Below are 110,379 nucleotides of genomic sequence, written 5' to 3' on the forward strand. Positions count from 1 at the left end.
TCACTTTTGATGTCAGTAAGTAGGTGCAAGGTAGCCTTCTACTCTCTTATTTGATCTGTTTCTTCCTAGTGCAAAGAACTGGGCAAAGAGCAGTCTGAATGGAATTGTAAGTAGTTTTTATCCAGATGACTGAGAATGGGTGTGGACTTGAGTATAGGATGGACATTATTCAGAGACAACAGCTGATCTAGCACAAAGAAAAAAAAATATTCCAGATAAACAGATTATGCTGAGAAAGCACAGCAAGGCAGTGATCACCTGAAGAAACAGCCTGGATAGATCTGGCAGTTGATGTTATTTATTTAATATTTATATTGCTTTCCCAAATATGCTCAAAGCAATTTCCATATGCAAATCAAATAGCAGGAAGTTAAAATTCAGTTAACACATAATTAACAGAAATAAAATTGACATCATAAAACCCAACAAAGGGCAAAATAAATAACTTCACATTTACTTCAAAAGAAAAGGTCTTTTGGAGTTTTGAAATCTTCTTCAAGGGCAGCCCCCTGCAGTTCATTGCAGTAATCTAGTGTTAAGGCATGGATCACTGTAGACTAGCTGTGACCAAGTGAAGGGCAAAGCTTTCAAGCTACATGTAGTTGGTAAAGAAATGCATTTTTGGGTACAAGTCTGACCTGAGTAAAATATTTCCTAGGAGGTTTTAAAAGCCCCCCCCCCCCTCTGGGCAGAGAACAGGCAGGAAAGGGGAAGTCAGTTCAATGGCTATCCAGCCTCACCTCAGCTACCTCTTAAGAAATGCTAATACGTCTAGCTAAAGACAATAGGATGCTCCAGTCTCCTCCTCCTCTAGCAGTGACAGCAATTTGGAGGTGTTAAATACTAGAAGGACTTCAAGAAGAATCTTCTGGAGACTTCAGGAAAAGTTTCTTTGACCCAGCCTGACCTGGTCAGTGAGTGGAAAAACAGATGTGATAAAAACTCCTGGGAGCAAGGAGGAGGGCTCTTTTTGCTGACTCCATCAGAGCAGACAGAACTCTTAACAGAGAGCTGCAGGAGGCAGCCATTGCCATATGCTGTCCTACACTTGAGGGAGCCTTCAAGGTAATGGAGCTCTGTAGAGATCCTTAACTTCCCAAGCTAAGGAGCCTGCCTTATATTTAACATCAGATAGGGCATGTATAGAGGGAGGGGCAAAGGAATTGTGTTTTGCCCTTTTCTTTTGAATTCCTTGCTCAGTCTGATGCTGTGCTAAAAGTATGCTTGTAAACATTCTCTTTTTAATAAATGTTTTATAACTTTTGATGCGGGTAGTGGTTCTCTGTACCACAAAGACCTCCACCATCTTAGGCTAGAGTTGCCAGGTCTGTGTTGGAAAATACTTGGAGACTTTGGGGTGGATCTGAGAGATGGCAGGGTTTGGGGAGGGAGGGGCCTCAACACTGAACAATGGCCTAGAGTCCACCCTTCAAAGCATCCATTTTTTTCCAGGGAAGCTGATCTCTGCCAGCTGGAGATCAGTTGTAAAAGTGGGAGATCTCCAGGCCCCACCTAGAGGCTAACCATCCTGTGACTTGGACACACTATTTTAAAAGGAGTGCCAGAGGGAAGGCAGACAGCTGGCAAGCAGCTATTCCTCTAGGGGTGCACAAGGCAGTAAATTGTTTTCATGGTGACCAGGCTCTGGGCAGCAGGGGACACAGAGGCAAGGCCTTAGAATTTGGAAGGGAAGCTAGTTCTGACCCTCCCAGTGGCCAGTTCCTACAAAGGTCAAGTGGTGGTGGCAAGTTACTAGAGAGACAGGGAAAAAAGCCTCTACACGTGTTGAGAAACCCCAGGAGGGCAGGGTGGAACAGGGCCTGCAAAACCGAGCAGGGCTGTTCAGCCACATAGCTGAAAAAAAGGTATTCTGACCAATAGTAATAGTGGTGCCCCATTTCTCCACATACAAGATCTGGTCTAAAAGTGCCCCCTAAGCGCTTAACACAGATCTCAAAAGCCAAATATGTTTATATAAAATAGGTATGTCACTAGGGTTGCCAAGCGCCCAGCTTCCTGGAGTGGGGGACTTTTGCGTGCGTGCAGCATGATGATGTCACCCAGAAGTGTAGGGTGTAGGAAAAGTACCAGACGCCACGCTGGCAAACCACGTGGAAGCCTGTGCTGCCTGCACCCGACGTAGCCCAATCAGCAAGTGCCTAGTGCCTCATGGCGTAAAGAGCATGTGCAGTCCTGTGACCAAACTGTCCAATCACTGGCTTACACATGGATTTAAATAAAGCAGCGCTCCCGCCCTGGGGGAGGTCAGCTTTCACCCACGGTCATCTCGTCTCGTTTCCTGACTCCCACAGCTGGTGACCCCGACGTGATCAGCTCCCCGCCTCTACTCGCCCGACCTCTCGGTCTTCACGGTGCACCTTCTCAGGTGAGTATGGGGGAAACATTGTCCAAAGAACAGGTAGCGCATGCGGATGAATTACGGAAATTATGTCAGTCACAGCAGCCCGACAGATGTCCGTCAGGGAAAGAGATCCTTGAGCTCCTGCGGGAGATAGACTGCCAGTGCCCATGGTATCCACAATGTGGTTCCATGAAGCCCAGTGACTGGGGGAAAATCGGAGCGGAGCTGCGGCAGGAACCCCGCGCTCCTATGTCTCTGCTCATAACCTGGCAGCGGATTCATCATGCCATTTGCCAGTTCACTCCGACTGATAACATCCTCTGTAAGCCCCCTGAGACGTCGGGTGAACCCCCCCCCTTATCTCTACCCGGCCCTGGCCCCTTGGTCAGAGGCCTCAGCTCCCGCGGGAGCTCCCCAGACGGTTGTGTCTCCCAGTGAGCCGCTGGGCTCAGCCCTCCCGGCGCCCCAGTCCTCTCCCGCCATCCTTCTCAGTCCCTTAGAACGCTCCTTGGCTCGAGCCCGAGAGGCAGGGGAACTGGACTTGTCAGAGGATTGGGGTGGGGAATCTCCGGGGTTGTTCCCCATAACACGGACCCCGGATCCGCGGCACCCTAACCAGGTTCAAGTAACTTGGACAGGGTTGCCCTATTCCGTCCTGAGAGAATTGAACAAATCCATTAAAGATTATGGCTTGAAGTCTACCTTTGTGCAGGGGACCTTAGAAGGTATCGCACAAGGTTATTCTATGCTGCCCTATGATTGGAAGGCTCTTGCTCGTATGATTCTGTCCCCCTCCCAATATGTCGTGTGGGACAGCGAATATCGGGCCGCCGCCATTGCTGCGGGTACTGCTCAAATTACCGCCGACCAGCTTTATGGGGCGGGGCAGTTTGCTGACCTGGCTGCTCAAGCCCAGCTCACTGACGCTCATCTGGCAGGCGTTAAAGCTTGCATCCTCCGCTCCTTCCGCCGGGTCCCAGTTACAGAGAAGGCACAAAAATCATTCAGTGCCATCCGGCAGGGTAACGGGGAGCCTTATGGCGCCTTCATCGATCGCCTCCAAGAGGCCATCCAGCGGCAGCTGGATAACATCGAGGCGCAAAGCGAGTTGCTGGTGAAGTTAGGCTATGAGAATGCCAACACTGACTGCAAGCGAGTTCTGAGCTCTGTTGTCAGCCGCCCTGGCTACACCTTAGCCGACATGTTAACAGCCTGTGCTGAGGTGGGCTCCAAGCAGCACGAGATGGCGCTTCTGGCCGCAGCCCTTCGGGGAAATGGGGACAGAGGCAAACGGCCCGCGGGGAACTGTTTTAAATAACTAGGGGTAATTGGTGGTTGGCTGGTGGAGGGCGAATTGCTATTGGTAATAATAGGGTTGAATGGGGATAGGAATAGACTGGTATACTTCTATAGCTCAGCCAGTTGATGAGCTGGTTCTTACCTGCAAGAGATGGCTGGCTCGGGGATTCCAGTGCTCCTGGGGAGGGGAAGGTACGACGGTGGGAGCAGGCAGACTAATAGGGGAAGGAGGCCGAGACATAGTAGTGCTCGCCCACCTTCCTGCCTGTGTCCCATCCCGACGGTGACAGGTAGTGGAGCCAGGCGATCTTACCCACCTCCGGCACTGGTGTTATGTAATGCCAGGTCCATTAATAACAAGACTGCTGTCCTCCGGGATTTCTTATTGGAACAGGAGGCGGACCTGGCTTGCGTGACCGAGACCTGGGTGCGCGATGGGGAGACCGTAGCCCTCTCCCAAATGGCGCCCCCGGGATACTCGGTCTTTCACCAGTCCCGGACCAGTGGGCGGGGGGGAGGAGTGGCACTTCTCATACGAGAGGCTTACTCCTGTAGGGCTCTCCCGGACCCGGAGATCAGGGGTGTTGAGTGTGTCGGCCTGAGGTGGGACGTTGGGGAGGGGTTGGCGATCTGGCTGGTGTACCGTCCGCCTAACGCACCGGCCGGCGCCTTATCATCCCTGATGGAGGCCGTGGCGGGCTGGGCATTGGAGCACCCAAGGCTATTGGTCTTGGGTGACTTCAATGTTCATGCCGATGACGCGGCCTCCACTCGGGCGATGGACCTGGTGTCATCCATGGCGACACTGGGACTCTCCCAAGTTGTTACAACGCCCACTCATCGGGCGGGGCACATGTTAGACCTGGTCTTCGCGGCGGGAGTTTTAGTGGACGATATGACTGCTACAGCAGTGCCATGGTCGGACCACTATGCCCTTAAGGCTCGTGTGGGTGTGCCACCCCAAACCTGTTTAGGCGGAGAGCGTATTTTAGCTCGCCCGCGGAGCCTGATGGACCCGGAACGGTTCCTGACGGCTCTACGGGACCCTGAGCTCCCTGGCGATTCCTTGGATGGTCTGGTGGAGTCTTGGAACGATAGACTCTCCAGAGCTATCGAAGAAATCGCACCTAGGCGTCCTCTGCGCCCCCGTTTGAAGTCGACTCCCTGGTATAACCAGGGTTTGCGGCGACTAAAACGGGAACTCAGACGATTAGAGAGGCAATGGCGGTGTACTCGAGACGAAGCGACTCGAACATCTTATAGAGAGATTTTGAAGTCCTATGAGGTGGCAATCAAAACTGCAAAGAGAACATACTTTGCAGCTGAGATTGCGTCCGCAACGTCGCGCCCGGCACAATTATTTAGCATAATTCGGAATCTAACAACACTGCCTCAGGGCAGACTAAACTGTAAGGAATTGGAGATTGGCTGTGAGGCTTTTGCGAACTTTTTTGCGGACAAGATCGCGTCGCTCCGCCTTGACCTCCCTGCCACATTGGAGGCAGTTAGTGAAACCGAGGCTCCGGGCCTGTCTTCGGATTATGTTCTGGATGGTTTCAGCCCTCTCAGTTTGGAGGAAGTTGACAGGATCCTCTTATCTGCACGCCCAACAACTTGTAAATTGGACCCGTGCCCCTCCTGGCTCATTAAATCTTGCCAGAGGGAGCTTAGATATCCTGTACGGGATATCATAAATAGATCCCTCGCGGAAGGGCAATTTCCAACACAGCTTAAAGAAGCGGTGGTCCGCCCCCTCTTAAAAAAAAACATCTCTAGATCCGGCCCAATTGGCTCACTATCGGCTGGTTTCGAATTTGCCCTATTTGGGCAAACTTATTGAGAGGGCAGTGGCGATGCAGTTACAGACCTTCCTGGATGACGCTTCCGTCCTTGACCCTCTTCAGTCCGGCTTTCGCCCGGGCCATGGGACGGAGACGGTGCTGGTCGCCTTAGTAGATGACCTGCAACGGCATCTGGATCGGGGCGGCTCGGCAGTACTGATGTTGTTGGACCTATCGGCAGCGTTCGATACGGTCGACCATCAGCTACTTGCCCGCCGCCTCGCCGACGCGGGGATTCAGGGGTTGGCCTTGCAATGGCTTTCCTCTTTCCTTGAAGGTCGGGGACAGAGGGTCGCGATTGGGGATGAGCTGTCCCGGAGGCACTCGCTTGATTGCGGGGTGCCTCAGGGTGCGGTTCTTTCCCCGATGTTATTTAACATCTACATGCGTCCCCTCGCCCAGATTGCCCGAAGGTACGGGCTGGGTTGTCACCAGTATGCTGATGACACCCAGCTTTATCTGCTTATGGACGGCCGGCCGGTCTCCGCCCCACAAAATCTGGACCGGGCGCTACAGGCTGTGGCTGGGTGGCTCAAACAGAGCGGGCTGAGGCTAAACCCAGCGAAGACAGAGGTCCTTTGCTTGGGCCGTCGTGGCCCAGGGGGGGAAATACCCCTTCCGGTTTTTGACGGTGCGCCGCTGATGGCGGCGCACAGGGTCAAGAGCCTGGGGGTACTTCTGGAGCCTTCCTTAACTATGGAGGCCCAGATAGCAGCCACTGCCAAGTCCGCATTTTTCCATCTTAGGCGGGCTAGGCAGCTGGCTCCCTTCCTGGAACGCGACGATCTAGCAACGGTGATCCATGCTACGGTCACCTCGAGGTTGGACTACTGCAATGCCCTCTACATGGGGCTGCCCCTGTGTCGAACCCGGAAATTGCAGCTGGTGCAGAACGCCGCCGCCCGGCTGTTATTGGGGCTCCCAAGGTGGGAGCACATTCAGCCGGGACTTCGGGCGCTGCACTGGCTGCCAATATCCTACCGAGTTCGATACAAGGTGCTGGTTATTACCTTTAAAGCCCTATATGGTCTAGGACCTGCCTACCTGAGGGACCGTCTCTCCCCGCATGTTCCCCAGAGAGCACTGAGATCGGGATCTCAAAATCTTTTGGTTGTCCCCGGGCCAAAGGAGGCCCGCTTGAAGATCACAAGAGACCGGGCCTTCTCTGTAATGGCTCCATTTTGGTGGAACCAGCTGCCGGAGGAGGTAAGGGCCCTGCGGGATCTCACCCAATTCCGCAGGGCCTGTAAGACAGTCCTCTTCCGGCTGGCCCACAACTAACGGCCCTGTATACCGACTACCGAATGCTGTATATTGTATACTGAATTTTTACCTGAAGCTGAATGGAGTGTAGCTTTACGACTGCTGGCTGTTTTAATTATGTATAGTTATAACAAATGTTTTATTTTAATTATATATTGTGAATTGTTAATTTAAAGTGTAATTTTATACTTTTATGTTAGTTTTATATATGTTGTAAGCCGCCCTGAGCCACTCGATGGGAAGGGCGGGATATAAATCCCAGATAAATAAATAAATAAATAAAATGTGGGAAACCAGGCCACTTCCGGGCTCAATGCCGCGCCCGGACCCCCCAAGGGGGCTCCTCGGACAATAGGCCATCGAAAAAATGTCCGAGGTGCGGAAAGGGCTATCATTGGGCAAATCAGTGCCGCTCTGCCCCCCCTAGCGACTCAGAGCAAAAAAACTCGTAAGCGGGCAGTCTCCTTGCCCGAGCCCAAAGGGAGACCCTTTATTTTGGACCCTGGAGACGGTGTCTGCTGCCGCCCAACCTTTACCAGGAGAAGTAACCACCTTGGCTGTCTCTGTGCCCCCAGACTTCCCCGCAGCGGCAGCCTTGCTCTTACCCCTGCATGAGATGGGGGAACAGGGAGTGTTCATCATTCCTTCTTGTGAGGAAGCCCCTCCCCCGGGGGTGCCACTCCTAGTACAAGCATGGAGCCAACTCCCTTTTTCACTTCCGCCCGGGACTCCCGTCGTTCACGCGCTTCCCATAAGGGGGCGCGAGGGTGGTTTCTCTTCTTCTTCTGTTTTTCAGATCGCTCTGGTGAACCAAGAGATCCTTGCTTCCAAGCCTTTACGAACTTATTTAGTCAACGGAAAACCCTTTGAGGGCCTTCTGGACACCGGAGCTGATATTTCTGTTATTGATTCTGCTCAATGGCCGGCCGAGTGGCCGTTAGACGATAGTCCAGCGGTGCATGGTGTTGGTGGGACCAGGGCCGCCCGTCAAAGTCAGCGGTCCCTCCCCGTCGTTTCCGCGCACACGAAAACTCTTTTGGGCTATATTCAGCCCGTTGTGGTCCCGCTGGGGTTAAATCTCTGGGGGAGGGATCTTCTCAATCAGCTAAAAGCAAGCCTGATTCTTGATGAGTAATGGCCAGGCCTTCCGCAGTGGCCCTTTCTTGGCTTTCTCAAGAACCCGTTTGGGTAGAACAATGGCCGCTGCCTCTTGAAAAATTACAGGCTTTGCACTCCCTGGTCGATGAGCAAGTAACCGCAGGTCACCTCACGACCTCTACCTCGCCTTTTAATTCTCCTGTTTTTGTTATTAAAAAGAAATCTGGAAAATGGCGCTTACTACATGATTTAAGAGCTATTGTGGAGCGTGCCAACCGTACCTTAAAAACTGCCCTGGCTGTTCTTGAAAAACAGAAAGGGGGAGAACCCCCCTCCACTGTCTCCTGTGAAATGCTCTTAGCACAAACCCTCTTTACTATGAATTTATGTTTTTCTCAGCAGTCGTCTTACACGCGTGCTCAACGCCATTTTCAGCAAGAGACCCCCTTGGCCCTGCCATTGGTTTATTATCGCCGCGCGCCCGATCCTGCGTGGCTGGGGCCTGCTCCCTTGATAACGTGGGGGCGGGGGTACGCAGCTGTGGAAACTGCTTCCGGACCTTTGTGGGTTCCAGCTCGTTTGGTCCGTCCAGCGATCAGCACCGATGGCGTGGCACCAAGGTCTGCACGACCCGATTCCCGAGTTCCAGACCCATGCGTCCCTGACCGAGACAGTACAGCAACAGCGCCGCCGTCGGCCAGCAGGGGCCCCTCCGACACCTCTGGTCACTTGGGGAAGCCTGAAGCGACTGACGGAGCAGGCGCTCGAACTACTGGGTGGCGAGGAACCCCCGACGCCTGAGCGTCTTTTTGTGGCCTTTATTACTTGTATTCAGCGCAACTCTATGATGGGCCTTCTGTTTGTTTTCTTTTGTCTTTTTATGGTTCCCCTCAATGCAGAGCCACTGAGCCGGTCTCCCCCTCAAAATTTGTGGGTCCGCCACGCTGCTTATATGTTTTGGCACCATGGGACTAATGTTACACTCGTGTACGAGCCCCCCATGTCTGTTTCTTCTATGTCCTTTATGCCCACCCCTTTTCAGGCACCAGAGATAGTGTTGGCTCAATTGCAAAATTTAGACCAGTCCTATATGTTTACTAACCCCATGGAGGACAACGTTAACGACACCCGCTTTCGCATGTTTCATTATCAGTATGCCCTTCCTGGTATGTGTTTTTGCTGTGGTGCAAATAATCCCGCTTTTGGGTCTTGGAAGGGGTTCGCGGACGGGAAGAGATACTGGGCTCACCGTAAAAACCAAACCCATTGTACGGATAGCTTTTGGGTGGGAGGGGGTAACAATATGAATTTTAATTCCTCCTACGTCCTTAATATGTCACTTATGAATTCGACTTGGGACATGCTGCAAGTATCCTTCCCCTTTTTATTTCCTACTGTTTCCACATTTACCCCCGGTTCCATTTGTAGTGGTTGGATAATTAAGGACCCTAATTTGTGGTTTTTCTGGGGTGGGGGGGTTGCCACCAATTTTCATCCAGGGGATTATGAGTGTGCTTCTGTTGGATTTCTTACTTTGCCTGTCACAGTGTTGCGTCCCTCACCTGCACCCCCGCGCCACCGGCAACGACGGAGCCCGTTGGGACCAGGTTGCTCGGACACAGTGTTTGTGGACCCCCAATTGAGCGGGGGTCCCGAGAAATGGGGAGTGGGGCGAGCAGTCATTTCAGGTCTCACGGGTGTTCTAACCCTAGGAAGCTATTCTAACATCATTGCTCAAGAAAATCGAGCCTCCATCATTGGACTCACCTGTCGTCTCGAGCAATCCATTAATGCAACAACCGCTGTCATACGCGATTCACAGAGCGAAATCTTTAGTCTACACCAGATCCAGCTACAGTATCGACTCGCTCTGGACTATTTACTGGCTCGCCAAGGAGGCTTTTGTAAAATCGTCGGGCCCGCGGCCTGTGAGGTGCGCTTTCTAGATCTCAACCGAACAATAGAGAAAGAACTGGAGCATCTGCACACCTTGATTGCAAATAACGCGCTCCACCCAGACTGGGACCCGTTTGCATGGCTCACCTCTTTCCTTCCAAATCTTACTTGGCTTCGACAATTAATTTGTGCCGGTATTGCTATTGTTATTTTATTGATTAGCATTTGCTGTTGTATTCAGTGTCTTCCTAACTTGATACAATTGTGTACACAATCCAAAGAATCATGGCAGCGACGAGCACTGTATTACGCCTACTACAAGCTTAAAAACAAAAAGGGGGAGATGTAGGGTGTAGGAAAAGTACCAGACGCCACGCTGGCAAACCACGTGGAAGCCTGTGCTGCCTGCACCCGACGTAGCCCAATCAGCAAGTGCCTAGTGTCTCATGGCGTAAAGAGCATGTGCAGTCCTGTGACCAAACTGTCCAATCACTGGCTTACACATGGATTTAAATAAAGCAGCGCTCCCGCCCTGGGGGAGGTCAGCTTTCACCCACGGTCATCTCGTCTCGTTTCCTGACTCCCACACAGAAGTGACGTCATCAAAATGGTGATGCCCGTGCAGGGCCGCTCTAGGTATTTACGGGAAAACTCTATGGTTTTTCTGGGGCACTCCAACCATTTGAGAGGTAAAAACTCTATGAGTTTTCCCTCCCAAATGGCTAGAGTGTCCAGGAAAAACATAGTGCTTTCCCATAAATGCCTAGAGTGACCCCACAAGGGCGCTGCTATTTTGATGACATCACTTCCAGGTGATGTTATCGCACCAGCGATGTAGCGGGACGTTCTCCCCACCAGCTCAATATGGGCTGGTGGGTTGGGAACCTCCCAGGTGGGGAATTTCCCACCTGGACCGGGGGCTTGGCAGTCTAGGTCACTCCCCAGTTGGGGGTGGAGAATCCCATTGCGGGGGCTCCTACCTCCTGCCGGCCAGTTGGCTGGTGGAAGGAAATCCTGCCTCCAAATGCAACATGCTGACATTGATGTCAGCATATCAGGGATATTGCTCAAACTGCAACTGCCCGCAGGCTTTCTTGGGAGCACAATGGAACTCCTTCCTCCTGGGCAGGCATGCCTTGGATCGGGTTGCAGGGTGGGCCACTCATTCAGCTAGCAGTGCCTGTGCCCTGGTGCCACACATTTTTGGGGGGCAGGCTGGGCTGCCCTCCTGAGAGAGCCCCAGACCCATTGCTTGACTGATGCAAAAGGTGCCTATTAAACAAAACCAAGCTGTTCTGCCCACCACTATTTGCTTTGGTGGGGGACCGAAGGCAGCAAGGCTGAAGGAAGGGAAGCATATCCAGCTGCAGAGCTCAGTTGCTACAGAAGGTAAGTAAAGCAAGCACCAGAAAAGAGAAACCTGCCTGGCCCTCTTTTCCTTTCTCTCTTTGCAGCCCTGGGCACAATGTCCCTGACATGCTGATGTCACTTCTGCATTATGTCAAGCACTTCTTTATCACTCTGTCTCACTCCCAGAAAGCTCCCTCCAACCCCCGCTGGTGTAGCATTGAGACTTGGAAATCCTAATATAAAATTACCCCTAAAATAGTGTTTGGGTCAGTTCGATGCCAGTTTATAGGTAATTTCCATTTATTGAGTGCCTTGCAAAATATCTCTGCAAAACTGCTTTGCTTCTCCTTGGGGAGACAATGACAACCCTGCCCCCTCCCATTATTGCCATCCTGCCACAATATTAACTAAACCCTGGGAAAACCCTGTTAGAGCAATTCAGAGCTATCTTTGGGCCTGTGAAAGTACTGTTAGCAACAAGTAAGTTCTTTAAAATAAAAAAAACTGGGCAATGATAGAACCAGTATGGGAGCTCAGCCCGGAAACATGTTTGTTCAGTAATGCTTTTAAACCAAGAACTATGTGTGGGAAGAACTGTGTGGAGGGAGTGGTCCTGAGTCTCTCCTTTAACCAGGTTTTATCTTCTCTGCTCCTCAATTATCCCATGGGAAAGTGTTTATAGAGAGAGTTTGCTCCTTATCCTGCTGTCACCACCAAAGCCAAAACAGCTAGAAAAATACTAGCTGGTTTTCTACCAAGCTTCTATATGCACACTACAAAGCACCTGGGAATGGAGAGTCTAGGAGGCAAGGTACGGATGGCAGCCAATTTGGAAGTGAGTGGCTTTGACCAGAGCCAGGCAATGAATTTTATTTCATCTATATCCTGCCTTTCTCTCCAGTGGGGACCCAAAGTGGCTTACAGTGGCTCAGCCGCCCTGAGCCTGCCTAGGCGGGGAGGGCGGGATATAAATAAAATTTAATAATAATAATTTTAATAAAATAATAATAATAATAATAATACATTGTTCTTCTCGCCTCCATTTTATCCTCAGAACAACCCTGTGAAGGTTTAATAGGGTGAGAGTGTGAGACTGGCCCACAGTTATCTAGCAAAGGAAGCATGAGGAATCAAAGCTGGGTCTCTCAAATTCCAGTCTGATACTCTGAGTGACAGGCAATGCTTCATTGAAGCCAACTGTGCTTACTAATAATGTTTAATCCATGCCTACTAACCCTGATGCTTAATACAATGCTAGTTATTAATGATTGTGCCCTGCACTGGAAGGAGGGGTGGGAAGAGGGTTGCCAAAACTCCAAAGAGCAGCCTGGCCTTTGAAGTGTAAAATACCAGGCTGACCGCTCTGGCGCCTCCCGGGCAAGAGCAAGGACACCAACAGGAGGGAGGATGTAACTATGCCTGAGGGAAAAGATAACCGGCGTGTGAAAGTAACAAGTGCAGGGACGGATGTAGATTTATTATGAGAAGTAGTTTGTAGCCCTAGTCTTTGATGTATGTTCATAAATACCAATGATTCCAGTTACTCGTTATCAGTTTCAATGACCATGTGCAGAGAGCAACATCGTTGTAATCAATAAATGAAACTTAGTTTTGAACAAAGACAAGTCTGATCATTTTGGATACTTCAATGAATCCTTTGCTGACATTTTGAAACTGATCCCTACCAGGCTTATTGGCATGAGTTACTTTGTAGCGGATGGCTGCAAAAGCACCCAGCGACCCAGAGCTCTCCGAACCTACTGAGCTACCGGGTACCCCGGCATGGCACATCGTCGAGCCCCGGAAAGCGAAGAAAGTGAGCAGCCAAGTGCTTTTCATCACCCCGAAGGCTTGGCATCCCCGCACCTCCACCACCCTGATGGATGAAGCAGCGCTGAGGCACGCAAACATCCTGCAGACCCCGGGGGACCCCGGGCCCCCAGCCGACGAGCGAGACCAGGGCAGCCAAACCCTGGACGAGGATGACGAGAGGGAGTGCCCGGCGGAGCCAGACGATGAGCGGGAATGCCCAGTGGAGCCGGACGACCTCCCATCAGGGTCGAAGCCGGATGACGACTGCGACTCAAAATCCCCGTCCCCGAAAAGAGACCCAATGGAGGACCTGAGACAGGAGATGGAGACTATGAACCGCGACCTGTGGAAAGAGATGAAGGCAAACCTATCGCTCGTGGTGCAGGAGGTCCAGAAGCAGATCGATCGCGCCCTGACTCGGGCCCAGCCAATGGCCCCAGTGCAGCCCACGCAACCCGCCAGGCCTGCCGCCCCGATCGGCGCAGGGGCCCCAGCTGCTCCAGGGCCCAGAGTAAAGACCCGGGAGCTCGACGTCACCTTCGACGGGAGCCCGGACAAAGTGGAGTATTTCATAATCCAAGCCAACACCGATATGCACTACTGGGGCAACTCCTTCCCCAACGAACACAGCTGGGTGGCCTACCTAGGACCTAAGATGATGGGGAAGCCCAGTTGTGGTACGTGAGCCTGTACGAGACCCGAGGCCCCAAGGTGGCTACCGTGGCGGGGTTCCTGCAGGCGCTGCTATCCCAATTCAAAGACTCGGGCCATCACCGCGATCCAAGACCTCCGGCAAGGGACTAAGTCAATTCGGGAATACAGCCTGGAATTCAGAAACTACACCCACAAGATACGAGGTTGGAGCGAGGCGATGAAAATTATGGTGTTCCGCCGAGGGCTGAATGCTGGGCTCCTGGATCGGGCCTTGGGGCAAGCGTGGCCGGACACCCTGGTCAGGTGGATCCAGTTGGCGGGAGAGGTCGAAACCAATATGAAGGCGGTGGCCTTCCAACGGCAAGAGCACCAAGGGAAGACAAGCCACGGAACCCGAGCGGCCCTGAAGGTGGAGGTGAAGAAAGCTACGGGGGGGGGGGGGGAACCAAAACCTACCCCCCCTCCCGTAAGTACTACCAATGCAGAGACCCGAACCACCTAGCGGCCAACTGTCCGGAGAGAACTCGGGCCGCCACCCCTACTCCGAAAGCGCCCCTGGGGGGGGTGAAGAAGCTGATCAAACCGAAAGAATCGGGCCGAAGCAGCACCGCCCTGTCGATGGTGCTTGACGAGGACTCTTTAATGCTGGAGGAGCTGGGGGAGGACCCATGGGAAGCTGAGCCAGCAGGAAACGGGGCCGACCTGCACTAGAGGGTGCCCAGCGGCAGGTCCCGGAGAAAGCGGCACCACTACAGGTGAGAATTTCGGGGGTACTGATGTTCGTCCCATTGACTTTATTAAACATAAAATTAAAGAGGTTTGTGCACGCAAGAGCCCTCATAGATTCGGGGTGCACTTGGGAGATCATAACCCCCAGACTAGTGGAAATGCTAGAACGAGCCAAAGAACTGCTTCCCCGGCCACTCGAATTCGAGCAAATGGACGGGACTCGAATGAGGGGGGAGCCCTGTGTGGAGCAGACCCAAGAGGTCCCCATGGGGGTAGAAAACCACTGGGACTTGGAAGTATTTGAGGTCGCCCCCTCTTGCTCCTTTGACATAGTACTGGGGGTGGGTTGGTTGGTCCAGCACCAACCGGACATACAATGGGGGGAGCATACGATCGATTTCCTTTAATCCATGCCTACTAACCCTGATGCTTAATACAATGCTAGTTATTAATGATTGTGCCCTGCACTGGAAGGAGGGGTGGGAAGAGGGTTGCCAAAACTCCAAAGAGCAACCTGGCCTTTGAAGTGTAAAATACCAGGCTGACCGCTCTGGAGCCTCCCGGGTGAGAGCAAGGACACCAACAGGAGGGAGGATGTAACTATGCCTGAGGGAAAAGATAACCGGCGTGTGAAAGTAACAAGTGCAGGGACGGATGTAGATTTATTATGAGAAGTAGTTTGTAGCCCTAGTCTTTGATGTATGTTCATAAATACCAATGATTCCAGTTACTCGTTATCAGTTTCAATGAACATGTGCAGAGAGCAACATTGTTGTAATCATTAAATGAAACTTAGTTTTGAACAAAGACAAGTCAGATCATTTTGGATACTTCAATGAATCCTTTGCTGACACTCAGTGGCTCCCAACCTTTTTGGCACCAGGACCAGTTTCGTGGAAGACAATTTTTCCATGGAGTGGGAGGGGCAGCATGTGTTTTTTTGCCCCATTCCTGCCCCCATGGGGGTCTTTAAATGAGGGGGGAGACAGGGGATGTTTCTGCCACCTCCCTGCTAGGTGGCCAGGCAGCAGAAGACCAATCTGCCTCCCCTTGGACTGGACATTCCCCACCCCTGGTCTATGATGAAAACAGGTTCAGAACTAATCAGATGGACATAACATGTATGAATAAATTGTAACTGTATACGTGTAAAATGTCACATTTGGTTAAGCCCTTAATTTTCTCTGTATATAGGTAGAGAATCTCTACCACAATTCAACAGGATGGAATCTATCTGGGCACAGAGACTTTAATGGAAGATCCATTTTGCATTTTCTTTGCAGCTTTGCAAGCCCAGAAGAGCTTCCTGCTTCAGCCTGCAGAGAAGGGAAAAGGAGCTGGGAACTTTTGCAACCTCAAAGCTTCAAAAGGTGAGGACAGGAAAAGGAGAAAAGAGCTGCAGACTTGATTAAATCCCTGAGCAAGATGTTTGTGGCCCATGGACCACAAGTTTGACACCCATACCCTAGGTACTCTTAACTGGCTGAGTGCCACTTCTCTTTATTTTCTGAAGTGCATTGAACTATAGTATATAGTTCAATGTTAGCTATACGCTGCTTGAACTATAGTATATAGTTCAATGTTAGCTATACGCTGCTTGAGTCCTGCCTTTTTACATTCTAAGTGATTGTAGTATCTGTGAAATCTGATCACATGCCTCACATTGTGATATTTCTGACAAATGAAGATGCAATGGTGAAAGCTTTGAAGAGAGACAGTGTCTTCATTTTCTCACCTTAGGCAACTATTTGTATTTAAAGTTATTCCCATTATGCAAGATCACCCACAGCAGATCAGTAGGAATCTGCAGAAAGAATGAAATGGTGAGAACAACTCTCCACCTGCCATTGGTAGCATTACTATTTCATATGCAAAACCCAGGCCTCAAGGTTACAAGCAACATCGCTTGTACTGAAATGATAAACATTGGTGGAAATGACAAGCCAGCTACAAGAGCTGATCAGGATGAACTCATTGCAGTGATTAAAGGCTTATCATTGTAAACATCAAGTCATGTCAGCTGGCAGGCAGTCATGTTGAGAGAGTCACTCAGCATCTCTCCCCTGCATCTCTCTTCTTCTGCAGGTTTCCCAAGGCGGTCTTTGAGGTGCATGTTCTTTCTGGCATCAGCTCTGCTGACTATTGGAATTTGGTAGAGTGAGACAGAAACTCAGTGCAGCATACTCCTGAAGTTGAACAGCCTTGTTTTATTTTTAAAATGTTGTGGATTTGCCCAGTGGATATCCAGGACTAGCACTGATTCATCCAGGCAGAGCCATCAATGATTGCTTCAAAAGCAACATGAGCAGTTTATACACAAACATCTGGTCTCCAGCATTTGCCCATTCCAGTTATCTGGGTGAAACTGTTGACATACCTGCCAGGAACCTCTTTCTTTTCTCTGACAAGAAGCTCCAGGATGGCTTGAGCCAACGCTGTCAGAAAAGACACGGAGCAGCACTGCAAATGCAGCGCTTAATAAAGGACTGGAAGAAAATGCCATGATAAAAGCTCTGCAGAAGACAGCATATGGGCAAGACCTGAGAAAACTCCTGGTGCTGGTCCCAGGCCAGAAGCAATGCAAATTACTCCAGCAAGAATCTGAATGAAGAGCCTAAGTAGAAAGCTGCCCTCCTGAATGTCCAAGGCTGACTCCCAGCTGTGAGTTAGCAAGAATTTTAAAGGGGCAGAGTCAATGTTACAATAAAGCTTTCTAAGCATGTGCAGATATAACACAACATTTCATGAGCTCTCACTGTTCTGTGCATTATCCCATCTCCATCAGGCAGAAGCATGCAAATATATCACTTGATGATGCATGAAATGGCATTATATTGCATTTCCACAGAATGGTGTGGAAAGAAAATGGAAAGCAACTGCACCATGTTTCTTGTTAGGATTTATCTGATTTTGTTAGTTTGTTGGAACAGGCAATGTCTGGTGTACAATGAAGGAGAGAAGACCCTGCAGGAGGCAGGAAGAAAGCAATTAGATAGGATACTGAGGTCACCATCTTAATATAATAAATAATAATTTTTTTATTTATACCCTGCCCTCCCTGCCGAAGCAGGCTCAGGGCGGCTTACAGGACATGGTATAAACCATCTTCTCTCCTGTTAAGTGTCATTCCTTGTCTGTCTCCAGATTGCTACTCTTAGAACAATATCCTTTTTTGTTCCACGCTTAGGTTGTCTGTCTCTCTACTATGCATGGATGTTCTGCCTCACTTTCACTGTGCATGTCTGTCAGGGTTTTTTTTCCATTCTGCATTGTTTCCCCTCCCTTCAGCACTCAGTTTGCTTTCTGCTGTTTCTCTGGGTTTTCTGAGGTCGTTTTCGCACTCACCTTCCGCCGGCGCGACCCCCCTCTTCACTGCGCAGGATCTGCGCGGATTTCGCACTAAACGCTGCGGAGCAGCCAGAAAAGCCGGAAGCTCCCGTTGCAAAAGCCGCGCAAACGCCAAACTGCTTTTTGGCGAAAACGACCTGAGAATGCTTTTGTGCCAGTTTTTTCCTTGCTTCTCTTCCAAGTCATTCAAAAACATACAGATTCCCTTGGATTTCCCCCTTGCCCTTTCCTGCCCCTCATGGCCACTCTCATACCCACATCTCACAACCACAGGTCAGTCTGCCCATTCTCTACCTTCCACCATTCATTGGTGTGTCCCTTTTTGTTTTACATTTATTAATTTTTTTACAAGAGGCATGAGTCTAGTGATATGAGACTATTACTGATCTTAGACAAAAACAGCTCCTAGCTGGACTGCCCTCTCCTGCCATCTGGTTTAAACTGGGCAGCAGGAGAAGGCAGCCAGAACTGCAGCTTTGGGGAGCCGTCAGCTCCTGCAGGCACAGTGATCCTGGTTGGACTGCACACATAACTTACTGCAGAGAATCCAAGCAATCCATCTGTAGCTGCAGAATAAATGGATTGGAGAAAAAAGATGGTGCATACAACAGGCACAGAATCCACATTCAAGCTTAAAGGCTTGACTGCTTGGATTCTTTGCACTAAGCTGTGCATGCAAAACAGGCAATAATGTAATGTAATTAGGACATTTTCTCTCCTCTTTACTAACAAGTATGTTAGTTTCTGTATAAACATTAATCTACACTTTAATCAGGCTGTGCACCTTTGCTGTGTTCATCACACAAAGTTACTCTGCTCTAATTGCCTGCCTTTGGGTCTTAATTATCAGTTATTTAATTAAAGATTGTTGTATAAATCCCCCAAACTATCCACCTTATTTTCTCTGTGTTGCAACATTAAAGTTGTGACCCCAGGGAAGATTTTGATTTGAAGGTGCTAATCAGAATTATATAATATATAAATTATACCTGTTATTGTGCAAAAAGAGAGATGCCTCAAGACTCTAGATGTTTCAAGGTAAGTTTTCTCAACCAGCCATTGTGCTCACTTCCACATATTTGCATATATGGAAGATCAGAGTGGTCGGCTCCCAATTGTCTATCAAACTAGTGCAGTATAAAGCAAAACATCTATGCTGTTGAAGGAGCAATCTTAATTCAACCACACTTTTCCAGGATGAAAATTAATTAAACTGGAGGCCTTCAAGGATTCACATGTTGTGGGTGACTGGCAATTCCTGCCCCCCCCCTCCAAATGTCTTCTATCAAATATTACAAGCTCTTAGAAGCCAATTTCTCCATCTTCCACAGTCCCCACTTTCTGCCTTAACTGAATCTCAACTGCTTCCTCTCTTGAATGCCCAAGGCACTGAGCATGTCCAGCCATTATCATGCTGCTGGGTGGGGGTTGTCTTTTTTTTTTTTAACTTTAGAAACTATTTTTTTTTCATCTCTAAAGAATCACTCTAGTATTCAGAAACATCTACCGTATTTTTCGCTCCATAAGACGCACCTGAGCATAAGACGCACCTAGTTTTTAGAGCTGTTTGTGTGAATTTAGAGGCATTTGTGTGAATTTTTTGCAGTATTCGCTCCTTAAGACGCACACACTTTTCCCTCCACATTTTTTGGGGGAAAAAGTGAGTCTTATGGTGCAAAAAATACGGTACTTTATTAATGAGTAGCTGCATTTCAGTGGCTTCCTGATAACTACTAGATTATGAATTGCTGTGTTAGAGGAAACAAGCTAGGGGCTGGCAAAGAACCACAAGGGAAGGGAACACAAATAATTTGGAAATTCTCTTTCCCTCCCAGACATACAGGCAAATTTCTCCCTTCAGGATGATATAAGCTTTCAGAGGCTTGAACAAGCCAATTTCCCCATCTTATATGTTTTCCCATTTAAATGACTCAACTGTTCTCAATATCCCTTGTCTCCTAGAGTATACTCAGGGATAATCCAGCAATTGGTTTTTTTCCCTTTTCCTTTTAGTTTAAATGTTACTTTTACATTTGTTCCTTGCATACTTGAAGTATATAAGAACCTCAGCCTTGCCTGTGGATGGCTTGATTTTCTTTTTGTTATTGAAATGCACTTTCTCTTTATTATTACATATGGCAAATGATGGATTTGATCATGGTTAGCCCATCTACTAAGTAGGTGGGATAATTGCTACTTTACTTGTAGACAGCAGAAAAACTGTATGCCACCTCTCTAAAGAACAGGCCTAGGAATCATGACTAGCAAAAAAAAGTGTACTTTCTACCATTTTCCATTTACCAATCATTGTGATGAAGATGCAATTGGGAAAGAGGAAGGAATGGAGACAGAGGCTGCTGGCTTTGATCTTAGGTGGCAGGAGAGAATGAGGAAAAGCAACAGGAAGATAGCATGGCTGTGTTCTGTACAGTGACTGCCTTTAAAAATATCAGAGCTTGAACCCATGCTTGTTTGGTGCCAGCTTGGTGTAGTGGTTAAGTGCGTGGACTCTTATCTGGGAGAACCGGGTTTGATTCCCCACTCCACCACTTGCACCTGCTAGGATGGCCTTGGGTCAGCCATAGCTTTCACAGGAGTTGTCCTTGAAAGGGCAGCTGCTGTAAAAAGCTCTCTCTGCCTCACCTACCTCACAGGGTGTCTGCTGTGGTGGGGGGAAGGTAGAGGAGATTGTGACGGCTCTGAGATTCAAAGTATAGGGCGGGATATAAATCCAATACCTTCTTCTTTTTCAATCTACAACACTGAGCTTACATTCACTATGGTTTAACTATATATATCCTTCTCACTTTCTTTGCATGCAGTTCTTTATGTTTCACACTTTTTGTTTCTCCTGCTAAAAATGATAATGCTGCTACTACTACCAAATTTGGGTCAGAACACCAGATGCACAACCCAGTTATAGAACACGGACCACCGCTGTATGACATTGTTACGGAAAATGCTTACGTCTCCTTTAAAATGGGGAAATATGGAGAGTAGATAGAGCGAATTAGGAACAAAGGATATTTTCTTCAATAATATGGAGGTCTCGTTTTCAAGCAAGAATACTCCAGGCAAATATATTGTATAATGTTTACTTAAAATATGTAAAAAGAATACATTCACACACACACAAATACACAATACAGGCAATCAAGAAGCTAGGAAGGGTAGAGGTTATCGATAGAGGAATTGAGGGGATATTGAGGAAGGCAATATTACCTGGTCCAGATGTGGTGAGGTCCAGTTACAACTTGAAGATGTAGACATGCACTACCATGTGCCATGTCTGAGGGCCCCCTTACTTAGAGTAATGGGGGGGCACCAATTATATGTTACATGTGCTCAGAGAGAGAGGGACAGAGATGAAGCTTTCTCTCATGTTATAATCTTTTTGGAAGGAAAGAGGTCCTCCCAGAAAAGGGGCTGGCTTGTGGAGGGCAGTGATTATTCTTTTCTGGGTACCTGTTGGGGGCCTATCTCAAGCCAATGAGCAGACCTGACTCTGGTCACCTGGATGGATCTCCAGGTAATAATAGATAGTGCTGGTTTAATAATGTCCACCCAATAGGTTACAAAAGGTCAGGATATGTGTTAATTGCTTGGGCGATTTAACAAAGATACCCCTGAGGAGAGGCAAGCATAAAGAACAAAGAATTTGTCTAGGTATCAGACATTACCATAGCATTAGACAAAGAGAAGCTGAGTTGCAGCAAAGTGCCAGGGAGATGGCTGATTAATCAGTAGCTGAGGAATAGGGCATGAGCAATACTTACCAGCAGTCTCCATTGTTATTATGCACTCAGTTTGGGCAGGGGAGAGGGCTGTTTCCAGAGGGAGTTCTTAGGTGGGGACCAGAACAAGCTCTCTGCTCTACTCCATTTTGAATGAAGTGTTTCTTGATCAGACTCCATTTTGTTTAGCTTGGGGTCCCCCTAGCATGAGTTGGGTAGCCTTAGAGGCAGGCAGTGCCTCCTGGCCACAACATGAAGTTGCCTTGTACTGGATCGAACCATTGATCCATCAAAGTCGGTACTGTCAGGTCAGAGGTCTTGCACAGCATGTATTACCTGGTCCTTTTTTTTCTTTTTACATTGGAGGTGTGGCAGTTGAACCTGGGACCTTCTGCATGCCAAACAGATGCTTTGAGCACAATCCAAAGGGAGGACGGCAGAAAGTCTTTTGGGAGCAGATAATCTGCTATGTGGGCGCAGGAAGCATTTGTGCCCATGTACAGCCGACGCCACCACAGCGGAGGGGAGTTATGTGCATGTGGGGCTGCCAGAGTGCCACTCTGCTCGAGAGCAGCAGCGCCTGAGGGCTGCGCCCAAGCGTTGGCAGAAGTGAGGCGGAGCGCGGTGCTCAGACGCAGGAGGGGGTGGAGTTGGGGGCATGATCAGGCTTAGGCGGCTCCCTGAGCAGTTTGGGCCATGACATCCCCCCCTGAGAAGCGCAACGTTACGCCTGCAAAAACAGTGGTGTGTCCCATAGGCACTCATTGAAACCAAAAACAAAGGTCGGCTCCGCCACTGCAGAAGCTCGCAAACCCCTTAGGGAGTGGTGTGATTGCCTCACCAATCCCGTTGCGCCTCGGGCTGATGAGCCCCCTCCCCAGCACCCAATCACGGTCCCCCCATCCTAGAAATACTTCTGCTCTGGCCTCGCACAACTTAGTTGTTAGGGACAGCTTTGCATGGCGGGAAGTTCTGCTGGTGAGCTCCCTGCCATACGAACTTAGAGTGAGGGACAGGCAGGTACGTTGGTGACAGGTTTTGCACTGCACGGTTGCTTTGACAGTATCTTTGACTTGCGAGGAAGAGCAAGGTCTCTCCCCTGGGGCTAATTGCTCTTGTTTCCAGGTCTCCACAGGTTCCGGGCTGCCAGAGGCTCTGCATGCAAGGACTGTTGCCCATGGCTGGGTAAGTTGCACTGTGCCCCCCGACTGTCCTCCACCTCCCCTCACTCTTGACTGCTCAGTGTGCGAGCGTCTCTGGCACTTGAACCTGGCAATGGGCTCCAGTAGGAGGCATTTACTGACCCCGCTCCCCTGTCTGCCCTCTGCCGCTTTCTCAACCCCTGGCAGGGCATGGGTGTGTGTGTGTGTGGCAGCTGCCCCGAAGCGGGGAGGTGGGTCAGAGACTGTCCCTTTAAGAGAGCAGCTGGCTGAAACGCAGCCTGCTCCTCCAGCTGCTGCCCCTGCAGGTGCTCGTGATCTCTGTCTCTGTTTTGCAGGTGGGAATCCAACACAGAGACTTCCGCATGTGTTGCTCCACCCCCACCTCCACTGCCTCAACTGTTTCTGCCCGCCACTCTGAATGGAGCCCCTCCCACGGCGTGACTGTCCAGTGTGCACCAGGGAAACTGTTGCACTCTGTTCCGGAAAAATAAAGTCTGATCTGTACCCTCTATTCTCTCTCCTGCTTGGCATCTGCTGCACATACATTCCAGCCACTGTTTAGAGCAGCGGACTCCTGCACTTTGTGGTTCTTGTTTGTCTGCACCGGTCTGCCGGTCTGTCTGCTATTGGCAGAGTCTCTGACAGCAGGAGGGTGTGTGGGGATTGATGGCCTCTGGTGTGGGCTTTCTACCCTTTCTCCCGTCACATGCAATGTGCTGGCCAATCCCGTGGTCCCGCGTTAGCCTGTGCTTCCCCCACCCCCGCCTTGGCAGTGGGCCAATGGCATGCGCATGGGTGGAATCACCATGCTGACTAGTTCTCTCTCGGTCATTAGGCTTGTGCTCCCCCTCCGCATATAGCGTAACGTTTCCCCTTTGGGAGCCAACTGTGGCAGCCTACGCTAGTTCTGCACTTGAGCGCAGCTACACAGCGGTTCTCTGGATTGGGCTGCCCATCACTGAGTCACAGCCTCAACTGAAGACAACAACAAAACACACACACACACACACACAAAAAGATGCAGAAATGGGAAAGACTCTAAACTAGGTGATGAAGGAGGGTGCAGATCTGGGTAAATGTGTGGAGAACTGAGTCAAGCTGGGCCACCAACTTGCTCAGAGAGACTACTGAAAAAATAATTCTAATAAAGTGTTTTTTAACTGGAGTCCTTCTAAAAGGTCCCAATATGCAGGTTTAGTTTCCCCCACTTTATTATGGAATCTTCATGATTTCCTTGTAGCAATGGGCAATAGTGTGTTCTAACAAAAACAGCCACCCATTTCCTCCTTATCTTCAGCACCTCACCAGAATTTGGACATTGTCTGGATGAGCCAAAGGTGCCAGTTAATCAGACCATACTGGGCAATCCAAAAACTCCGTCAATGCAATAATACCATCCTTCTGGGATGATGCCATTTCAGAATATGGGTTAAAGACAGCATGTCTGAATCACATTCAGAAAGGAAAAAAACCCCACTGGAAGTTCGTGTAGCAATGTGCATATATGTTATGACTTTTTCAGTATGAGCTTAAGCTAGCAAGATATGCTAAAAACAACAAAAAAGCATTCTTTTCTTATGTACAAGGTAAGTACATGGTTGGCCCCTTGTGGGGACAGGAAAGTGAAATTTTAACAGGTGATGAAGAGAGGGCAGAACTGCTTCATTCCTACTTTTAAGAACATAAGAGAAGCCATGTTGGATCAAGCCAATGGCCCATCCAGTCCAACACTCTGTGTCACACAGTGGCCAAAAAAATTTTCCTCAGTCTTCTCTTGTGAGGGAAAAGGTGCTCAACATGGCAAAACAGAACACATGATGAGGGAAGGGAGTTGCAGCCTAGGATCAGCACAAAGGTAGTACATAAACACCTAGTATCTTTAAATGAAACTAAGTCCTCGGGGCCGGATGAACTGCATCCAAGGGTAATAAGATAACTTGCAGATGTAATTTCTGAGCCTCTGGCCATTATCTTTGAAAATTCTTGGAGAACACAGGAGGTGCCAGAAGAGTGGACACGGGGAAACGTTCCCATCTTTCAAGAAGGGAAGAAAGGAGGATCTGGGTTATTACTGACCAGTCAGCTTGATGTCTATACCTGGAAAAGTTTTAGAATAAATCATCAAATACCCAGTCTTTTGAACATTTGTAAATAATGGCTGTGATTACCAAGAGCCAGCATGGGTTTCTCAAGAACAAGTCATGTCAGATTAACCTTCTCTCTCTTTTTTGAGAAAGTTACTACCTTGCTAGATCAGGGGAATGCTGTAGACTTAGTTTATCTTGATTTCAGTAAAGGGTTTTTATAAAGTTCCACATAATATTCTTGTTGACAAATTGGTAAATGTGGTTTGGATCCTATTACTGTTAGGTGGATCTGTAACTTGTTGACAGATCAAACCCAAAGAGAGCTTGTTAATGGTTCCTCATCCTCTTGGAGAGGAGTGACATGTGGAGTGCCTCAAAGATCTGTCCTAGAACCTGTTTTGTGTAATATCTTTATAAATTATTTGGATGAAGGAATAGTATTAAATTTTCAGATGACACTAAATAGGAGGGGTAGCAAATATGGTAGAAAACAGAGTTGGATACAGGATGATCTTGACAGGCTGGGAAACTGAGATAAAACAAATGAAATGAATTTTAATGGTGATAAATGTAAAGTTCTGCATTTACTTAGGAAAAATCCAATGCATAATTACAGGATGGGGGAAACTTGTCTTGGCAGTAGTATGTGCAAAAAGGATCTAGGGGTCTTAGTAGACTGTACAATGAACATGAGTCAGCAGTGTGGTGCGGTAGCTAAGAAAGCAAATGTGATTTTGGGCTGTATCAATAGATGCATAGTGTCCAAATCACTCAAAGTGATTTATTCTGCTCTGGTTAGACCTCACTGAGAGTATTGTGTTCAGTTTTTCGCACAACAATTTAAGAAGGATATATACAAGCCAGAACATGTCCAGAGGAGGGCAATGAAGATGGTGAGGGGTCTGGAGACCAAGTCCTATGAGGAAAGGCTGAAGGACTCGGGTATGTTCAGCCTGGAGAGGAGACAACTGAGAGGTGATATGATCACCATTTTCATATACTTGAAGGGCTGTCATATAGAGGATGGCGTGGAGTTGTTTTCTATGGCCCCAGAAGGTTGTACCAGAACCAACAGGTTGAAATTTAATCAGAAGAGTTTTCAACTAAACATTAGGAAGAATTTCCTGATAGAGCTGTTCCACAGTGGAACAGGCTTCATTGGGAGGTGGTGGGCTCTCCTTCTTTTGAGGTTTTAAAGCAAAGGTTAGATGGTCATCTGCTGATTCTGTGAACTTAGGCAGATCATGAGAAGGATCATGAGAAGGAGGGCAGGAAGGGTTGCATCAGTGATTAGTTCTTGTGGCCCTTTCTTACACACCAAGGAAAGCTGTTCACAACTTTGGGGTCAGGCAGCGAGTTGTCTCCAGGCCAATTTGGCCAGGGATCCTGTAGGACTAGATGACCCTGGAGGTCCTTTCCAATTCTAAGATTCTATGAAAGAGCGGAGCCTGATGGTGGCAGAGTTCCTCTTCCTCCCATCCTTATGGAGAAAGCCATTTCATTCTGAGCTGTTGCGTAGGAGGGAGGAAGTGAAGCCGGGTTTGCAGAAATGGTAGCAGCCTGCTTGTGCTCCCTCCATGGGGCTGAGGCTAGGAAAGGTGAGCAGGGTACATTAAGCGGATAACTGTGGGCTTCCAAGCACAAGACAGTACTCCAATAGACTGTGATGCTTAGAGTTATCCAAAGACAGCAGCATAGAAATTAGAGCACTGTGCTATGCTGGCAGCTGCATTCTGCAAACTGGTACCTCTGCATTGCAGTCTTGTTCAGTTCCAGATAAAGAGACAGCAGAGGTGGAAATAGACTGCAAGACAAGTTCCAACAGGAAACAGCAACTTTTTGCAGACAATCAGAATTACAGCACAGTACAGGAAGACTGTCATTCCCTGCTGTTCTGAATGGCCATTTTTTAAGGGGTTTTTTTTTTGGCTCCTCTTTTTACTAATTTTCTTCTATGGCCTTGTAAATATACCTGCCAATGAAGGGTGCAATTCACATTCTATGGGCTCTAGTCCACAAAAGCTTATGGCACAGTAAATATGTTGGTCAAGCTGCCATAAGATTTTATCTGTTTAACCAGCTAAATTAACAGCGTTAATGATAAATGGAGCTGTTTTATATGCCTCATCTGCTGCCTTAATGTGCCATTCTAAGCAGAGTGACATTCTTCTAATGGGGAGTTAAAAGGCTGTAACTCTGCTTAGGATTTGTAGTAGAAATTTCTTGAGATATTTAGGAGGAATGTCAGCAAAGTTGTTCCCATCGCTGAAAATGCCAATTAAAATAAGCTTAAATGTACTTTAGTCCGCAGTTAGCAGATATCTGAGCACGTGCCCGATTTACTTAATCTGCTCCCTTCAGGCATAATTGCCCTTCCTTTTTATTCATAAACTTCGAGAAGCTGATGCCCCATGTGTCCGGGCTCAGGAACTTGATAGGTTTTTACTATTACAGCTCCTCCGTACGGTTCTTAGCAACTTTATGTTATATAAATAAAACGTGTGTATGTGAATCTGTTCCAGGTGTATCAAACCGGAGACGAGCGGACAACGCCTGGCGACTTTACCTGGTTGCGGGTGAGGCGTCAGCGGGCTGCACCTGTTCGCGGGCGGCCTAAGCCCCGCCCCTTCCCCTCGGTCCTTTTCCGAGCGCGCTTGCCCGACGGGCCCCAGTTGGCGCGCGCGTGGCGCACGGAGTTGCTCCTTGCCCCGCAGAGGCACATGATGGCCTGGCTGCAATGGCTGGTGCGCAGCCTTGGCGACTCGGAGCCCGTCGCCCGCTTCCAGCGCCACTGCGGGCTCTTCCCTGCCGCCTCGGTGGTCGGCGAGAGAGGGGCACGTCAGCCGAAAGGAATGGGCAACGGCGGCAGCCACCTGCCAGGGACTTGGGACGTCCGCAATGGGGGCGGCGGCGCCTTGGCCGAGCATCGTCCCCGCCCTCCGGCGGATTGCGCCACCTGCAACGGCAGCGGCCCCAGCAACAGTCGGAAGGTAACAAGTGCAGCTGGGCGGAGGAAGGAAGTGGCGAAGGGGGCTTCCGAGGGCAGAAGGGTCCGGGTGTGTCTCCTCGTCCACTTCTCTGAGGCTCTGTCTCGGCCTTCGGACTTTGCCCCTCCCCCGTGGGTATCAAGGGGAGTTGCTTGTAGTTCCTAGTAAAACTTTTTTTTTTTGCCCATCCTCTTGTCTCGCCCTGCCCGGCCAGTGCTCCCTGTATCTCTCTCACGAAGGCAGGTGAACTTCATGTTGCTGAATTAAAGGGAAAGCGGGGCGCAGAGCTGCACACCTCATTTATTGCTAAAAAGATAAATTAGTGGCAAGAGAGTTCAGTGTCGAATCTGGATTTTCGCTTGCCTTTCTGCAGTCAACCTCGATTCAGGCAAAGCATCAAGCCTTGGCGCTGGTCTTTATTCGTAAATTTTATTATGCTGTTTGTTAATTGCTATTCACAGGTTTTACCAACTGCGATTCGTAGCTATATTAAGTTACTTATGCATCTTGACTCTAATTAACCCTTCCTGGCAATACCCTCCCTGCCTATTACCTATATGTAATGGCCAGGGCTTTTTTGTGTGAAAAAGCCCATCAGGAACTCATTAGCATATTAGGTCACACACCCTGACATCGCTGGAAGTGTGGCCACCCAGCCATCCCTGCTTCATAAAGTTTCTGGTGATTGATCCTGGAAGTTCTAAAGAGATTAAAGACTTCACCCTCACACACCTTCCCTCTCATGAGGTCTTCCCCACCTTCTGATATGCATATCCCATATATTACAGTCCCATATATTTCAAGTTGCCTGACTGGTTTGTACAATATTGCAGCCATTTGTTTAAAGGCAAGAAACAAATGCATGAGAAACCTTATGGACTCTAGTTTTTATCTCAGTCTAAACAAATTTACTTTCAATCTTTCCTACTGATTTCAATAAAAGCAACCAAATAAAGTATTCAGATTAAAAATTAGTATACATTTTGAACCAGTGCAGCACATAACTGAAGATTTCAATAAATCTCATTAATGTTGACAGTATTCGTACAATAAAAACTTAAATGACCTCAAATATGTTATGCTATTCAAGCCTTCATATCTTCAATGTACCAAAGAAATGCTATCAGTTCTCTTAAATTTTGCATTGCAAGCGTTAGTCACACCAAATAAGTAAACTTAAAAACACCAACACTCAAAAGTACTGCTGAAAACCATCGTGTAAATAGCATTCTTGAAATGAAAGGATTTTGACAGCACTTTTGGAGACTTGATTACATTAAATGTGATATGCAGAGTGGTAGTAGTGCTCGTATTTATAAACTAGTGGTGGTGGGAAATCTACTTAAGAAAAGTTTTGCTGGAGCTCCAAACCAAGGGTTGCCAACCTCCAGATGATGGATGGAGATGTGGGATTACAATTGACCTCCAGGTAACAGAGATGATGATGATGATGATGATATTGGATTTATATCCCGCCCTCTACTCCGAAGAGTCTCAGAGAGGCTCACAATCTCCTTTACCTTCCTTCCCCACAACAGACACCCTGTGAGGTGGGTGGGGCTGAGAGGGCTCTCACAGCAGCTGCCCTTTCAAGGACAACCTCTGCCAGAGCTATGGCTGACCCAAGGCCATGCTAGCAGGTGCAAGTGGAGGACTGGGGAATCAAACCCGGTTCTTCCAGATAAGAGTCCGCACACTTAACCATTACACCAAATTGGCTCTCCACACCAAACTGGCCAAAAGACCACTGTAAGCAGCCTCATACCAATATTCCAATCAGTTAACTTGGGAGAAAATGGCCACTGGAAGGTGAACTGTATGCATTATACCCCACTAAAGTCCCTCTCATCCCCAAACCCTGCCCTCCTCAGACCCCACCCCCAAACTTCAGAGTTAACAGGCAAGAGTAAGGCTGTTTAATATGCCAAACAATAAAGCCCAAAGGTGAGAAATTCCTTCCCTCAGCAACCAGATCAGGAACCTTAATTCTGCACTGTAATTCAAGGGAAAAGCAACTACAAACAGTTGCTCAAAGCCAAGTGAATTTTTTACAAGGGAGTTTTCAGCTGCCTGAAATAAAACTTTGTTGGTCTTAATTTCAAGGTGCCAGGAGAAGGGCAGGAGGAGGAGACTGCCAACAAAGTAAAGGGAAGGGTTTTTTAAAAATCTCTTCCAGGCGACTCAGCCAGCCTGCAATTAGCAGCTGCCCCAAAGAAGTGTATGTGCACACAAAGGCTTTTACCTGGGGTAAAACTTTGTTGGTCTCAGGTGCTGTGAGATGACTTAGATATTGCTTTTGCTCCTTCTCAAGCATGCACTGTATCTCCTTCCCTCCCCTCTTCTGTAAGGAGTGACGGAGACAGCCCATGGAGGAAAGGCAAGTTGTTTTCTCTCTCCTGCAGGACAAAGGAAGCTGGGCTGGAGTTTCCTGAGCAGAAGAAGCCTCCCAAATAGTGGGAAAGAAACGGGAGGTTGTTTTCTCTCTCCTGCAGGACAGAGAGACCCAGGCTGCAGTTTCTTGGGCAGAAGAAGCCTCCCATACTGCGGGGAAGAAACTGGAAGCTGTTTCTCTCTCCTGCAGGATTGAGACCCAGGCTGCCGTTTCCCCTGCAGAGGAAGTCCTGAAGGGGCAAGGGGAGACAGTTGTTCTTTCTTTCCCATGCTAATGAGCCAGTTTGTGATGCAGCCATCCAGTTAAGTGGATAGAATCATAGAATCATAATTGGAAGGGACCTCTAGGGTCATCTAGTCCAACCCCCTGCACCATGCAGGAAACTCACAAACACCTCTTCCTAGATTCACAGGATCTTCATTGCTGTCAGATGGCCATCTAGCCACTGTTTAAAAACCTCCAAGGAAGGAGAGCCCACCACCTCCCGAAAAAGCCTGTTCCATTGAGGAATCGCTCTAACGGTCAGGAAGTTCTTCCTAATGTTGAGCCGGAAACTCTTTTGATTTAATTTCAACCCACTGGTTCTGGTCCTACCTTCCAAGGTCACAGAAAACAATTCCACACCATCATCTAGATGACAGCCCTTCAAGTACTTGAAGATGGTGATCATGTCACCTTTCAGCCACCTCCTCTCCAGGCTAAACATCCCCAGCTCCTTCAACCTTTCCTTACAGGGTCTCCAGACCCCTCACCATCTTTGTCACCCTCCTCTGGACCCATTCTATATCCTTCTTAAAATGTGGTGCCCAAAACTGAACACAATACTCCAGATGAGGTCTTACCTGAGCAGAGTAAAGCGATACCATCACATCACGTGATCTGGACACTATACTTCTGTTGATACAGCCCAAAATTGCATTTGCCTTTTTAGCCACTGCATCACAGTGCTGACTCATGTTCAGCATATGATCCACTAAGACCCCTAGTTCCTTTTTTCACATACTACTGCTAAGACAAGTCTCCCCCATCCTATAACCATACATTGGATTTTTCCTACCTAAATGCAGAACTTTACATTTATCCCTGTATTCATTTTATTCATTTTATTGGTTTTAGCCCAGTTTTCCAGCCTGTCAAGGTCATCCTGTATCCTGTTTCTGTCTTCTTCTGTGTTTGCAACCCCTCCCAATTTAGTATCATCTGTAAATTTAATTAGCATTCCCTCTATTCCTTCATCCAAATCATTGATAAAGATGTTGAACAAAACAGGTCCCAGGACAGATCCTTGAGGCACTCCACTTGTCACTCCTCTCCAAGGGGATGAGGAACCATTTACAAGCACTCTTTGGGTGCAATCTGTCAACCAGTTACAGAGCCACCTAACGGTAACAGGATCCAAACCACATTTTACCACACAAGCTTTTACCTGGAATAAAACTTTGTTGTTTCTTTAGGTGCTTTAAGACTACTGGACTTTCCTCTTTTTCAAGCCCATTCTTTCTCTCTTTCCGTCCCCTTCCTGTCCTCCCCAAAAGAGAAGGGAAGGAGACAGCCAACAGCAAGGGCTGTTGTCCAAGACACACAAGCTTGGAAGAGGGCAGCAACGAGCCCACCATGGAGGGAAGTTGGATGGGATGGGCAGAACAGCAAGGAGGTGCGTTCTGCTCTGGAAAGGGCTGTGCAGAGAGATGCCACAGTGCCATGCTCAACCCTTCATCTTTCCTCTGGTGCTCAGGACATGGTCAAGAGGAGAGTCAGCCCGCCCCACCTCCATGCACCCTGCAGACACACTCAGGTTTTGCCCCCAGGATCCAGAAGGGAGGGGGAGGAGTGTGCTCCAAGGAGGCTCGAAGACCACTTTGTGAGAAGGAGCAGGAAGAGGGTGGCAGCTCTTCAGCTCAAAGGAGAAGTTGAGGAGGAGTCTTTTTGTGCTGTTGGTCACAAATAAGCACTGCTTTTCCAAAACAGGGGGAGTAGCTGTGGTGTTCACACCATGTTTTCCTGCTCAGTCAGTTCTGAGCAGGGCTTTTTCTGTGTAGGAACACTACCCAACCCAGCTGGAACAGTGCCCAACCCAGCCAGAACAGCGTTCTGGTGCATTCCTGCTCACACCCCCCCCCCCCCCCGGTAATGGCTGATGAAGGAGCCCCATGGTGCAGAGTGGTAAGCTGCAGTATTGCAGTCCAAGCTCTGCTCATCTCCATATTTCTTATATTTCATCCATGTATTTAGCAAGCTGTTTCTTATATAATGGTGAGAGAAAAAGCCATCTATCTTTTTCCCCCCATAATACATATAAGCGTGCCAGCCAAATTTATTTCCATGACCTTCCAATGCTAAGAGTTTTTTGTTTAACAGTATTATCCATTCTTTTATCCATACTAAGCAAACTGCTTCATGATATAATTTTAAGTCTGGTAATTGAAATCCGCCTCTCTCTTTTGCATCTGTTAAAATTTTCATTTTAATTCTTGGTTTCTTCCCCGCCCACACGAACTCTGAAATTTTTCTTTGCCATCTATTAAATTGTTTACTGTCTTTCACAATGAGAATAGTTTGAAACGAATATTCTTGGCAGTTGATTTGTTACTTAGATGGACCACAGAATATCCACATGGCAGTTTTTTCTTTAGAAAAAATGAGCATGAAAGCAGAAGCAGTAATAAGGATTCTGTTTAAAGTATTTGAAAACTGCTTCATTTCTGAACTGCTTCTGGCAAATGTGCTAGGTAGTTTCCTTTTCATGTTAATCATGTGAACAAAATCTATTTGAGTAACAGAGCCATAAGTAAACCTTCAAAAATAAAAAGCTAAATAATACTATTGGAATTATTGTTGTGAATTAGTATTTGCTAAAAACTTTTGTGCACTTTTTAAAAAGTCCTCAACTAGTGAGGGAACTGAATTTGACAACCAGGGAAGCAAACTAAAAAGATGTCATAATGAAGAATTGTGGCATTTTCACTGAGAAGTAATTGGTTGATCTAAGGCAATTCTAAATATTTGTTTACTAAATTTCTAGGCCGCCCTTCCCTGCACACAGGGCTCAGGCAATCAAAATTGGTAACATTAGATAACATTAAAATACAGTTAAATTCTAGTTAAAAGCAATTCAGATGGCGAACAAATTTGTATAGGTTCCTAGCTATTTCAACCTTTCTTTTTTACACAACTTTTGACCTCAAAGCATTCTAATACAGCTTAGGCTTACCTTATTTTCCAGTGGATCATAATAAACATATTAGTACTGTAAACCAGGGTTGTCAAACGTTTGGCCTAGTGGCCAAATCAGGCCCCCAGAGGGCTTCTATCAGACCTGCGAGCAAGTCTGCTTCCTTCTCCCTCTCTCTAGCTTCCTGCATCACAGCTTGCTTTGCCAGGTTTACTCAATCACATAGGAGCTACAGAGCAAAGCCTCTTTCTCCGTTGGCTGAGGATCATCCCTTGGGGAGAAAGGTGAGGAAGGAGAGCTTGCTTTGCCAGGCTCTCTCAGTAGCACAACAGAGCTACTGAGCCAAGCCTCTCTTTCTTCTATTGGCTGAGTCTCCTCCCCCTCCTTATCCCCTGTGGAGGTGTGAGGAAAAACCCCTTACAGAATATCGTAATCACCAACTTGGTTGCCAGTGCACCTGGAGAAGTGGAATAAACTTAATTTGTCACTGTTGGGTAGAATAATCTGGCCAGAGAGTGTGAGTAAACCTATCCAGGGGCAAAAGGGACCCATGCAGTACTAGCAGCCATAACGCTACAAAGGCACTCAAGACTGGTACAAGAGTGCCCAACAGGAGAACGGATGGCTTCCCGTCGTTCTATATGATGTCCATCCCGACCATGGAGTGGAGGAGACTGCGCCGCCAGGAGCTGTCCAGGCGAACGGTTTTGAAGCACTGACCATAGAATCCACTATGGAGGGCTAACACCACACGCAGCCATCTTCCTACCAGGCCTGACTCCATTCCAGCGAAGCGGACGGCTCACGTACTCTCCAGATGTCACCTGTCCCTGTAAGCAATGTACCCACCCCAGGAGTGGCTAATCGTCCAACTGCAACTGCCTTTGTCTAAACGGAACTCAAGACAAAGACTGGTGCCAAGGAGAAGACAGATGAAGAGGAAGACCATCTGCAGCCAGAGCCAAGTTCCCTTGTGTAAACCGGGTGTTACCTAGGCAATGATTTGACTCTCTATTGTCACCCTTTTAGATAAGTTTATTAGTCTTAATCATCTCCCCACCCAGTAATCACTCCTATTCTTCTCCCCAACTGTCATTTTGGAGCCTCACCCTGGTCCATTTCAACCTGAAAGTTCACTCAGGTATCCAGGATCCAAGAAAGTCCATTGGTCAGGAATGGACACCCAATTAGGTGACACCAATGAACTTCCTATTGGCTATTGTAGTAGTCCAGCCCTTATGGTCACTATGAAGCCTCCCCTTTTTGTGAGGTCATGCACCAGCTGACCACCTTCCTTCTCCCTCATACCTCCCATACCCTAAGGGCTCAAGAGAGTCCTTATAACCTGTGGACTAGCTACCCACAGGTGTGTTTCTAGCAGTATCCCAATTTCCGCTCCCTAGATCCATCCCCAATTCTAAGGCCAAGTTTCGGGTCCCCTCTCCCACTTCCTTGCTCGTCGCAATTGGAGCCTTCCTTGAAGACTACGATCGGTAAATATCACCCTGTTCGTCTACCCTTGTGTTCCCCTATCTCTCTATTTATTTTTCTTAGGACTGTGTATGATTTTTATGAGTATTTTATCTTGTATGGAAGCCTATATTTTTCTTAATAAATTTTAATTGTTTTACTTAGAGTCCCTAATATTTTTAAGCATTACTTTCTGGATGTGGAATCCTGTATACACAGGTAAAAGATCCTGATGAAGCCAGGTGCCCACCTGACAATTCCCTAACCTCGGTTTGAGGGCATTTTGGCTTACAGAGGGAAGGAAAGAATCAGAGATTCCTTTGCTCATTCTCTTAATCACACATGATAAATACAAAGCACCTTTAAGACCAACAAAGTTTTATTCAAGGTATGAGCTTTTTGCCTTGCTACAGAGTGTGTGTATTTTGTTGGCTCATTATGCCAGGGCTCTGCTGGGTACAACTGCGTTTGCCTCCCCCTTTTCACTGTATTCATGCCTTTGTGATCCAGTCTTTTTCAGTCAGAAAGCAATATGGAACTATTCAGGGCTTTTTTTTTTAGCAGGAATGCACAGGAATGCAGTTCCGGCTGGCTTGGTGTCAGGGGTGTGGCCTAATATGCAAATAAGTTTATCCAGGGCTTTTTTTTTACAACCCCCCCTTGCAAAACAATGGTGATATCAGGGGGTGTGACCTAATATGAAAATGAGTTCCTGCTGGCTTTTTCTACAAAAAAAGTCCTGGAACTATTTATATGAGGAATAACAAGCCAGTGAGTTGGATTAGGCTGAGAGTGTTTATTCAGACCAAGTTCACCCAACACATTTCCATTGTAAATTGGCGATTTTTAACCTAGGCTTTCCAGATAGCAGGCTGATACTGACCACTGTGCTTCATAGGAGTTGTAGTTATTTATCTAGGAAAGATTGTAATTTTGTAGACATAAACATAGCCCTCAGTCTGTGTCATAGTGCCTTCACATGTTCTTGACCAGCACATGAAGCAACTTACATACAAAAACTCATAATTCCCAGACATTTCATGTTTTCCTCTGGCCATGAGATTTCTAGAATGAATGTCAGTAAATCAAAAGTAGGCTTGCAATTTACAGATACACACCTGAACAACAACTGAAGAGCATACTCAAGATTGCTATAGCACAGACATTGTCTCCAGATTTCCATGCAATTATTCAGAGCAAGAGGTGTCAGTTATCAGGGACTATTAAACAAAATATTGCAAGAGTGCTAATCTTTTAAGCATATTTTATTTAAAGGGATTTTTTAAAAAATAAAATAAAATCTGTCTGTATACTTTTAAAAATTTATATCTCTGCTACCTGGCATTATATTTTATGACACATATGGCCTGACAAGGTCTCATTTATATCAGAACCAACCCTAATAACAAATGAGTTCGACACCCCTGCCATAGACTATTCTGGAATAATTCTGTGGACAGTAAACTCTTTAAAAGCCCTTTGGGACTTGGTATCTGAAAGTTGTTGAGGCTCTGTCTTGAGCACAGTGAGTTATTATATAATGGGTCACCCTCAGTGTTGTGTCATAGAAATTAGTTGAGAAGATAGATCCAGGTGGGCAGCTGTGTTGGTCTGAAGCAATTGAACAAAGTTGGAGTCCAGTAGCACCTTTAAGACTAAAAAAGGTCTTCATCAGACACAAAAGTTTACAATCTCAATAAAACTTTGTTGGTCTTAAATGTGCTACTAGACTCCAACTTTGTTCTATTAATTGAGAAGAAAGAGTGTGATGACACAAGTGATGGAAGATGAAGATGATACTAGATTTATATCCCACCCTTCACTCTAAATCTGAGTCAGAGCAGACACAATCTCCTTTACCTTCCCCCCCCCCCACAACAAACAATGGTAGGTGGGGTTGAGAGAGCTGTTATAGAAGCTGCACTTTCAAGGACAACTGCTGCGATAGCTATGGCTGATCTACAAGGCTATTCCAGCAGCTGCAAGTGGAGGAGTGGGGAATCATACTCGGTTCTCCCAGATAAGAGTCCACACACTTAACCACTACACCAAACTAGATTATGAACGTTATCACTGTTATGCTACATCTGAACAGGTTGTCAAAATACAGTCTGTATCTGTAGATACCATCATACCTGACCTGAGCAGGTTCATCAGTGTGAAGGGAGGGGGGTTGTTTTGTAGAATTTTAGCATTTGTGGGTATTTATTTGAATGTAAAAGGAGAGCTAATTATCTGATTTTTTTAAAAAAATCCAGTCTTTGTATGCTTTTAAGAGATGATGGAGGCTCAGGTCACAGTGGTTGCCAGAACGGCTGTTTGTCATCTCTAGCTGGTCAGGCAGCTGATTCCTTATTTCCCTCCTTGTGACCTAGCCACAGTGATCCACACAGTGGTCACCTCCAAGCTGGATTACTGTAACTCGCTCTATGCTGGACTGCCCTTAAGGTTGGCTCAGAAGCTCCACTTGGTTCAAAATGCAGCAGCATATGTCCTTACTCTTAGAGTACATACCCTACCAGTACTCTGCCAGCTGCGCTGGCTTCTAGTTCAAAGTTTTGGTATTAACCTTCAAAGTCCTGAGCAGTCTTGGACCCATGTATCTACAGGATCGCCTCTCCTGCTGTGTCCTTCAAAGAGTGTTATGCTCATCTGAACAACAGTTGCTGGCGGTCCTCAGCCCTAAGGACATCTGTTTAGCCTCAACCAGAGCCATTTCAGCTCTGGCTCCAAAGTGAGATCTGCAGGCCTGTAAACCAAAGACCACTGGGTATCTCATCATTCTGGCCTCCCCTGCTCCACTCTCCCACTGACTTAGCTTATTCAGTAACTGGGGGGGGAGGGTGTTTACTCACTGCCCTTTTAAAACCTTGGGCATTTTATACATCAATGAGCCATCTTAGTATGTTAAATTATGTTAAAGTATTGAACTGTAGAATCTTTTTATTGTTTTATTTGTAATTTTAATCTGTTGTGAGCTGCCCTGAGCCCTACGTGCAGGGAAGGGTGGGATAAAAATCCTAACAATAAATAAATAAATAAATCCTGTAGAAACTGAAATACAAATAGGATACAATAGAATTGATTTAGTACAAGTGGGTTCCATGGTCTTTTTAATGTGTTTCTGCTTGCATAGGCATTATAGTACAAATAGAAATTTGATGCTGAGTCCAACCCAGTGCTCCTGTTCTCTGAAGTCAGGCACCCCATAAAATTTCATGGATGATTTATTTGCAGCTTGAAATTTTGAGTGGGTTGGTGCCTGTGCAGCTGGCCAGGCAGTGACTTCTAATGCATACTTACAATTTCCTGGGCTTCTGGATGACCCAGGGTCATCATGGATAGGGCATGCAACATTTAAAATTACCCCTGTTGCTTATTTTGCACCTGTAAAAGTTAATCATTATTTGCATATGCTCAGAACTTGTTTCTAAGAGGCATGGGCAAAGTATCAGTGATTTAGTTGTGATCACTTAATGATGTACACACTGCTTTGGGAGTCAATGATGCAAATTGTGCAAATGTGGAGTGACAGAAAGAAAACACAGAGTTCTTGGCACACATGTGTACATACACATGAGCAGGATTGAGATAACAATGGAAATCACCTCTTGTAAATGTAATTTTTTCCCCTGTTGGGTCCATAGGGGAAGTTGAAAGTAGCATGCACATAAGGTATACAGTTCAGTTCCTAGTATTAGGTTGAAAAGCCAGTGGTTCTTAGGTTCTTTAAGAGTGGTACTCCAAATCAAGCTGGCTTTTGAGTTAAGGATTGTTTCTCAGTCACTTGTTCTAGGACATTTTTCTCCTTGATATACTTACAGGGAAATTGTTCACATAGAGGGGAGGGTTTAACTGTGAGACCTTAATGCAGTGGGAAATGCTACAAGGCCAGAAAATACTGTACCTGTGGAGGTGAACACTTTGACCTTGATTGCTGAAAAGGTCAATCACTTGCATAAAAGTTGCTTCCATAAAGAAGTGATAAGGTCAGATGAATTTTGAACAGCACTAAACATTAATACTCTCTAATTTTTTATGTGGAGGAAGTTTTTTTTGCCGCTCTTCTAGCTTTCAATCTGAAACAAAGCAGTATGGAATTCTTATACCTTATTCTGCATAATGTTTAAAAAGGACTCAAGCAGGTGGGTGACAATGTGGTAAGTGTAAGGTGATGTACATTGGAACAGAAAATCCCAACTTCAGATATAGGCTAATAAGTCAAGAATTTAATGAGACTTAGAGGGGGAAATATCTTGAGATTATAGTAGATAGCTTAGTGAGACTGTCAGCCAACTGTGCTGCAACAGTGAAAAAGACAAACTCTGTGTTAGGAATTATTAGGAAAGGAATTTAACATAAAACAGTCACTAGTATAATGCCAATGTATAGATCTATGGTGCAGCCTCATTTAGAATATGGTGTACAGTTCTGGTCACAATATCTCAAAAAGGACATCACAGAGCTGAAAAAAAGTACAGAAGATGGCAACCAAAATGATTAGGGGGTTGTGGCACCTTTCCTATGAGTTTTCAGTTTAGAAACAAGGCGATTACGGGGGAACATGATAGAGGTTTATAAAATTATGCATATGGTGGAGAGAGTTAACAAAGATAATTTTTTCCCCTCTCACAAAATACTAGAACTGGAGGGCATCCAATGAAACTGATAGGCAGTCAATTCAAGAAGGACAAAAGGAAGTACTTCTTTGCATAGAGAGTGACTAAAATATGGCATTCACTGCCAGAGGAGTTAGTTATGGCCACAGCAATAAACAGCTTTAAAGGAGATTGGATAGATTCATGGAGGATAGGTCTGTCAGTGGCTACTAGCCATGGTGACTGAGGGGAACCTCCACATTCAGAGGCATTAAACCTCTGAATACCAGAGGCAGCTAGGAGACAACATGAGGAGAAGGCCTCAACCTATATGCCTTACTGCTGGCCATCCAGAGGAACTGGTTGTCCATTGTGTGAGACAGGATGCTGCACTACTGGTCTAATCCAGCAGGGCTCTTTTTCTTACATCAGTCACTCCCTTGGCGAAGTCTATATCATTCACGCAGAACCGTTCAATGTATTTGTTGCAAGTGTCATATAAGAAAATCATGAGTAAATAGCTAACTCCCATGCAGATAATCAAAAAGCAAATGGGATCAGGCACCACACAGGGGAGTGCATAACAGGAGGAACCATTTTGTTTCTCTCATGGGAATATGTCCATAAAAAACTGCTAAACTGTTTTTACATGGCCAGTCCTCAGCACTATTGCAGTAACATAACTTTCAGGTCCTAATCAAATAATATAGGAGATTAATTGTAATGTGAGACTTACTTTTTTCACTTATTAATGTTTTCCACTGAAGGAATCTTTGACAATCTTCTATGAATTGTTTTCTTGAGTACCATGACCATTTTCAGAAGCAGCCCACCCCCTCATTCTCATTACTGCTGTTTGACATAATTAGAGCTGCTTCTTCTTCTGGAACCAGACTCAATTGAATGCAGTTTGTATCTGGTTGAGATGGTCAATTATTAAATATTCTCCATCAGGTATTAAAATCATCATGTTTCTTCAGTAGGCTAAGAAAGACAGCTTGATGTAGTGATTAAGAGCGCGGACTCTAATCCGGCGAACTGGGTTTGATTCTCCACTTCTCCACATGAAGCTGCTGGTGTGACCTTGGGTCAGCCATAAGTTCTCAGCAGAACTGTTCTTGAAAGAGCAGTTCTCTAAGAGCTTTCTCAGCTCTACCTACCTCACAGGGTGTCTGTTTTGGGAAGAGGAAGGGAAGGAGATTATAAACCACTCTGAGACCCCAAGTGAAGGGCAGGGTATAAATCCAGCTCTTATTTTCTTCCTCCTCTCCCTTCACATTTTTAGATGGAGAGGCTCCAGTATACTAGCAGCTCCTGAAGTAAAGGTAGTCCCCTGTGCAAGCACCAGTCATTTTCGACTCTGGGGTGACATTACTTTCACAAGGTTTTCACAGCAGACTTTTTACGGGGTGGTTTGCCATTGCCTTCCCCAATCATCTACACTTACCCTCCAGCAAGCTGGGTACTCATTTTACCAACCTTGGAAGGATGGAAGGCTGAGTCAACCTGGAGCCGGCTGCCTGGACCAGCTTTCGCTGGGATCGAACTCAAGTCGTTAGCAGAGGGGGCCGACTGCAGTACTGCAGCTATACCACTCTGTGCCATGGGGCTCTTGCTCCTGAAGTAGGGGAACCTTATTAATAGAAACACTACTGCCTGGCACTGACATGAAGTCTGCATCTATTTTCTAAATAAAGGGTGCTTTTCAATGCCCTCCAAAGAACTGAGGCTGCTGTACATGGTCCTCCACTTCTTTATTTTTTTAATCTCCATAACAACCCTGTGATATAGAATAGTCTAAGAGAAAGTGACTGGCTCATGGTCACTCCAGTGAGATTCATGCCATGGCTGATCTGGGTTTTCAGGTGTTAGTCCAACATTCAGACCACTGAACATATGAACATATGAAGCTGCCTTATACTGAACCAGACCCTTGGTCCATCAAAGTCAGTATTGTCTTCTCAGACTGGCAGCGGCTCTCCAGGATCTCAAGCTGAGGTTTTTCACACCTATTTGCCTGGACCCTTTTTTGGAGATGCCAGGGACTGAACCTGGGACCTTCTGCTTCCCAAGCAGATGCTCTTCCACTGAGCCACCGTCCCTCCCCTTGATGTATGAATTACTTAGCACTATGGTACATTATGAGCTAGCTTGAGGAAAGAGCCACTGATCTGAGGGCAAAATAATGTGAAAGAGAAGGGATTAATAAAAAGAATATTGAACATGCAACATCTCTTAAGATACGTTTTGGTTGTGCCATCCATTTTAGTAAAAGGTTTTTGTGGGAGGAGGCATATAGAATGATGAGATTTTGTTCTACATTACACTCTTCCCTTTTTCTGATAATGTTTAGAGACCCTAACTTTATCTAAGAATTATTTGTTAGTTGATGGTTATTATACACCATCTGGGCATGGTTTTAAATGAACCTTTCATAATTTTGTTTGCTAGTGGGTTTTTTTATTGCCCTGTGGATGTTTTAATAGGTGTGTGATATATTCTGAATGATCTTTGTTAATCAATATTGTATGTTAATTAGTGGAATTTTGAAATTTGCGTTATATTACTGCTGTCAGCTTTGAGTTTACAACTGATGGGAACTTTATTATTGAAATGTGTCTGGTCTTCTGGTTGGAATTTGCATTTAGTAATTTTCTAAAGAAGAGCTCCGAGGTGCATAGTGGTAAAGCTGCAGTACTGCAGTCCTAAACTCTGCTCACAACCTGAGTTCAATCCCAGCGAAAGCTGGTTCAGGTAGCCGGCTCCAGGTTGACTCAGCCTTCCATCCTTCCGAGGTCGGTAAAATGAGTACCCAGCTTGCTTGGGGGGAAAGTGTAGATGACTGGGGAAGGTCATGGCAAACCACCCTGTAAAAAGTCTGCCGTGAAAACATTGTGAAAGCAACATCACCCCAGAGTTGAAAACGACTGGTGCTTGCACAGGGGACTACCTTTACCTTTACTTTTAATTTTCTAAAAATAAGTGGCTACAGTATGTTGAATATTTTTAGTTTTACTACTGTATACATAGACTTGCCAGTCCCCAGGTCCATGTGTCTAAGGCAACCATTGAGCCATTTTTGAGCATAGCGCTGGTTTGAAATTGAATTGTAGATATTTTGAGTCCCTACTATCTATTGAAAGTTTTCTGGCAGTTGCAGAATGCAGTGGAAATTTCGCTGTAAATTTATTCTGTACTTTGACATCTTTTGTAAATATATTATTAATGGAGCACCCTATACTGGAAAAGTGATCGAAGCAGGAGTTTTCAAGTCAACTTCCTGTACATCGGGACTCCTAGTTAGAATTACTATTGAGTCTTGTACCCTTAAATGTTATTGTTTGTAACTTTTGCAGTTATCGAATTCTAGTTATCTGGTCACTATAACCGTTTGGTTGTTTTATACGCATATTCCAGGAAGTGACCCCTCGCTAGTCCCCAGGTCCAGGCAGAAGATCCCCTGTTTTTGCAGGCTCCTCTCTGCAGCCAGTCAGCTGGCCAGTGGGGGAAGCCCCACCCCAACAGCCACCATGTGCCTTCAAGCTTCTGCAGGTTTAGAAGAGGCTTGAAATGGCTGGTGTTTCTGAATGTGTGTGTGCCTTTAAATCTGGCAAGAGAAAAGCTGCAGGAGGTGGGGTGAGCAGACAAGGCCACTTCGCTTTCAGTCCCTCTGTTTGTTTGGAAGAAAACTCCATCCCCTGGCCTAGGCTGTTCCTTTGTTTTCCTGAAGAAGTTAGTTGAAATACAGCAGATGTTATATTCAGGAACCTGTGCAAATTGCCCTAGTGAAATCACAAACGTGTGTGCTTGCTGACTGGGGTTATTTTGGCTGTTATGTGAGAGTGCGTGAGTGTGTGTTCACTTTTATTTAGTGGAAGTATAGCTGCTGGAGGATGAGGCAATGAAGACTATTCAGGAGAACTACACTGCTGTATTTTTATTTTAGGGAATGGGAAAGTCTCCTGGCTCCAACCCCCAAAAGTCCCCAGATATTTTCTGAGTTGGACCTGGCAACCCTATGTATACAGCATGTTTTGTGTTGATCATCTTGCATTTTTGTTTCAAACTAGCTAGCACTTGTGACCATCTCATATCCTCTGCATTAGATTCTGATGATTTCCCCTCACTATTTTTTTCTCTGGGACAAGCTTTCTGTTAACAAAAGGGAAGGAGGTAACTTCACCCACTTCGATGGTTCCCCACACCCTATTGAAGAGCATTTTGTTTTGAGGTTCCCCAGCCCTTCAGCCTTCTTAGAGCTGGCTCAAAGAAAGCAGGCAAAATTAGAAGCCAATACAAAACAGGTGAATGTCCTTATAGTAATTGTGAAGAAATGTATTTTTTCTTTGAAGGTTAAAACCTCACTCTGGGTTTTAAAAGTCCCCCCCCCCTCCGCAGAGAGTAGGCAGGAAGGGGAGGGAATGTCAGTTCAGTTGCTTTCCAAGACAAACTTTAACCCATCTTCATACAAATGCTAATAGATCTACCAGGAGAGATAATGGATTGGTCAGACACTCTCCTTTCCCCATGCTGGAACAGAGATTTGGATGTGTTAAATGCTAGAGAGTCTTTGGGAAGGAAAACTCTGAAAATGTCAGGAAAAGCTTCCTTGACCTGGTGTGACTGGGTCAGTGGAAGACGAAATGGAGAAGATAAAACTCTTGGAAGCAAAGAGGAAGGTTTTTTTGGCTGGGTCCATCAGAGGAGACAGATTTCTTAACTGAGACTTGGAACAGGTAACCATTAGCCATGCAGTAGCCTGGTAAGCAGGAAGGAAGCTTCAAGGTAATGATACTCTGTAGAGATCTGTAACTTCCTCAGCTAAGGAGCCTGTCCTATCTTTTTACAGCTGATAGGGCATGTATGAAAGAGAAGGACAGAGGCTTTACGTTTTACCCATTCGTTTGAATCCCTCGCTCAATCTGGTGCTATTGCTAATGTACGCTTGTGAACATTTTCTTTTTAATAACTGGTAGTGCTTCTTTTGAAACTGGTAGTGGTTCTCCATGCCATACGGACCTCCACCATCTTGGACATCCTGTTTTAAAAAGAGTACTGGCAGAAGGCAGGGAGTTGGCTATTCCTCCTGAGACACACAAGGCAGTAAACTGCCCCCATGGTGATCACGTGCTAGGCAGCAGGAGAAACAGACGCAAGGAAATTGGGACTCCTGATCCTCCCACTGTGTAATTCCTGCAAAGGGTCAGGTAGGGGTGGCAGGTTACCAAACAGAGAGTGAAAAAAGCCTCTCTGGGTGTTGTGAAAACTTTCGAGGGCAGAATGGAATGAGGCCTGCAGGCCAGAGCAGCTCTGTTGTGCCACAGTAATTATTAAAGCACCTCTGCTTATAGATCAAATTAAGCAATTTTAGGCATCAGAGGAGAAGAGGCACTTAATAACAATTGTGAAATCTGCTCTGTGAAAAAAAACAAGAAGTCAATGTGATGTCAAATAATCCCCCCTCATTAGTTTTAATTAGATTATGTTCTCTGTCCCCCAGGAACAGCAATGGGGGCGGGTGCATTTTGGGCTGCAGCAGCAAAGGGAAGAAAGAGTAAGGAAGGTCTGCTCTGCTAATTGAAAATCCCTTTATTTATATAAGAATACAGTGGAATACGCAACAGATAAAGTGGGTGATTTGAGTACTCTAGGATTCTCCAGCTATTCCTCTGTTAATCTAAGTTAGGCTTTTGATCAGAGTGTCTTGACAGTTGCTGTTGAAGGTCGCCTCAGGCAGCTTTCCATCTCTACACTAGACACTTCTGCTACAGAGTCATGAGCCTGTTTATGCCAGGCTGTGAATGAAATCATTTCAAGTAACTGAGAAGAGCTGTGTATCCTCTAGAGTCATGGTTTTAGGCCATTAAGGTGATGGACTTTTAAAGCATGAACTTCCTTCCATTTGTCTCCTCTTCCTGCTTTCACCATCTGATGTGTCCATTAAATAAGCAACATCAACTAGTTTGCATTGACTGCTTGTAGTTCCTATGAGCTCAGCAACGTCTGTATGAGAATTAATTGTGAGAACTGATTGCAGGATTAGCTGGGCTCTTTGACCAGACAGGGAAGGCACAGAGATGTCTTTAGCAGTAAGTTGCAATTAAAAAATCTCAGACTTTTTTTGCTATATGCTTTAACAACGGGAGGAGGGAGTGGTAGCAGCAGCTGTGACAGTGGCAGCAAACAGGTGTTAGGCTGCAACTAAGAAAGTAGCATAATCATGCAAAAGGTAAACATCCAAATATGATGGGACACATCTGACCAAACCCCTTGCTTGTATCTAGGTGTTCAAGCATGAATAGAAACATGAATCCTAATTAAGATGACTATATTGTTGTAATCAACTATTGAGGAAATGAAAGAGAAGAATAAAGAATTGATGCTTAAAGTAAATTCTATTTAAAAAGTGGGAAGAAAGTATTACCTTGATAGGTTCATCAGGCCCATAGCTATGATGGGGCCCACAGGGTCCTGCCTCCCCTACCCTCCTGTAAACCACTTGGCCCCACCGTTTACAGCTACCACCAGTGGCGGACTGGGTCTAAAAATATTGATTGCCAGGAGATAAAAGAACTTCTATTATATTGGAACTTTGATTATATTTTCAAGCTACTTAAAAGGTCATTAGCATTTTAAACGTATTGTCTAATGTTTAAGTGGGGGCATTTCATCAGGGGCCCACAGGACCCGCTTGCCATTGGGCAAGCTGACATCCTGGCCAGTCCACCACTGGCTACTACCACTGCTTTCCCTTACTCGCCACTGCCAACACTTTCTTGGCTGGGTGGAACAGTTGCTGCTTTGGGAAGGGATGAGGAGGGGAGTGCTCCAGAGTGACAGCTGAGCCCCTCAAAAGAAGTTCTGCAAACTAAAAGGAGGTGAAATTCTTGGGAGCCAAGATGTGCTTGGCAATTTGCCCTTTGGGAACAGCTGGGGAATCCTAGCCTCCCTGCCTGTCTTCCTTCCAGTGCTAATGGCCCGCCTCCCTACCCTCTCTAAACAAAAAATTTTGCCCATGTCTCCACCAAGTCTGAAATCCTAGCTATAGCCTTGACGTTCATTTGAAGTCACACAGTGCATTGAGAATTATGACCAACCTTTTCCCTTTCTTCCCAGCTTTAATCCCTGGGTTCTTAGTCATTCTTACTTAAATCCAGTTGAGCTTCCCTGTGACATAATTTTTAGAATGACTTTGCCACCTGGCTAGCTGGCATCATGTTATAAATGCCCATATCCACAAGCATGTGATCCTGAAGGCTGATGACATGGATACAGAGACTCATGGCTTCCAAAGATCAAGGCTGTAGCATGGATCACTTGCTGCAGCTATCAGTGGTGTTACTGAACGAAAGTTCCTGAGGCAACATTCTGTCTTCAGATAGGGACTGCAAGATGCTACTTGGAGACTCACAGTAATAAGCAATATTGATTTCCAGTACTGACACAATTTACATCCTGTTCTTGAATTGCACACTGGCACTAGGTGCGTGGTAGTTATTGGGGAAAAGGCTTGCATCTGCCTTTACAACAGCCTATACTGCCTTAGGAAGACCTCCCAATGTTTGCTGTTGAAGAAGCAGGTGCCTACCTGAGACAGCAGCCAACTCAGCTTCCCCTTTCACTACATGCAAAGTGGGAAAGGATTCTCTCTTTCAAGCCATTTCTCTGCCCTCAGCTGCACATACACTATTCTTTGAATGCATACCAAGGGGGTTCATTGGATTGTGAGCTCATGATATTCTGTGTGTCATGCAATTTGTTTTAATGTGAAGAAAGTAAAAGTTCATTTTATGTATATGTAGAGGGGAGGCTCTATGGCACAGAGCAATTATCTGTGACTTAGACAATGGATGATATCTGCAAGTAACAAAGCAGATCAAATTTGAAAATTAATAGGACAATGCTACATTCTGGTACAAGGTAAGAAAGTCTTTTCAATTCTGCTCTTAATGATGAATTAAGTAGAGTATCATCCTACATTTTTGCTTATTAAGCTAAAGAAGAAATAATACTGTGTCTGTAAGCCTCATTACATGTTAAAACTCTGAGTACATCTTTGGGTTGGATCAGACATCCTGGCAGAGTTCTGGGAATGCAGAGGCCTGATTTGGACTGGGTCTGTGGAGGGGGAGGGAACTTTTCTCCCTGTTTTCCTGACCTGAAATGCCTTGAAGAATTACTATTTGCCCCACTGGGGGCCGTACATGTACTGATAAGCAACATCTCAGTTTCTCCATTGGGGTTCTTAGCAGCTCCTTGGGGTCATTTGATCAGGGGAAGGTCTGAAGCCCTTCTCCCTATGGTTCATGGTCCCAATCTGCATTGGGTCCCCTGAGAAGCATGGAATTTCCAGAGTACATCTGAACTACCAAAGTACCTGGTGAAAAAAAAATAACTGGCAATTAAGCCACCTGTATCAATTAAAACTGCAGTCTGAGAAACTGAACTTTTTTTTATAAGCTTCATAGAAAACATGATACGTGTATAACAAAATACTTGATGAAACTCTACGTGGTACTGAAACAATTTATTTTGAGTGTAACAAGGACTTTTTATCAAAACACACTAACATTAAAATTTTTCTCCTAGGGCCATCCACATGAGTTTGTTGTAAAGAATTACTTCTACTACTACCTGTTCAGGATTTCAGCTGCAATGGGCCAAGAGGTTTTCTACATTACATTCCTCCCATTCACTTACTGGAACATTAACCCATATGTTGTTAGACGGCTCATAATTATGTGGTCTGTAAGTATTGGTGTGATGATTATTCTGTATGTTGACCTGTATAGCTTTTTGCCTTTCTGGAAAAAAACAACCTGAAGTGGAAAGTATATTCAGCTTGCCCAGTGGGGCAGATAGGTGGCCAGGGCTATTTCAGGTTGGGAAAGCAATATGAGGTAGGGGAAGTTCTGAACCCATTCTCCTCACCTGCCTCTGTACATATCTAATTGGATATGGCCATCATATTTTACCCTGTACTTCCCTTGGACTGGTCAGTGTTGTAGCTGCTCAGATTACTCAGGTGGAGCTAATTTTAGTTCTGAACAGGCTCAAAGGTTCTTGGCTAGTTTTACTGCAGTATAGGAAGGGTTAAATAGAGGGTCAAACAAAGGGCAAGGATTAAAACTGAGGACACAGGGCTAGTTTAAGCTCTAATATCACTTTGAAACTTTTTTATACCCAAAGATTAAAGTACTACCACCAGAGACTATGGATAGTGAATTCACAGCTAAGGCTAAACTTTAGGCAGGTTTTTGTAATAGGAAAAGGAAAACAAAACACATTGCAGCTAGGATTTAAATGCAGCTAGGTCATCAAAAAAGGGGGGTCCGATTTTAAACTAAATCTAAAATTTTAAGCTAATTCCCACAGCGTTTAAAGGATTTTTTTCCTAACAAGAAAACAAGCAGTTATATGCCTCCTCTAACTGCTGAGACTATTCAGCTAGAACAGGGGTGGCCAAAGTTGCTTAATGTAAGAGTCACATAGAATAAAAATAAGATGTTTGAGAGCGACAAGACATGAACATCAGATGTTTGAGAGCCACAAGGAAGGAAGCAAGTAAGCAAACAGGAGAAGGGAGTGAGAGGTAGAAAAAAGCAACTTTAAATTTAAATGCATTCTCCAAGCCACTAGCTAGCTTGGATAAGTGATTTAAAGAGAAAAATGCCATCTCAAGCTGGTCAATGGGACAAGAGTGGTTTCGAGAGCCACACAATATATGTGAAAGAGCCACACGTGGCTCCTGAGCCACAATTTGGCCACCCCTGAACTAGAGTCTGCTTTAATCCAAGCCTAAAAGAGCTAAATTGACTTTTGGAATTAGATAATTTGGAAGTAAAAGGCAACGTGAGAAGGAGAGGAGCTCTTATCTGAGCAGTTCCCTTTCAGCAGTATTTGTTGTTAATCAACCAGTGACTGACTCACTCATCCTTCTTTATTAGTGCCTCCCACTCAGTGTGATTGGCGGTGGGGGGGTGGAGTTATGGCCCAAGCTAGCTATTTAGGGTTCCTAAAAGCAGGCCACAATTCTATGAAGTAGCAGTGTGTGGAACAAAGAAATCAACAAGCAAATTTAGGAGATGTGCAAGTTCAGCAGCAAGTGTGAGGAAGCAAGGGCAACATATTCCTAAAAAGGGTAAACACACTTTCCACACTTTCCACAAACAAATCAAGATTAGTGGGAAATTTATTTTTAAAAGAGAATTTTAAAAGGTAGAATGCCAGCAGGGGGTTGGGGGCTGTCCAGCGTATTGTACTGAGTGCAATACCAGCTGGACAGAAGTCATGGGTGTGTACTCCGTTTGAGGATTTCCTGGTTCTCAGAGAATGAGTTCGCAATCTCAAGGCAGCTAACTTGGAGAAGCAGAAGCAGGCAGGTACACAGATAAGACTCCTGGGGACTTGTTAGATGTGTCCCACTCCAAAAATAGCAGTTCCACTGCTGTCAGGAAGCATGAGGGTCAAGGAGAAAACAGGGCACCATGCTGAGGAAATGTTCCCTCAAAAGGGACCTCTACTACAGTTAGTGAACAGGTATTCTTTCACACCAAGGTACTATCCCAGGTCAGGGAAGGAAAGGTCTCTTGATTGATGGTGATTCAGTCTTTAGGCATGGTGATAGATGGGTTGTAAACCTGTGCCTTGACAGCATGGTGACTAGTCTACTTGGTACAAAGGTAGTGGCATTACAGGTGGTCTAGACAGGCTGGTAGACAGTGCCAGGAAGAAGCCAGTGATTGCTAATGGTACATATTTGCACCAATGATACGAGGAAATGTAGATACGTGGTTCTGGAGGAAAACGTATACTGTTAAGACTCAAGGCCAGGAAATCCAAGGTAGCCTTCTCAGAAATGCTGCCTGTTCCAGGCCAGCTAGAAAGGCACAGATTAGGAGTTTCAATATGTGGGATGGGAAGGACAATGGTACATGGGGAAGAGTTTAAGTTTGTTAGGCACTGGGATGCTTTTTGGAACAAGCAGGACTTGTACAAAAGAGACAGCTCCACTTGTCCTGAGAAGGACTTGGCTGCTGGCACTTAAAATGAAGAAGGTTGCAGAGTACTGTTTAAATCCTTGGGGAAAGCTGGCAGGAGATGGAATGTCTCTGGTTCAGGATGGTTCATCTCTAAAAGAAGAAGGGGAAGCTGTTAATGTTTTAGAGGGAAATGGATTAGGACTTCTGGGTCTGTAAAGGAGTTTCTCTACGAGAAATGGTAGCCATCCTTTCAACGTGGTCTTTTTAATGTTTAATAGGCTGGAAATATTTAACACATGTATTGAAATATAGTGTTTCAGACCTAGGAGCTAAATTTAGAATTGCCAGTCTTAAAAGAGATGGATACTTTGTTTACCAAACTGAAACATAAGTAGCCAAAGCTGGCACAGGAGGGATTTTTAAAATATCACTTTCTGTTTGAGCGTCATAGGGGGACTATAATTTACAAAATTTGTGTCGGTTACTTAATATGGCTTTCCATATTTCCAGACATTGGGAAAGGTTGTCCCTGTTTGTTTGTCTGGGTCAGTTCTTATTTATATATTTTGGTAAATTTGTATTCCGCCCTTTCCCAAGCGGGCTCAGAACAGATTGCAGCCAGATAAAACCAGTCAAATACAATAAAATCAATAAAATGCAATTAAAACACCATACAGTACTATATGACAAAGGCAGGCAGGCTCATAGTGCAGGTTAGAGTTTAATCAGTGGCCCAGATATGATAAATCAGGTGGCAGATCACTGTGGAGAGGATAGCCGATGGTATAGGCAATAAGGAGAAAGACGTCCACTTGCCTCACCCAAACACCTGGTGGAACAGCTTGGTTTTACAGGCCCTATGGAAAGGTAACAAATCCAGTAGGGCCCATATCTCCATAGGGAGCTGATTCCACCAGGATGAGGCCAGGGCCAAAAAGGCCCTGGCCCTGGTCAAGGCAAGACAGACATCCTTTGGGCCAGGTATAACCAGAAAGTGTTGGTTGGCAGATCGTACCAACCTTCGGGGCTCATATAAGGAGAGGCGATCCTCTCCTCTGTTTTACATAGTATTCTGTCTATCAGATACTTCCCAGTATGCCTTACGCCCAGCCTAGATGCTCTCTACTTGAGACACTGTCAGGAAAACATCCATTTCATCTGCATCTTTCCAGACGCTGGTTAGTCTGTGGTGATAGGGTTTTCATCTTGTTTAGTTCAGCTTTTTCTTCTGTGCTTACAGTTAGGGATGTACCACAAAATATTGTGGAAAGTTACAGAATCTCTAGGCTATGTTCAATGGAATTTATTCCTAGTGAAGGATAGTAAGAGAAGCTGTCTTCTGACCTGGTCCTCATATTAGCATTGTTTAAGGGGATATTTCCATGTACAGCTACACTTTTAGGGGAACAGAGAAGCATAGATCTGTGACTTTTCCCCAGAGATAGGGCAGCGATATTGTTAACTAGAGCTCCTGGTGGAAAAGATTATTGTTAGTTGCCACCTTTTAAGGCAAGCTTGAACTCTTGAAAGAAGCCTGCAAGTCTTCATTAATCAATGTAAATTTAAAGACACTCATTTGTTTTGTTCTTAACTTTCATTTCTTGAAATTCCATCACCCAGGTCTGTCTATCTTCCTGCCCAAATAGGAAATTTTTTGTTGTAGTTGTTTTACAGCAGTTTTCTCACCAATCCCAGCAAAACCTTTTTGGAGGAGATGTTCCTTTAACATTACTAAATTGAACCTGGGTTCAAAAGAAGAAGTGCTGCTGGAGCTGCTCTGGAAACACTTTTCTACAGGGCTGGTTTTATTGGATGAGGAAGATGTAAGGAGTTTGCTCTTCAGCATCCTAACTTCCCCTTCCTAAAGTATCTTGAGGGTAGCATCCATTTAAAACTTTGGTGCTTTTCCAAAAAAATAAAAATAAAATAAAACTTTGGTGCTGAGGTTTGGCCTTGTAAAAACAGTTCAGCAATTTCAAATGGACATTTTCCCATGGGAGAAACAAAATGTTACATACTCCTCTGTGTGGTGCTGGTCCCATTTGCTTTTTATTATCTGCATGGAAGTCAGCTGTTTACCCTTATGATTCTATATTGTTCAGAGCACTTGAAAAGGATTATCTTCATTGCCTCTTATATACCTGCAGCAAATACATTTAATGGATCTGCATGAATGATGTGGACTTCACCAGGGGAATGACTGATGTAAACTGATAGTTGGCTATTGCCTAAACATCTTGCTGTACTGTAATGTAAGAGTTTATAGTGGCCTAGACTAGCGTGTCTCAAGAGTTCACATTAAGTTCAGTAGCATTTTCGTGACTGATCTCATTTTGAGGTGGATACCTAACATACATTTGTTGAAAATTGTCAGGATTTTGCCAAAAGTGAATGCTTGTTTAACTATCATACTAAAATCTGAGGCTTTCTGCTTCTAGGTTTAGATGGGGGCATCCCTGAAAAGTGTTCTGAAACAGTTGCTGCAGAATATTGCAGCCAGGATGTTGGCTGGAATGCCTGTAGGAACCATATTAATCTAGTTTTGGCTCATCTGCACTGGTTCCTAGTCTATTTCCAGGCCCAATTTAAAATGCTGGTGCTGATCTTTGGGTGTCCTAATTAGGCTTGAAATTTGCATACTGGAAGGGCTGTCTGGTCTTTATACACTACTATAAAAGACAATACGGGTACAACCACTGAATTATTGTCTTTTCCAGCAACTCTTGTCTTCTCAGATATAAAAATAATTACATTAAAATAAAGTGCAGTATCTTTGAAATTAGTTTGTAAGGTTCAAGATGTGAAAACACCCTTAAATAAAACCTAGTAGAAAACCAAAGCTGGAATGTATTGGGGGGAGAATTAGAATGCCAGCTGCAAATGGATTGTATGACAAAATAAAATCCACAGTCTCGCCACCCCCAACCCCTTCCTGCTGCCAGTCCTGTAATCCCATCATTTCAGGACTTCCACCTAGAAAACTGCAAGAACAAAATCCTCATTTGTGACTTCAGCTGTTGCACTCGTGTCCACCCAGATAAAAGAGAAATGAATCATCCCTGACGTCACTGCCAGCTATGTACAGCTCTAGCAAGCCAATTTCCCCCACTTTGTAGGCATGATGCCAGTTTTGTTTTAACTTCCAATGACAAAAACTTCTGTTTCCCTAAAGATCTGCAGATGGGAGCTGATGATAAAAGACTCACTTATCCTTTGCTATGATCTTGACCTTGTGACCCAAGTAGTGCCCAAATTATTACAGATGCTGTCATTCAATGTGGCATATTTTTTGTGGCCATCAAAGGAATAGTTGCACATCTGAAAACAAACAGTTCTTGCAAGTGTTTAAAGGCAAAGGCTGCAATCCTTAAGCCATGTTCCTTACTTTCAGGGTACTCCTCAAATATCACTAGTTTTCACTAGTACTTAAGTGGGACTGTTCCAGGAGAAGTGGATTGTAGATTGTGGCCAAACAGTAGTAGCTTTCTTTGGCATGATGTCATGTCTCTTGTTCTTTATACCTTCCTAGAGTTTTGTAAATATTGTATTTTAAAAAGAGTTGGTGGAAGGCAGTTTGAAATATTATGGCTTTCTTACTTCAGGAAGTCAGGAGAACAAAAGGAGAGAAGGAGTTTTGAAATTAAAAGCAGGCAATTATGTAAACTTTAGGTCCAAACTGCATGTTACATATATCGCATGATCACCATGGGGACTTGCAACCCTACACTAATGGGGAACTTGATTTGGAAGTGCCACAGGGCTAATTTGAATTGAGAAACTTGTGTTGCTTTTGATTCTTTCTTTTTAGCCAGTCCTCTAAAACATTTTATTTTCTTCAGGTGGTTATGTACATTGGCCAAGTCTCAAAAGACATGCTAAAGTGGCCTCGTCCTTGTTCACCACCTGTTGTGAAGCTTGAAAAAAGAGTAATGGCAGAATATGGAATGCCTTCCACACATGCAATGGCATCAACAACCATCTCATTTACTTTTGTTATTGCGACCATGAAACTTTATAAGGTAGGAACCTTGTGGCTCAGCCAAACAAATAGAAACAAAAGTCCAACTCTGCTATTTAGTGGCTAGAAACTGAGGCCTAGTGTGTTCTTCCTTCCCTATCCCCCAGGCAAACTTCTCACAGTAGTGAGGCAGAAGTTGTCTGTATGCCGTAACTCAAGTGCCTTTGCCTGCTTTTTTCCACTTTTCCAGTTGCTTGCAGACAAATTGGGCCTGTCCTAAAAAACTAACTCATATTTATATAATAGCATTGTGATACTTGTAGCTTGATTTTTAATCTCTTTCCTAATAGTTGCCTCTAATTGAATTTGTCTCTTCAGTAGTTTGGCTTTTTCAGTAGCACTTCACTGATAAGGTCTCATTTTTGCATAGTTATAGCATATCTGTGAATTTAGAATATAGTGTCCTAATGTCTATCACATGGATCTCATTTGGTATTGTTATCTAGATCAGGGGTGGCCAAGGGTAGCTCTCCAGAAGTTTTTTGCCTACAACTCCCATCAGCCCCAGCCATTGGCCATGCTGGCTGGGGCTGATGGGAGTTGTAGGCAAAAACATCTGGAGAGCTACCCTTGGCTACCCCTGATCTAGATATTCACCATGGAAGAGATTTCATTTGGAGTTCTTCAGAGTCAGCTTCTGTTTATTTCACTATTTGTGATGATGTGATTTCAGTAGACTAATAAACATTAAATATCAGACAGCTTTGTTTGTTCAGAGTGAATATGAAAATTGTAGGTTTGTAAATGCATTGCAAATATTAAATTCTTGCTTTATAGCTGCTTTTAAAATCCGGATTGCAAGTTATTGAGTTCTAAGGATAATGCAAATATGTTCCTAACAGATTTTTCAGTATAGGCTGTCTGGGGAGCTGATTCACACAACTTCTGTCACACAACTGCTCCAAAATTGACAATTCTGAATCCTAGATGTAGACCAGCCCTTGATAAATGATGATGTCTAGTACCTGCCTGATTATATGATTGTATGACACATATGACTGCTATAAATGCTGACTTATCTTTTTCCTCTTATCTTTGCAGTATCCCTTTGAGCTAGGACTGATGGGAGCCTTTGTATTTTCAACACTGGTAGGTCTCAGCAGAATTTACACTGGAATGCACACAATGCTGGTAAGTTGTGTTCCTGGTGCCCATAACCATATGTAGTTGTGTTTATGAATCGGTAAGAACAGGTATCCAACTTCCCACCCTGGATGGTGCGCCTCTCGTGCCAGCTCAGAAGGTGAGGCGTTTGGGAGTGATGCTGGATGCTGCCCTTTCTATGGAGGCCCAGGTCACAGCAGTTGCACAGTCTTCCCTTTTCCATCTTCGGCAGGTCAAACAACTAGCCCTATCTTGCTCTCCAGGACCTAATCACAGCGATCCATGCAACGGTCACTTCCAGGTTGGATTACTGTAACTCGCTGTACGCAGGCTTGCCCTTGGGACTGATCTGGAAACTCCAGCGAGTGATAATAATAGAGTTCCCCCCTTCCGCCAAATGGTAGTGTAGTGTAGTATATTCTATACTATAGAAGAAAATCCCTTTGCTGAGAGCTAGATAAGACCTGGCAACCCTATAATCTATAGAGTTACTGCTACTAGTCCTTTGATGGTATGTTAATTTAGGAAATAGTGCAATAAACCAAATCTTGTTAAACTATCCATTGAAATCAAAGATTTCAGGTTTTCACGGCTGGTAACATCATTAGGGTTTGTAGAATCTTTTGGGATCAAGTGCCGTGTTCTACTGGAGAAAGTTTTCCTTCCAGACGTTTCGTTCTCAGCTGCGGAGAACATCCTCAGTGGCGTTGCAGCCGGAGCAGGCGCTCAGACCTTCTTGGCTGCTGTGCATTGAGTGGGGCCAGGGCTGCTGGAGAGCTGCTATTTGTAGGCTGGAGGGGGTGTGATGAAAGGGCAATTGGTTTGTGGATGTGCCCATTGTTTGGTGGGGCTTCCTGGAAGGGTAGTGAAAGTTGGTGGTTCTGGCTTTTTCCAGTTTTTTGCAATAGCCATTCCTGCTGCTGCAAATAAGCAATACTAATTCCAAATCTAATTCCAAATAACCATTCCTGCTGCTGCAAATAAATAATACTAATTCCAAATCTAATTCCAAATAACCATTCCTGCTGCTGCAAATAAACAATACTAATTCCAAATCTGAACGGTCCATGTAACCTCTCAAAACCAGAAGAATTAATTTTGGTTGGAAAGGTATTTCTCTACCCAATATTTCATTAACATAATTTACCACATTGTTCCAAAATGTCTGACTCATAGAACAAGACCAGAAAATATGGAACACATCTGCAGAGGAACTATTACTTCCCCATTTTCTAGTATAACTTAATGGACTACTGTCCACATTAGCCAAGAATACAGCAATGCAATACCACCCTCGACATTACCAGAGAACAATAATTCAGAAGATGTTTTACATCTTAAACCTCCATATTTCCTTACTAGAGCATGTACTAAATGTATGATTTGGAATAAAAACTGAAATAATTGGAGTTTTATCCACCCTTCATCTATCACCACCTCTCAATATGATAACATATATTTACCTGTAGTTAATGCTGCTAATGTAGAGCCCCGTTGTGCAGATTGGTAAAACTGCAGTACTGCAGTCTAGACTCTCTGCTCACAACCTGAGTTTGATTCTGGCAGAAGCTGGGTTCAGGTAGCTGGTTCAAGGTTGACTCAGCCTTCCATCCTCCCGAGGTCGGTAAAATGAGTATCCAGCTTGCTGGGGGAAAAGTGTAGATGACTGGAAAAGGCAATGGCATACCACCCTGTAAAAAGTCTGCTGTGAAAACATGATGCGACATCACCCCAGAGTCAGAAATGACTGGTGCTTGCACCTTTACCTTTAATATTGCTAAAGTATCCAAGTTATCTACCTAAGTTAGATAGATATTGTATGTTCATTAAAAGACATTGATGTCATCAGTGAAAAACCCAGACTAAAACTACCCTTTTATCTACACCAGACTTCCAATACTGAATATATAACAGGATTATCCCAAGTCAGTTTTCTATTATCATACCAGAATGTATCTAAAGCTTCCAAATATTGATTTTCTTTATCACATCTATACCATTCAATCATTTCAGCTAGTCTAAGCACTAATTCTTGAACATCCCAAATGTTAAACTCTCCTTTCCACACACATTCCTCAACACCACAGTGTCAACAGTTTCTCCTTGGGAAATCTTTGTTGGAAGACAGTGTTGCACTAAAGAAGCTTCCTGGTTCTTCAGTGGTTTTAATCTTCTGTCCAGTATGCACTTAAATGTAACTTGAGATCCTATTTTGGTGGAATGGAAGTATATAAATGTTTTAATACTTAAAATATAAACAAACCTTTATGTAATTTAATGCCTTCTTAATTGTACTCTGCCAGTGGGATTGCATGGTATTTCCAGAAATTATACAATAAAATAAATTTTAAAACCTTTTTGGCATACCGGTATCACTTTTATATTCCTGTATTGTTTAAGGATGATGAGGGTTACTTTGTCCCTCTTCAGTTATACTTTTTTCTCTCCCCCCCGCATTGGTTTAGTTTAAAAAAAATGGTGACTACTAGAATCCAGTTGGGGCATTAATGGCTCCCGGTGGAATGGATGGGAAAATGAAAGCAGAATATTTTAGGTTTATGGAATCGTCTTGATTTTGTTGCTATAATATGCCATTTTCTGTATGCATAATCTGTTTTTAGGAATTAATATTACTAACTTCCAAGTTTGATTCACCTGTGCATTCTTTCCATAACAGATTATCCTTTCAGAGTAAACCCTTTAGCTACCCTTTACCTGCCGGATTCTATTTGGTTAAAGGGGTTATTTCAGATGCCTCTGCTCATCGCTGTGAAGAGCATATTCCTGCTTACTGAATGCAGGAAACTATTGGTATATTAACTGAAGTTTCAACTTTGGAAACTGCCCTTGCAAAGCATTAATTGCCATTAATAAATTTAAAATGATCCAAAGATATTCTCCACCTCCTGCAATGATGCATATGGCTAGCGTTAATACATAGTAAACTTATAGCTTCTCTGCTGCTTACATACTTCAGTGAACTTGAGATGCTTAGAATGTGTAGCTTTTGTGTTGGATTTATTTCTATACAAGCAACAAAGCTTAATTTTTTAAACCTGGAGTAACTCTCAAATCAATTACATTTTAAAACTGTGTCTTAATTGGGGCATATCATATGCCAATAAATGATTAATACAGAAGGTTTTTAAAGAAAGAAGAATGTTAATACAGTATGAAGTAGAGGACAGTTGCCTTATCGGCCCCCTGAAGGTAGACAATGTGGTGTCTTCATAATACAGTAATGAGGCTTATCCTGTGTTCACAACATTATTTGTTAAGTGGTAAGCAGGCGTAACTATATCAGTGTTTAGTATTTATGTGAAAAATATAGATACTAAGTCACATGAAGACAGTATTTTGTTTGTATCACATGCTTATGGCCCACAGTTTCCATACAAGGTGCCTGAAGCAGTTTACATATCAGTTAAAACAATAACTACATAAAACATACTTAACAAACAGAGATGGTTAAGTAAAACTTAGCAGCATTTGTATCACCTTTAAAGCCAAATCAGCATTACAGCAGATCATTAAAACCTATCCATAAGTACAGTGTCTTAAGGCAATGTTATCATCCTAAGAATAGCCCCCCAAAAGTAATATCCTAAAGCCAGCATTAGCCATGAGCACTGAAACAAAGGAGGCAGATTCTTGGATAAAACCACTTGGTGGTAGGATGAAAACTGGGCAGTAAATCACAGATAAAATTGCATGTTGGGCTGCTAATACAGAGTGTACATTTTCAAATTGTGCATACTTTGAAGCTAATTGAGGAAAGGAACTTGTGTGTCGGCAGGAGCAAAACTATCCCATCCCTTGTTCACTTAAATAGCGCAGAAATAAGGAAATTATTAATTGAAAGTTAGGTCTTTTGAATGAGGAGAGCAATTTTAAGAATACCTAGTGTTGATTTTATAGCTCAGGCACCCTGAATGGATACACTTGAGAGTATGCTCATCTTTATGAGCATCAGTAAACATCTCGACCTACTCCTCACCCTTAGATGATCAAATGGTGGCTTTATCTTTAATCTTGATTGAACTAGCTAGCCAACAGTCAGCTAGTTCAATCATGATGGTATTCCATGATGATAAAGGACATTTCTAAATTTGGATGGGATCACTGGTAAAGAAGAAAGAACTGCCTGTCTCTGAAAGAACAAAGATGAGACAGATCTCCTTTTCAGAAGACTGAATTATACTTTTGTAAAATATCTCAGTGAAATGGAATAAAAATATAGCAATATATTTGCAATTTAAACTTGTTTGGATAAATGTAATTATATTGAATGCATGGATTTCTACTCATGATTCTAGAATTACATATATTTGTCTGAAAACTTTGCTGTTTCTTTTGTCAAATATATGGGTCTTCAACAGGCCCATGATGCTTTTAAGCATGTATTGTAAGTCCCAATAATATGTTGGATCTTGCCAAGTGGCAGGGCTTTTTTTGTAGCAGGAACTCCTTTGCATATTAGGCTGCATACCCCTGATGTAGCCATTCCTCCTGGAGCTTACAGTAGGCCCTGTACTAAGATCCATGTAAGCTCTTGGAGGATTAGCTACATCAGGGGTGTGTGGCCTAATAGCAAAGGAGTTCCTGCTACAAAAAAAGCCCTGCCACAAGTGGTAAGTTATGGCAGTACAGATACAATTGCTTGGTGAGGCAATTCTGTCCTGCCATGTGTTGAAGGTAACTTTACCCCAAGTAAGTACCTAGTCAGAAATCGGAGGAAGCATGGATAGTGGGGAAGGATTAAGTGGAAGGTTTATGGTCCATTTGTGCCTTAGTCAGGGTACACATGGCAGAGCTAGAACTGAGAATGCCAAAAATTTTGTTGTGAACATGTTTGGCAGCCAGGTATATTGAGTCCAGCTGTTGCCGTTACAGTTGAGCTGAACATTAGATTTGTTTGGCTCTTGCTAAACAACTCAAACAGCTTCCACATAGAATCCGTTTTTCATACTACTTGTTCAGTCCCCAGTCTGCAGAGACCCAAGAGGAAGACTGGAGGGGGAGATGAAAAGCTAACAGTCCGCTGAGATTCTGATTCTGTTTTGCTCCACTTCTACAAGGGTGGGAATGCAGGGAGAAGCTTGGGATGAAGAGAACTGAAACCAATTGACTTGTGTTCTTCTCACCCAGTGCTTCTGGCTGCATCCTGGCTTTTCAGAGACCTGCTGAGAAGCTTTGAGGCAGGCCAATTGATCTGCCTGAGTCCTTGCAAAAAGTTTCTCATTCATGCCAGATAGGCATGAATAGGTATACAGTCTGTTGAAAAATCAGCTGGTGATCAAAACATGAGCTGAGCCAGTGAATGTTCAAGCCTCCCTAGCCAGAACCAGTGCATCTGTCAAGTGCACTTCTAAGGAGCATGTCTGTGTTTGGAATTGTTTGACAAAATTCATACTTTAAAATTTAGGTGTAAACTTAAAACTCCTTGTACACTTAAAAACATTGTATGTGAAGATTTGTGATTTGCGCAAAACTGTTGAATCTGATCATATTTCACACTGAATGTGTTCTGTGCACTCATAATCCATTGTTGGCCTAACAAAAATCTCAGGTAATGTTTTGTAGTTCAGGCATATAAAACCAAATGCTTAAGGTAATTCATTTGCTTTTTACAACTTTGTTTTATTAGCATTTTATAGTTTTGCTTATAAGCTTCTCTTCCTTTTTTGTAACTTAACATGTTCTGAGGAAGATTTGTGAGCTAATTTACTCACTCTGGTCTGTAATATCCATTCAATTTTCAGTTCTGATGTAATGTTTGGCTCATGCACCAATTGAAAGAAGACACAAAACAACAGCTTGGGGTTAACAAGTTTATTTAAACTGATCTACATAATATTTAAGTATTATGACATATTTAAGGGAGAGGGTTGTGCTAAGGTAGCCTGCCCACAGCTGCCTTTTCTAACAGACTTGCACTGACTTCAAACACAGCTAGCATCCTTTGCCAGCTTTGTTTATCATCATATGAACATATGAAGCTGCCTTATACTGAATCAGACCCTTGGTCCATCAAAGTCAGTATTGTCTACTCAGACTGGCAGTGGCTCTCCAGGGTCTCAAGCTAAGGTTTTTCACACCTATTTGCCTGGACCCTCTTAGTTGGAGATGCCGGGGACTGAACCTGGGACCTTCTGCTTACCAAGCAGATGCTCTACCACTGAGCCACCATCCCTCCATCATGTGCTGAGGGGTGCCCAGCCTCCTACCCCTCACTTGATGTGCTGCACTGCCACTACCAGGTTTGGAAATGTTGCTCAGGACCAAGGGCTGCTCCTTCCCTACAGCACAGCCCCTGATGTGCAGTCCTTGATACTTCCTCTACCATATCAGATATCTCAGGCTACTTGCCAGTTTGGTGTAGTGGTCAAGCGCCCAGACTTTTATCTGTGAGAACCAGATTGATTCCCCACTCCTCTACATGTACCTGATGATTGACCTTGAGTCAATCACAAATTCTTGCAGAACTGTTCCTCTTGAGCAGTTTCTGTCAGAGCTCTCTCAGCTCCACCAACCTCACAAGGTGTCAGTTGTGGGGAGGGGAAGGGAAATGAGATTGTAAGCCGCTCTGAGACTCCTCTGAGTAATGAAGGGTGGGGTATAAATCCAATCTCTTCTCACTTCTCATCACCATCCTGCCCAATTCCTGCCATACAAGGAGGTTAGCCTAGTTTATCAGCTCTTGCCCTCCTGCTGACTATAGTGTTCTTAAATAGTCATCACAGCCTTCAGTAGAAAGATGCATGCCATCATCCCTATAGAGATGCATATCATATTTGATGGAATTGTGTGATATACATACCCTCCTCCATCCAAAACCACAGTGTGAATAGCTTTATTCCTTCATCCTTCATTTCTGAGCTCCTCCCCAAACTCTTATTTGAAAAAAAAAAAAAAAAACAGACCACACCAATGCAGTTGAGATAAAAGATCCTTTAACGGCAATATCCATATGAATTGCTGCCCTTCTCTTGCTGAAGCCCAAAATGCCCCTGTCATGTTATCCCCCGTACCTCAGGAGCAGCATTTTGAGATGCATTGGGAAGGAAATGGTGAAAAATTCATGCTCCACAGTTTTCCTTCCAGTTTTGGAAGGTTTTGACCTGTTTTGAGAGCCAGTTTGGTGAGGTGGTTAAGTGTCTGGACTCTTATCTGGGAGAACCGGGTTTGATTCCCTACTCCTCCACTTGCACCTGCTGGAATGGCCTTGGGTCAGCCATAGCTCTCACAGAGCTTGTCCTTGAAAAGGCAGCTGCTTTGAGAGCCTTCTTAGCCCCCACCCACCTACCTCACAGGGTGTCTGTTGTGGGGGGAGAAGCATAGGAGATTGTAAGACACTCTGAGTCTCTGATTCAGGGAGAAGGATGGGGTATAAACCTGCAATTCTTCTTCATATGGGAAGATTCCTGTGGATCCAAGCCCAGCATATAACTACTCCACCTGGACATTACCAACATGTCTTCAGAAGAAGCTACTATATACTAAAGAGTTGTTCCCTGTTATACCAAATCTGCTGTTCATTATTATTAGTATTGTGAATCTTTTTTTTTTTTTGCTACCCAAGAAATTTGAGTAGCTTGGGAAAAAAGAAGCTCCTGAATATCCATAGTCAGTTGAATCTGCTCACGGCCTCTAGAATTTTTATTCACTAGTATTATTGACAGAAGCTGTAACAAAATTATCAAAATACCCATTGGCTTGTCTTGTAAATTGAGCTTTAACTTGACAAAACTGGCTTAAGGCTGTTTGTTTAAGAATTCAGTCTTTAATTACTACAGTAACAGACTTTTTTTGCCTGGAGATGCCCGTGCAGAATTTGGAAGATGCGTAATTCATTCACCTTGTACTGTGTTCCTGCCTTTGTGGTGGTTTCCTGCAGTCTTTTTATTAATACGTCAACCTTCTTGTGCAAAATGAATGAAGGAAAGATAATCCTCTAGAAATTATGAAATTAAGTGGTGAGATTATGGGTGTGGAAAGATGTATGCTGACAGAAAACAATTGTTTAAACTTGTTTAAAATGTATTCATCAAAGTAGTCACTTCAGTTAATTAGTCACCTGAAATTTTGCTTCAGGAACCAGTAATAGCTTTGCTTGCCTTCAGTAACCAAAAAGAAAACAAGGAGTACTTAAATTGCCAGTAAGGCAAACAAAGGAGTCTATAGAGAGAAACAGCCTTAACTGATTAATTTCTCTTCCTCCTTTAGTTTCCCCCCACTCCTTTAACTGATTCTCAACTGCCCTCAGCAATCATAGGACAGTTTTGAGGAGTAGTGTCATTTTTGTAAATCAAGTAGTATTTTCCTACATACGCCTGTGGAGTCCTCACCCCCAGTATGCAGAAACACCAAAGTCTTTTTCACTGCTTTTCTGATTTGTGTTTAGTCACGAACATCAGTATTGAATGGAACAAGTTGCTGGTTGTAAGCACTTTCACATAGCCAGTCTTTTTCTCCTGTTCCTCCAAGAGTACTTTATGACACACACACCCTTTAGAATAGTCCGGTATGCCATCAAATGTGAAGCTTCATCCTTCTTTTGGTTCTGCCGAGTCTGTGAGTCAAAGAACTGAACTTCCACCCCAAAGTCCTGCTGTGGCAGCTCCACTAGTGCTGATGAAACACACCTTTCTTTCTCCCTTATGGATGGCAGAAGTGTGTCACTCTTTTATTTTCCTGCTGAAACAGATTGTTGTTGGTCACCCATCCCCACAGAAAGTGGGAAATGAACCTCTAGAGGCTTCTGCAAAGTCACAGGAGCCTCCAGGACAGTCTTAAGTTTTGTTGGGATGAAAACAGAGTCTAACAAAAGAAAACCTATGCTGGAATGTAATATTGTTAGTCACTGTAGTGCCATTGGAAACCTATTTTAGTTTGCTGCTAGAGACAAATACGAGTACCCAAGTTGGTGGTATTGTTGGGAGGGAATGTCCAAAGGAAAGAGCCGAGTATATTGCCTTTGTAGTCTTTGATTCTCTGCTGGTACACTGTGGGGGAGACTTCAACTAATATACTATTAGCCATCTGTGGCCCCCAACTGCAGCTAGCTTGATCTGTGAATTGGAGCCACATGGAGGCTAAACAGTTTTTTCAGCAAATCTGGGGCACTTCTCAAGTTTGCAGAAAAATCTGAAATTTAAAATATATATATATATATATAAAAGTAAAAAAAAATTCCTCCCAAAAGTAAAAGTAGCATACGCTGAGCAATGAAAGAAAACACTCTTTCCTTCTTACCTCAGTGCGTTGGAACCTTGGAGCTGTGGTGGGCCCCAGTGATGGCCATTGTAGTGGTAAAGCAGCCTAGGGGCTGCACTGCACAGTGGCTGCTGGAAAGCCCAGGGGGCTGTAGCAGCAATGAAGCAGCCCAGGAGCCATGCTGGTCCTGGAGGCAGCTGCCAAACAACCCAAGGGCTGTGCCAGGTTCAGCAAGAGATTTGTGTGTGGGGGGGTGGGGGGGCAGAGATGGGATTTCCCCTCCACAAGTCTCATGGGCCCCCACTTTCTATGTTTATATATACAAGTTTGCTGGATGTGGTTCCTTTAAGACCTTCAGCTATTCTGATAGGACTGCTGTGCTCAACCCTATTTTAAAAAGACAGCACTATGAACAATCTCAGCTCATTTAAAAGCAGTATCTTTATCTTTTTTTTTAAAGGAGGAACTAATACATGTAGAATGGAGCTTCTTATTGGTTAATCATTATCTGGGTTGTCTAAAGCGATAAAGCACCAAAGTCATAGTAACAGGCGGGGTTTGGAACCTCTCTTAAATTATTCATCAAAGTATTTTATTTAATTATTTGTATCCTGATTTTCTGTCCAATGGAGGACCAAAACAACTAATAATACAAGAGAAAATACAATAGAAAGGCTTCTGATTTGTCTCTCTCCTGACTGGTTTATATAAAAGCTAGTCTTTTTTCTTATAAGCATGTAAGAAGAAAGAAACACTGTATTGTTATCCAGTTGCTCCAGATAAATTAAATCTGAGGCAAAGCTTCCAGTATCCTGTCCATCTAGCCAGTTAAGATCCTTGTATATGTCCACATGTAGATACGAGGCAGAAAGTAACCAGAGGCAGAGCTTTTTCAGTAGTGGCACCTTGCCTTTTGAATGCTTTTCACCATCAGGCCTGCTTGACACCTACACTTTTCTTTCTGGTGCCAAGCTAAAACTTTTTTTTAATACCCAGGCTTCTCACTGAGGGGGGTTTAATTTTGTTTTTAAAGCTATTTTATGGTTTGCTTCTTGTCGAATGACTGTTTTATGAGTATAATTCGAGGCTGTTTAAGTTTTTTTTGGCTTGTCTGAGCATTCTTATTCTGCTGTTCTATTATTCTGTTGAGTTACTTTTATGTTGTGGATAGCCTCGAGCAGGTCTCTGGAAAGGCAGCATTTAAATTTTCTGTATTAAAAGATATAGCCTGACCAGTTAGTGCTGTCACTCACTGAGATGACAGGTAAGCTGTTGGCACGTTAAAGATTTTTTTTTTGTTTAACCTAACTAATTACATGGCCTGTAATTAGAGCTTTTGACTTGCTTGTATTGATTTGTGGTGTTGCTAAGTCCTCCAGTTAATTAATAATTTCAGCCAATGATTTGGTTCTTTTTTCTTCAGTTATTTTTTTGTTACTGCTTCACAGCTAGACAAATTTAGCAACTCTGCAGCTAGTGTTCATAAAGCAATACTGTTGAATGCACTTTTGGGAACAGCTGATATAAAGTGCAGGAGAAAGATGGTGTGCTCAGTGTAAGTTGGACTGTGCATCATGTTTAACCATATCTTGTGCCTGTTTTTTTTTTAGGACGTGATTGTTGGCAGTCTGATCTCAGGGCTACTGATTGTTTTCATGTATCCGACCTGGGATTTCCTTGACTACCTGATGCTCAACAGCCCTTGGTGCCCAATATTCTGCCTTGTCGTGCCCCTCCTCTTGTGCTACAACTATCCCAAATTTGATTGTTATAGTCCTACAAGAGCAGACACCACCATAGTTCTGGGAGCTTCAGCAGGGACTGTGATAGGGTTTTGGATAAATAATCACTACATAGCAAACTATTCAGCTGAAGTAGTCAGTCCTCCTTCAATAACTGCCGAAATGGTCTTGATGGCACTTGAAAGGTTTTTGGTGGGCATTTGTTTCCTAGTGGTCACACGCCAGATTATTAAAAGTATGACACTTAAAGCACTGTGTTCTTGGTACAAGGTTTCTGTTGACGATCCTGTAGTCAGACATCAGACAGAGATTGAGGTGCCCTATAAGTTCATGACCTACTCTTCCATTGGCCTTAGTGCTACAGTTCTTGTCCCATTATTGTACAAGATCTTAGGCTTAAACTGAGTGTCATTGTAATGTACTACTTACTTTTTGGGAGAGACCCAGTCCAAGTTACAGGATTGCAGTCCAAGTTGTGCAGTGGAAAAGTCCCCAACCCAAATGTGTTGTGCCTTTCTGTATTGGTCTAAAACATAGGTAGTATTGGAAACACAAAAGGACCTTTTTCTGCTAATAAAATATGCTGCAATTTGGCATGAGAGAAGAATATAAGAAGATGCTGCTGCTTCAGTGACTTTGACTGGCTTCAAGCAAACCATTAGCTGAGCTGCAACCTAGTACTCTGCCATGCTAGATGTTTAGCTGTCATTTGCCTTACCACACATTGCGGCTGATGTACCAGAATTAAGATGTCACCAATTCAGTGCATTGCAAAAGATTCTTACAGGAAGAGATGCTCTGTTTTTTTTAAAAAGAGTTTTACAAGCATTTTGGGAAGTGGAGTGAGATGAGGTAAGGACAAAGGTGTAAGGAAAAAGAGATGCCTTTCTTCAAGATATGTCAGCAACAAGAATAAGAAACTTCTTTAGGAATTGCAGACTTGAGGGCCATACTATTAGCTAGATAGCCTGAGCCTAACCAAAGCCCTTCTAGCAAGATGATTTGAATACCCAGATTTATATCCTGAGACACCCACTTACCAGGGTGTGGTAACAATTAGGATCAAAGGTGTGATGCTCTTAATGCTCCCTACTGGGATGGTACTAGATTGGCTCACTCTGACATTCTTCTGGGGCAGGTTTTTTTTATTGCTTGTCTGAGAGCAGCCCTTTTTCCTTTCCTTTAAAAAGTCTAATTACTGACCCCAAGTTCTCACAGTGTTCTTGGCCAAGCTGCCAAAGCAGCTCCTCTTCAGTTTTATTTTTCTGTCAGCAAAGAGATTTTTCAGATTCTGTCAGCAAATGGAGATTCTAAACCAGTGACAACTAAATGCTTCTGTGTATTTGAGCCCTGGGAAGGGCAAACCTCTTTACTGAACTTTCTCAAGCTACTAGACATGCCAAAGAAGGTCCAGTGAAAACAAATCTCTTCCAGGCATGACTAGGAACCATTTTCTGGTTTCAGCTTTGCATTAAAAACCCACTGCAAGGGAACAAATATATATCAGTTACCTTTAAGTAAATGTTTTAGACTCTCATGACAGGGGAATTAACTGGAATCTTACGTGTAAAAGTAATTTTAAAAGATTAATGTATTAGAAAGGGGAAAGTTTCAGTACTACACTGTTATGGTTTTAACCCCCCCCCCCTTGCATTTGCACTTGTGCGAGGCTGAGGTGTTTGCATTTCCCTGAGCACCTTTATATTTGGGTGATACCCATTTTTTGTAATAGATAGGCTTATGAAGGCTAAAGGCCTGAAGGCCACAGAGGTCTAGTATCAAAAATGTTAATTGCTCAGGCAGAACTAGATGATTCAACAGGGGGGGAACTTCTGATCTGTATTCTTGATATGTTAACATGGCTTGCTTTTGAGAGAAAAACCAGCAGAGGATGCTGACCCCTTCCTGGCAACTTCTGTTCTTCCAGGTCTTGATTGAAATGGAAAGTGAGCCTGATTGGGGAAAATTACTTTGGGATAATAGTGTGGTGAATTTGAAGGTCCAAGAGATTAAGTATCACTCTTTCTTGCACATCAGTTCTTCCATGCAATTGAGGCAAGATAATGTGGAGTGCAGGGTCAGCCTATAGATGGGAAGAGCTGGGGTTAAATCTTCACTTAGCTATGAGGCTCAGTAGATGACCTTGTGCCCAACATACCTCACTGGCTTGTTTTGAGGACAAAATAGAATCATGTATACTGCTGAGCTCTTCGGAGAAAGGGTGGATTTTAAAAAGTTATATTAGTGCCCCTCTCCCACATAGCAAAACAAAAGGCTTTGGCCAGGGTATGCGCAAATGCCATCTAGTTCTACATTCAAAGAAAACAGATTTGGGGTCTGGCTTTCTGATTGCTTGAAGCGTATCCACATCTCTTGTGTGTGTTTCGTCACAAAGCTCTGATATTGCAGCTATTTTATTTTGTATGAACAAATGCACTCAGGTTTATAAACTTCAACCTGCAGCTTCTATTTTTGTATCACTTTATAAATTGTACAGTATAAACTGTTCTAAAAAACTGTCATTTCTGGCTTTATTCAAATGTTTCCAAAACTATTTTTATTAAAGCTTATTTCGTCAAGTATCTTTTTTTGGTAAGAGCCTTGAATCTAGCAATGTCTCTCTGGGGCTCCAAGAATAATTTTCCCGGTACAGGGAATTCTCATCTTTTACAGACATGTCAGTTCTTATAGGCTGAAGTATGGATGTTGCAACAAGTTGTGCAAGTTAAGTAAAGATAGATTCCTTGTATTCCATATATATGGCTAGTTGTTAAATCCTGCTAACAGGACAAGGCTTGTTTTCTATTTCTCAAGAATAGTTTGCTTAAGATGAACTACAGTTTGTCATTAATGCAGAATTAGAACCGAGCACTTTCTAGATGCTCAAGGCTGGATCCAATGCAGATTTTTTTACTAACCCCAGTTACCCAAAATGCCCAAAAGCTGATGCTACAGCTTTTGAGACATGTATGGGCAAAAAGCCAGTGACCCTCTGCCTCCCCTCTTCCCAAATTTCACTTATGCACTAATGGAAGGACTGCTGGCAGAAGAGGAAAACTGGAAGATTTTTGCTCTGTACCCCCCCACCCCACTGCTGCCTAACATGTTGGTTGCTGAGTTTAGCTGATCTGACATCAGATAGTGGCCTTTACTCAAAAATTCATGATAAATAGATCTTATTCTTGTCTGACCCATCTCATTTCTCAAAATAAATTCTTAGTATGCATGTGGTGCAGTGGTGTCAATACAAGGGTAGGTGAAACAGTCTAGAACTCTGGCACCAATGGAAGCAAAAAAAAGTGTATACCGCTTCAGAGTGAAAACTTCTGCCACTCTGATATTTACCATGTTACATACATACCCCTATCCCTCTTATTGCAGGACAAATAAAGTCTCTGGCAAGTGTAAGGAAGACCCATTAAACAATCAAGTTGTTGTGCAGGAACAGGTTACTTACCAAATGCTCCTCCCACATGGAGAACAAGGACAGGGAATGGCCATCTGTGCTGGGGCAGTTTACCACTACAACCAACAACTTTGGAAAGCTGAACCTCATAAATGTGTAGCGTTCCAACAGAAGGAAACCTGGCTCAGTTACTCCGGTGTGAAAGTGCTCCACAAAATTTATTTACACCTCACCTGTGTAACCCAAAGCAGATTCCATATTCTCCCATCCTCCATTTTATCTTCACAATAAGCCTGTGAGGCAGGTTAGGCAGACTGGCCCAAGGTCACACAGCATGCTTCCACTGCAGAGTAGAACCAGGGATCTGCTAGAGATCCTAGTCTAGCTGCCATATTGGCTTTCACACAGCTAAGGCACTCACTACTTTCTGTGTTTGGGAGGAATGAACATGCATCCTACTGCCTATATCCACAGAATATGCTCAGTCAACAATAACTCAAGAATAGCTCTGGAAGATTCTGAGTGATACTTTTAATGGGCTTGAGAAGTCTTCTGTGTGGTTCTGAGGCAGACCATGAAGAAGAAAAAGGGGTGCTAAGCAGTCTGTTACTATTACATTATAGCACCCATGAGCAATCTTTTTCAGGCTTTGGTAAGCAGAAATAGCATTGCTACTGTTTGAATATGTACCCAATTTGAGTTTAGCATCACAATCTTAAGTGCAAGAATTCCTTTAGGCACATACAGCGGCAGATCCCTGTTTAAGACTAAAACTGTTCTGAGTGGCATCTGGGGGAAAGCATGGCTAATCCTTCCAACAAGGAAACAGATGGAAGGCTCAGATGAGCCCCTGCACATGAGCAGCTTTGGATAGGAACCAGGGTTGCCAGGTCCTCCCAGGGCCACTGGCAGGGGATAGGGGTGGGGGTGCAATCTATTTGATTCTTCCTCCCCATACAGATCTATCTACAAACGTTTAAACTACTGTAGAAGTAACTCCACTTTGAATAAATGAATTTATTTCTTTACCATCTTTTCCCATTGGACAACCACATGACACTCATACAGTGACAACTCAGCTTCTTGTTCTGCTCACATTTCTTCAATATTTGTGCTTGTTAATTAACTTATTGCATAAAAATAAAGAAATGAGATTGGTTACACACACAGCTGTAATCACTAATGGGCTCAAGTTCTGCCTCAAGCATTTTTATTAACAGATTGATCATTCAAGGTGTTATACTTGAGAAGCTATAGTTTTATGTTACTGAAGACAGCTCTATTGCAAAAATGGGAGATTTTTTAAAAATTAGAGCTCCAAAGAAGCTTGGTCTAGGTTCATTAAAAGGTAGGAATGAGCTCCTAAAAGGTTACCACAAAACCAGGCTGGTTACAGAATGATGTGGACGGAGAAGGGAGGCTGCTCTCAGGCATTCACAAGAAAGGCTCAATTGTGATTTCTAGAGCAGAGCAGGGCATGGTGAGCTCAAACTTGGTGATGACATCAGGGTGAAGGACTCCGAGGTTCCCGATGCTGTGTCCTTTAGCAAAAATCGCAGCACAGCGCCCAGGGAAAAAAGCAGAGTCTAAGAGAAAAGGGAAGGTGAAAAATGAAATAGTTACACAATGAGCAGTAAGAACATCGATTGTCTTAACAATGGGTGTTATGCATTTTGCAACTGGATTTTTGCTATTCTTACACAGTAAAAATCCAGTTGCAAAACACTTTAGTGCTGTGTGAATGCACCCAATGTTCATACAAACAAATCATTTCCCATTAAAATAAATGGCTCAAAATACAAGGAAGAAGCTGGGGGGAAAAAGAGCTTATTTACAAACCTTTGTCTCCAATCATGATTAAGGGGGAGTAAGAGAAATTTAGTAAATCAACCATTATTAATTGCAAAACTTAAGATGTAACATATATTGTGAAACAAAGATGTTAAAAGTTTACTGCATGGTAAAGAACAAGAAGCTTTCTCTCTCTAGAGATTATAACTAAAATAGGCATTTAAGATTACAATGGCACTAATAGAGCCTCATAAGAACATAAGAGAAGCCATGTTGGATCAGGCCAATGGCCCATCCAGTCCAACACTCTATCACACAGTGGCCAAAAATTTATATATATGTGTATGTGTGTGTATATACACACACACACATATATATATATACACACACACTGCGGCTAATAGCCACTGATGGACCTCTGCTCCATATTTTTATCTAACCCCCTCTTGAAGCTGGCTATGCTTGTAAAACTGCAATGGAAGTTTTTGGGGATGGGCACCTTCCAAACCCTGTTTGTGATTCCCAAACAGATGTTTGTGATGGTTCTGCCATCACAAACTTAACATGAATTTCCAAAGTGGGTTTATGTGGTTCGTACATGGGGCAGAAAGTCAGGGTTTAAACCCCTGCTTTTTTTCCTCCAAAAGCAGCTGAACAGCAGGGAGGCACTCTCCACCATCTGTAGTCCCTTTACTATAAAGGGACTGCAGAAGACTGCTCAAAACAAGTGATTTGCCCCTGAGCTGTTTTTCAGAGTTTCTGCAAATCCCATTTAAAGGGTCTGTGGTCCCTTTCAGTGGGGTTTGCAGAGCCACAAACCAAATGAATTAGTGATTTGATTCGTGGCTCACCATGAATCAAACAGCATTTTTGCCGCTTGTGCTTATCTCTAGTAGCTTTGTCTCATGTCCCACTGCAGCTGTTGTCAAAATCTATACCCTTCTTCACGCAATCTGAAACAGGCCCAATGGCCAATCCACACACTATTTTTAGCATTTAACATCATAATGACTTTATTGTGTAATTTTTTTGTGTAAAATGTTCACATAATTTTTTTAAAAGGATGCACTGCATCAAAGAAAACTGTATATATTTAGGGATATTCCCTAAACACACATTTGTTCAGAAACTCTTCAGTTACAAGACACACTGCATACTTAATGCATTAACATAACTGTCAAGCTATATATTTCTGGTAAAGGGCCCAATTGTCACTAGGCTTAACAAGAAGCACATTAAAGTTCAAATATTACTGAGCTTACAAACATCTCATTTGTGTAGCAAGCCAGAATCATGTACAGCCCTGTTTTTTTTAAAAAAAAAAAAACAGTCTAAGCTATACCTCAAGATCATGAGCTGCTGACGCGATTTCTGAAGCAGTTGCATTAATGCACAAGGACCAAGCTGGAGATTCAGATAAAATAAGCTATTAACAAAAGCACCCATGAATTATCCAATGATCATCACTAATAGGCTTGACAATCCCCAGTTGTACAAAACTGGAGGAAACCGTGCTATAATAAATACAATAAAGGCAAGACTTTTCTGAGTGATTATTCTCTAATGTAACATAATCATGCAAGACATTACTGTGAGTACAATATATTGTACCAAAGTATAATAAACAATTGATAGCAAGTCCATCATAAGAGAAAGTCCATCTTGAGAGTCCAAAATGCCAAGTTTGAAAAAGGCTTCAATGCAGAAATATCTTGTCCCACACAGCAATCTCAAAATGCAACACACACCCTAGGTGAAATGTGTGTGTTTCAATAGTTATTCTTCCTCAGGTGACTGTTCTCCTGAAACTGAAGCTCACAATTTTTGGCATGCATGAGACTAAACATTCAAAAGCGGGCAGGGGATCCCCTGGTTTGGAGGCCCTCCCTCGACTTCAGGGTTATCAGAAAGCGGGGAGGGGGAATGTCTGCTGGGCATTCCATTATACCTTTTGGAGACCAATTCCCATAGGGTATAATAGAGAATTGATCTAAGAACGTAAGAGAAGCCATGTTGGATTAGGCCAATGGCCCATCCAGTCCAACACTGTGTGTCACATAGTGGCCAAAAACAAATTACACACACACACACACACATATAAATACACACTGTGGCTAATACATCTATGGGTATCTGGGGCTAGGGAGGGGGTTGTTTTTTAATGAAGGGGCACCAAATTTTCAACATAGCATCTAGTGCCTCTCCTCAAAAACTATCCAAATTTGAAAAAGATTGGACTGTGTGGGGTCCAATTCTGTGAGCACCTAAAGAAGGTGCCCCTATCCATTATTTCCAAATGGAGGGAAGGCATTATTAAAAGGAGCATGGTCCCTTTAAATGTGATGGCTAGAACTCCCTCTGGAGTTCAAGTGTGCTTGTCACACCCTTGCTTCACCCCAAAGTCCCCAGATATTTCTTGAGTTGGACCGGGCAACCCTAATGTCTAAAATGGTCTCAGAAGAACTTGATAAAAGGAAATACTTCTTCACCCAAAGGGTGATAAACACATGGAATTCACTGCCACAGGAGGTGGTGGTGACTGCAAGCATAGACAGCTTCAACAGGGGACTGGATAAACATACGGAGCAGAGGCCCATTAGTAGCTATTAGCCACAGTGTATTGTTGGAACACTCTGTCTGGGCAGTGATGCTCTGTATTCTGGGTGCTTGGTGGGGAGCAGTGGGATGGCTTCTAGAGTCCTGGCTCCACTGATGGACCTCTTGATGGTACCTGGGTTTTTTGGCCACTATGTGATAAGAGTGTTGAACTGGATGGGCCAAAATGGCTTCTGTTATGTTCTTAAACTATACCTCAACTATGTACTTCTGAAAGCACCACCTTAGCCAGACAGTGAAAAGCTGAATTAACAGTAGCATGCAATCATCTCATTCCAATATGAGGAATCTACCACAGGAGTAGCAAAACAAACAAAAAGTTCAGGTTTCAGCTGAATACCAACTGCTGACCAAATTTCAAACACTGCACTGCCCATTCCTACTGTGTGAAGTCAGGTTTGACAAAGAAAACAGCACAAGGTTATTCTGCTTTCTTAAATTCTAAGCATGCCCACCAGCAAAGTCCAGTGTTCTGCATGTTCTGAGGCTCCATGCAAGTGTCTCTGTGTGGGAGTTAATTGTGCACTCTCCAGTAGTAGGCTACAACACTAACTTCCTGCACATGATGCTGATCTACTTAATCCTCCAGGATGTCTATTGGTTCTAGTCAGATTCCACGTGGGAACTTTTTTTAAAAAATCTTGCTCATAGATGCATGCATCACAACAAGCACTCAAGGAAATTTAACAGAAACATACAGAGTGGACACCATGCATTCTACAATTTGTTTTTTATTTCTTGTTCAAGGCAAGCAAAAAATTCATTCCCAGAATTAATTACAAACTCAGAAAAAGTGTGTTGCATATTCTTATGACTGTACTAGTGAGGAAATCTGTGCTTCCCCACATCAAAAATTCATCTGTCTAAGAAAAGCTAGCATACTACTGAGAACATAGTTAAAGCAAAGTGGAATTATTCAGGAGAATGCTTTTGCAAAGGGACAAGGGCTGTGGTTTATGGTATTGTGTATTGCATGCTTTAACTTGTTCTTGCTGCATTGTTTTCTAATTTCCAGTTTTTCCATTCCTTATGTAATGTCTTACATGATTAATCTCACTGTTTCCTAACTTTGTAATCCCATTTTATTGCAGTGTTTATTGTATGATTTATAGTATATACTGCATTGTTTTGAATTTTGTAATCTGACTTCTGGTTCAGCTAGAAAGACAGACTATAAACACATTTAACCAGTTAATGCTCATTGTTTGCTATGTTCACGGAGTACATCTTATGAGAAAGAGTATGCTAGCATTTTCACATAATATGTAGCCAGTTGTGAAGTAAATGACCTGCTCACTTCCTACAATGGAAACATACATGCATATTGCCAGGTCTTTGTTATTACAGTTCCATGAGCATGACTGCTGGTCAGAAACAGGCAAAGAACCAGTGCAAGATGAATATGGAAAGGAAACATCTTGTTGGATGTTCTTGCACACATTACCCACAAACCCATTATACAGACCAACTCTTAGCTCTAGGATTCTGCTTAATTGAGCAAAAAGTTTTGCTTTCACAATGCAAACAAGAGGCAGTGTTGGTGCAAGAAAGGATCTTTATCCCAGCAGCATGCTACCCATGTACTAAAAGCAAGCCTCTTTCTTGCAATAGGACATAGAATGGAATTTACCAATGTGAAAAATTGTCTTTAGCAAATGCAAGTAGGCTTCTATGGTAAATCTTCTATTGGGAAACCTGCCTAAACTGTTTTGTAGGTTCTGCAGACAACTTCAAGTCAACTATCCTGTTTAGTCCAATCCAATTTTAAAAAATACAGCAGAGGTTGCTCTGTAAGCAAGCATTCACACCTCAATGCCGTCAGGTGTTACAAATTTTACTTGAGAACTCTGAACTGCTGCAAGTAAACCTAAATGGAGGAAACTATCATGGAAAGGTTATAATCAGTAACTCAGAAAGTGGGGAACAATTACATTCATAATACCTTCAGACAAACAAATGCATTGTGGGAAGAGATGCTAAAGCCTTATCCAAAGAAAGCCACATGCAAGCAGACAAAAATCACAGTTCATACTAAGAATGCAATTTCCAAAATGCTTTGAGGTTCATGTAATTCTGGTATCAAAGCTTTTACAACATGCCCCTAAGAACTTATAATTGTCTTTGTGTTCAGACAGCAGGACCACTTTGATTACTCAGGGGGTAAACTCTTTGGTCACTAATCCAATGAAGTACCTACTCTTTACCACATTTTCTGGTTAATTGAGCTTCAAAGAGCTGGCTGAATTCTCTTTCAAACATCTTGCACTGCTTTTCCTTTCTGCCCAGTTCCTTCCCTTCTTCCCATGTTTTGGAGAAAAAAAGATTAAAGGAATGATATAGGATCAGAGTCGGTATAAAGTTTGAGACCATGCCGGCTCACTCCTATAATCTGAAAAAGTATCGGAAATCAAAACTTAAAGAATTGATGGGAACAACCTTTAGATACTCAACACGATTCTTGAACTCCTTGTCACATTTTGTCATTGGTTAATTCTTGCTCCTTGAACATATGCTGACAACCATATCTCTCTCTATATAATGACTAGAATACAAGGCTCACTTAAACCATCACAATTGCACCAGATAAACTAGCTAGTTCTTCCAGCAGCAACTTTTCTACAGGAGGACCTCCAGAAAGTCAATAGAAAGTTTTCATGGTTGGCCCATCACTAGATGTTTGGTGAAATCTAACCACTCAAGTTACAAAAAACCTACCAGCTTGAATTTGGAACAAGAATGGTTTTTTTAAAGTCCTGCTCTTATAAGAAAGCAAGAACTTCAAGGCCTGAATCTTATAGCTTTGCTCTAGACATGCTTCTTTCTGAGTACTGAGGAGGTCAAATTTAAGCGAGAAGAACATACAGACCAACAATATAAAATTCAAACCCAAAACAGCATATATACTTGAAATATTTTAGTGAATACATACAATTTCTTCCATCTGCCCTGAATAACCATTTTTCCTCACAACTTAGGAACTTCAAAGTAAGTCCACAACCTGCTAAATTTTGCACTTAGTTATGTACAAGTCATAACCACTCTGAATCACACAGACAAAAGTAATTCTTTTGTTGTCAGTCTTTCCATTTTATACATCAGAATCCTACACTCTACAAATATTCCTAAACTATCATTAGTTTAAAAAAAAGATTCACTACTTATACAGCATATGAAAGCACAATCGTTTCATCTATATAAACGTTTACTTTATTCTGGAAATGAAACAGTTAAAGGTACCTAAATGTACCACAAGTTAATCTGTCAATTCAATTGTAACCTTTCATCCCTTCATTGAACTTCAAAGAATAAAATCCCTTACTGTAAATTTGAATCAGTGGCACAGGTATGCAGATACAAGGTGGAGGCGGGAAGGGAAAATTGCCTTGAGCGATTCCCAGTGAGCCCATTCCAGAGGCAGGGGGTCTGAGATCCTTCAGCACACAGACATTTACATTTTATGTCTAAAGCAGAGGGGTTTTTAGTAGAATGCAAAATTCCAAGGGTATCTATATTTGCATTAACTCTAACATTTGTCAAGTAGCAATACCTCACTTTGTAGCATCTGTAATTTCCAAGTGGTATCTCCATACTGAATTTGATTAAGCCATCACCAATAGATGAAGCAGTAGTTACAAAAACTACAAGAAATAACGTAGAGCAGAAGGTGATTTATTCTGATGGATTTTACTAATTTACTTGCAACTGGGTGACTTGCCTACCACTGTGTAACAGAGATGACCATTTGCTGTCAACATTCAAAGGCTCTAGAGCAGGGGTGTCAAACTCATTTGTTATGAGGGCCAGATCTGATATGAATGAGACCTTGTTGGGCTGGACCATGTCAGGTTGGGCCGAGCCATTAGGGGCTGGGCCATGTGTGTACCTATTTAAGATTAGGTAGCAGAGATATAAATTTTATAAAGAACACAGACAAACAACAAATATATATATTTTAAAAGCTTAAAACATGCTTAAAACGTTACAACTCATTGGTCTTAAAGATGCTTTCTTTGTATTTCTCCCATGGGATCCAGGGACTTGGGGGGGGGAGCTTCAGCCAATAGAAGGAAGAGAGGCTTGGTTAAGTAGCTCTGCTGTGCAATTGAGAGAGTCTGGCAAAGCAAGCTGTTTCCCGTCCCTTCCTTCCCAAGGGATGAGCCTCAACCAATGGAGAAAATAGAGGTTTTGCTCTGTAGCTCCTGTGCAATTGAGCAAGTCTTGCAAAGCAAGCTGTTATGCAAAAGGAAGCAAGATACAGGGAGAAGGAAGCAGATGACAGCCAGTTGCTTGGGGGCCTGATAGGAGTCCTCCGAGGGCCTGATTTGGCCCCCAAACTGTATGTTTGACACCCCTGCTCTGGAGTGTTTCTTCAGGGGCTTAAAACACATGACAGAAGATATCTCATAAAAACTACGTCAGTGTGCTAATAGAAACTCCACCACAGCTTTCCAGTGATTTCTTGACAGTCTGGCTTGGCTTAGGCAATCTTTCAAAGCCACTCCTCTGTCTAATCCTCCAAAAGATGACAAATCACAACAAAATGAGTGAATCAGCCTCTTGATGTTGTCACCAATTTCCATTTCCTCTCATCTCCCCTCAACAACAGAAGGAATATTATATCAACTGAAGTTTCAGTTTATGATCTCAACACAGTTAAGACTTTGATTTATCTCAGGTGTTTCTCATTCTCTCTTGTACCTGTGAAATGTTTCACATAATCTCTGGTGATAGCTGAGCAATTCTACAGGACACCAAAATAAATAAAAGAATGAGACAAAAGAAGCCCTTTGAATCTTTTGGAGAAGAGAGGGTTAACAGTGTCATAAACAAACAATGACTATCCAGAAAGTTCACCTCTTCCTAAAATGCCCGAAGTTTCTTTCAAATAAAGATACAAAAATCAGAACCAATTCATAACTTCCAGCTGCCGTTGATGGAGCCTGGAGGGAGGCAGGCATCCTGCAGTTATGTCTGAACTCCAGATCTCCTCAGAATCCCCTCTCTCTGGACCATTTGCTCTATCTAGGGAGTTTTATTCCTGTGAGTCATGTGGTGACTCAACTTTGGCTGAAAAGGGGAATAATCACAAAGAAAGAACTTGATGTCTTCCACCTGACATTTTCCTCTGTCTCTTACTAAGTCAAACAACGCCACCTACACCTTACCTGAACAATTACCTTCACATTAGAACCAGTGAGATTCTCAGTTGGAAGCTGGGTCACCAGCCTGCAGTTGTTCCTGTGGGGCTCAAGTTACCACAAGATTTTGAAAGTTCAGCAGTTCATTCCCTTGGCTTTAAGAAATGAAAGATACTTGTGCAACAGATTTTATATAAAAAATGGAAAACCCATGCATAGTAACTGACTCGAACAGCCTGCAACACATTTGTAACACAAAAACCATTACAAAGTATAGATTAAAGTGTGACAAATCAAATACAAATGTTTCAGATTTTGGTATCTTCGTTGCAAGGCTTTTTTTTATTACTGCAACATGATTTTTTTTAAAAAAAAAATACAACTTACTTTTGATTCATTTCACCAATCCTCAACACTTCAAAAGATGAAAAATAAGGTGGGGAGAGGAAGAATAATGAAGCATACCACCTTACACTAAATATAGAGTTTGCAATCTGTAATCTACATAAATCTAGCAAAAACATAATACACAAGGTGGGATCCCTGGTTCCCACTCTGTGACAGTCAAGACAGAGATGTCTCTTGCTCACAAACAGTATTTCTACTGACGTGCAAGAAAACTGGATTGCAGTATGGAATAAGAACATAAGAGAAGCCATGTTGGATCAGGCCAATGGCCCATCCAGTCCAACACCCTGTCACAAAGTGGCCAAAAAAACCCAGGTGTCATAAGGAGGTCCATCAGTGGGGCCAGGACAATAAAAGCCCTCCCACTGTTGCCCCTCCAATCACCAAGAATACAGAGCATCACTGCTCCAGACAGAGAGTTCCAACAATATGCTGTGGCTAATAGCTACTGATGGACCTCTGCTCCATATGTTTATGCAATTCCCTCTTGAAGTTGTCTATGCTTGCAGCCGCCACCACCTCCTGTGGCAATGAATTCCATGTGTTAATCACCCTTTGGGTGAAGAAGTACTTCCTTTTACCAGTTCTAACCTGACTGCTCAGCAATTTCATTGAATGTCCACGAATTCTAGTATTGTGAGAAAGGGAGAAAAGTACTTCTTTCTCTACCTTCTCTATCCCATGCATAATCTTGTAAACCTCTATCATGTCACCCCTCAGTCAATGTTTCCCCAAGCGTTTTAACCTTTCTTCATAGGGAAAGTGTTTTAACCCTTTAATCATTCTAGTTGCCCTTTTTTTCACTTTTCCCAATGCTATAATATCTTTTTTGAGGTGTGGTGACCAGAATTGTACACAGTATTCCAAATGAGTCTGCACCATCGATTTATACAGAGGCATTATGATACTGGCTGATTTGTTTTCAATTCCCTTCCTAATAATTCCCAGCATGGTGTTGGCCTTTTTTATTGCAGTCGCACACTGTCTCAACATTTTCAGTGAGTTATTAACCACAACCCCAAGATCTCTCTCTTGGTCAGTCTCCGCCAGTTCACACCCCATCAACTTGCATTTATAGTTAACATTTTTGGCCCCAATATGCATAACTTTGCACATGGCCATATTGAACCTCATCTGCCACGTTGACGCCCACTCACCCGGCCTCAACAGATCCCTTTGGAGTGCCCCACAATCCTCTTGTTCTCACCACCCTGAACAATTTATTGTCATCTGCAAATTTAGCCACTTCACTGCTAATGGAGATAGTTACCATGTAACACCAAGGGCAAGGCTTGTTCCTGGGTTCATTGCTTCTCAGAAGGTTCAGTGCCTCAGAACAGGTTGATTAATAGTCCTGGCCAGTTGCTTGCCAAGGAGATTTTCACTTAAAGCAAAGTTGCATTCTATAGTCCACAGAGCTGCTTTAAAATTCACAGTTAAAATCTACAGACACATTTTCCAATGGTCTGGCTTCCTGCCCAGCTGTCTTGAGGATGGACTGTGTTGTTAACATTTTCTACACTGCTCCACACCTTCTGTTTAATTAAACAGAGGGAATGGAAAGGAGTTGGACAGTGTTGAGCAGCAACATTGATGCACAATCCTCTCAAATAGTAAGGAGAAACAAGGCACAAGATTTAAAGGCTGCATCACAATTGTCTGATTTCCAAGCAGGCGGATCTTAATTTACCAGTGCAACAACCTACAGGGAGTGACACACGCACATCAAGGTCCAGCAAAAAAGCAGCACAAAGTGCAAGTTCAGAAAGAAAATAACACTGATAACTTCTGGTAAAATGTATGGCAAACTCCCAAAACCTCTATTCAAGCAATATTAGTCTACCTTGTGCCACTGATTTACAGGATCCTGGTGAGCCATTTTATATAGTTTGTAAAGTAGGGCTGTAGCATATAAGCCAAGAAACATAATTCTGCACTGGTGAAAAATGATCACATATCCAATTCCAATGGTTCTTTCCATAGTGCAGAGCAAAAAATCCATATAGGGGAGCACCCAAGGCTAGAATAGTTTTCTCTAAACTCAGAGAAGTGACAGATCCCAAGGCCTGCTGCCCCGCTTAAAATCTTCCTTGGAATTTTTTGAAGGGATTATGGCCCTTTACCATGCACCAGGCAAACTAACTTTCACCTGATATTGCCAAAAACCTTCAGGAAAATTTAGGTGAGACAGGAGGTCTTAGTGCCAGTTTGGTGTAGAGCAACAGACTCCCATCTGGGGACCTGGGTTTGATTCCTCACTCTTCCACCTGAAGCCAGCTGGTGTCATCTTGGGTCAGTCACAGTGCTCTTAGAGCTGTTTTCTCAAGAGCAGTTCTCTCAGAGCTCTCTCAGCCCCACCTACCTCACAGGGTGTTCTGCTGTAGGGAGAGAAAGGGAAGGAGACTGTAAGCCACTCTGAGACTCCAAGTGAAGAGCAGGGTATAAAACCAACTCTTCTTCATAAGTATGTCTGGTGGGGTTGGTTAGACAACCCAAAATATCAAGAGGTGGGACAAATGCGGCAAGAGCAGGTTGAAGCTGAATCTGTCAAAGACAGGTTCAAGGTTTTGGTTATGACCTTTAAGGCCTTGAGAGGTCTGAGACCAAAGTATCTGGGGGACTGCCTCCTCTGCTACATCCCTGGAAGAACATTATGCTTTACTGGTCGAAACTTACTGGTGATCCCAGGCCCTAAAGAGGTTCAGCTGTCCTCTACAAGGGCCAGGACTTTTTCAGTCCTGGCTCTGACCTGGTGGAACTCTCTGCCAGAGAAAATCAGGGCCCTGTGAGATCTTTTATAGTTCTGCAAGGCCTGTAAAGCAGAGATGTTCTGCCAGACTTTCGATTAAGGACAGCAACGGTTGCCAAGCTGGCACCTCCCCCCTCCCCTTGGGGGTTCCCCACCCTTGATGCTGCATCTGGAAATCTGGATTGGACAAATTTTAATATTAGTCTACCTTGTGCCACTGATTTACAGGATCCTGGTGAGCCATTTTATATGGTTTGCAAAGTAGGGCTGTAGCATATAAGCCAAGAAACATAATTCTGCACTGGTGAAAAATGATCACATATCCAATTCCAATGGTTCTTTCCATAGTGCAGAGCAAAAAATCCATCAGGGTTTACAACTGTTATTTTAATCAATTTTATTCGTTTTAAATGTTTGTATTTATTGATTGTGTTGTACATCACCCAGAGTCTGGCACTGATTGGGATGGGGTGATTCATCAGGTTGATTGAATGAATGAGTAAGAAGGGGCAGTGAAATCAGATTTCCCTTTTGTTAATTCTAACAAACAGCCTTATGCATCTTGTACTAAAAAAAATACAGCTTATCATGTTTGATCATTTACATACTTTTTCAGCATTCACAGTTAATTATCTTTGACCAAAATATTCAGAAAGACTTTAAAAGTACAAATGACAGATAGCAACATGTTTGAGACATTGAACCAACAATGCCAAAGTGTCTGCACTGTGCACAGAAAATCTTGCACTGAGGAAACAACCTTTAAGGAACAAAGTCCCATTATACTCTATACAAACATTTAAATGTTTATCCAACTGAGATTATTTCATTTTCTAAGAATAAATGCAGTAACAGAAGAGATGGTATAGGTTAGGAATGAGCAATACAAGGGCATAATTAGGCAAAGTGACTGGAAGCCATCAAGAGAGTGCGGTTTCACAGCACACAGTTTCAACCCAGCCTTTGACAAACAGTGCCTGCACAGTTTTAAACACCTGTGCACAGTCATGACAGAAAACAATAATATTAAAATTAATGCAAGGTAAGAACCTCAACATTCTGTGCCAAGAACCTCATGCTAAGTGTGGGAAACTGTAGAAACATCTGGGATGAAGTCAAATACACCCAATCCTACACCCTCAGGGAACTAATACCAAGATATTCTAACACCATTTAGGAAACACACAATGTGAAATTTAATCAGCATTCCACAAAACCATACTAATTTACCTTTTTGTGAAAGCCAAAAAAGAAATATAGTCCTCATGATATTAACAAATTTCAGAAGACACATTCTGGGTTTTTCTAAGTAGACATTTAAAAAAAACAAACTAGCAAGTTCCCTCCATCAGAAACTTCATCACTCCAAACTCATTTTCTCAATACATTGCAAGGCTCCAGTTACACTAAGCACTAGTGCGAAGGTCTGGGGAACATCACAATTTCACCCATATTTTCAGGCATCTGCAGCCATTGCACAGGTGGTGCCACAAGGGCAGAAAGGTTGTGACCTCAAGGTTAACTTAATGGATATTTAGGCTTTATTGAAACAGAAGGCACTCTAATAACCGTCGTTGGCACATACAGAACAAGAATGATCACACAAAGATATAAAGCATCTGTTTACTGCATGTGCACACTGACACAAGTCAGACCACCCCACAAGGGCTTCATACTTAAGCGTACAGTGTTTTAACTCTTCATTTCCTGAAGTCTGCTGTCTGATGCACAGTGCTCCAGTTAGCTATCCTACATCCTAACAACATACTATATACCTACATTTCCTTGAGTACTACATGGCTAAGGTTGATTTGTTTTTGTTTTTAAAAAATGCTATTTAAAACTTTCCTGTTCAGGATAACTTTTGATGCCTATGTGGAAGAACATATTTGAAATATAAACTAGAACAAAGTAGTCACATATAATCTCAAAGTGGTGCCCATTATTCACATCCTTTAGGGGTTTGGTCAAGAAACTGACTTCCCTCTATTGTAAAGTATCAATCCTTTTGGTGACGTGGTGCAAAGCAGAAGAACAGTTGTATTTCATGAACTGGAATGCCACAAGGAAAGTGGTGGACTAACACTGCATTGATGAGTGGCAAAGTGCCAGGCATCTGCAATGCTAGTAAGGTCACTCTCCAGTTGACAGCAGGCCTGTATATTATCAACAAGTGATTATTGCCATTGGGCTTTTTTTTACTGCACTTTTCCAAGGTGCTCATAGTAGCATGCATGTTTCTCCTCTCCTTTATTTTTTCCTCACACCAATCCTGGGGTTCAGGTAAGACAATATGACTTACCCACCATCAGTGAACTTTATGACTGAGTGGAGATCTCAACCCCGGACTCCTCAGTCCAATACATTAAATCACTATAGCCCCATTGCCTCTCAAACCTTGCATACAAGCTCAGTAGCAACAGCAATTACAACTTCCATCTGTGCAGGACAGGAACTCTTAAGTAATAGGCACCTCTGGGTAACCAGAACTAATTATAGAAGTATGCATAAAATTTAAGGACAATGCCACTCTATGCCAATTTGGGGAATAAGCAGGGCAAACTGGAACATTTCTAAAGAAGACAATGAAAAAGAATCAGGCTGTCAAGATCTAAGCAATGGAAGACTGATATCTAGAAATCCTATCCAGGCCAGTTTTTAATGTCTAGGGTTGGGCTCGCACCTAGGTCTATCGCAAGACATGCAGTTAAGATCACATTTCTATGTTTTCCCTTACTTTCAGTGGCTTTAATGTAATATCCATTCTCTTTACTTGGTGGGACATCCAGCAGCTGCATGACTCTATCCAGCAGCCCATGAATCACCTCAAAGCCGGGGGTTTTGTTATGGTAAACAGCACAAAGATGCCTGTGGTTTCTTGCACCTACATCTGAAAAAGAAACAAGCAGCTACAATCACAGATTTCATCAACATTACATTTAAAGGAGTTCATCTTTTAAAATCCTATTTCACATCAGTCTCTCTTTATACCTATGTACTGACAATTATAGATCAAAGGGCAATCAGTCATGTTTGGTTTTTTTCCCCCTTTATATTCTTTCCATAGACTTAGTTCCTATTGACAGAGTCAACTTGTTGCTGGACTGCACCACTTCAGAATGCAGAAGGGGGAGCCGGGTCACAACATGGAATGTTCTCCTACAGAAAAAATACTCTTCTGTTTTTCTGCCTTAACATCAGGCAGAAAAATAGCATCTGTCTTGGAAAAGGCTATCTTCTTACCCCACCCCACCCAGCTGGCGAGCATTCCATTAGCTTTCTCCTGCTGTTTAAGTGGTATGATTCAGGCACATGCTGTAGTCTGGTCAAAGAGAAGCACTAACCCCTGTTTAACCCCACACAGATCTAGATTCTCTCCCATTAACAGCAGGCAGATTTGAAATACTGTATTTGATAATGAAGTTCATTCATTACATGCTAAAGACTTGCTGCCAAACCTAAGCTGAGCTTTCTTGGACAAGCCTCAATTCATTCTAATCATGTAGAAACCTTTCGTCTCATTCCATAAAGGGATTCTGTGGTTAGATCAGCATAAATTGTGTATGTACTGCAGAGATTTAAATGTGTATGTACTGCAGAGATTTAAATGACTTGTCTGAAGATGCAGTTCCATACCATTCTTAAAAAATGGTTTTCTACAAGCCAAGAAAATGCACTGAGAAATAAAACTGGTGTTTGCTGCCCTCTAGCAATGGAAAGATTGCATAGGCATATTATTCAAAGGAGTTTGGAATTTAAACATCTGTTGTGAGCTCTGAGTAGGCTCTCAACACCCCTGTAAGCAGATTAAGCTGAACCATTAGGATCCCCTATTGAGCTAAGGACCATCTGAACATCCATTTCCCACATCTTCACTCCTTCCTCTCAAGACTATGCCTCCCTACCAATTTGCTTTAACATCAGAAAACTAGAGAGACTATTCAATATTAAGATCTAGTAGATACAACAGGAAAAGGAGTTGAAGTGCACTATATAGAATATGACCTCTACTCACTTTTCTTTTTAAATAAGAATCATTTAAATATGGTAAAACTTGTCACACACTTCGGGAATGACTAAGTCCACAATAGGCAAATGTTTATGTGCTGGACAATCAAGAATCCTGTTTTTGTACTCCCCCCTCCCCACCTATGCAAGCACAAAGTCATCAGGATGAATGTGTTTGCAAGTGCCATACCTATAATTATAATTGGGATTGAGCAGAGAGAGAGACTGGAAGGAGATGTGGGAGGCATGCAGTATCCTCCCCTCTCTCCTGATGGCCTGTCTCATTGTTTGCACAGGAGCAGCAAAAACCAAAGTCTCACTGAGTCTGTAAGAATTCTCTGTAAGTGCTGAAAACATTGTGGACCCAATAATGCCCTTAATTTTTAAAGGCATCAGTGTTAAGTTTTACTTCTCTTACCTTTGGTGGAATCTTTTACTACAATGTCAGAGATCTCAAAGAGTTTCAGAGGTAGAGGCATCTTCCTGTTAGCAGCAATAGTTTTCAGGAGACCAGGCAAGAGGGTAGTACGTGCCACCTGTTGGTAAAATGTGGAATTGTATATAAAAAAGCTTTTCTAAATGACACCTTCCTCAATTTGTACTTTTTGATTATCTAGAGCTCCCACACAACTGGAAAATGAAATTAATTTAACATATATTTAATTTCATTTTTACCAGGTAATATCTACAAGTATTGAGACCTCTAGGTGGCTTCCATATTAAAATTCAGTTACTATATTTCATTCCTAGATTCCCCAGAAAGCAAAAACTGTTTCTTGGCTATAGCCCATTTAGGTTTGAAATAATATGAAGGTTAACTGGAAATGCAATTTTTACTTCTGACCTGAAATTCTACTGTTTTTGGATTTGCTATGTGCACTGCTTTTGTTGCAGAGATGTCGATCCCCATTTTGTTAGCAATGTCTTCTTGGGAACACTAAAATTGAAGGGGGAGAAAGGAAGTTAAATTCAAGTGCAAAAATTCTTAATGGCAAAACCTCCCCCTTGACCACCAAAAGGCTGCATATCACCAAGATAAACTGTGGAACCCCTACCCTTACATTTGAGAGCATGAGAATGAAGTTTGAGTCCAGTGACACCTTTAAGATTTATTCTGGTTATAAGCTTTCATGTACATGCACCCTTCTTCATATAAACTGAAACAGAAGTCACCACAGACTCTGTTGTAAGACCCTATGTTATTAATGCTTCTGGTTACATGCGTAACCCCCTAGATTTTCTGAGAAAATATAATCTTTGAACAGTCTTCCAGAGAATACTATTTTAGCCATCATGAATCTCTGTGGGTTACAAGCCATATGATTTCTGACAACACCACAGCTGACTTTGCAACTAAACCAGCATTTTGTTCTCACCCGTAAGCTCTTTAAATTTGGTGACAACTTGTTCGTTCAGTTCAATGGTACAATCATGGCCCCACAGTGTGCTAACATCTTCATGGCTGACTTGGAGCAACACTTCCTAAATTCCCATCCACACACACTTCTTTTATACATTGATGACCTTTTGGGGGGGGGAGGGGGGGTTGGACACATGGTAAAAAAGCCCTGGATAAATTCCATCAGACATTCAATGACTTTCACCCTACTATCAACCTGACAATGAACCAATCTATGCTAGAAATACATCTTCTTGATAATACTATACAAATACATGATGGAATGCACTTATACCAGAAACCCAGTGATTACAACACATGTTTTCATGCCTCCAGCTACCAGACTAAACATACCAAACAATCCATTGTATACAGTCAGGCTCTATGCTCCAGCTGCATCTGTTCCAACCTACAAACTTCTGGTGTGTGGGGGGGAGAAGGTAAAGGAGATTGTGACCGCTCTGAGACTCAGAGTATAGGGCAGGATATAAATTCAATACCTTCTTCTTCTACAGAGATTTTCACCTGAGGGATCTACAATAAACCTTTTTGGAACTAAGATATCCACCAGATACAAGAACTGAATGATGTTATAATGTAGTGAGATAAGAAACCAGTGTCTCTGTTAGGCTCTAGGGGTTTCATTGCCCTGCATGTAATAATAACTGGTAAGAAACAGATTAATAAAGTCAAGAAACATATTAACAAAGCTATAAGAATACCCAGAGAAAACCTGTTGCAAGATAAGCCCAAAAGAAACAATAACAGAACACCAGTAGCAGTTACACTCAGCACTCAACTCAAAACAGTTCAATGCATCATCAGCAGTTTACAATTTCTACTGGATAATAACACTTCTCTTTCACAAGTACTGGGGAAAGGGGAGGAACCTTTTATTGTGCATACAGTCCCCTCCCAATAATAAACAATTCTCCATCCACACTAATACATTTAATTTAAATATGGACACTGGTACCAGTTTGTAATAATCCCAGATGCCAACTTTGCTGTCATGTACAGACAGACAACACAATCAATGGACTTAAAAACATCAACTATACCATTTCAGTCTCATTCATTTGCTCATCTTCTAACACTGTACACACCATTGAATGCTCCATATAAAGAACTGAATGGCATTTTCAAAGAATAAATGGACACAAATCTGACATCAAGAATCACAAAACGGAGAAACCTGTAGGAGAATACTTCAGGCTTCTAGGAAATTCTGTGGAAGACCTCAAATGAGCTGTTTTATTGCAAGGAAATTTCAGAGAGTAGAATGGGAGATTGCTGAGTTACCCGTTATTACTACACACAGTGCAATGAAACCCGCAGAGCCTAACAGCAACATTGGTTTCTTATCTCACTACATACGCTAACATCATTCAGTTCTTGCATCTGTTTGTAAACCCCTTTATCATGATGTACACTAATTTGCTGCTATTCACAGGTCTTACCAATCACTTTCATTCAGTCTTAGCTATATTTACTACTCAATTATTCATGTCTCTTGACTCTAATCGGTCCTTCCTGGCAACATCCTCCTCATCTGCTACCTATATGTAATGCTTGGTGGCTTTGTTTTCAATGTGCACACGAAAGCTTGTACCCAGAATAAAACTTTGCCGGTCTTAAAGGTGCCACAGGATCAAAACTTTGTTCTGCTGCTTCAGAGCAATATGGCTGTATACTATCTGAGAGCATAGATACCAATACAACACAGCTGTATGTTTCTCCAAACCTGGAGTAATCTTAGATTTAAAAAAAAATGTGTGTGTGTGTGTGTGTGTAAGTGCTTGTAACACTACAAACAAAACTGTATGCAAAATGGGAACAAAGAAGGGATCAGCTGGGGGAAGAGAATGTGTGGAATGGTGGGAAGGGAAATGCAAGAGTGAGAATTGGGGAGCAAGAAACTCACAATCAGGAAAGCTGGAGATAAAGCCAGAGCAGGAGAGTAGAAAGCAGGAGGGAGAATTTCCTCACATGTCATATAATTGTATTTATACAGCTGACTGTTATGGTAATTTTTAGTTTCTTGGCAAATGTAAGTGGAGTTAGCATCTTGATGGAGTTAGAATCTTAGCAAAACACAAGACACTTTCTGATCTGAAGCTGGACTAAAAAAACAGTAACATTTTCGGCTACAGGATATTTAAAAATCCATTCTATAATGCATAGCCCCTTCTAGGAATCTTCTTGAACTTTCTTGGCTCCTCCCTCCAATAGCAGCCTCAAATGCTCCCAAAATCCTGTTCCTGGGAAGAGGTGATATCAGTGGAGATGGCCCAGAAGGTCAGTCCACAGGTGTAAGTCTTTGAACCTGCTGAAACGGTGCACTAGATCCAACCCATTGAATATTCAGCCATCTCAGAAAATTTTATGCATCCTGGAAGAACTACACTCAGGAAGATAATGTTTCCAGGCAACACTGTGTTCCATTCTAATAATGTCAACTTGCAGTTTTATAATTTAAACCAGTCATATAACGTTGATCCATCTCATTCTGGAATCCACATTACAAACTACAACAATCATAGAAGCTGGTCTTACTCATCAGTTTTGTTTTGTTCAGCAGGTAACACAGAAGTCAGCCAGGAGTTAATGCCTTTGACAGAAAAGGTAAAGCCAAGCTTACTGTCTCCCGCCAGTAAATGTAGTTCCCACCCAGCTCTAGTCCTGCTGGGTCTTTAACAGCCTGGAGTTGAAGGTAGCTTGCCTTCCAGACAGCCACAAGCTTCCAGTATGGGAAGCCCTTTATTCTTTGTTCTCTCTGATTGGATTAGGCAGAGGGAGGAGAAAGCAAGGTCAGAAAGCTTGGTCTTAGTGCCCCAAAACCAGAAGTGACTTTACTTTCCACTGCCAGCACAAAGCCACATCAGGCCCACACACAACTTTCCCAGTGAGCACAGCTGCCTCCACTGAGGTTTTAAAATCCAGCCCCAGAAACTGATAATTCAACATACCAGAGCAAAAGTGAGTGCTTCAGTGAAGCCTGCTGCCGCCAAGTCTTGTCTCAGGAGCTCTGTGAGTTTATTGAGAGGGAACTAGCGGGAAAAGAAAACATTTTTTTTATCCTTCAGCTCAATGACTATCCCAAAATCATAGAGGTGACTTTTAAAAAAGCCATGCCAACTAGCTACATCTGGTCCTGGCCGAGGAAATGAAATTCCCAATTAGGATTGAATATGGAGTCCAGGTTTAAACTTTTCAAACCTATCCACTGCAGGTCTTTGGGCTGCTCAGATCAGATGGGCATCTGTTTTGTATCTTTGCTATGGTAAACTCCTCTTGCAACAAGACATGACAGAATATTGTTTTAATTCTAAGACCCAGTTTTCTTCCAGGAACCCTTCTGGCATACTTCTAGCCATTTCACTGACAATACAGACTGTTTACTTAAGGGTGCAATCTTACTTGATTAGCTATGGTGTATGTTTTCGGAATAGTCATCTGAATGTTATTATAGCCATACGCAATTGCTGCGTCTTCTATGATATCACATGCATGGATAATGTCAGATCTTGTAGGAGGGATTTCGACTTCTATATTGTTCCCATTCCCTATGATGTGGGACTTCAAACACATCCTGGTGAGCAGCTTTGCAAGGCTTGCTGGAGTCTCACTAAAACAAAAGCAAGAATATATACATATATTTTAAGTCTCCGATAATTTTAGTCTACAGCCGTTACCTTTCAAACGCACCATGACTTCATTTTCAGGGGAATATTGTTCATACATCGCTGCTCCAAGAGCTAAGGCTCAGTCATAAATTACAGGAAGAGATAAAACATTTGTTTCTAGAAGCACAATGTTAATCTTTAGAACACTAAGCATGTAACTCACTCATATGACTGATTGATTTCTAAAAGCTATGGCCTCAGACTTACGTGGGGCCACTGTGCAGCCACAGGATGCAGGTTTTTCACACCTGAATGGCATAAGGCTGCATGGGCATGGCCACTGGCCATCTGGGGCTGCTCAGTAGCATCCTCTGGGCAGCCAGTTACTTGCTGCCTCATCTGCTAGCACAGGTGGGCCAAGGGAGGGCCCTTTGGCTTGGGGGGGCCTTTCCTGGGTCTGCGCTTTCTCTCTTAAGGCAATGTGGCTGCCAGGCTCTTCCAGTGCACCCTTCTCTGCACACACCCCTTGATACTGAGAGGCGCTGCTTGTTAATACGGATTACCCCAATACCTAGAGAGAAAGAATGGGGCTCCTATTTCAGAAACAGGTCAAGAAAACACTCCATTAAAATGAAATGCACCCAGCAGAGAGTTTGTTCTGGTCATCACATGAAGGCCTCCTCTCAGTGCAACCCCACCTAGTTCCTCCACCTCTGCCCAAATAGGATGCATAACAACAATGGGGACTGCTGGTAAGTATTGCTCACACCCTAATCTTCTACTGCTGATCAATAGCCTCTACTGCTGATCAATAGCCTCTTCTTTCAACCCATCACCTCACCCAGCCACTTGGAAAGACGCACCCTGTCTTTCCAAGTCTTTGTCTATCCTAGAAGGTTTCTTCCCGAGTGTCAAACCCAAACCGATACCAAACCACCCAGTTACACCCTGGCCCATCTTCTTAGTGAATACCTTGAAATCCTGACCTATTATTTTTGATTAAGAAACTATTCAAGAGGGCCATATCCAGGCCATTAGTAAATAAAGGGTCCCCCACCCCTCAGAACTCTATATAACATGAGCTGGAAACCCATTTCAGTGTGGATTCTGTAGGGCGCCATTTGCAGTCTATATTCCCGTTACTCCTGTAATTGGGTCTATAGGGCTTGCTACGCTGGTTGTGCTTGTCTCTCTCTCCAATTTTCCTGCTGAAATGGACATCTCCTCTTCTGGATCAGGTGACTATTACCTTCCTCAACAATCCCTAAAATCTCTATTGATAACCTCTATTTTCCTAGCTTCTTGATTGACTGTATTGTGTATTTGTGTGTGTGAATTTATTTTATTACATATTTTGAGTAAACATTATAAAATATACCTGCCTGGAGTATTCTTGCTTGAAAACCCGACCTCCATATCATTGAAGTAAAGATCCTTCACTCCTAATTCACTCTACCAAGTCTCTTAGCTAATTTTCCCATTAAAAATAAGAGACTCAAAGCATTTCTGGTAACACCCTCCCCAAACATTGCTCACTTCAGACATGGCAGAAAGGAAATCCTCACACAAAAAAAGGAAGCCTGACGAAGTCTATGATCTAAACCAGGAAGTTTTCACCCGGGAAAATTAAGAGCTTAATTGGCTTCAGAATAGATATTTCTATGGGTGCAAGGACTTTGGCTTGCAGACTATTATTTTTCCTACCTCTCCTCATGGCAGCCTGAAATGCTCCTCAAAACCCTGTTCTTAGAGGTCCCTTTTCCACAGGAGTGGGATTTCAGGAAGCATTATAGGCAACTGCAGAAGGCAGGAGGCATGAAAATTGTACTCAGTGAATGGAAGACATACCTGTGAAAAGGTTAGCTCAGATTGTTCCTTTTGACCTATATAATGCTCCCTGTATAACCTTCCAAAACAGATATGCCCTCAGTGGGCAAGAACGGGGGGGGGGGGGGGGGGTGTTGACTGATACTACAAACTGCAATCAAGTCTTTTTAAAAGGGCAATGGTTTCAAGCAGCTGATGCCAAAGTGTAAATGCTACGCCAAAGAGCAAAAATAATTTGAGAAACTATAGGAGGGAAGAAGAGAGGAGACTGCTGCCAAAATCTAACTTCCACATTTAATAAGACACAATAGCAATTTACACTGTGTAGTTTTAGCAGCACTGTATGGATTCAGCAGACAAGAATGGATGAATCCTTATGCTGAGTATATTGCAGAGTGAAGCTCTGCTCTTAGGCTCCTGCTAGGACAGTGTGCTTGTCCTACTACTACTCAAGCCAAAAAGGCAAAGCAATCAAGCGTTCCAGCTATGGTTTGTCTCATTTCTCCAAGATTGGGGAGAGTGGGTAGCACAGGGACAGAGGATTTCACCATAATACCCTTTGGTATGTGGCGTCCCCCAAGGGGCAATCCTCTCCCCAATGTTACAACATCTTTATGCACCCCGTTGCCCAACTGGTGCACAGCTTTGGGGTAGGATGTCACTGGTAATCTGATGACACCCAACTGTTCTCTTGATGAGCAGCCAGCTGAATACTGCCCCAGATATTTTGGCCAAAGGACAGGAAGCTGCGGTTGATTGGCTGAAAATCCAGCTAAGATGGAGCTCTTGTGGCTGGGCTGGGGGGGATGCAGGGTTAGGGTGCCAATTTCCGGCTCTTGACAGCGTGCCTTTAACACTGGTGCCAGCATCAAGAAGCTGGTTGTGATCCTGGATGCCTCCTTGTCAATGGAAGCTCAGGTCACAAATATAGCGGAGCTGGCATTCTACCATCCTCATCAGGTTAAGCAATTGCTCCCCTTCCTGTCCCCCCCCAACTTAGCCATAGTGATCCATGCAACAGTAACCTCCGGGTTAGACAACCATAACTCTACACACAACTACCCTTGAGACTGACCCAGAAACTACAACTGGTTCAGAATGCAGCTGTGCATGTTCTTACAGGAACTTCTATTACAGCCTATATGCAACTGATGCTCTGTCAGCTGCACTGGCTCCAGGTTGAATACCAGATCAGGTTCAAGGTTCTGGTGTTAACCTTTAAGGCCGTAAACCGTCTGGGACCAGTATATCTTTGGAACTGCCTCTCCTGGTATGTTCTCCAAAGAGCATTATGCTCCAGAGATAATCTACTGATGATCCTTGGCCCAAAGAGTATCTGGATGTCCTCAACCAGAACCGGGGCTTTCTTGGTTCTAGCTCCAGCCTGATGGAACACTCTGCTGGGTGAGGTCTGGTAAGAACTAGAAAATACGGGCCTTAAAATAAAACCTTGAAGTGTGAAAAATGAATCTGGCTTCTAGCTCTTTGTGCTGGCTCTTGGAACCACAGGAATGTTGCCACAGTCTGGTAAAAGCAGCTTCTCTCAGAAAGGAGGATTCCGCTTTGGAGGGGATATCCCCAAAGTGATGTAGTATAGCCACATACTTCCCAAACTTCTCAAAGACGGATGAGATTAATTTACCTAATTCCTATTTTCTTGTTCATTATGTCAGGTTTTATCTTTTCCCGACGATAAGCCAGCTCCTGGAAAAGAAGGAGAAATATCTTCAACAAGTTCACTTTCTAAGAACATTAGAATTTTATGGCATGAGAGAATCAGCTGTCTCCAGATGTTTAACCCAAGCATCTGGAAACCAGAGATATACATCTTTTTAACCAAAACTTTTGGCTCAGAACTGCTGAAATCCATCTTTTCTGCACACCAGTCAAATTCTTGTTAGAAACCACCTAACCCAGTGCCCATCAAAACACTCTATGCAATGAATTCCAAAATAAACCACTGAATACGTTCCAAAGGATCTCTTCAAACTGGGGAAACAATCATTAAAATGGTAAATGAGATTCAATGTGAACAAGATGTAAAGTGACTCTGTGAAGAAATGCATTTTTTCTTTTTAGGTTTGAAATGAGCCCAACCTCCCCTCTGAATTTTAAGAGTCCCCCCCCCCCCTCTGGGCAGAGAGCAGACAGGAATGGAAAGATCAGAAGGGGATATTCCCCTGCAGCTAATAAAATGGACAACAAGGACTAATATGTTTCAGAGGACTATGAGAAAGTTAATTTGAGCACAATGGCTTCAAAAGTTCTCTAACTAACGTCAAGCCTGAATGGAACGAATCACAGTTGTCACAGACACCTGGAAGATGGAGAAGGTAAGTTCAGTTGCTTCCCAGATGTACCTCTGCCCACCTTCATACAAATGCTAATAGACCTAGCATGAGAGATAATGGGTGAGTCAAGTTCTGCCTGTTTCCCAAGTAGGGAACAGAGGTTGGTGGATTTAGACTAGAAAGGCTCCAGGAATACTCTCCAGGAAGGAAATTTCTGGAGACATCAGGAAAAGCCTCCTTGACCTGGCCTGATTGGGTCAGTGAGAGGGGAAAGGGAGATGATAGAAACTCCTTGCAGCAAGGAGAAGGTCTCTTTCTTGGGTGCTGAGTCCATCAGAGCAGACAGACTTCTTAGCAGGGTCTGGAAGAGGAAGTCATTTTGACCATGTACTGGCCTAAAAAGCTGAAGGAAATTTTAAGGTAATGGTACCATACAGAGATCTATAACTTCCTAAGCTAAGGAGCCTGTCCTATTTTAACATCTGATAGGGAGTGTATAGAAGGACGAATTATGTTTTACCCATTTCTTTTGGATCCCTTGTTCAACCTGTTGCTGTGCTAAAGTATGCTTGAGCATCTTTTAAATCTTTTATAATTTTTGATGCTGGTACCACATAGACCTCCACTGTCTTGAACACACTGTATTAAAAGACACACCAGGGGGAAAGAAAGAAGTTGTCAAGAGGCTATTCATCCAGGAGCACATGAAACAGTAAACTATCCCTGTGGTGACTAGGCAATGGGCAGTGAGAGATACCAGGGCAAGGCCTCAGAACTTGGAAGGGAAGCTAGGAGTCCTGACCCTCCCAGTGGGCAATTACATACAAAGGTCAGGTGCTGGTGGTGGATTACCAGAGAGAGAAGAGTCTCTCCAGGTAATGTGAAAACCTCAGAAGGCAGGCTGGAACAGGGCCTGTGGACCAGAGTACATAAGAGAAGCCATGTTAGATCAGGCCAATGGCCTATCCAGTCCAACACTCTGTGTCACACAATGGCCAATATGTGTGTGTGTGTGTATATATATACACACACACATACATACACACACACACACGTACATACACACACACGGTGGCTAATAGCCACTGATGAACCTCTGCTCAATATTTTTATCCAATCCCCTCTTAAAGCTGGCTATGCTTGTAGCCGCCGTCACCTCCAGAGGCGGCACGTTCTGCCACAAATGCATAGTCAGCAAACAATCCCAACTTCACATCTACACTGATGGGATCTCAGCTGGCAGCAACAGACCATGAAAAGGACCTTAAGGTGGTAGTGGATAGCTTGATGAAAATATTTACCTAATGTGCAGCTGCTGTGAAAAAGGCAAATTCCATGCTAGCCATAATTAGAACAGGGAGAGAGAATAAAACTGCCACCATCATATTACCCTTACGCAAATCTTAGTGAGACCATAGAGACTAAAAATGACCATGGAGCTAAAACCAGCTGCCCTATGCAGACTGGTTAATAACACTTAGGGCTGTTTAACCTAGAATAAAGGTAAGGGAAGACATGATAAGCATTTATAAAATCATGCATGTAATGTACAGAGTGGGTAGGGAAAAACTCTTCTCCCTTTTCCATAATACCAAAACCCAGGGACATCCACTGAAACTGAAGGGTGGAAGATTCAGGATAGACAAATAAGTAGTATTTCTTTACACAGTTTGTGGGACTGGCCATCACAGCATGTGGTGATGATCACGAGCTTGGAAGGCTTTAAAGGGGGAGTGGACAAATTCATGGAGGGCTGGGCTATCAATGGCTAATCATGATGCACGCATTGTAATCAATGCCACTTTTGCAATTTACAGTATAGTATAGGAATAAAAAAATAAATGAACAGAGTGTCCGGCTTATGGAAGTTAGATGTTTGGGGGTCATGCCAATTGTGTGAGATTATGTAAATCTCTCACCTACTCTTTTAATGTCCCAAGTGAGAAAATTATACCATCTCCATTCTCCAGTGTACAGGAAGAACACAAGAAAGCCCACTTGAAGATTTTAGGCCAGGCAGCTGTAGGAGAATAGTCAGAAACAGAGCCCTATGGGGTGCAAGAGAATGGATAACAAAAGGTACCCAGAGAACCCTTGCAGGAAACATTTATGTTGGAAACCAGAAAGTTACATCTAGTTTACAACTCCTTTCAAAAGGATGCTTCCAAAGGTCATCTAAGTGTTCTGTATTTCATGAATGCCTTTAGTCATAATACTATTGCTTCTGTCATACTCACTGGGAAGATGTAGCTTTTTCCATTAGGATAAGTTACTTCTGTTCCTTCAACACTGAGGGAGGAACAACAACCAGATTTTAAAAATAAAGATGTGGCAAATATACAAATATTAACAATAAAAATAATTATACACTGACTCACGTGAATGGCTTCTGGCAGTATTCACTGAACATAGTGACTAAGATATCAAGGACAATTTTTGCCTGAAGAAAGAAAATATATCCACATGAATCTAAGAATTGTGCATGGTATTTAAACTAAAAAATTACAAGTTATTCATAATAAGATACTTAACTGATGTATGAGGCTATGGACATACACATAAAAACATACACAGGAGGAAAAATATCCAGTCCTAATGATTAAGAGTCAATTTTCTTCCACAAAATGAAGTGTATAGTGCCAAGGCTGCCATAACTCTAGGGCTCTGAATGTCATGCCCCATTTTGGGTAATTAAAATTCAAATCCCAGAGGCACAAAACCAGTACAAATGTACAGCCTATGACTTGGTGGTTTCAGAATTAGATTATCTTTTATAACATTTTTTATCATCAACCTAACTATGACATCTACTTGACTGAGGATGTATTTCTGCAGCTTACTAGATGCCAATGATAAGGTCAGCTGTGTATATATATAAACCTTCACTTTGCACTGATTATCTATAAGTACTTATTAGGGTTTGTAGAATCTTTCGGGCTCAAGTGCCGTGTTTTACTGGAGAAAGTTTTCCTTCCAGACGTTTTGTTCTCAGCTGCGGAGAACATCCTCAGTGGCGTTGCAGCCGGAGCAGGCACTCAGACCTTCTTGGCTGCTGTGCATTGAGAGGGGCCAGGGCTGCTGGAGAGCCCGAAAGATTCTACAAACCCTAATGATGTTACCAGCCGTGAAAACCTGAAAGCTTTGATATAAGTACTTACTTTAGTAAGGTCTGTAGCTGTACACTCAATGAACACATTTCTGGTATTGATACTTATTTTTGTATGGTCTCCTAAAAATATAACGGACATTTAAAATTAACTATAGTCACAATTATCTATATTTCTACCCACATTGGACCATCCTGCCAAAGTTGATCGTTCTTAGACAATAGAAGAACTGGTTGAGAAACCTCTGTTTGTCATATATGTTCATGGCTATTAACAGATCCCTGGGGAAGGTGGGAATAATATTTTAATAATCTTCTTATAGTAGCCTCTGACATCAGAGATGAAGAACCAGTTCAGCTAGTCAGTCTTACAAGGGAGGGTGTGGTCTTGGTCTCCATTTGGAACAGCAAAAAAATCTGGTGACCCCAAGAATGCTGGGCTTAAGGACTCCTCCATTGTCTTGATACTGCAATGAACTCTGCACATGCTCTGAGAAAACTGCTACAGCCTAGGTAGCATGTACTTAACTGAGTTAGATCAACTGCTTCTTAAATTTGCGAATCTGAGTTGTAATCAGGACTGGCCCGTTCAGTAGGTGATCTTAAGTGGTTGCCTGGGACGGTGGCCCTCGGGGGTGCTGAACTGGGCACCCTCCATGCGACTCATGGGTGGGGGTGGGGCCAGCACAGCACCACCCACTCAGCCATGCTAGACTGTGCCAAGTGCAAGCTCAGCTTGCTCTGCGCCCCCCCCCCCCGGAAGGATCTCCCCTGCCCATGCCTCTAGGAGATCCCAAGAGGTGCGGGTGGTAGGGCTTTCTCTCTGCTTTCACACCCTGGGGCTCTCTCCCTGCTTTTGCATCACCTTCCTCCCCACCCCCCATGCCTCTTGGAGACTCCAAGAGGTGTGGGCGATGGGGCTTTCTCCCTGCTTATGCACCCCAGGGGTGCAAAAGCAGGGGAAGGGTCCCCCCCTGCACCTTTTGGAGACTCCAATTGGCGCACGGTGGGAGGGAGGGAAGAAGGCGATCCAAAAGCAGGGAGAAAGCCTGGGATGCAAAAGCAGGGGAAGGATTCCCCCCACCATGCCTCTGGACACTCCAAGAGGCGGGGGTGGTGGGGCAACCCTGATGCTGGGGCCTGCTTCCTCCATTCTATCCTATGGGCCCATAGGATAGAATGGAGGGATAAGACCTTAAAGAAGGGGTTTAAAGTTTAAACCCTTTCTGTAGTGTTTCACCACAGCAGAAGCCTGATCTCTCCATTCTATCCTATGAACCCATAGGATAGAATGGGCTCCTTTCCTAAGGCGAAGGCCGCAACAGAAAACACACCAAAACACAAAAGAACAACCATGTGGGTCAGTGTATTGCAATTAAGAGTTGAAAGGGGATGAGAATGTCAGCTCTCTTCCAATGATTGGAGCTGCATTCCTGGTTGGAGAGCACCTTTTCTGCATTAAAAAGGTCTCTGGTTTAATCCCTGGTTTCTCCAGTTTTAAAAAAAGGTCAGTTAGCAGGTGTCATGAAAGATCTCTGCCTGAGACCTCTGAAAGCTGCTGCTTGTCAGAGTAGACAATGCTGGCCAAGATGAACCAAGGCCTGACTTCTCTAGGGCATCTTCAAGAGTTTAACCGAAAACAACTTAAGCAGCGAAGAGTCCCAACTATTTTGAGCCACAGTAGTAACAAAACATTAACTGTCACCCATGCCAGTGTTTTTTAGAAGGCAGTTTTTACATGAGAACTCAGAACTTCAGAGTTGCTTCACATATTACATCCCAACAAGCCCACGCTTGCCACTCAACCCCAGACCTTATGAACACTGTATAATGGACACATGTGTAATGTAATATGTTATGAAACCCTGACAGAAAAAAATGCTGTGCATTCTAAACAGAGTTAACAGATAATACTCAAACTAGTAGGTGCATAATAATGAATTAAAACAGAGGGTGTACACATGTGCAATGTTTGAGGGAGGGCACAGCAGCAGCAAATCTAGACCAAACAAGCAAAAGACAACCTTACCATTAATTATCGGTGGCATGGAAAGGACAACACCATTGCTATCATAGATCACTGGATAAAGTGGTTCATTTTCAATAATGTGCAGATAATGCCTAAGGTGGCTATCCGTCTAAAACAAAGCATAAATTAATATTTGAATTATTTTCATTGGGGTGGATTCAGCAGAAAAATACTTGGAAGAAGATGTGAAGATGATCTTTTTCTTGCCTTCGCCCAAGCAGCTGGCTGCTTGTCCCAAAACTCTTCTCTGAAGACTGACAGCATCACAAGCCAAACATACCTCCTCTGCCAACAGAAATCATAAACCGAAGAGGGAGAAAGAGACCATTTCCCTCAACTGGTTGCTGCAGCACCTCACCCTATGGCACACTCTGCTTGCACAGCTCTCCATATTCTCAGAAAGTAGTTTTGGAACATCCAGCAGGTTGCTTGGGAAAGGTAGAAAAAACCCCAGTCTATCAACACTTTCTGAGAGCAATTCTGGTGGAGCTAGCCAATCTAATCCTACTGCAACACAGAAACCAAGAATTATAAAAGTATGAGACCTACAACCTTATTAAATAAAAAGGAAACAGTAATGCTTCCACAACAGAGAGAAGATTCAATATATGTCTCATAGCTTAAAGAATCTGACTAGGAAACAATATGCACACACTGACTGGGCCGTGCGTTGAAGAATGGTGCTGCATATTCTTGTTGCCATGACTTCCTTTCAATGGCTCATTATGGAATAAACCTACATGATCTTTTAACCTTAATACGTTCTTACTTTTGTCTGTATGACACTTTTTTTGTATGTTTTTAACTACGTATGTCTTGTGTATTTATTAAAGCACAGTTGTTTTATTAAGATTATATATGATCTTGCAACAGCTCAGTTCAGATATCCTAGCAGACCATAATTAAGGAAGACTGATGGTAAACTGGGGACAATAACTCCGTTTACAAACTACGATTCCAACTGTCTCTCCACCCCCAAAAGTTGAAGGACTGTGGAAGCTGGAAAACAGAAGCTGGCAAGCAGATCTATCCATGCAATCCTATGCAATATACTACAAAATTGGAATTGGTTTGGAATTGAGTGATTCAGAACAGGACTGTATTGTAGATCATAATTTATCAGTTGCAAATTTGAAAGTTTTAACGTAATAAGAGTTTTAAATATCTTTTAGCATTAAAAACAGATTGTACAATGTCAGAAATAAGCTTGTCTGTGTTTTGGGTACTGTAGCTGTTTGGCTGCTTGGGCTAACACAATTCTCATCAAAAGCATTATTTCTTTTGGTGCCAATGCAAAGTTCCAGTCAGTCCAGGAAGTCACTAAAGAGCAATCAGGAACCCAGTTACATGCCCACTAAATCTTCTGGTTTTTTCAAAGCACTACAGTCTTTCAAAACCAGTGTTCTATGTGGGCCAACTGAGAAACAAGCCCAAAGTCAGACTGGCCATATGATTGTGAACAGTGTATTTATCAACTAAAAAAAATATATATGCCTCAATGTTAGATAGTATCAATGTATTATATTGAAGTAAAGTAGGAGGATGTAAAAGTAGGGAGTCAAACATGTGGCCCAGGGGCCAGATCAGGCCTCCAGAGGGCTCCTATCAACCCCCCCCCCAAGCAACTGGCTGTCATCTGCTTCCTTCTGCATCACAGCTTGCTTTGCCAGGCTCGCTCAATCACACAGAAGCTACAGAGCAAAGCCTCTATTCTCTCCACTGGCCGAGGCTCCTCCCTTGGGGAGGAAGGATAGCTTGCTTTGCCAGGCTCTCTCAATTGCACAGCAGAGCTACTGAGCCAAGCCTCTCTTCCTTCTATTGGCTGAGACTCCTCCCCCTCTTGGTCCCCTCGGGAGGGAGCGAAGGAGCAAGAGTTTCCTTTGCCCAGTTCCCTGGATCTCATGTAGATACAAAGAAAACACCTTTAAGATGAATGAATGCTAATGTTATAAGCATGTTTTATTTTAAGTTTTTTTACATCTTTAATTGTGTTTGTCTGTGTCCTTTATAGTTTATAATTCTGCTACCAGGCATTACATTTTATGACACACATGGCCCAACCCAAGGAGGTCTCATTTATGTTGGATCCAACCCTCATAACAAATAAGTTTGACACCCCTAAGTAGTAAGTAATTTGTTAGGAATCGTATTGTATTAAGAGCCACTATGTAATTATGTACCTAATATGTAATGGTTACTGTTGCAAGTGGAGTGGAACTGTTTGACAAAGAATGAATGAATGAATGAAAAACCAGTGATATTAACTTACCGTGCTATCCTAAGCAGAGTTATACCCTTCTTGCCCACTCACTTCAGTGGCCTTGAAATGGTGTAATTCTGTTTAGGATCGCACTACTACATTTGTAATCCCTCTGGCAACAGATTTTTTTTAAAGACACCTACCTTGTAAAGATCCATAATTTCAGAGGCAGTATACTCCTTGTCCTGATTCAAAGGTTTGAATTTAATTTCAGATGGTGGTTTAGCTGTATATATAAATGGGCCTGAGACAGTATCTAAATCATGGGTTCCAATTGCTACTAATGATCTTTTCCTAAAAAGAAAATAAGACAAATATCAGTGACGATTGCACCCATCCTTTACTGTCATAAAAACCAACAGAAAATGCATAAAGAGAACCTTTATAAAACTATTGTTAAAATTATCATTTAATGTTCTCAGCATGTTAAAATCAGCTCTGAATGGTACAGAGTAAAATGAATATAAAATATGACTGTTCAAAAAGATTCACCCAAGCAGCTTTCTCAGTGCAGGGAACAAATGAGAATGCTTGGGCAAGGGGGCATTGTTTTCTTCCCTCCACCCACCCCTTCCCTCACATAATCTCTTCCACACACTCATCCTCCTTCCCCCACTCCTTCACAGGAAAGCCAGAGTTCAGAGAGATTCACTCACTTGGCAAGCCCCCTACTTACCAACTAGCCCACCTGGCTGCAGCATGTCCACTTCTACTGATGTGGCAGTGGGAATGAAGCAGTATCCACAGTGGATATGCTTGAGCAGACAGTGTTTCTCTGGTGGGTTTTTTTTGAGGAGGGGGGAATAAATCCCCTGCCCTATTTCTTGAACGTTCACATTTTTCTGAAAAGCTGGTGTGCCTCCCAAGTTTGCAGAGAAATGTCCCCTCTTTCTACACAGCCTCAATCAACAGCTACTAGTATGGCCAGATAACACATGTTGAGAATTAGATATATTAGTGATTATATACCTAGAAATACCCACAGTAGTTTCAAAATATTGCTTAATATTTAATATTAACCTGCATATATTCTGATGTAACTTTTCTTGAAGGTCAATGAAACTATCGTAGCGGTCCTTGGTCAAAGTTATGTTACGAAGAACTGCAGCCACAGCGTAAGGACGGACTTGGGCAGTCTGGAATGTACACAGATACAGTTTCAGGCTACAGAAAATTTGGGAGAAAATTATGTCCCACTCCTAAGAAAATGTTATTTTGTTAACACAAACAAAATTGTCAAAACCACTGAATTCTTAAAAAAGAGATTACACAATGGCCACTAAGAATCAGCCAGGACACGAAGCATTATACATCTAGTTCTGAACATCAGCTGCCTCATTCAGCCCACAGTTACCTACCCAACAGCTGCAATCTGATTTTTCAACACTCAGACAAAACAAATTATGTTAAACAGATAACAATTAATATATCTACATCCACAAAAGACATCATTGATTACAAGTGTAAGAACACTGTTCTTGTCTCTTTCCCTACTTTCCAACAACTATGTCAAATAGTTTTTGTTCATCTCAGTATCATATTCAGGTTTAGCTTACAGACTTACTTACCTCTTCCATAATGGAAAGTCTCTGAATTTCATTAGTAGGTGGTGTGATCCTTTTGTATCGTGGAGCCCTTATTCTAAAACAGTAAGAACTGAGATGTCAGTTTATCATTAAAGGTAAATTTTTACAGAAATAACAGAGATTGAAACAATCCAGTGCCCTACTGAATCCTCCCCATTTCCCTCTAATTTGCACTATTCTCAGTTACAAAACCCCATCCCAACCAATTACCCTTCCAAGTAAGGCACTTCCTCCTTGCATAAGACACCAAGTAGACAGTATACAACATATTTTAAGATCACCAAATATTCATTTTTAAACATATACAATTTCCTCTCAACAGTACACTATTTAAGGAATAATTAAAATGCATCAATACTCTGCAGGGTCATATGCTTCATTGTGGACACACCACAGCCTAAATGTAGGAGATATGTTTCTGGATCCCACATATGCAAAAGTTTGCTATACATGATAATACTACCAATTCCCAGCCCTAAGGCTGTATAGCTGAATCATATGCATCCATTTGCCAAACAGTTGTTTGGTGCTGTTGTCCGATACCGCTGATCAACCATGAATGGAGGGACCAGATTCCAGCCCTTCCACTTTCCCCAGTCAAGTGAGGGACACTGCCAGACCTGACAGTGCACCCACTAATTTGGTAAAGACACACACAGATGGCAACACATTCATATTCACATGAGAAAGTAGGCTAAGGGGACTGGAGCCAAGCATCTTTTAGATGCCATTTGGATTACTCCAAATTCTTAAAATGCACATTGAACCATTTAAACAAGGCTGAAGGCTAATGAGAGTTAAGTGTCATGCAGCAGAAATCCATGCATGTTTTCAATTGTGGGTATTCTAAAGCAAAATACTGTTTTGCAAGCAGGACCAATGATAAACAGATGTGTATTCAATTAGTGCCTAAAGAAATTATGTATACGTCACGTACGTAAAAACTTATGCATTATGTATACGTACGTAAAAACTTGACTTTCCAGCAATCTTGAACTTGTAAATTGAATTAAGAAAAGTGAGAATAAAGTGAAATTCGTGTCATCGGTATGTGTGTGTAATTGTTCCTTAACTTTGTGCAATACATTTAGAAGGATCTACAGATATGCTTTACTCACTTAACTCCTATCCAAACAAAAAGCATACTTTAGCAGGGTGATGTTGGTGTTAAATAGAAGCCAAAGCTCATTAAATAAATTTTAAAACCCTTCTGGATTGTGTTGAGCATGCCACCAGCTGTCATGACAATAATCCTTTATGGATTAATTCCCTCGGGCAATTGAGGAATAGCCAAGCAGCAAAAAACACACAGACAATAAGGACATTAAGAAAAATACCACATTTTGCAAATAATGTCCTGTATTTTCTCTCTTTCATTCTATATATACTATTGTAAAAATGATTCCAGCATCATCGAGAACTGCAATCTACAAAGCAAACTGACAAATCATTACAACTGGGGTGGGGGCATGGAACACCACAGAGCCATTGACCTTGTTATGACTGATAAATGCATTAAATAAGGAGTTTTATAAGATTTTTAAAAAGCTTTACCCGATGTGTTGTGCTTCTCTAGGTCAATTTGATGCCACTTAAGCAACCTTGACATCTACTGTCTTAATACACAAAAAATGTTCAAGTCTTTTAAGAAAACGAAAACATTTCACTTGACTGCTTAGTAATCAGGACATGTTCAACACAGGCTACCAACCATTTAATACTTAACATCTCCAGATGCTGCATTACCTCTCTTTAAAAACCTGAAGACCTCTGACTAGACCTTCCAAACAAAGGAGATCATATCGGTTAGCAGGAACATCAATTTTATAGAGAATGACTTCAGAAGCACCCTCTGCCTTTCCATCCCCTTGCTCTTTGTTTAATATTTCCTTTTCAGAGGTCTGAAATCAAACAGAAAATGTCTGCTTTGAAAAAAAGGACACATGAATGAAGAAATACTCACACAGAAACAAGCAGATCCCTAAGAGGTTTTACACAGAAGAACTTAAATACTGGACATCAAAAGACATTTGTTAGTACCAGTCAGAGATGGACTGAGACATGTAACACCTGAGACAGAAAACCGAGATGGCACCCCTCAGCAATGATATATAATAAAATCCATTTGTGACTTTTAATGGGGTCCCAAATATGCCATTTAATGCAAGCTTTATCAAGCCACCTTCCTTTTAGTATGCTCAACAGATATCTGGGTTGTGTCACAACTGGTCTCTATTTAATTGGGATTTGGCAGACAGAAATTAGTTCCCACCTCCCACCCGATTGACCTCTGCTGTCTTCAAACATACAGGACTCGCACTGGGAAGGTATCATATATGACCATATAAAGCTGTCTTACACTAGATCAGGTCCCTGATCCATCAAGGTCAGTACTGTCTACTTTGAATGGCTGTGGCTCTCCAGAGGTAGGTCTCTCACATCACCTGCTACCTGATCCTTATAGCTGGAGACTGAACCTTAAACCATCTTCATGTCAAGCAGGTGCACTGCCACCGAGCCATGGCCCATCTTTCATTATCTGCACATTGTGCTCTAGAAAGGGAGTTAAGAATTCAACCCACAATTGTGGAACTGCTAAGTTTCTCTTGATCATGTCACAGTCCAGCCTGAAGTGGAGTGGTGCTGTGTTTGTTTCCTTTGTTACTTCCCTTGTTGCATTCTGTCAATGGGTGAAAGCATCAAGTCATCACGCTGGTGTGCCAATGTCAGCATTCATTAGTTCCATCTACATTTGTCACAGGGTGTCATCTAAATCCCAATATGATTTCTGGGCTGTTGCAAGGTTACCAATTGCACTCAGCTCTTTGGAGCTGGGCATATTTTGTATATATATTTCCTTCTACTGGGACAGCATAGGTCGCCTTCAGTTAAAGAGAGCAGCACTGCCATATCAGCCCATGAACAGGCTAAGAGGAAAAACAAAAATACAGACTACTCAAGGTGTTACCTTGGAAATGGGAAAAGAATGTGCTCAAAAAGCTGAGCAGGGTATGAACTCTGCAAGCTCTGCAATCATTAAGTTGAGACTTCAGTATAACCATAAGTAGGTCAAAAAAAACTCTATCCTAGAATAGATTCAGGTGAATAGCCATATATGAAGAAGTGTGGATGAACACGAAAGCTTGTACTCAAAATAAACTTTATTAGTCTTAAAGGTGCCACTGGACTCATTCATATCCTATAATATTCAAGAGCAAAGGTTTGTTGGACAACAGCTGGATTATTCATGGTATATATTCACTGGCTTTTTAGTATAATATGGACATAAAAATACTTACAATTTCATCAAGCTCCAAGCCAAACTCAAAGCAAAGTTCATCAAATTCTTCATCCGCTGAAAATAAATTCTGGCATTAGTTTGGGTATGCATAACAGTTTACAATACAGAAAGTCAAAACTGTTCTACCTAAAGGAAAAAGCTTTTAGATGAGAAATATTTTTATTAGCAGAGGCAGCCAGGGGGGAAAATCCTAAGTATATAATTTTAATTTATGTTTTTAGAAATGCAGTTGATATTATATCTCAACATTGATTTATTCATAAGTTATGTCCTACGATAAAGAACAGTGACAACAGAGTTGTATCTGCCAGAGGGGGAGAGGAACTAGAAATAAAAATTATAATTTGAAAAAAACTGCTTTTCTATCTTTGCTTCTGCAGCATGATTGTCTGGCATACAGTTACTGATTTGTGAATGGACAACAAGAGATTTTCTTCCTCATCTTCCAGTGCCCTGTATCTCGCTACACATTATATGACCTCTTATTTTTCTCCTTTCCCTCTTCTTTGCCACATCGTAAATAAGACAATTATAATCTTAATACATTTTCAGTTCCTTCTTTTCCCCAGGCTTCCTTTTCATCTTCTATAGTGAAGAAAATCCTAGGAATCTAATGGAACTCCTACAAATAGTAAACATACAGAACAAAAAGAAAAACTAGAATCTTTCTTTTCTATTTGCAAGAGAAGTTTAAAAATACAAACATCCAAAGCTGGAATCTATTACTTGATGTCTGAGGTGGCACAGTGCATTCTACCACTACCTTGCCATCTCTTTATCCTGCATAGTGAACAAGACCCTAGAGCTCTTCCCACAACAGAAAGCACTTCAGTACCTGATTGTCCTTACCCAAGCCCTTCCTTGTCAATTGCAGGCTGCCCCCCCACTTACACGGAGTTTTCCTGGGAGCTTCATCATAATTCATATATAATCCATGTAGAGTATATTCCTGATGCTTCTTTATACCTACACTGAGTAACTGTCACATTACATTCAATGTACATACAGCCGAAAGTGTGATACCCCCTCCATCTAGATACAGGTCTACTGTTTCATTCGTAACGTGAACACATGCTGGCTCCTTCTTATAAGCAGGTGAAGACACAGACATGCAGGTTGTACATGGGTAACATGCGAACAGGACTTTTTCTACCTCGGTGGGTTCAGAGATGCCCAACCACCCTTGGCACAGGCACGCCCCTTCCTTTCCCCCTCTCACTTACTGTAACTCCTTCCCAGTGCCTGGAAAAGCAAGTCCCGTTTCACACTGACAGTCGGCATGCTCGGCAGCCAGAGAAGCCGACGCCAATTCTTTAGACGCAATTCTTTAGACTGCGTATGCGCTCCCACAAAGACCGCCTTCCATTCTCAACTACTGTTCTCTATTCTAATGCCTGATCCAATTCGGCGCCTCAGCTCCCTCTTCGCTCGTCTTTCTCAAATAAAAGACTAACCCGGCATGAAAACTGTCAATTGGTTCATGTCTTTATAAGGCGCTGAGCCCAAGAAGAAGGCGCTGAGCCAAGAAGCTGAATGTGCGAGTTATACTGAATCAGGCAAATCACGGACATCTAAAGCTCAGAATGTTGCGTCAGCCGAGGCCTCTCTCCCTATGGGCAACATGGAAATAGAAAAGGGCAAGAGTCGTCGCGCAACCAGAATTTCCGGTAAACATTGGAAGCCTGCGTTGATCACTATTCTCTATGGACGCAGGGTGGCGTCGCGCTATTCCTTTGCTGCTCTGCAGTGAAAATCCTATACGTTACGTAGGAACCTAGAATAGAACTGCTGAAGAGTCGGCTTGTTTTCTACGAGTTGTAAAGGCCGTCTCCATCAGTTGCAACAAAGCCAAAGAGGAATCTCGTGTCTCCTCTAGCATAAGCTTTCTCCATGTACACTGCGAAAGCTGGCGAGTCATCTAGGAGCCACCGGCTCGTTAGGCGTTTGCAGTCAATCAGTACATGGAGAGGGCAATTCAGCAGTTTTACTTTAGCTGCAACGTGACGGTTTTGCGCGAGGGAGGCTTATTTTGTTGAACTGTTGTTGCTAACATGATTGCATGCTGATTAAATCAAAACAGGCAACTGTGTTGGACTGTACAATAGAACAAAGTTTGGGTCCGGTGGCACCTTTAAGACCAACAAAATTTAATCAAAGTATGAGCTTTCGTGTACATGCACACTTCCTTTTGAATAAATAGAAATGGAAGGTAACAGTTCAGACATAGAGATAGATGAAGATGTTTTAAGATATGCAGAGAGAAAACAGGAATAACAAGTTAAGTTTATACAGTCAATAGTTTGGATTTAATTTAGAAAGCAATAAATACGTTTTTTAAAAAAAGGTAAAGGTAGTCCCCTGTGCAAGCACCATTTTCGACTCTGGGGTGATGTTGCTTTCACAACGTTTTCATGGCAGACTTTTTACAGGGTGGTTTGCCATTGCCTTCCCCAGTCATCTACACTTTTCCCCCAAGCAAGCTGGGTATTCATTTTACTGACTTCCGAAGGATGGAAAGCTG

General features: G+C 43.2%; 2 protein-coding genes across 2 annotated transcripts; one reads left to right on the forward strand and one right to left on the reverse strand.

The window, feature by feature from the left end:
• Nucleotides 1-27,300: 27,300 nt before the first annotated feature.
• On the forward strand, nt 27,301-68,899 carry SGPP2 (sphingosine-1-phosphate phosphatase 2). Its single transcript, XM_060242186.1, has 5 exons — nt 27,301-27,626; nt 47,845-48,003; nt 54,077-54,256; nt 55,297-55,386; nt 66,186-68,899. The coding sequence occupies exons 1-5, from the start codon at nt 27,357-27,359 to the stop codon at nt 66,720-66,722; spliced, it is 1,236 nt and encodes a 411-aa protein (XP_060098169.1). The 5' UTR covers nt 27,301-27,356; the 3' UTR covers nt 66,723-68,899.
• Nucleotides 68,900-70,725: 1,826 nt separating this feature from the next.
• On the reverse strand, nt 70,726-109,443 carry FARSB (phenylalanyl-tRNA synthetase subunit beta). Its single transcript, XM_060242187.1, has 17 exons — nt 109,082-109,443; nt 107,857-107,912; nt 106,304-106,458; nt 104,540-104,612; nt 103,992-104,107; nt 103,115-103,265; nt 100,712-100,820; nt 98,735-98,805; nt 97,955-98,016; nt 97,814-97,865; nt 94,928-94,989; nt 91,253-91,460; nt 90,802-90,882; nt 87,278-87,370; nt 86,852-86,969; nt 85,163-85,315; nt 70,726-71,309 (listed from the first exon to the last, which is right to left on the reverse strand). The coding sequence occupies exons 1-17, from the start codon at nt 109,137-109,139 to the stop codon at nt 71,158-71,160; spliced, it is 1,770 nt and encodes a 589-aa protein (XP_060098170.1). The 5' UTR covers nt 109,140-109,443; the 3' UTR covers nt 70,726-71,157.
• Between the last annotated feature and the right edge of the window lie 936 nt (nt 109,444-110,379).

Source organism: Heteronotia binoei, chromosome 6 (genome assembly GCF_032191835.1).
Source record: "Heteronotia binoei isolate CCM8104 ecotype False Entrance Well chromosome 6, APGP_CSIRO_Hbin_v1, whole genome shotgun sequence".
Classification (NCBI taxonomy): domain Eukaryota; kingdom Metazoa; phylum Chordata; class Lepidosauria; order Squamata; family Gekkonidae; genus Heteronotia; species Heteronotia binoei.

What these genes read in the sequence shown, in the direction of transcription:
- SGPP2 (XM_060242186.1), top strand. Translation starts at nt 27,357, where the DNA reads ATGATGGCCTGGCTGCAATGGCTGGTGCGCAGCCTTGGCGACTCGGAG. An exon ending in GCCCCAGCAACAGTCGGAAG is followed by an intron (nt 27,627 to 47,844) that starts GTAACAAGTGCA and finishes TTTTTCTCCTAG; the next exon opens with GGCCATCCACATGAGTTTGT. An exon ending in CTGGAATGCACACAATGCTG is followed by an intron (nt 55,387 to 66,185) that starts GTAAGTTGTGTT and finishes TTTTTTTTTTAG; the next exon opens with GACGTGATTGTTGGCAGTCT.
- FARSB (XM_060242187.1), bottom strand. Translation starts at nt 109,139, where the DNA reads ATGCCGACTGTCAGTGTGAAACGGGACTTGCTTTTCCAGGCACTGGGA. An exon ending in GGCACTGGGAAGGAGTTACA is followed by an intron (nt 107,913 to 109,081) that starts GTAAGTGAGAGG and finishes ATTTATTTTCAG; the next exon opens with CGGATGAAGAATTTGATGAA. An exon ending in CAGCTACAGACCTTACTAAA is followed by an intron (nt 98,017 to 98,734) that starts GTAAGTACTTAT and finishes TTCTTTCTTCAG; the next exon opens with GCAAAAATTGTCCTTGATAT.